At 53.2% G+C, this 137264-nt stretch overlaps 40 protein-coding genes across 40 annotated transcripts in view; 20 read left to right on the top strand and 20 right to left on the bottom strand.

Annotated features, from left to right (window-relative positions):
- Nucleotides 1-786, bottom strand: part of J4E78_010658 (uncharacterized protein) — a gene marked incomplete at both ends in the record, with an annotated part of 1377 nt that extends 591 nt beyond the window's left edge. The window contains 3 exons of the mRNA XM_049371234.1: nt 1-44; nt 108-750; nt 781-786. The exon at nt 1-44 is cut by the window's left edge and continues 591 nt beyond it. Of these exons, the coding sequence (XP_049217089.1) occupies nt 1-44; nt 108-750; nt 781-786 (693 nt within the window). The remainder of the gene's footprint in view (nt 45-107; nt 751-780) is intronic.
- An 11706-nt stretch (nt 787-12492) lies between these two features.
- J4E78_010657 (uncharacterized protein) lies at nt 12493-13419 on the top strand (the record flags this gene model as incomplete). The annotated part of the gene is made up of 1 exon (XM_049371233.1): nt 12493-13419. The coding sequence occupies one exon, from the start codon at nt 12493-12495 to the stop codon at nt 13417-13419; it is 927 nt and encodes a 308-aa protein (XP_049217088.1).
- Nucleotides 13420-13843: 424 nt separating this feature from the next.
- J4E78_010656 (uncharacterized protein) lies at nt 13844-14602 on the bottom strand (the record flags this gene model as incomplete). The annotated part of the gene is made up of 1 exon (XM_049371232.1): nt 13844-14602. The coding sequence occupies one exon, from the start codon at nt 14600-14602 to the stop codon at nt 13844-13846; it is 759 nt and encodes a 252-aa protein (XP_049217087.1).
- A 4411-nt stretch (nt 14603-19013) lies between these two features.
- On the top strand, nt 19014-20214 carry J4E78_010655 (uncharacterized protein; the record flags this gene model as incomplete). The annotated part of the gene is made up of 2 exons (XM_049371231.1): nt 19014-19053; nt 19109-20214. The coding sequence occupies 2 exons, from the start codon at nt 19014-19016 to the stop codon at nt 20212-20214; spliced, it is 1146 nt and encodes a 381-aa protein (XP_049217086.1).
- A 2407-nt stretch (nt 20215-22621) lies between these two features.
- Nucleotides 22622-24133, top strand: J4E78_010654 (uncharacterized protein; the record flags this gene model as incomplete). Its single annotated transcript, XM_049371230.1, has 3 exons — nt 22622-22820; nt 22879-23221; nt 23269-24133. The coding sequence occupies 3 exons, from the start codon at nt 22622-22624 to the stop codon at nt 24131-24133; spliced, it is 1407 nt and encodes a 468-aa protein (XP_049217085.1).
- A 3071-nt stretch (nt 24134-27204) lies between these two features.
- J4E78_010653 (uncharacterized protein) lies at nt 27205-28586 on the bottom strand (the record flags this gene model as incomplete). The annotated part of the gene is made up of 3 exons (XM_049371229.1): nt 27205-27405; nt 27474-28490; nt 28581-28586. 3 exons carry the CDS (start codon nt 28584-28586, stop codon nt 27205-27207), a joined length of 1224 nt encoding a protein of 407 aa, XP_049217084.1.
- Nucleotides 28587-29057: 471 nt separating this feature from the next.
- On the bottom strand, nt 29058-31231 carry J4E78_010652 (uncharacterized protein; the record flags this gene model as incomplete). Its single annotated transcript, XM_049371228.1, has 2 exons — nt 29058-29189; nt 29411-31231. 2 exons carry the CDS (start codon nt 31229-31231, stop codon nt 29058-29060), a joined length of 1953 nt encoding a protein of 650 aa, XP_049217083.1.
- A 9980-nt stretch (nt 31232-41211) lies between these two features.
- J4E78_010651 (uncharacterized protein) lies at nt 41212-42375 on the bottom strand (the record flags this gene model as incomplete). The annotated part of the gene is made up of 1 exon (XM_049371227.1): nt 41212-42375. The coding sequence occupies one exon, from the start codon at nt 42373-42375 to the stop codon at nt 41212-41214; it is 1164 nt and encodes a 387-aa protein (XP_049217082.1).
- Nucleotides 42376-48737: 6362 nt separating this feature from the next.
- Nucleotides 48738-49817, top strand: J4E78_010650 (uncharacterized protein; the record flags this gene model as incomplete). The annotated part of the gene is made up of 1 exon (XM_049371226.1): nt 48738-49817. The coding sequence occupies one exon, from the start codon at nt 48738-48740 to the stop codon at nt 49815-49817; it is 1080 nt and encodes a 359-aa protein (XP_049217081.1).
- A 721-nt stretch (nt 49818-50538) lies between these two features.
- Nucleotides 50539-51067, bottom strand: J4E78_010649 (uncharacterized protein; the record flags this gene model as incomplete). The annotated part of the gene is made up of 2 exons (XM_049371225.1): nt 50539-50719; nt 50841-51067. The coding sequence occupies 2 exons, from the start codon at nt 51065-51067 to the stop codon at nt 50539-50541; spliced, it is 408 nt and encodes a 135-aa protein (XP_049217080.1).
- Nucleotides 51068-51319: 252 nt separating this feature from the next.
- Nucleotides 51320-51574, bottom strand: J4E78_010648 (uncharacterized protein; the record flags this gene model as incomplete). The annotated part of the gene is given in 2 exon segments (XM_049371224.1): nt 51320-51549; nt 51568-51574. 2 exon segments carry the CDS (start codon nt 51572-51574, stop codon nt 51320-51322), a joined length of 237 nt encoding a protein of 78 aa, XP_049217079.1.
- A 1433-nt stretch (nt 51575-53007) lies between these two features.
- Nucleotides 53008-54209, top strand: J4E78_010647 (uncharacterized protein; the record flags this gene model as incomplete). Its single annotated transcript, XM_049371223.1, has 2 exons — nt 53008-53477; nt 53528-54209. 2 exons carry the CDS (start codon nt 53008-53010, stop codon nt 54207-54209), a joined length of 1152 nt encoding a protein of 383 aa, XP_049217078.1.
- Nucleotides 54210-55626: 1417 nt separating this feature from the next.
- Nucleotides 55627-56737, top strand: J4E78_010646 (uncharacterized protein; the record flags this gene model as incomplete). The annotated part of the gene is made up of 3 exons (XM_049371222.1): nt 55627-55660; nt 55752-56250; nt 56698-56737. The coding sequence occupies 3 exons, from the start codon at nt 55627-55629 to the stop codon at nt 56735-56737; spliced, it is 573 nt and encodes a 190-aa protein (XP_049217077.1).
- A 3387-nt stretch (nt 56738-60124) lies between these two features.
- J4E78_010645 (uncharacterized protein) lies at nt 60125-60748 on the top strand (the record flags this gene model as incomplete). Its single annotated transcript, XM_049371221.1, has 1 exon — nt 60125-60748. One exon carries the CDS (start codon nt 60125-60127, stop codon nt 60746-60748), a length of 624 nt encoding a protein of 207 aa, XP_049217076.1.
- Nucleotides 60749-61131: 383 nt separating this feature from the next.
- Nucleotides 61132-62399, bottom strand: J4E78_010644 (uncharacterized protein; the record flags this gene model as incomplete). Its single annotated transcript, XM_049371220.1, has 3 exons — nt 61132-61857; nt 61906-62322; nt 62391-62399. The coding sequence occupies 3 exons, from the start codon at nt 62397-62399 to the stop codon at nt 61132-61134; spliced, it is 1152 nt and encodes a 383-aa protein (XP_049217075.1).
- Nucleotides 62400-64609: 2210 nt separating this feature from the next.
- On the top strand, nt 64610-65782 carry J4E78_010643 (uncharacterized protein; the record flags this gene model as incomplete). The annotated part of the gene is made up of 1 exon (XM_049371219.1): nt 64610-65782. The coding sequence occupies one exon, from the start codon at nt 64610-64612 to the stop codon at nt 65780-65782; it is 1173 nt and encodes a 390-aa protein (XP_049217074.1).
- Nucleotides 65783-66908: 1126 nt separating this feature from the next.
- On the top strand, nt 66909-67313 carry HH3V_2 (histone H3-like centromeric protein hH3v; the record flags this gene model as incomplete). Its single annotated transcript, XM_049371218.1, has 1 exon — nt 66909-67313. The coding sequence occupies one exon, from the start codon at nt 66909-66911 to the stop codon at nt 67311-67313; it is 405 nt and encodes a 134-aa protein (XP_049217073.1).
- A 386-nt stretch (nt 67314-67699) lies between these two features.
- Nucleotides 67700-69386, top strand: J4E78_010641 (uncharacterized protein; the record flags this gene model as incomplete). Its single annotated transcript, XM_049371217.1, has 4 exons — nt 67700-67703; nt 67727-67737; nt 67764-68228; nt 68292-69386. 4 exons carry the CDS (start codon nt 67700-67702, stop codon nt 69384-69386), a joined length of 1575 nt encoding a protein of 524 aa, XP_049217072.1.
- A 1766-nt stretch (nt 69387-71152) lies between these two features.
- On the top strand, nt 71153-72505 carry J4E78_010640 (uncharacterized protein; the record flags this gene model as incomplete). Its single annotated transcript, XM_049371216.1, has 1 exon — nt 71153-72505. One exon carries the CDS (start codon nt 71153-71155, stop codon nt 72503-72505), a length of 1353 nt encoding a protein of 450 aa, XP_049217071.1.
- A 445-nt stretch (nt 72506-72950) lies between these two features.
- On the bottom strand, nt 72951-73649 carry J4E78_010639 (uncharacterized protein; the record flags this gene model as incomplete). The annotated part of the gene is made up of 1 exon (XM_049371215.1): nt 72951-73649. The coding sequence occupies one exon, from the start codon at nt 73647-73649 to the stop codon at nt 72951-72953; it is 699 nt and encodes a 232-aa protein (XP_049217070.1).
- A 1864-nt stretch (nt 73650-75513) lies between these two features.
- J4E78_010638 (uncharacterized protein) lies at nt 75514-75973 on the bottom strand (the record flags this gene model as incomplete). The annotated part of the gene is made up of 2 exons (XM_049371214.1): nt 75514-75876; nt 75965-75973. The coding sequence occupies 2 exons, from the start codon at nt 75971-75973 to the stop codon at nt 75514-75516; spliced, it is 372 nt and encodes a 123-aa protein (XP_049217069.1).
- Nucleotides 75974-79639: 3666 nt separating this feature from the next.
- J4E78_010637 (uncharacterized protein) lies at nt 79640-81412 on the bottom strand (the record flags this gene model as incomplete). Its single annotated transcript, XM_049371213.1, has 1 exon — nt 79640-81412. One exon carries the CDS (start codon nt 81410-81412, stop codon nt 79640-79642), a length of 1773 nt encoding a protein of 590 aa, XP_049217068.1.
- Nucleotides 81413-83119: 1707 nt separating this feature from the next.
- J4E78_010636 (uncharacterized protein) lies at nt 83120-84685 on the bottom strand (the record flags this gene model as incomplete). Its single annotated transcript, XM_049371212.1, has 1 exon — nt 83120-84685. The coding sequence occupies one exon, from the start codon at nt 84683-84685 to the stop codon at nt 83120-83122; it is 1566 nt and encodes a 521-aa protein (XP_049217067.1).
- Nucleotides 84686-85728: 1043 nt separating this feature from the next.
- J4E78_010635 (uncharacterized protein) lies at nt 85729-86646 on the bottom strand (the record flags this gene model as incomplete). Its single annotated transcript, XM_049371211.1, has 1 exon — nt 85729-86646. The coding sequence occupies one exon, from the start codon at nt 86644-86646 to the stop codon at nt 85729-85731; it is 918 nt and encodes a 305-aa protein (XP_049217066.1).
- A 578-nt stretch (nt 86647-87224) lies between these two features.
- J4E78_010634 (uncharacterized protein) lies at nt 87225-87800 on the top strand (the record flags this gene model as incomplete). Its single annotated transcript, XM_049371210.1, has 1 exon — nt 87225-87800. The coding sequence occupies one exon, from the start codon at nt 87225-87227 to the stop codon at nt 87798-87800; it is 576 nt and encodes a 191-aa protein (XP_049217065.1).
- Nucleotides 87801-89939: 2139 nt separating this feature from the next.
- Nucleotides 89940-91483, bottom strand: J4E78_010633 (uncharacterized protein; the record flags this gene model as incomplete). Its single annotated transcript, XM_049371209.1, has 2 exons — nt 89940-90893; nt 90941-91483. 2 exons carry the CDS (start codon nt 91481-91483, stop codon nt 89940-89942), a joined length of 1497 nt encoding a protein of 498 aa, XP_049217064.1.
- A 712-nt stretch (nt 91484-92195) lies between these two features.
- On the top strand, nt 92196-95177 carry J4E78_010632 (uncharacterized protein; the record flags this gene model as incomplete). The annotated part of the gene is made up of 1 exon (XM_049371208.1): nt 92196-95177. One exon carries the CDS (start codon nt 92196-92198, stop codon nt 95175-95177), a length of 2982 nt encoding a protein of 993 aa, XP_049217063.1.
- A 519-nt stretch (nt 95178-95696) lies between these two features.
- Nucleotides 95697-96890, top strand: J4E78_010631 (uncharacterized protein; the record flags this gene model as incomplete). Its single annotated transcript, XM_049371207.1, has 1 exon — nt 95697-96890. One exon carries the CDS (start codon nt 95697-95699, stop codon nt 96888-96890), a length of 1194 nt encoding a protein of 397 aa, XP_049217062.1.
- A 302-nt stretch (nt 96891-97192) lies between these two features.
- Nucleotides 97193-98041, bottom strand: J4E78_010630 (uncharacterized protein; the record flags this gene model as incomplete). The annotated part of the gene is made up of 2 exons (XM_049371206.1): nt 97193-97988; nt 98034-98041. The coding sequence occupies 2 exons, from the start codon at nt 98039-98041 to the stop codon at nt 97193-97195; spliced, it is 804 nt and encodes a 267-aa protein (XP_049217061.1).
- Nucleotides 98042-98452: 411 nt separating this feature from the next.
- On the bottom strand, nt 98453-99223 carry J4E78_010629 (uncharacterized protein; the record flags this gene model as incomplete). Its single annotated transcript, XM_049371205.1, has 2 exons — nt 98453-99073; nt 99218-99223. 2 exons carry the CDS (start codon nt 99221-99223, stop codon nt 98453-98455), a joined length of 627 nt encoding a protein of 208 aa, XP_049217060.1.
- Nucleotides 99224-103291: 4068 nt separating this feature from the next.
- Nucleotides 103292-104314, top strand: J4E78_010628 (uncharacterized protein; the record flags this gene model as incomplete). The annotated part of the gene is made up of 1 exon (XM_049371204.1): nt 103292-104314. The coding sequence occupies one exon, from the start codon at nt 103292-103294 to the stop codon at nt 104312-104314; it is 1023 nt and encodes a 340-aa protein (XP_049217059.1).
- Nucleotides 104315-104715: 401 nt separating this feature from the next.
- Nucleotides 104716-105573, top strand: J4E78_010627 (uncharacterized protein; the record flags this gene model as incomplete). Its single annotated transcript, XM_049371203.1, has 2 exons — nt 104716-104720; nt 104913-105573. The coding sequence occupies 2 exons, from the start codon at nt 104716-104718 to the stop codon at nt 105571-105573; spliced, it is 666 nt and encodes a 221-aa protein (XP_049217058.1).
- A 6941-nt stretch (nt 105574-112514) lies between these two features.
- On the bottom strand, nt 112515-113570 carry J4E78_010626 (uncharacterized protein; the record flags this gene model as incomplete). The annotated part of the gene is made up of 3 exons (XM_049371202.1): nt 112515-113228; nt 113290-113427; nt 113562-113570. The coding sequence occupies 3 exons, from the start codon at nt 113568-113570 to the stop codon at nt 112515-112517; spliced, it is 861 nt and encodes a 286-aa protein (XP_049217057.1).
- Nucleotides 113571-114244: 674 nt separating this feature from the next.
- On the top strand, nt 114245-115924 carry J4E78_010625 (uncharacterized protein; the record flags this gene model as incomplete). Its single annotated transcript, XM_049371201.1, has 4 exons — nt 114245-114447; nt 114512-114736; nt 114799-114992; nt 115080-115924. 4 exons carry the CDS (start codon nt 114245-114247, stop codon nt 115922-115924), a joined length of 1467 nt encoding a protein of 488 aa, XP_049217056.1.
- Nucleotides 115925-116638: 714 nt separating this feature from the next.
- Nucleotides 116639-117714, top strand: J4E78_010624 (uncharacterized protein; the record flags this gene model as incomplete). The annotated part of the gene is made up of 4 exons (XM_049371200.1): nt 116639-116949; nt 116985-117404; nt 117455-117532; nt 117585-117714. 4 exons carry the CDS (start codon nt 116639-116641, stop codon nt 117712-117714), a joined length of 939 nt encoding a protein of 312 aa, XP_049217055.1.
- Nucleotides 117715-118884: 1170 nt separating this feature from the next.
- On the bottom strand, nt 118885-119759 carry J4E78_010623 (uncharacterized protein; the record flags this gene model as incomplete). The annotated part of the gene is made up of 3 exons (XM_049371199.1): nt 118885-119423; nt 119475-119501; nt 119741-119759. 3 exons carry the CDS (start codon nt 119757-119759, stop codon nt 118885-118887), a joined length of 585 nt encoding a protein of 194 aa, XP_049217054.1.
- Nucleotides 119760-121416: 1657 nt separating this feature from the next.
- Nucleotides 121417-122479, top strand: J4E78_010622 (uncharacterized protein; the record flags this gene model as incomplete). The annotated part of the gene is made up of 3 exons (XM_049371198.1): nt 121417-121438; nt 121493-121602; nt 121667-122479. The coding sequence occupies 3 exons, from the start codon at nt 121417-121419 to the stop codon at nt 122477-122479; spliced, it is 945 nt and encodes a 314-aa protein (XP_049217053.1).
- Nucleotides 122480-124788: 2309 nt separating this feature from the next.
- J4E78_010621 (uncharacterized protein) lies at nt 124789-125319 on the bottom strand (the record flags this gene model as incomplete). Its single annotated transcript, XM_049371197.1, has 2 exons — nt 124789-125237; nt 125307-125319. The coding sequence occupies 2 exons, from the start codon at nt 125317-125319 to the stop codon at nt 124789-124791; spliced, it is 462 nt and encodes a 153-aa protein (XP_049217052.1).
- A 1218-nt stretch (nt 125320-126537) lies between these two features.
- J4E78_010620 (uncharacterized protein) lies at nt 126538-127170 on the top strand (the record flags this gene model as incomplete). The annotated part of the gene is made up of 1 exon (XM_049371196.1): nt 126538-127170. One exon carries the CDS (start codon nt 126538-126540, stop codon nt 127168-127170), a length of 633 nt encoding a protein of 210 aa, XP_049217051.1.
- A 2365-nt stretch (nt 127171-129535) lies between these two features.
- On the bottom strand, nt 129536-130190 carry J4E78_010619 (uncharacterized protein; the record flags this gene model as incomplete). Its single annotated transcript, XM_049371195.1, has 2 exons — nt 129536-129981; nt 130040-130190. 2 exons carry the CDS (start codon nt 130188-130190, stop codon nt 129536-129538), a joined length of 597 nt encoding a protein of 198 aa, XP_049217050.1.
- Nucleotides 130191-137264: the final 7074 nt, after the last annotated feature.

Here is a 137264-nt window from a genome sequence, read left to right as displayed (position 1 = left end):
CGTACGATGTTCAAACTCAATCCCGACGAATGTCTTGGTATTGCCTGCAACTCGGTGTTTGATGTCAGTGTATATCCCACACGTAGTTTACAAGCGATGTCACTTACCCTTCCTGCGAGCTATATAATCATGCGCTGCTCGTCTGAGATCCATGTGACCATGCGAAATCTCAACGACGAATCCTGGGAAATTCTTGAGTGCGTAGTTGAAAGAGATACAAGGCGTGCGAAGGGACTGACGGCCAATATGTGTTTGAATCCGGCCGAAAAAGTTGATATCGTTGAGGTACGAGCATGCGAGCGTTCTATGATCTGGATCAAGTATGCTTACACCCAGTTCAACGTCTTTCTTCACACCGTCCAATTTCTCACACAGCCGGGAACCAAGGTTTCCCTTGGCCAACTCGTAAACCGCGTAACCGCGCATTTTGATGGTAAGAGATCTTGTGCGGTCATCGTAGTTGTAGTAGACTTTGTCGCCTGCCCAACCAGCAGTGTGCCGGTTTAGATTCTCGCTCTCCACACATGGTTCGAACAGCTCATTCTCCAGTGAAGGCCAGTCTCGACGTCGAACTGCGACGGCGAACTTATGATCCCCATACTGGACCGATTCTTTGCCGTCGTGAAGTCCCTGGATGAAGTCGTAAATCTCATGGTATCTCGGTTTGGGCAAGAGGTGTGGCACCGGTAGCGTCGGGGTGTGTGAGGAGGGTTGATCGAGGGGCCGGTTGGATGCAGAGGAAGGTAACAGCTGCTCGCTGCTCGCCATAGACCTTGTCACGCGCATGGCGGAGAGTGTCGCGGAGTCAAGGTTCAGTTCGCAATCGCAGATTGTGTAGTCGGTGGCTTGGGAATAGCAGCACTCCTAGTTCCGGTGCTAGGCAACAGCGCCGCGCCCTGTCGGTGGGCTAGCGCGCCCGCGAGGCCCTCTAGGGCTAACCCCGGTTGACGGGCAGCGAATGTAATGTGTGAGCCTCAGGAAGCCATTTGGAGGCAAGTGAGATTGATCAGAAGCCAGTTCACACAGTCACGGAGGAAACTCCAGCGACGCAAAGGAGAGAAATGAAGAGTAGTGAGATGTATGTAGAAGAGGATGGGAGGGTTCAGCGCGTTCGAGAGCTCTAGGGCTGTTCTTGCAGCTGCACCAGCTGCAAAAGATTGTGGCACGGCGCGGATCCATGCAATTGACGGCTTCGAGCCCGTAGCATTACAGATTCGAGTTGCAGGAGGCAACAGGTGAGCTCCTAGATCCTTCAACGTTCGGCTGGACGTGTGTTATCATCGCGCCATATAGTGGGGCCGCCACTGTCGCAATGAGCCTGAGCTGCCGCCATGCGACGACAAGCTGTGGATGTGGAGGGATGTGCCCGACCATGGTGCAATAAGCTCTCGGCTACCCCAGAGAGAAAATGGCTCGTCTGACGACCATGTTGCTAGCTAGCCTTTTCGCGAAGAGAACCACGACGCTCGGTTGCTGGAGCTCCACGAAGGCCTTCTGCCGTGTCATCGGCTACAGAGCCTGGCGCTGCTCGAGCTTTGATGATGATGTAATCCAACTAGCTACCGCCGGATCCGGTGTGAAGTGGAACACACGATCTGGTATTGCCGTAGAAGCTTGGGTCCAAGCAGGCTCGTGCCCATTGTTCGCGGATCGGTGAGATTGGTCGAGGCGAGTGGCGGAGTGACATGTCGCACTTGGTTCCACGCATAGACTCACCAGAGAAAGCGAGATCGCGTTCCGCTAGCCGGTGCTTGCTAGTACTTCGCAAAGACTTTCCAGGGTATCCTCATAGCCCTGCTGTCATCCGTGACCGCCAACGGGCTGGAACGACGCGCCTGGACACGGGGCCGTTGCAGTGCGACAACCGTATTCAAGAGCTGGGATGGGGTCCACTCGGACCGGGGCCGCTGGAGTCTCGGCAAGGCCTTCCTGCTGCTCATGCCAGTCGAGGTTGTGACCAGCTATTCACCACGGCGCGACTCGCTCATGATGTGTATGGAGTGTGGGCGATAAGGAGACGTGCGTTGAATGGTGAAGCGATGGGACGGGGAAATCGCGAAGTGGTGCTCAAGGCTGGAGAGGTCAGCATCCCATTCGAGAGCCTTCGTGGTGAGACGTACCCCGGGCCGCTTGATGCCTCTGGCGATGTTCTCGCGCACCTATCGAGCTGCAATGTCCAGGGCGACCGTGTTGCTGAAGGAGTCGCTCACTCTCGAGGCTCAGATGCAGGTCATTCGTGTCTTTCAGAATCTAACACTATGATTGCTGCGGCACAGGTGCTGGCTATGCGTTAATCGCGAGACCGGTGTTTGGTTGCAGGTAGTAGAGGGTGTGCTTAACGTGTCGTTGTGCCGGAGGGAACGTGCGCATATCCCCGATAAACCAGATGACCGAGCTCACGCCGAAGCTTGGGGGCGTGGGGCTGAATGTTTACGCCTCTTATGACTCGGCTGCTACCACTGCCCCCGACGCGCTCTTCCGTCGCCATCGTTAGCTCTCAGCTCATAGGAGAAAAGCTCAAAGCCCTGGAGATCGTGTCGTTTACGAATACCATCTTTGGTTCTCCTTTGCCTCTAGCGTGCGACAGTGTTCCAAGTGTCCAGACCATTTCGATACGAGTTCATCAGACTGCACAAACCCTTACCAAGTCCCAGACACTACAATGGCGCATCGCTGGGTAGGGCCAGATCTATCAAGAGCTGCAGTTGGGAGTGTCTTCTCTAGCAACCGTCCTAGCTCGCAATCACCGCTTGCTGGCAAGACGGTAACCCGTGGAAAGCAATGCTATGCGAAGTGGACCGGCATTGATGATGCCCTCGACTGCTCTCTACTGTACGGTAAACGTAGATATACTCGCAGAAAGTGCAGGGATCGAGGCACATGTCGATGGCGAGCACCCGGGTATGCATGGTGTGCGACTATGCTAGTACATGTTATGCCAGTTGCCGTGGATGTAAAGCCTCGCCTTACTAGTGTAGTTTGATAGCCAACATTAGAGAAGCTAGGAAGTACTAGTCACGTATGTGCAGCGGCCACCTGCCTTGTCGGACCATGATCGAATCGGAACAACCTTCGCTGCTACTATTCGATGTGCTAGACCTAGACTGACACAGTTCGCTTCACACGCCGCCGGCTCGTCGGGGCGAGTGAGTGCATCTTCATAGCCATGGTTTCAGGGGTCATTCGGATAGTGGCGGGACTGTAGTCATGAGCAATATCAAACATAATGGACAGCATTTGGCACGTCATCAGGCGCCCTATCTGATGCCGGCACAGACCGAGTAAATGCTCACATACGATGGAAGACATGCGTCATGCGGCTGCGCGCACAATCACTGTCAAGGCCCATGATATGTTGACAACTCGATCGCGTGTAGAAGAACCTCTCGACCGGATTCGCTGCAAGTTCAACAAGCTCACTATCAAGTGCGATGATGCGTCGTCTGAAACGACGATAGCGGTAGACGAGCAACAACCCTTCTCAAGCAGAGCACAATATTAGAGATGCTTCACCCCCTTGAGGCTGCATGCACGGTGTACGCGAGGTAATTTACCAAGGGGCGAACACCAAAGCGTTGTCGAGCGCGTGAACTCTTTGACAACGTCTTCTACCTTTTCCGAGATATCGTGTCCCTATTGGAATGTATTCCAGATATTATGGCGCAGCGGCCTGTTTTGAGCGCATGCGCACAAAGACACTGCCTCTGGACAGCCCGCACGAAGTCTCGACCACCGTATGAAAGACTGCGCTAGAATCCGCCGCCATGATAGTCATGCGCTATCCAGTCGTTGTACGATGATCTTGGGAAAAGATCGTGTCTCTATTGTTCATTAAACAGCGCAACTCGTTGCCGCCACGGGCGGGCAGGAGTGCTTGAGCCGGCTATAGGCGTGTGAGCCTTTCTCGCGCTAACTCGGGAAGTGATCACGTCCAATCAACAGTACTTGATCTATCCGTATATCGTTAGAGAATTGTAAGAAGAGTCAAACAAAGCCCAACCCGTTGCGAATTGTATTTTGAGCGACGTGCGATACTGGGGAGATATCAGAGGCAAGAGGCTAGAAAAGACAGCGTGTTGTCGACTCACTGGACTGGCCGAATCGAATAGAGCGGGCCTAGGTGTTCAGATGGATGCAAGTGTGGGAGGTGACTGGAGTCAAGATCTCAGGCGGCTCAAGGGACAAATGATAGGCCAGTGGCGTGACGGCGACCAAGAAAAGCGGACATGATGGAAGGTGGATAACGGCGACGCATTGGCCAAGAGCCTTGTGGGCTTCAGTGAACCCCAGATATCTAGCAGGCGTTATCCCTTTGCGTTGTCTTGTAATACACGAGTCTCAACGGCCGCAAGGTTCAATATCGCGTTGAAGTTACTAGTAAACGGAAACATAGCAAGGATGCCGTGGCGAGCACAAGTCACAACACGCGCGTTACACAGCTGGATCAGCGAGATTGAGATGAGAGATGCCACTGCATTGTGTATAGATAATAGTGGCATGCTGTAAGAGACGCGTCTATCACTGCAAATACCGGATTGCTAGCCGTGAATAAGGAGCTCGTGATCTCTTGCAGTGCCGGAGGTCGGAGGGCGAAAGTTGACCTATTCCAGAGCCAAGGGATGGAGCGCGTGGCGATGCCGATGGTGGGGCACCCAAGGTCACCAGATATGCACGCGACAGGTGCGAGGCCAAATGCAGTCGTCGGTGGTCGCTAGACTCAACAAGGAACCGTCAGTATAGTCGCCAATCATCCCCCTACCTCGTCAGAGTTACGTTGAGCCGCAGGATTACACATCTAACGAAGAATTTCCCTAGGAACATCAGGGGCTTTGGCCGTAGGTAGTAAGGCTGTGCGTAGGCGACGCGGGTCAAGCAATAAGCCCTAGTTGCGGTGTTGATGCAAAAATAGGAACCATCGTGCGTAGCGGTGGAAAGGGACGAGGAGACTCGCAATAACAGCTAACTCTAGGCCAATGTTGTCGTACAGTGACGTCTGCAAGCCCGAGAACGAGCGAAAGACCCTGACTTGCCGCTCGCAGATGATTCCGACGGCGTCGAATCAGGGTGACGACTTCTTGTTCCACCCACCAAGTCTTCGAAAGCGGAGTGTGTTCCCCAAGTGCACGGCAAAGGTACTCGGCGAGATCGTCCCCGGCCCAGGTCCCGCCCCAAAGAGTAGGAACTATAATACTCTGTCATCGTCATCCACGGGTACAGTGCGAGATGGACCTGGTTGACCCGCTGCGAACTCGGCCTGGTGGGTTGTACAACCAGATATCGGACTGCCTTTGCAGGTATCTCAATATCGACCGCCGGGTAGCGGTGTTGTAATCCTTGAGTGGTGCGACGTGCGTACCCAACTTCAGCCTATCCTGGTGTTTTGGATGTCGCCAACAACGTCATGGCCCTGGAAGACGGAGGTGTTTGATGAGCGGAAGGCGTGCGAGAAGCTTGCCAAGTCCATGCCAACAAAAACAGGAACGATTGCGCAGAAGGAACCGCGGCCGCAAAAGAGCCCAGATGAGATTTGAGACCAAGCTTGACGTCCAAGTCTGCTTCTCGAATCAAATGCTGCGGAGCGCGTGCCAAAGAGCGTTTTCTAGATTGAAGCCTTGCCGAGCCGGCTCGACATCGCGTGCAGACACTGTGGGGTGTTTGGAGGCTTTGCATGTCGCGGTGTCGTTCAGGGCAGCCGGCGTCGGCTGCCTCGTTCTTTCGTGCTTTCCAATGACCAGGCCGGGTAAGTTTGTTACTCGTGAACGCCTACTGCTGCAGTCGCGGTAGTCCCGCCTGTTATATTGTGGACATGTGTATGCTGCAGCCGTCAGCCATTGTGTCCTCACTGCGCAGTGGTAGCGGGCTTTGGTACGCGTCCGTAATCGGACGAACTAGAGTGACTATGGGTCGACGAGGTTGATACGTTGAAACTGGGAGAGGTATGTGAAGTAGGTTGATGAGCTGATCGTGGCAGCTACTGAGCTGGCAATGTGAACATGCATTCAGCTCATACGACTAGGCATGCTTCGCAGCGAGTGCGGTTGCAACTCTGACACCGTATCAAACTCGGTCGCAAGGGACTGTAGTGCCGCCTTGAGTCGCTAGCTCCATACCTACGTCGTTGCTTCACCTGAGACAGTCCCCCTTGATCGCGTCCACGCAATGGCAGTATCCAGACGCGTAAAAGGTATGGCCCCGGGCTCCTCCCTCTCCATGTTCCCGTGTTCCCCCGTTGGGCTGGCGGCGGCGAATGTGTTTTGTGCGCGAGTCGGCGTCCCGGGGATGTGCGGAAAGGAGGGCGGTGTTATGTACATGGTCGCGACCGACACATGCTGCTGATACGGTCGCGAGTTTGAGCTTGAGCTGTCGCATGTGTCGTCGGACTGTTTGCAGGAGTACACAGTAGCCACGACACCCTTGTGGCTGGCCAGTCGGGCAGAGCAACAGCGTCAGATCCATGCCTCCTCACCGGTAATGTCCGCTAGCAATGCTGCCCTGTTCCATGATGTGCTTCGACCCTGGGCGCGTGAAGAGCGATAGCAACAATGAAGGCTGCTCCGTTGGTGGGGGCGATGCGCCGGAAAGCCTTCAAGCCGCCGACATTGTGCGTGTTCGCCTGGTTCATTGGGACTCGTTGTGAATGGCTTGGTGAGAGTGGTCGAGTCAGTGTACATCAGGCCGCGTTCTGGGTACACAGTCATCCGCTACCGTGAGGTTTTAGTCAAGACCTGTAGCTGAGCGACCGATCGAGTAGCTCCACGCCAAAGGCTCGTGGCCAACTGGGCGTCATCAACTCCATGTTGCGATGGATGAAGGCCAATATACCGGAAAGAGTGGTCGGGCGACCCGAAGTTATCGCAGTGGACCGCCATGCCGTAGCAGCGGATGTCTGACGGGCTACGAGAGCGACCGTGTGTCTGAGCCTTGTCCACCTCGTTGCAGATGCGAATGTTTACCGTCGGGTGTTCTCGATGTTGTCAATGACGCGAAGTGGCGTGGTCTTTCGTGAGGGGTAGCGTGGACTCTAGGACATGCCGTGCGCTGGTGGGCATGCTTGGGGTCTTCGGAGCGACGCGCCCTCTGACTAGGACGGGAATGACGCTAGGGATATCAAGGGGAACAAGCCTGTGTGCTGTGAGACTAAAGAGGATGTAGCGTTGTGTCTTGCGATGCGCCGGGGTGATTCAAGCTGCCGGAGCGCGTCGTTGCCCGCCCAGGTCTGAAGCGTCCCTTCCGGAGGCATACAAACCATTGAAGTGGCTCCCGCTTCGGCCCATAACGGCAGACGCGACGGCGTGTCGGACCCAAGCGAGCTGGCCACGTCTTTCACTAATAGCGAAGCGTGGTGCATGTCCCGATCTATACAAGCATGTCCACTTCGGACGAGATATGGCGCCTGCGACGCGTTGATCAGCGGCTGCCGTCGCCCGTAGTTGATGGAATGGTGGTCGTGACGTGCGTGGTGGAAGGGCTAGCCGATGATCGTCGCGTCTGATGGTTCATCGCGCAAGCCGGACAAGACGAGCAGCGCGATTGCTGCAGAAGATCTGGAGGGTGACGTTGGTGGTGTCGTCGCGGAGGACCGAGGGGCACCCAAAGAGCGCGACCTCGGGAGTGCCTGCATTAGCGTACCCCGCAATGAGCGCGACGTACAGTGCGTGGGCCGTCTAACATTGAGAGCTCCGCGTGTGATTTAGCGGCTCGGTCAATGTGGTGTTGCGTTCCCGATTACTCACGGCCTATGACGTAGCCTGGATCGCCATACTCTCGCAATCGCACCGATGAGGCTATGCCTTCACTTTTCTGCCAGTCTGCTCATGGTGGCGGAGAGGATCCGTAAGTGAAACCAGCGATCCCGGTGATGGATACAGAAGCCTCGCCTACTATGCCAGACGTGTACAAACCGACGCCAGAGTCGAGACTCTTCGATGAAGGGATCAGCCTTGCCGATTCGCAATCAGAAGCCATGGACTTCGTAGAACGCAATACGAGAAGGTACAATATCGACGTTGCACACCTGGACAAGGAACCGCAACGCGAATTAGCAAGGACGACTCTGTCGTCATGCCGTACAGAGAGCGACTGGCTTGCCGAGTTGGCCGGAAGCGTCGCAGGTCATGCTACATGAGGACGTTTTCACTGTTCCAGACAACTACGCTGTGCTTACTGCATCGTAATCACAAGGTCGCTATCGGCGCAAGCATTGGTGTTGATAAATGGGCTGGACCGCAGTCTGAGTCAAAGGCGCACTCTATTCTTGTGTTGATGAGCAATATTGTCGTGCACACGGTGCCCCGCGCCACGACGTTGGATGTCCGCGCCAAGACGCTAGATGGAACGGAGAGTAGCGCATCATGATCTCGACCTCGGGAACACGAAACCTTCCCCGGGCAGAAACATGGGGGAACCGTTCACATTGCGAGACCACATGCTGCCATGGCCTAAGAAGCGGCCTCATGCTGCGCAGAGCGTTAACAACGTAGCGAGATGCGGACGTGCAGTGTTCAGAAGACGTTGGCAGTCGATGTTGGTTGCAGCGCAGCCGGACGGCCTCCAGAGAGCTCCCCGGGGCCGTAGCACGGATCCTGAGGAAGGAAGGAAGGAGCGACCATGCCATCATGTCATCAACCCACCTTCCAATCTGAAGGACGACAACATCGTGACAATCGATAGCACCGTCTAGTCCTACGAAATGTATTACAACATCTGGAGCTGGTGCTACGGGCCCAAAACAACAGCCGTCGACATCTATAACAGGATCTTTCACGCCAAAGAGCTAGTATCGATGGGTATCCGCTCTACAAACAAGGCAACTCCGCCCCTTTGACACTAGTAGTATGACAAAGACAAGGCCTTCTGCGTTCTTCGAGTCAACCAGACCTTGTTTGCGTGGAGGATACACACGAGTATCGATGGGTCAATACTAGTTGGGAGTCCTTTGGTATAGCTTGCTTTTCGAGCAAGCATTGACAGTTTGAGGGCACTGCATGGTGCCGGACTACAAATGGGAGTATGGCGGTGGCTGCAGGAAAGTCTCATCTTAAGCAACACTGTGTGATGGCAATGTTTATTGAACAGAAACGTAGTAGCAACGCATGTTATAGGAGTCTATTATCTACCTGCTCTTAACAATGCATAGTTATCTCCTCGGCGACTAGTGAGCTAGCAGTTACGACCTCCTGTTTGTATCTTGTTACGAGCTGCTATTTGAAATAGCATTAAACTAACGTCTACTGCGCTTCTGAAGTTCTTCTCTATAATATTAGTTTGGCGTTTGTAGGTACGCCAAAGGGCTGTTTGAGCAGAAGCGTAGTGGGCGGCCGTGGCCATGTTCACTACACGAGGCTGATTTGTGCATCACCCTCTGAAACGAAGAGTCGTATATCGTCCATGAGCCATGTATCTTCTAAAATCGTGCTCCATACCATGACGTTCGTTTTATGCGGTTAAGTCTTACTCCAGGTCTCGGAGGTCCTGTTTCTGGATACTAGCAGAATTTATCGGCATGGAGACGTATCCCAGGAGGCTGTACTGCAACCACATGCACATATTCTCGACTTCACAAACTGGCGTTGCTGCGATCCGGACCTTACATACCTATCGAATGACTTTCCACATTGCGATCATACTGTAGGAGTTTCCATTACGAGACTATGCATAAACCCGGATACAGCTCACAACCTTGGAAGACTTCGATTCGGGTATACAATGAAGGATTTGCCTTCAACGGTAGCAACGTGTGGAGCACGCCCAGTCGACTGATCACATAGAAGCGATGGATGTGCGAGTAGTACTAATGCACACTACACATAGTTGGCGTCGCCTCTGCCTATACACGCCAGAGAGAGAAAGTCGCAGCCGCCCCGCAGAGCTGAAAGATGGCGTGGCTGGAGCTCAGTCGCTTCGGCACGGACAGACCTCGGGACCTCGGGAGTTATCTCGGCCGGAATCTGCATGACCACCCCCGCGGCCCTATCGCAGCTGCCATTGGTTCCCCGCGAGTCAACCGTGCACGGGTTCGACAATCCTGTCAATGAGCGCATCGCCGCGTAGATGTCTTCTCACCTTCATCAATCTTCGACTACGAGATGCCGCATCAGATCTTCCAGCGATGATGCAGTACCTAACAGTCACATCTCGCTTCCGGTCCCCTCGAAATCACGATCCTTCCTGTATGTTTGAGCGTCACCGCGGTGCCAGCACAACTCCTGGTCAACTTCCCCGAGCAGAAAGATGATTCGCGAATTTTAGAAGCGACAGCAATGGCGAATCTTTGATCAAGGACATATGGACTCACCTACGATGATATACTTTAGCGTGCCGCTTGTTCGGCTAGCCCATCACCAGGGCCGCTTTCTCACTTCTTCCTCCAAGTTATCTATATTCATGCAAGCAGTGCCCGGGCAAGGCAATTCGATCGTACAACTCCAATCCGTGGACTTGTCTCAATTGAACAAGACTTGCCGTTGTTCTCTAGACTGGTGTCAGCTATTGGGATTTGGCCAGGTACAGTTTCAGAACTGTCAAGCCCTAATCAGCGCATGCAATTGCGAAGGGTCACCTTGAGAGGAGGTGATGGTACGCAGCCTGATACAGAGCGGGGACATAATCGCGGCTAGATAGGGATGATTCACATGTACATCCCAAGATCGTTCTTTTTGCGCGCATGCCGCATGGACTGTAGATGAACACACTATAAACCTATTGGTGCATTTCCCACGTGCTGGAGCATATATGGGGGTGCGGCGATGCATGTCGTGGCAGGGTCGAAGATGATGCGCGGCTTCCAAGGGCTTCGAAGTAGAAGATTTGGCCATGCGGGCTAGGTCGTGCTCGAGCAGACTTGACAGTGAAAGCGGAGGAGAGTGTTCGCAGTAGACATGTGTATCGAAGTCTCGGCCAGGGATGATAATGATGGAGTCGATGGGCAGACTCGACGCGAAGGGGACGCTAGTGCACTCCGAGCCCGAACCCACCTGGGCACTTCTCATCCTGCCGCTAGCTGTTGTAGCCGACGCGCCGAGCCTTCCTCTTCCACTTTCACTGCTCGCAGCAACGTGGCCATGTAGAGGCACTGTTTTTGCTGCGTCGCGAGATTCACCTGGTTTCTGTAGGCCTCTAGGCCCGTTCTCTATGCGCATCCCTGTCCACCGCCGTGTCGTCATCGCCCAGCATGGCTACCTAGACAGATCGCAATCCGACCACAACCCGTCCATCCGCCTCGCCTTGTCCGCCGCCTAACTCCAGACACCCGGGCGCATCGTCCTGGCCACCAGCGCGAACACGCACGTACCGTCCTCTGGCATTCGGAAGAAGCCACACTCGATCGAGCGATTCCTGCACAACGATGAGCACGAACAAAGAGGCCGGTGGCACTGAGCGGTGCAGTACCGAAGCATGCGCGATAGCGACCCAGAACGCCACGACGTCCGCCCATGTCCTCCAACAGCATAACCTCATTGCTCACAGCTCAAGAGCCGGCGGTCTATATACTCTCCGCTATGGAATGCCAGTGAGCGCTTCCCCAGGCCTTGCCTACCACATGGACCCAGCCGCGTGCATGGTCTGGGTGCATTCAGGTAGACCAAGCGTACGTGGGCACCTCTTCAGTGCAGAGCATGGCGCACACTGGCTTGCGCGGTCTCAGAAACCACGACGTGGGTTTCGCTGCCGTACGCTTCGTGTCGTGATTCACTTCATCATGGCGTAGGCAAAGGTTTGTCAGGCCCAGTAACGGTCCGTGAAGGGTGAGGATGTGGCTGTCTTACTCAGCCTACATGTCGCAACATGCATCAGGGCCGGCTGATCACGCATGTCACACATGCTGTTCATCGTCACGACTTTCGAGCGTAGCTTTCCAGGTCAACTAAAGTCCGCTCATTGTCTCAGCCAAATCAGGCCGTCACATTATGCGGCGAATGGCTTCCGAGCTGTCTCATGTTCATTTCTTATCGCCCAAGTCAACAATCAGAACAAATGGCCAGGGCCGGCCTTTGAACAATACGGTACATAAGCCCCCGCTTGCTCCATACTGCGCTGGCTTCCTCCCACCAACCACATTAAGATTGTACCCTGGGTCTCCTCCTCATCGCATTACAACTGATCATCCGCTTTTGTTTCTCCGTCTCCTGTCAAAGCGCACGCATCTCGTGTTGTCGCATTACCCTCTCTACGATGTCATCATTTGAAACTCCACGACCAGCCAAGGTCAGTATGCTTGCGACAGCTTCACATCCTGTCTAATCAACTCTCTTCCCAGAACACTATCGAGTCAAGCTGTATAGCATGTGATGAGATTAGTAGCACATCTCGCCCAAGTATACGCAAGCTTGGTCATGGTACTCCAATCGATGGTCAGGCGCAAGGTATGTGCCTTGGATTCGCTAGTTTCACGGATTCCACTCACATTAATACTACCCAGTGTCAAAAGCCTCCACTATACGAATTGTCTCACCAACATCCGGTACGCCGCTGCCACGCCTCTACAACCCTGCCATGCCACTGAAGTTCGACACTGCGGACCATGACAAGACTAAGCCGGCCAAATCTGATGAAGAAGTGGTTGCAACGACCGGAGGCCTCACTGGAAGGCCCGTGCGTTCCGGCGAGACGTCCCCGCGCGAATCGATGGACAAAGAAAACACCATTGAGTTGCACAAAGTCAGCCACCTAGCTGCAAGCTCAGACGGGATCAACCACGATGCAACTACGCCCTCTTCGTACTTCCGGCGATTCAAATACCTCTTGCTCTTCTTGCCCATCGCCCTCGCCGCACTGTTCGATCCACCTCCCCTTGAACACGGATTACGCGCGGTCTGGAAATCCGTCTCCAGCGTTCCAAACATCTCCTACGACCTATACAACGTGCTGCTCTGTCTTCCTCTTCGTCCACTCAGTATTGGATCAGATCATGCCTCGTGTCTCGTCGCCGAGCTTCCCAACATGCTTGACAACATCTACGCTTTTCTCGACTCCTACGTCAACCTATGGCGCACATTCGGCATCTTCTTCACGATCATGTTCTCGGTTTTGTCATGGCAATATGTTCGCATCAGCATCGCCATCCTCCTCGCTGTCAATATACTGCTATTGACTGTGTGTGACATGCAGAGACGTGACATTCAGGACCTGGACATGCTCAGGTTGCAGCTCATCTCCTGGCAGCCACCATCCTGCGAATATGCAACTGCAGCAAGGTGTGAAGGCTATTTCGCGTCTGAGGAGTTTGATGCGAAAGTTCGAGATGCAGTCGCATTGCATCGGGAGCAGATGATGCAGGCTGATGTTACCGGGCATGAAGAGGGAAGGCGATCGGGTGCGCAACAGGAGGATGATCTGCAAGTGGGGAAGAAACCCGTGCTTCAAGGAAAGAAGAATACTATCACTACGAAACCTGTGACTGCTGTCGTCATGACCCGTTGATGGCGCAGCGGGTCATGATGGTGGTACTGTTGCAGCCAAGCATCCTTGGTTGTCATGCTGCTCAGACACGTTGTCAAGAGCGGCCAGGACGCGAAGGTGCGCAATGGTATCATCTATTGGGTGTCAGCGGGAGGATCTCCATATGTATCACAGTTATTTCCTTGGCATAAGTTGTGTCTTGCATGTATTCACTACACTATTGTTGTAGGAGCATTCATACAAATGCCCGATCTGTTCAAACACCAGAGTTGCCGAAGATCAACACATAAAGAGAGTAGCATCCAATCATGAGATTCTTACGCTGGAATATAGATCGTATCAAGGCGAAATCAAGCATTCCATATCTGCCATCAGTGTGACTGTGGATGCGTCCTAACTCTTGTGGATTTGCCCTGACTTTACGACAGGCTTTTGTTCCATCTGCTTACTCCTTAACACTTTCTTCCTGCTCCGCGGATAGAGTGTTGTCTCTGTCGTGCTTTGCGATGACTTGCTCGAGTTCGGATATTCTGAGTCGAAGCGCCGACAATTCTTGCTGAGCTTCGGCTTCTGCGCGTGCAAGCTGCATAACCTGATCGTCGAGTTCCTTTGCAACTTGTGTGCACAAAGAGTTCTGTCCGCAAATATCGCGAAGACTACCCTGGAGTGTCTGGATTTCACTTGCGAGAGAAGCATTTTTGGCTTCAAGCTTGGATATCTTCTCTTGGAGCACCGACTTGTCTTCCTCAGCTTCAGGTTCCACGGCATCAAGATCCTTCAAAGATTCTATCCACTCATCGTAGGTCCGGCAGCACCATTGTGCTCCGTCTATTTTCAACTCGGTCTGAGGGCGATTCTCAGCCTGAAGTGTCTGGATCTCACTCGTGAGATAAGCATTTTTGGCCCTAAGCTCTAATATCTTCTCTCGGAGCACAGACTTGTCTTCCTTAGCTTTGGATTCAATGCCAGTGAGCTCCTTCAAAGAGTCCATCCACTGACCGTAGGTCTGGCAGCACCATTGTTTTGCGTCTAGTCTCAACTTGTGCTGACGGCGATTCTCGGCCTGGAGTGTCTGGACCTCAGTTGTCAGAGACGCAATAGTGGTCTGAAGCTCTAAGGTTAGCTTTTCCAGAGCGGCAACGCGGTCAGTAGGATGCTCGATCTTTGTGGAGCCGCTCTCGAGTGGGCAACTTGCTGTGTCCATTGTATGTTGTGTGTGTTGTGTGGATCTCGTGGTTGACAACTCGTTGAGTGAACGAAAGAGGAAGAAACCGTCAATGCTATACCTGGTCCAATGCAATCGTTGTGTACCTTACGACACAGAACGCTCGCATAATGAATTTGAAACTTACGAACAGTGTGAATCATGGTTGGCAAAGGAGGAGGCTAGCAAGGCGAGCGGGAACGACCCCATGGGCATTGTATTGAAATAACTACCCTACAGCAATTGCTGTTCATTCATCGAAATTATTAGAGCCGCCAAGTGCACGATGTCGCTTCGATTTAGCTTGACGGAATTGGGTCCTGAGCTGCACAGCTAGATTGCATGACCACGTCAGTCCCGCCAAGATTGCTAATCCATTGGAACGGCTCGAAGACCCTGAACATGTGCATTGCTTTGACTGGAGACTAGTGTATCAAGTGCAAGCTCAAGATAATCAAATTATCACTGGCATTTCGAGGAATGTTCTTGACAACGGCTCAGAAATACCTAGATAGCCTGCTCTGGGCTGCGATCCTGTCAAGAGAGGAGAGTGTCGGGGATATCGGGCCTGGGCCATCGCAAGTGAGTTCCAAGGAAAGACGTGATTGTGATGCGACGCGAAGTGTGATGGTCGATGATGGTGTTGGTCATTGGCAGCCATAGGCGGCTGCTCACGTGGTGGCGGAGTGATTACGTAACGACGTATCGGTGCCACGCAACTCCGACTTCACACGGAAACTCAGCCCGTGGCCACCACCGACGCATTACGAGCCATACCGCCTCTGCCGTTATCATTAGAGCTAAATTACGCAGACGCCGAGGTGCTTTACACGAGACGTGGAGTCAGCGCGAGCCCTCCCACTCCATGCATCTCCCCCCCTGGGCATCAATCCTCTGCATGAGCCAACCGACGCACGCCTCGTCTGACTTGACGGCTGCGATGCTAACGCGACTTGCCTCCAAGGTCGACTAGACGCGAAGCCGATCGATATGATGCGCACGCCTCTGATTCGACGAAGTCAGACAGCTGACCTTCACTATGCCGTATTCTTTGGGGTGTGTCCACTGGGAGAGTGACGTATTGAACAAGATCGCATCACTCCAGAGCCGTCATATAGCAGCCCACCACGCTGTCGTACGTTCTCCTCCGCTGGCTGTCCGAGTGCCCAACTTCCAACGACAAGGCCGGGCTCGTCGAGATGGTGAAGACTTCATAAAGAAGCCCTACCAAGCCTGACCAGTAAAAGCCAACGCTATATGTTCGACGACGATGCTGCGCTTGGCACAAGAAGCGACGGGGCCAACTCGGCTGAGGAGGGAACATTCCTGCTGGGTTGTCGCAACATCACCCAATTCCACCAAATGGTCAACGTCGTGCGAATATGCCTGGCTTTGACCTTTTCTTTGAGCTTCGCATTGTTGACTTAGCTGGGCGCTTTCTTCTAACCTTCGGTGCCCAGTGGGGCGCTGACTGCCTCGTGGTCTAGTCCATGACAGGCATAGCGTCATGCACCCCACAAAAGATCACGAGGGCAGGTCCCCCGTCGAGCTTGTGGCCGCGCTGAACAACTTACCCGGGCAGGGCTTACGCAGCGTTCACCCACCAAACACGATGTGTTGACGATGCTACCACTGCAATTTTTTCGCGCGTGGTAACAATGCATGCGCATTCGCGCCTCTCCCCGCGCCTAGCACATGTGCTCTCACCCCAGGGTTCGCACTTCGGCAGTCAGGGCCTGCGACCTACAAGCTTTGACGCCGCCCATCGGTTCTAACGATGGAAGTCAATGTGAGCTTCGTGCAAACAGGATGGAAGATTTGTATACATCCCACTAACTACAGTTACGGCGCATCCCTCCCATGTGCGCCAACCCCAATTTCGGCGGATCCGTGGACACATCACGAAGCCTGTTCTCAATCTTTTCGCAACGAGCACGAACGGGCACCTGTGAGTCCGACATGCCCCATTGAGGTATATTTGCTAACTGGAACAGTCATCGCAGAAAACAACGCTGTCACAGAGCCTCACCCCCACGAAACTATCCCGCTATCGACCTCCCTACACAACGCGTCACATACCATTCACTCGCATCCACAACGTATACGACTCGACAGGGTCTTGTCCAATGATACCCAGAGCATATTAAGAAGCACTGGTGGAGGAAGCAAGAGGGAGTCGTAACCGGGATACGAACAACGTGGTTGAAGAACAACAAAGCGGCGCAGGCCGGCACCACTTTGAGCAACGGCCTAGTTGCAGACACGAGCCTTCACGGCAGGCATCCTTATGGGAGCACGTGTTTTCGTCCATCGCGGCATGGGATACTCGTCCCGCTGCTCGTCTGACAAGATATTCTGCCACCATACCACATGGGTCTTATCATGGACTGGCCACGAAGCGATTTAGATCTGGGCTCTGAAGAACCGAGCGGAAAGCCGTCAACCACCGGACAAAGTCACTTTGGCACATACATGATCGGGCATCGCGCCTTTGCGAATCCGGGCAATATCGCAATGCGTAGGCATAATCCTGAATCCTGGTGGCGGAATAGTGCAGGCGTTTGTCAGTACGGCATCGCCAAAGGTACAGTGTATTTTGCCATGTTTGGGAAGATCTGGGTTGCAATGGTAAGCAAGGACGGGGGTTCCCGGACAAATTTGATGTGATGCGACATGTCCTGTGTAAAGACTTCGCCATGTTGTGGGTGCTTGGAACGGACCCGCCGGATAGTGCGATAGTGCATCAGAACTCACAGCAGCTGTGCATCGCTTAATACGAAAACAGAAAAACAGTATCTTGAGATCGGCCGTCTCTTCTCGAGCGGCCTGTCCGGCGTGCGCACTCTCGTTGTGCCCTGAACGCCAGACACTATATCTAACCTCTTCTTGCTCTTCCCTTGCTCGCTGTCGTGCGTTTCATACTCTCTAGCTTCTCTTTGACGTCTTCATTTCCCTGCTTCTTATTTTCCCTGTGTGTTCTAATCTGCTTCTCTTCTCTCACCTTGCGTTCCTCTTTCCTCCCTCTTACACCATTCCATGCTCGTTACTCATTGCGCAGCCACGCCCTGCACTCCTTCATGCCCTAGCCGAAATAAGGTGGTTTGACAGAAGTCGAAACGCCTGAACATGCATATGATGGCAACATGAGCGGCCTTAACTGTCATGAGCTGGTCGACGAGTGGAGCGCTGCGACCACCACGCGAGTGGCCGCTGTTTACATCTTCTTTCGCGAACTTATCCACATCTGCCTAACCGTCCATGACAACCCTTCCGAGGAAATTCCTTTGTTCTCGTCACCACGAAAGTGTTGCCAAACACCGATCGCGAAGATGCTAGATGCAGGAGACAGTATGCGACGTCACTGCCATATTTCTACGGAGGTCTTCGCCCGTTACCTGCGATCGTGCGACGTCCACGCAAGCTTGGGGTGGCTCCACGATTTACACACAGTAGTGGCGACATCGGTGGTAGCAGATGTGCTTCGCTTCCTCCTTCCAAACGTCGTTGCTTTCAGCTGCATCACATTCCGGACCGACTATCATCAGGTACTGCATACTGCAGGAACTCAGCATCTCTGCAATCCCTACCAGGCGAGCTGCCGTTATTATTATGCTTACGTTGGGCCTGATTCGTCCTTTCTGATGCTCTCAGGTACCACTCACGCGCCTCCATGAGACCACTCATGCGTTGAACCATTGGAAGGCGACCTCAATCCGAGATCGCAGTTGCAGCTTTCAGAAGCAGCCACTATATCATGATGCGCTGTGTTGAGAAATTCGTTGTGCAGACATACCCGCATCCCGATCGGCTTGACAGCTTCTGCAACCTGATGGGGCGCACTGGCGCACGCTGGACTACGTCCACTTCAGCAGAACCAGGAAAGCTTTATTACGAAGCCGAAAAGAAACCTCTCCTCAATCACATCGTCAACGCAGCACATGAGCCGATTTCTCATGTTCTAGAGACACCCACGTCAATCTCTCCCCTTCCCGCGCGCTAGCGGGTACCGATCTTACGCTAACCCCAACTTGGTCACCACTCGTGCTTCTCCACTCACCGCGTTGATAGCACGCAGAGGAAGAAGCGACTGCAGATTTGTGGATGCTCCCGAGTAATGCTCTCCACAAGATTTGCTTTGCTGTATACAGCGTGGATGCCGACGCAATGAAGGTGAAAGTGAAAGTGAGAGTGAAGATGACATGTCGACTCGCGCTCTCTCGACGCGTCGCGGTGAGCGTTTGCTGCATGGCTACCTGCATACGAAGTGACGCGCACTGCGCACGACACATAAACAGAAAATTCCACTGAGCTGCGCGTGCAAAGACCTTGACACTTACCCTCTCTTTGCAATCCGGCCGACCGCACCTTGGAATCCAACGCCGCCCAGTCAACCCTCAACACACGCCTGACTATGGCGGACGAGACACCCACACAGGGTAGGAGCAATGGAAGTAAGTATCGGATCAGCAATTGTCAATAATACTGCTCATGCTGACCTGTCCACAGGGCGCTACAAACCACTGACACCGAGCCCGAGCCTGCAACCCGCCCCTCCTACTACCGCATCACACCCCATACCACCAGTCACGACGTCTTCCGATCTCCCAACGGGCCTACAACTGCTGCCTCTCAACGGTTCCACGGCCAAAGGCGGATATTTGGATTTATCTGGGTCACTTCTCTACCCAATGGCGGACCCGCTGACCGAGTTCAAATTCCCAGAGCCGCTGGCTCAACCCGACGTACCGGAGGCGCCGAGCACCTCGGCAACGGCCTGGGATCATACCACCTTTCTTGTCAAAACCCCAGCACCCCACCAGACCTTTGTGTTGCCGGAAGATGATCTCAACATTGATCTTGGCGAAGACGACCCAATCGACACCGTCGAAACTGGTGGTGATCTAGGTGTAAAGAGGAAGAGACAAGATGACGAAGAGGAGGGAGATCAGAGCTTCGATGAGGCGATAGGCAAAGAGACCATGGAAGGGGATGACACTGATGACAAGGATGAAGTTGTTGGTACGAGCAAAGAAGATGTCAGGACAGTGGCCAAAGAAGAGGGGGCTGGAGGAGGAAAAGATGAGATGGGCGATACTGGTGAAGAGAAACCCCGGCGAGATGTCATGGAAGAAGGCACCAAGGAAGTAGTAGGAGATAACAACACAGACGGTCAGAAAGAGGTCGATGGTCTGTTACTCCAGGCGCTAGATGAGATGGTGGAAGAACCAGACAAGGAAGCGGACGATGAGGAAGGAGCTGCAGAGTCGCCTCTGAGGGGGCCAGGAACACTCCTCGACCCAAGTCGTTACCCAGAGGCTGCTGGAAGTGGCTCCAATGTCGTCGCAGGCAGGGCAGCCACTACAGCGACCGTACCGGACGTAATGCTTCCGAACGTTCACGTCAACGAGGTCAACAGCGGCGAGGCGAACCTTCGGGGTTTTCTCCAGGGATGGCGCGAGGAGCTGGCAGAGGAAGTAAAAAGCACAACAGCTACATCGTCCGCGCCAGCGAAGGAGACGGCATCAGCATCAGGGGGTTCGGATCGTGACAGTCGTCCTCGTGTGGGCTATGCCAACCAAGGACCGGTGATGAAGAAGGCTAAGAAGGAGTAACGTTTCGTATGTTGGGGCAGACTGTCGTATCGGTGGAAACTTTGTATAATGCTGAACGTTCGTGTGAACTGGTGGATCTAATGAGAACGCGGCGAAGGTAGTCATCGGTAGTCTAATACATGGTACAATCTCTTCTCACTGTGGCCATCTCACATGCCACAAGACTTGCATGACATGCATGTCGGTTTCTGGTGTTATCCCGTTGCATTACTCACCATGTCGCAGCAGGTGGCTTGTCTGTCATATGTCTCCGTGCGGATCAATACCTAGGTACCGTCGACAAAATGGAGCCAGTGCCCCTTGCTGTTGGCGTCGAGTCCGCAAGGCCGCAAGGCTGGCTGAGATCGGCTGAAACGTGAAGGAAATACCGGTGCGAGGACTTTACGTTGATGCATCAGCTGCTAGATAATTCAGATGAGGCGCGCGTGGATGAACCTTTGCCGCGGAGATGCAGACATGTCACTCACGTAGCCTGCGGGCCGTGTGCCCAGGTGATGTTCGAGCAGAGGGTGGTGGGCTGGTTCCAGTAAGGGCCGCGCTAGAGATCTCCACGAGCTCCGATTGGACAGTTTGAGTCGCGCCGCTTGACACTCGACCTCAGCATATTGTCTCCATGACCATGGCCCACGCTTCTCTTAACCGCTTCAGTGTAGTATGGACATCATACCCCATACCGTATTGATGACTCTGAGATATCCGCGGTCTCCAACGCTTGACTGCGAGGATGCAGTGTCCGACACTTTGGCCCCGGCAACATGCTCACCATCGACAGCACTCATCTCTTGAACACCAGGATGGAATTGGCGTTGCTATATCGTACACCTTCTTGGACAACAAGTTGGCGTACACGGAGCGTTTCCCTACTTTCTCTCAGGCGGCACTGTTGCTTCTCGTCTCTCGAACGCCTCTTTGGCACCCGACCTTCTGCTCGGGGTGACGACATGATCACGCCAATATGACTGTGTTGGTCTCGGCAAAACGACTTACTTCGCCGGCCAGTCTCGAGCTCGGAACTGGCGTGAGTGGCCGGCTCGCAAAAGACCGCTCGCGACGAACACGCTGCGCAAAGCTTGGATAGCCTGGACGCGAAAGAAGATCCTTCACCCTGTGAGTAGATGTCTCGCGTCACGCGACGCTGCAAGATTGTTGACACTGTGTAGGCGACAAAATGCTACCGCGACTGAAGCACCCCTTAAGCCTACACGTATATCGGCGCGCTCGACGATCGCACTATGCCACCCCAACGTTCGACACGTTCCTGCAACCTGCAGACAATCAGGACGGCGCGGCGAGAGCATGTCGCGATCACATTGCTTCCACGGAAGATGGCATGCGCCGTGGACATGGGTCTGGCGACAACGAAATGGTCGCAACACCGTCAGCATTCACAACGGATTGGAGTCGGGAGGGCGTCGCGGGCAACTTGGATCAGAAGCGTAGATTCACGCCCCTGAAGCCCGGCCATTGTTGTTCCGAAAGTCACGCTTGCCACCGCAGCGGAAGTACCAGCCCTGCTCGAGTCTTGTTGACATGGACTGTGTTGTGCTTCCTGGGGGGGCTGTGGTCATTTGGGGGTGTGGGTCAGGCGCGCGAACAACACCCTGACAGCAGACTCTCTGCACCCATCGAGATGCGAACGTCGCAATCGTTCCGCGGGTTGTCGTGCTTCACTGCATGCAGATGGTCATAACTGCAGGAGTGTGATCGAGCTGTCAAGGACAGCTGTGCTGTGACGGACGACGTGCGCGAGGTGCAATATCAGCAAACCTTGATTTCGTCACCAGCCTGTGTTAGGAGGAAGTTGAAGAGGTGTGAACACATTTCTTCTACTCTGTAGCTTACAAGACCATGGAAAAACACCCCAGGAATTTATCCAGCACTGCATTCATCAGGGTTATCTGCCCAGATGTTGTATCGTTGTCACAGCCTTTTGCAGCAGGCACGTGTTCGACTTGCCGCATGAATTGCCGCTACTATGGCGATGCGCCACCAACGCCCCGCACCTTGTCGCCGAATCTTAGGCGCTGCTGCTGCCTGGCACCAAGTCCTCATCACCAACACTGGATGCACCACCCACCAATAATCGTGTCTCTGCACACGCACTCATGAAATCGGGCCGCGTCGTCAATATCAGTGTTCCATTTCGAGATTGCTGCCTTGCTGCTTAGTGCCTCACGCGAACAGGCTAATATCGCGAAACCATCGCGCAGTCACGCCCGCGCTGCTGCCGACCGCACGCTTTTCCTACATATAGCGCTCGTTTGTCTTTCCCTAGTCTCAAGTACCACAGATCACCATGGAACTTCCCGATGAACTTTACCTCGAGATCTTCTCACATTTGCCCCAGCACCACCTGCGCTCAGTATCTCAAACATGTCGCGCTTTTGCGACCATTGTGAGGCCGCTGATGTTCGCCACAATTCATCTAGATGGCTCTCCCCAGAGCAGATTTGGCAGGATGGAAAATGACGAGTGTGTCATGTACCCGGGTCGTTCACGCACGGTGGAGTTGGTTTCTTTGGAAAGTACAGTGGATGAGCTCATTGCGCACGACATTGCGCGGCATGTTCGGAAGCTCAAGTTTAGTCCCAAATACTACGTAGTTGGTAAGCTCAGCCGATGGATATTTATCCATAGCCAGACGGATACTGACTGTTCTCCCAGGGTTCTGGTCGAGGTATCGCCATTGGCTAGAGCGTGAGCAAGATTACGAGGAGGACTTTCATCGAATGTATGATGAAGAAGACTTTGAAACTGACTCTGAAGGTGAGTATGCCGGAATTCGTCGTCTCGCCGCGGAACGACTAGCAAGACCCGATAGAGAGCGCGAATTGATCGAGCAGGCGGAAGCGATCTGGGCCGCCAAGGTGGAGGAGCAGCGCGTAAGGGCAGACGCGATTCTGGCAGCAATGGTCAAGCTCTTCGCACATATGCCGTGTCTGAAAGCTATCGAAGTCCAAGAGTGGCGTTGTGACTTGGGCGACTATGGATTCGAAGAGGGTGGCGAGTGAGTATGACCACATGATTTGCATGACACCAAACTAACGCAGTCAGCGATGAAGTGGACGAGCAGTTTTCTGGATGCGGCACGACCTGGAAGCACCTTGAACTCCTATGCTCCGCCGTTCAAGCGTCGAACAGTCGCATCCAGAGTCTGCTTCTCCCCAAGATTGATCCATCTTCAATCACGACAAGTGCCGCCTTGGAACACATGTTCAACTCTCTCACTGCACTTTCGTTCAACGCCGAGAGTGTCGACTTCATGCTTGACACATCTAACAACGAAGCTGAATCCCTCGCTGCCTTGATTCGTTGCTCATCGGGGACGTTAAAAACATTCGAGTTCCGCAACATGACTACATCACATCCCCAACTACCGGATGTGGGCGAGCACAACATCGCTAGGCTCTTTCGTAGCATCAGTGCCACCGACTCAGCAGACATTACACCGCTAGTCTTTCCGGCCTTGACAACTTTGAAGCTACGGAGTTTGGTTCTGGACACACCGACTCTCATCACCTTTCTCTCCCGACAGTCGCAATTGCGATATGCTCGCTTCGAGTACATCTATCTCGCTACCGTAGGGTACAAATGGAGCGATGTCGCCGAAAAATTGCCGTCATCGTGCAACCGACTATATATTGGTAACAGTGGGCACGAAAAGTGGGGGCCAGACTCGCCCGCAGCGTACAACCACATTAAGAAATTCTTACCGTTTCAAGACGATATGCCGGCTACATCAGGTTGGCGACTCAATGATGCCGCTTTTCAAAAAGAGATGGATGATGAGATCCAACGAAACATGGATGGCGGAATGAGGTTGTTGCCCCCGGAACGCTGGTTTCAGGGCAAGACGAAAGAGGAATGGGTGGATATGATGCGAATGGCCAGTGAACATGCAGAGTTTGAGAGAATTTGAGTAGTTTTCCAGGCAGGGAAGTTAGCTCTTACAAATACAAAGCACCGAGTGTCTTTGTTGTGAGACGATTAACATCGATACGAGTGAATAATACAGACGCAATGAAGTTGGCAATATGTCAAAAGACGCTAGTTTGGCAAATGTGGCAGATGTACATCACAGCTCTCAGTACAAGACCTTGCTATAACACGACTATCATCATAAACGGTCTCGTCGCAAAGGAAATTCACGCAGGCATCAGAGACACGCTCGCAACTGACCTGTGTCGATAAGGAAACGATTACATCCCTTATCCTTCAACTGTTCTTGTCCTCTTCGCGTTGCGACTGCTGCTTTACGCACTAGAACCGCGGCCATACACCGGTCCTCACATGCTTGCTTTGCACCGAGCTAGTTGTACCCCGGAGCATACGTCGCCGGGGCTTCGTGAACAGATTCGATCGGCGAAGAGACAATTGACAGGCGGAACTCGCGATCGCCAGTAGGCTCGTTGGTGGAGGGATGTGTTGATGGTGACGTGGCGTTATGAGCCAAAAGAGAGGATGATGTACCATTGGATACCGGTTTCGAGGGGCTGATGGGATGATGAACGCGTAGCGCTGGCAGAATGTATGGTTGTGTGAACGAGGTCGTGCAGTCAAACGAGAATGTATTGACTTGGCCGTGCATTGCAGTTCGAATCGGTATGGATATCGGTACGAATGGTGACTTTGGTGCAGATATCTGACGTCGTGTCGTGCGGCGATGAGGAGTGGAAGGTGGGGTATGTAAAGGCGCTAATCTCCTCACCCGTCGTGATGACCTGGAGCGAGTCGAGACGGTCGGCGGCAGCGTTTCGTATATGCGATGAAGCGGTGGTGCAGGACGGCTCGCAATGTGATCTCTCGTGTAGTTCTCATCATCTTCCCACAAAGAATCGGCGGCACTGAATACAAAAGGAGTGTCGGCACGGCGATACACAGGTACCAACACCGCATTCGCGAGGTTGGCCTTGTCGCGAAGCGGGATGCGTGCACCCTCGTTTCGCGGCAACGGCCTCCGAAAATTCGTCGTGGAGTTGTCAGCGTAGATGAAGAAGTCGGGTTTGTGTCTTCTCTCTCTGTGGGGTGTTCGTAGACAACGTTGTGAATTTAGGATTGCGCAATTGATAGTGGTTGAAGTGGAATCTGGGGTGGTTACAGGGTGATGTTGCGCAGACGCCTGCATTGTGATGGTAGCGGTGGTGCCCATGATGTTGCTAAAGGTTTTGGTGACGAGATGAGTAGTAGAAGCTTAAGTAGTCACGATCAGCGTCGCATGTGGAATATGCTCGGTCCTTTCTGGTATCTTTCCAGGTCACTTTGGAATGTTCAGAATGAAAGACCAAAGGTGAAGGAGACGTTTTCGGGCCTGGTTCACCCTCTCGCGCTGAACCAGAATCGCTCTTTGAGATCTTGATTCACCTGCACGTCGAAGTCTCCGTAGTGCCCCTCTTGAGCCATACCTCATTCCCATCGTGTTCAAGGCGCCCGATGTAGACGCTAGTGCATCCGTAGAAGATCTAGATACCTGATGCAAGGCAGAAACTAGACAGCCCTGCAGCTTACAATGGACAGCGAGGAGCAAATTGTAAGCCTTAACAAGGTACTTACTTGGTAACAAAGCCGGAAAAGGGATGTTTTCATGGACTAGTGCTGCCCAGTCGTATGGATGTGAGCCTCATCTCCTCGCTGTAAACTCGCGCGTGTTATTGTATGTGCTTCGTCAGATCAGGAGACAGAGGAGCTGTATGTCGCATCGTTGGAGTATCGCTGTTGGGAACCGGGAACTGATCACAGGTTGAGCGTGTTGAAGACATCTTGGAAAGAAGACGGCGTGAGCTTCGCTGAAGATCGTGAGACGACGTTGAAGATGCAGCTGGCGGCTGACCCCACGCTAAGACGCGCCTGGAAAAGCACGGGTGCTCAGGTTCACTTCGGCAATTAAGTGGGTCGCGCGCTGCTACCCCGGTCATGGCTGCGCGTCATGATGGCGTCCAACACATCACCGAGATTCAAGCGCTCCATCTTGAGCAGTAGCAACAACGAAATCGCCTATCGAAGCAGTTAATACGGCTGGCAGACTGCCTGTATTCCCATCATTGAGGAACATGTGACGAGTTTGGGTCTTCTGTTGACGATGGCGGATGTGGCGTTGGCACGCGCTGAAACCTGACCCGAATATGAGCCCGACAACTTTGGAACGCCGTGTGAGGGGCTTTCATGTCGCGCATCCTGGTTCTGTGCGATCGTGTGCGCTCTGCATCAAGACATCAAATCTGCCCGACCCATCGAGAGTGACTTTGACAAGCACTGCGCATGCCTGGGTGGTGTAGGGGGTCGATTTAGCGAGAACTAGGGGATATTGGCGACGACTGTACAGGTGACTGTAGCGACTCAGAATTTGCGTCGCTGCGACGACAATGCGAGACATTAAGAGCAAATACTCTGGGAATACCAGTACGTAACGACTACGGTACAGCGTAATGCGTGCCACGTGCCCTTTGCAATCGTTCGTAACGTAGACAGCCTGCAAACAATGACGATGCTGATCTGGCCCGTTATCTGACTTCTTTGAGCATCTATCGGGTTTGACAATCTTTCTATCGCGCCAGCAAGCCAGAAATTCACCCATGAACACGATGGCTGTTAGGATAGGCTCCTGCGAAGGACGACGGTGTTGATGCATTCAGTAGAGCTGGGTGTGGAGCGTCGCAGCAATGCCCGCATCCGTCCCCGATCGTATTGACGCTTTAATGGAAGCTTCCAGGTTCACTGCCGGCTGGAACTCCTCGGCTTCTGCCACTTTGTCTCTATGAGATTGTATTCCGGTTCAAGGATACGGTCGAGTTCTTCATTGCCCAAAGTGTCGACGCTCCACTGATGACCGTCTCGCATGTAGCAAAGAAATGAAGGGGGAGCAAACATATTAGTACGGACTTCACAATTTGGCGTAATTTGTCGCAGCCATTCCGGATACGATTAAACGATATTGATTCCTATAGAAAATATGGAAGACCATTCAGCAATGAGTCCGCTCCCCTTCTAGACCAATCACTTGGCCAACGTATAGCAGCTATCATTACCAAACTTGAGCTGGCTTTCTGATAGGTACAGCGCCGTACCTGTCGCATGGTTCAACGAGGCATCGTTCACATGGTTGTTGTGGTCGTCGACCTGCTCCACGCACGTTGGGCCCTCCCATAGGCTCTCTGTCGCATGCATATCGTTTGACATATCGGGATAGACAAATTGCTGCAAGCTGCGTTAACAATGACTCACAATAGAAGAAATAGATGCCAGCTGACCGTGCTGTGACTTACTGGAACGTCATGGTCCGGTAGAATGGATGAGGAGGGCCAAGGTTGATTCCAGGACGGGCGTAGTGCGCACTGGACATCTGATAAGACGGAGGACGAGCGCTTGCGCTTCTTCGGTCGGATCGTAGGCAATTCGCAGAATCGAGATAGCCCTGACGAGTCGTACTCTCGGCTCGAACATGGGGCTGCGCGCTCCTCCGGTGATGGTAGAGAAGAACTCAAGGACTCAGGTGTGAACCCACTGCTGATATCGTCGAGCCACAGGCTTATGGAAGTGGCGTTGTCCAATGGAAGACATATGTCGTGAGTTGAGTTCAGAGCCGCTTGCGTTGGCAACATTGGAGCCCGCTCCAGTAAAGGCGGCGGTGCGGAAAAGCATTCCGGTGTGGGGTCATCCCAATTGGTCACATCGCCGCCACCGAACTCAGGGCCGTTGGACATGTCTTGGAGCCAGGTCAGTGGCAGCTGTTCATCAACCACAGTGGATTGTTGCGCAAAGCTAAGAGCGGGAGAGCCAGCAGCAACGCGATGACTGGTGAATATGGAAGGGATGCGAATTGGGCGCGCTCTTCTTGTTGTTGTAGCTGCGATAAAACTACCAAAGTCTTTGGTCTCCAACGAAATGTCATTCTTGTTCGGTTCTGTCGCCCGCATGGAGGGGATTTCGGGAGCTTCGAAGGCACCGGAATGGCAGTTGTCCAAGGAGAACTTGTCTTTGGCCGAGTCGGCGGTCTGCATCATCATCAGACTGATCGCTGCTGCAATGTCATCGAAGTCTTCAGTGTCGGTTTGCGGACTGGTGGAAGGTTTCGTTGGCTCCATTGTCTGCATGGAACGGCTGCTCGTAGCGGGCGCAAAAGGATCAAGACCAGCAAGATCCATGAGATCATTTGCACCTGTGTCAGCGATGGAGTGGACTGGCAATGTCGAGGCTTGCTCTATGGAATTGTTGGTGAACGCAGGCGGGAGTTGGCCCTTCAGGATCTTCGGGAATAACGCTTCCTCAGTCCCGATGTGCGTCTATATACTTATACTTGTCAAGTATCCAGATCAAGGCCAGCGAAGTTCGCGGCACAGTATTGCCTTGGTCGTGGCGCTAGATCGTGAGACGTTCATGACTAGCGTGTGTGTTCACACTTGCCCCCCATGCGCGCAAGCGAAGTCCCCATGTCAGCCAAAGACATGGCCATCGTCATGAAAACAAAGAGCATTCGACTAAATGCGTTCATAGAGTACCAGAGCTGGGGCAGGAAGAACATGGTTTTCGACCCATCAGGAGGTCGGGCTTCATCTCGCGCCCCCCATGATTGTGGCAGTCCGGTGGCGGGCACCGTGTCACCGGTACGGGGTAAGCTTTGCTCGGTGACCAAGGTAGCACTTGAATCACTCGCATGCAAACAGCGCACCTCACAATAGGAAACGAGCCCTAAGGTCAGCCTGGGTCCAAGACAAGGAAGTGGCCGTCGCAGAGGTATGAGGGTGGACAGACTGTGAGCAGGGTGCATACGTGTCTTGTATTGGCTCATTGCGGGCACGGACCATGGTATCTAGGAGGAGACATCTGATGCGAGGTGTGGTTGAAAGTATTCAGATGTCTATCCAAATCCTTGACATTGCGGGTGGCGACGCTGATATGCATAGAATCTTGGTGGTGAAGAGGAGTTTCAAGCATAGTTGTTCGATCTGGCTCCTGCGAATCTTCTCCAACGGTACAGCAGACTATGCGCACACATAATGCTTGGGACATGAAGTCTGATCGGTTGCGCCTTTCGAGTGAATCCAACCTCCCAACTGGAAAGAAAGTCAAGAAGGTAAAAATGGGAAAGAAACACAAAAGAGAAGGAAGAGTAATACGAAAGAGACCAGTTCAAGCAGACTGCGACGGGGTGTAGCTATTGGTGACGTTGACCACCGCCGATTCGAGGACAGTGAAGACGTACCCATTCAGCCTGTGCGTGATACAACTTGTAGAGACCTGCGTGCACGCCCTCTTGATAATCTCTGGCAAAGTGACTACACTCCTCGTCCAAGTGGCGGTCTACCTGGCTGCGCAGCGCCTTGTTGGCTAGTCCGGGATGCGAGTATGGCACCGAGAACTCAACATCACCAGCAGAGGTAGCGAAGTCTGCACGCAAAGGCTCACCGAATCCGTCCATCCAGAAGATCAGATCGCCTCTCGTGAGAAGCCAGTCGGGCGCCGTTACCCCAAACTTCTTGCAGTATTCCGACATTGCGAGATTGACAGGCGGAGTTGATCCGTGGCCATCGGTGCTGACTTTGATCCCGTGGCGGTAATGAATTGTCGATGTCTGGATGGCGTCGCGCAGAAGCAATAGCATTCTCTCATTCAACTGGCCAAGGAGAAATTGACGTGTGTGAAGTGTCTGGAGGCCGGAGTGTTTGCCAGGTGCATGCACAAGTTGCACACGGATGGGGATATCGGGACGAGGAAAGTCGACAGGCCACGACCACTCGCGACGCATCTCAATCTGGAGTAAGCCATGCACATCCATTTCGACGTTGCGCAGGGTCGTCGTAGGGGTGAGCTGAAAGGTAACAGAAATGCTCAGATGCCTGTTACGTAACAATGCCCAGTGCAAACAATCGAAGCGATCTGGACCTCCGGCATCTTCGCGTACATAGCGAAGGAGGTCCCAGAAACCCGACTTATCCTTAGAGGTGGTATTCATCGGAAGGCGCACCGTTACTGGCTCGGCCAGCATTGTGATGGAGGATAGCGCTTTCAGCCGAAAGGAGCGATTCAGAGCGAGCAAGACGTGTAGGTGCTCGAGGCCACGTATCCGGCGCATACCAAGGTCTACTTCAATTGCCGAAGACGGCTCTTTCGCAGCCGCCATGTACGCCGAGACGATGCGACCTTGTACGCTGAAGGGAAGACCCGCCAATCTCGCCTGGCTCTTCTTTGCTGGGTGTCTGACGAGATCAGGGAGAGAACGAGGCTCCGCAGGGAGGCATTCGATGGACATGGCACATGCACCTGTTGGCGTAAGACACTCGATGGAGCTCACGAGCCCTTCTGTTGAGCTCTTGAATCGAAGAAGACAAGTGCCGGATGAAGATATTTGGACGCTAGCGAGCAGCTTTCGTGGTGTAGTCAGAGCGACGGGTCCATAGGCAATGGCAGCAAAGGCAGCGTCTGCTGCACAAAGCGCGTCTGACCGGTCTACATCGAGATCATTGGCATAATGCTGGTGGGCAAGAGCGTATTTGATGTGACACCGGTCCAAGCGAAGTTCCCAGAGCGCGCGCAGCAGGGGTAGGACCTCGAAAAGCCGTGCGTTTGAGGTGGTAACCGGATGGAACGATTGCAGCTCGTTCAGGTCGCGACCGCGGTGAACGACGTGTACGGTTAGGTGGCGAAGATGCCTTGCTTGTGATCCCAGTCCCAAAAGCCAACTAGTTGTGTGGTTCAGGGCAGATAACCATGTGGAACCCGATGCGGTCGCGGCAAGGAAACGGTTGCGGGTGTACAAGATGCCGACAGCTTCATGATAGATTTGCCGGCATGTCGAAAGTAGCGCTACTGGAGGTACATAATTCTGAGATGCATGCGCAGATGGCGGGACAGAGAGTGCTATCGGCTGCTCAAATTCGAAGAGCAGCTCGTAGACTATGTTACGTGCCTCACCCGAGAGGTTGAGAAAGCTAGGTGCCTGAGAATCGATCGGATGCGCCGTGACTTCGGGTATCGACACCGTATCTGCCGGAGGTCCCAGTGACAATCTCGGATATGCAGGCATGTTTCTGAAGGTGGAGATGCAGTACTATCGATATGTAGCAGTAGTCCAAGGGATGGAAACGGTGGAGGTAGAGAGGCGAGGGGTTTGCAGAGGCACCGAGCGTGCAGAAGAGGAGACGATACCCGAATGTCGGCGGTCGGCTGCGGCTTGTTGATGCTTGCGCGCTGATACGCGTCGATGTCGATGGCGGAAGCGGTTGGCGCTGGCACTGCTACATTAATTGCTGTTAGTACTTCTCATTGAGTGATCACATTGTATCAGGCCTTGCTTAATGTGTCTGACGGATACGTTTACAGCACCAGATATGACTTGGGGATCCTCGTAGGCTCACCAGAAGAGCATGACTCGTCTGGAAGCCAGACAAATGCTGTTGGATAGTAGTTCAAGAGTGTGGAGAAAGCGACACAGTATATGAGAAGATTTAGGCCGTGCGAATCGCGGGCTCGCAGGTGGAAAGAAACGATCGAGGAGATGACGAATTTGCTTGCTTGATGAGCGCGCCGGTGCCAAGATGCCATTGCGTGGTTGAGATTGAAACATGCAGCCTGCCATCAGTCGTGTAACATGAGAAGTGAAAAGCGACAGGTAGCGGCGTGAAAGCACTGCTCTATCCGCAAGCGAGGCGCAAAAATAGCTGTCCTTGTGATGGAAGGAACATTCATCGTGTGAGGCGTATCGAATGATGCCCGGATCGAGACCAGATAATTGGATGGTTCATGGCCATCCTGAAGACAGGACAGCACTGCACCTGGGAGTGGCGAAGGGTCAGCTCTTGGTCATAAAAGGTGGAAGACCTGTCGCACTCCAACATGTTTGCAGGAAAAGATGGGTTTGGCGCGAAAATGGACAGAATCGAATCTGGTGATTGAGATGGGGAGGGCGAGGAGGTTGGCGATGATGACGATGGCCGCGGGTGTCTGTGCGCCTTGCCAAGCAGACTTTCCGCCCTCCCCCGCGTGGCCGAGAGCCGCACTAGAAGGCTGCCCAGGTGTCCACCTGTCTCTGCACCGCATTGCCCGCCTCTACCATTACCACCAGCAGTCATACGCCCCGGAACCGCAACAGCTGCATCGCGCATCACGTCATCGGCTGGTCAACCCATTCACGCCCACTGAACAGGCACGTCCACATCGCACTCGGCTATGGCTGCGCGACCGAGGTCACCAGATGCCCAAGTCTTCATGGGCAACTACTGGCTTACGCGATTACAGACATGAACGATACCAACTCGTACCGGAGGAAACCACCCTGTTGTGCTCCAGTCACTCCACAGAGCCTCCTCAACGCCATACAACCTATCATCAGCCACCCTCGATCGCCTCCGACCCCCTACAACAATGGACACAACCTCTACACGTGCGGGAGGATGCGTGAACGGCGCATCTCACTCACCACTCGTCAAGCGTCTCTCGATGTCATCAATCGGTGCTGTAGATCAACTACCCAACAGCCGAGAGAGACAGCGATAGTGCAGACTACAAGAACATATGATGGAGCGAAAATGGTCCCCTTTCTGTTCAAGGCGTACGATAGCCTCACACACTCTCCTCCGCTGTTGCGCGCGGGGTCTGAGCTACTGCCGCTCGTCAATCCAGCGCCGTATGGGCCTCGGTCAGTACCCCATTGGAGTACCTAGCTTGCTTGGTACCTGAGGGGGGAAGAGATCTCAAGTCATACCCGCCTCTACCGTAAAGTTTCATCAAGAAGCTGAGTAGATGCGCGGCCGTCTACATGGGTAGAAACACACAAGTAGTGAGGGGTCTGAAGACAATGTCGACATGAGCGTCTGGCAATTTGGAGCTGCTGCTTGTCTGAAAACTCATCTTCACAGCGTACCGTCAGCAGAACGCCCGTTGGGAAGATGGCATAGCGAAGCCATTCTAGCCGTCGCCAGTTACGAACACATTTGGGGTGGACCGACTGTCACAAAACTCGCTTTCGCAACACATGTTCACGTCGCCAAATCATAACCACGTTTAGGCGATTGAAGTGGTTGACCAAAAGCAAGTACGTTGACCTTCGGCAGTATTCTAAACCTAATACGCCACCAAGCATAGCCTTGACGGAGGCGGTGAAAGCTTCGCAAGTCAATCCCTAGTGTCTTTAATAAGTAGATAGCTGCAGTGATGGACGAGTCCGCCGCTATCGTCCCATCTGCCTGATGCATTACTATCTATTTTGAGTTGGGTCGCTTGAACAACTGTACACCAATGCAATAATGCTGCCGACCATGGTTTGTTTCTGCGTGAGGTGGCTCTGATGGAGGCAACAGATCTTTAAAGCTACCTACGTGTTGCCCAAAAAGACAGAAGTTTCGAAGTAGACGAAGCTGTACTTTCGCTGGATTTTAGTCAGTATTTGGCGCATTGGCGGACATATGCCGCGACTCTGTGGATGGGATCTAGTATTCTTCTGGGGTGGTTTTCGTTGCTACCTTGTGGATAGTGATGGTGAACTCTGGAGAAGCGGGCTCCATGCGCGAAATGTGCGACAGATCTGCCAAGTTCATTGCGCCTCTCTGGGCCTTGCAACAGCTTTGCTAAGCCAACTTCATGAAATTGCCTAACTATGACTAATTATGCTGCAGACGGTAGAGCGATGTAAAGAGACACTCCACCACCATGAGGTGTAGGCGGGCTGAGGTTTGACCTTCGTATCCCACTTGCGCTGACCGAGCTGAATCATCTACGCTTACCTAGGTTTTCTATTACTAATAATTATCGCGACAGCAATTGCCCGGGTAAACATAGAAGGCAGTCAGATATGCGAAGAATTAGAAGAGCCCTCCCACCCCGGTAGAAAAGAGCCGAAAGCGCATGCAACTTGATCTGTATCATGATTACACTGTCTTATGTAGATATAGATTGATCACCTCATTGTAATCTCAATAAACTGTACTCAAGTGCGTTTGGAAGCGCAGAAGTGTAATCTCTTGGTACATGGCCGAAAGCGCGGTCAATGCCGCAGGTGGCTGGTGAGTACTGGACTTTCGACACTCGCTGGTGATGTTACTCTCAGCGCAATAGACAGCCAGTAATCGTCCCGAACGAAAGCAATCGCACTCTGATGAGCTCTTTTGCACTAGATCGCGTGTACAATGCCAGGAGCTCGACATCGATGGGCGGGAAAAGAGCGTTATCAGCAACTTCTGCCAACAGCATACGTAGCGCTGTGACGTTGCACAGGGCTGGCCGCAACCACCAGTGACGCGTCATGACCGAAATTCTCACTACATCTCGTAACATCGCATCAACTCATAACTCAGAAATCCTGAAATGAAATTGGGCGACACTGCCAAATCGTGACTTATAAATCGTCATTGTGTTCCTGTAGCGCCATTTCACCACACCTCATGAGTGAGAGGCTCCTTGGTGATGCACAATGTACTCTTGTCCTCACACATGACATGCATCTTTCACTGTGCCGAATCTCTTGAACCAGGACGATCAGGTGCACACGTAAATGAGCCAGTCGAACAGCTGACTGATCTGCCACAACCAGCAAGAGCCCAGTTTAGCGAACGGCAACGGTAAAGGTTTCCAATCTGCGCTCGTTTGCCTTGCTCGTCAGGCGCTCACTCCCATACCATACCCTACTCACGATTCTCATCGCGCACTCAACCTCTATCTCAACCAGGTCAGCCATTGACGTGCTATCGTTCAGCGTTCAAGGGAAACCTGGCCAATTACTTGTCCACTTCCTCCGCCGTCATCGAACACTCCTAAAACAACGAACTCTCCGAGACGCAACATTGCTATCATGAACGAAAAGACTATCCACGCTACGGAATCCAAAAGCTCGTCCGCCATAGGCAATCTCAGGAAGTGGCTAAGGCTTCGGTGGTCCGGCTTTCTCACCACGCTCGCCGTCTTCCAGAACGGACTCAAGACACGCTCGCAGAAGCTCCGGAGCCGTTTCATCACCACTGACTGATCGTCGCATTGTTAGTGCTCATTGCTTGTTGAGTCATGCTGGAGCTTGTTCGTGTGGATACAATCGAGCTACTTGCGGTCGGAGCGGTCGTAAGTACATGCGATACCTCATGGGCTTGCTCTAGGCTGACGATATAGTGTCAAGGGCTCTACCATAGCCAATGTTACGGTGACATGGCCGCCAGTGATCTTGCGGTCCCGGAAGGGGTTGTTTATAAACGCGACTGCAGGGAACAAGCGAATGGGGAGTTTTTACTCATTCGACGCGGCTCGAAGAAGACGGGTGTGTCTTCTTAGGCCGGTCTGATTACGTCAACTGTCGCTAGCGAGACGACTTTGCTCTTCCGATATTCTTCCGCGAGAAGCGTATTGGGCTTCTGCTAATCCGTATCAATCGATGATCTTATTCACGAGCGGCTTGATCTTGACTGCGAGCCACTGCCCTCCCTATTACCCTCTGGCGTCTCGGCTATGAGCCACATCCTCATCGAAGCAAGTGAAGCCGGTCCATCAAAGGTCTACAGTAGAGCGCGCGACGGCATGGAGGACGGTAGACATGACCTGGGCATTGTGAAGAACATATGGCCAACAATGGCGAAGGCTTCATACGAAGTAACCGCGAGCGACACAACATTAAGAAGTTGATAGAGCGCGACGTGAGAGCTTGAGAATGCAATGGCGCGATGCGAAGCGGTGCGAAGAAATGCTCGCCGTATGGTTGAGTCAACGCTCGCATGAGGAAGTCGGACGCGTCTTCCCACATTGCCGAGGCAGCTTCAACGGTCTAACCGCTTGCGGAAAACGTCAACAGAATGCCATTCATCAGGTTTACCCGGGCAAAACAAACAGTGCGCAACTTAGGGTGAGCTTGACTAGGGAAAGGGTAACATTCGTGTTGACTTCGGGATGAGTTCATCTACGTTGCAGTATGCGATCAGCATAGCTTCTGCTCCTGCCCCATCTCCGCATCTCCGCATCAGTGTCGTAGCAAGCCGGTACATAATCTGTTGTGATCCCGTATGTCGAAGTAGAAGCTGTTTTATCCTCTCTGAATCTGGAAACCTGACAGATGCGATACGCGATATGATGACAACTGGCATGTACCTCTAAGACAAGAGTTGAGCGTGCAGCATGCGGCGCGTCGTCATCATGTGACGGCGCGCTTTCAGCGCAAACGCGTCGCGTCAGGCTGGCCGGTGCTATCCACTAGCAACATATCACTTGTCATATACAGAGCTCCTTCCACTTCTATCGCGTTTGTGCTCGGGTAAATTGAATGCAACGTTCTGTGTGGTAGCACTTGTGGCAAAACGTTGCTGATGACTTTGGAGGGTGCCCCAGAGCTGGTGCAAGACAACATCATGGGCGGGATGGAGCCTTACTAATCAGCCGAGGTTGTTGCACTGAACCCTGACAGACGGCAGACCTGGGAACTAGGAACTTCCACCTGCAAACTCCCACACTCCACATGGAATCTCGGCATCGAAACCCAGTCGCGCCACCAAAGGAACACCTCAGCGACGTGTTGGTCAGGACACGAAGTGACAGGAGGGCTTTCGTGACGAGATTACGCGGAGAAGGGCGGCCTGCAAGAGGGCAGCGCATTAGAGCAACGATCAACAAGCGTTGTATCTGCTCTGCCTTGAGACACATCGGGAAGTTTGTTCTACATGGTTACAGTTCATTCATCATTGCACCGGGCAAATTGGTAAATACATCCTCGGCTTCCTTACAGACTCGCCGCTATGAAGCCACACCGCGTATCTTCTCAAGATGACCACCACGTCCTCTCGCTGACTGCCATCATCCGCATCCACGTCGGTACACTCCCTCCTTTGCGCTCAGTGACAGAGCTTCTTCGCCTCCTCTGTCTTCTCTTGTTGGACGCGCGGTCGCATGACGTATCTCAGCGACGTGAGTATGCGTTCCCCTCTCGGCGTGGACCACGACGATAACCTTCACCAAGATCACTGTCGCAGTGAGCGCGCCCGTGAGCCATACTATGGCAATGACTACATTCGTGCATAAATCGACAGCGATTGCCGTTAGTGCAGCGAGGAATGGCAGGATGGTTCCAGAAATAACAGGTTTGGATATGTTCCTTGCCCTTTTGGTGGCTGAATGGTTCTTTGCTGTAGAACTTTGGTCTCGTCTCTGCAGCAATGGTAGTGGAGGTGGTGATGGTGTTTTCATCTTCATCGAGGGCGAAACGAACTCCCCTGCGACTACGTTCGACGGAGCGAGGTCTACGAAGGGCTGGCGGTGGGGAGCGTGGGGATCTTGAGCGACGTAATTCCGGTGGCGCATGACGGTTTCCATTTTCTGGAAATCTGGCAGAGGCTTCATAGCGGAGCAGCGAAGGGCGGCGGGGTGCCCATGGCATTGAGCTCGCGTTGTATGGAACGGCGCCTTGAGAGCCCGAAGGTGTGGGCTGCTGCGCGTAAGGGATTTCCTCAGGTTCGGGCTGGTCAGTCGGCACGTCAGCCTGCTCGGGGGTCTGCGGTAACCTCTCTGCCTCTTCTGTCTCGGCTCGACTATTGTACTTATTCACCAGACCTTGGGTTATCGGAGGGGTGTTCAGTGTCTCAGTCGGCTTGGTGGTGTGCAGTGAAGCCTCTACCCAGGCTCGTGGATCATTGTATCGGTCTACCATGTCTTGAGTGACCGGAAGCAAACCTGGTACCTCCGTCGGTCGCAGCCAGGTCGCAACGCCCAAGCCATTGTAGAAGTACGTATTGCCGTTCTCATCTGATGCTCGGTACCAGCCCCTGGGCAGGACGTAGGGTGCCCGCGATCGAGCTTCGGGCCATGAGGGGTGAATGAATCCGGCAGCTCGAAGACTTTGGGCAGTGGGGATGCACGTATCGCCCTTGTTCAGAGATGTTGTGTAGGTGGTGGGGATGATTGGCCGAAATGAAGACTGTAAAGACGCACGAGTGCTGAAATCTCTTGAATATAACGGGGAGCTTATGTTAGCTTCTGAAGACGAGGAGCCGATGTGTGCGTGGGAAGATACGGGTGGTGATGAGGGACTGTCTTCGATCTTGACTTGGCCAAAGGTCAGCATTGGGGAAGAGAAAGTGGGTTAATATTGACGCACTTTCTAATTGCTCAGATTTCACCATGATATGTCTCTCAAGCTTCTCATGTTCTGCGCACTTGACCGCTCGTTTGCCGGATTGGGGCGATATATCGTTGACTGGACGTGATTGTTGCGGACGCGGTCGCTCCATGTCAATGACCTTGGAAAGGAACTAGTCGTGTCGTTGACTAGTGTCTTTTACGATGACAGTGAACGGTTGGAAGCGCGAGAGGAAGCGAGTGTCGGGTGGCTCGCACGTACTTTTCACTTTGATTCAAGTGCGCGTTCGAACTGTTTGTGTACCTGCATCATGCCCCAACATCCTTGGCGCTAGCGCCGCAACGACCCGCATCCGACGAAGCTCCACCCGCGACATTATAGCAAAGAGGCGGCCGTCTACCAATGAATACAGACGCAGATATTCCACCGATTGGCGTCATACGTGGCTTCTTCTCGTTGCGTTTAAAGCAAGTGTGAGGTCAAATGTGGTAACAGGCTAAAGTACGGTGATACATGGCAATATGCTGAGTCGACACACGAATTAGATGTTTTCTATACCATAAGGAAGTGATACAGAGAACATCAATGTCGCAGGAAAACTCATTTTGAGGCGCATGTATCGAAACCCGTCATTGACGCGACCAGTACCGTGAACGTGTTCCGTTCCTGGGGACACCAAGAAGGCCGTGGAGACTGGCTCGAAACATGGAATCCGCGACAGTCGACGGATAGGAAATGACAGAGAGAATCAACATAACGCTGGACGGATGCAGAAACTAGACAGGGTAACGGACGTGGGTGGAATTTCCCTGTCACACATGGGCATCGCGCGGGCCACGTATGCGCAATAGGTTGATGGAATTCTGCCCCGGAGACTAAAGCAAAGGCATCGTGCGTGCTACGAGAATTAATGGGAGTGACCAGTGGAACGAGGATGCATATGTGAGGTGAAGGAGATGTGGCGGCTTCGAGTTTCGCGGGGTCGGCAAAATCGCCCACCTGCTGATCAGCCAATGAGAGCGGGCCGTGCCCGATGACGCGCGACCCACCCCACCGCGCGTCAACCTCATCGTGACACAGCATCTTCAATCACAAGCGATAGGCGTCGCTGCCAGCCTAGACTCGCCATATTCAACCAGAATAAAACCACGATCGCGGCCTGAAGTCATTGCGGCCTAAAGCCATTGCTGGCAGCTACAATCTGCCGAAGTCCATTCTGGCCATCCGCAACGCTGTTGTGCTACTCAACCAGCGGCGATGACTAATCGCCCGACAACGGAAGGACGGCAACTTTTGACATGCGCCGCGACGGCAGCAGACTTTTCCAATGGATCCGAGAGAAAACATGATCAGCACCTGCACCAATGCCATATCCTCGGAAAAGATGGCGGTGAGGACAACCGGAAGGCATTGGAAAACGATGATGGAAGTAAGAGCCAACTTCCGGGACCCTCGCATAGACATGGTCGCGCGCATGACGGACGTAGAATGTCCAAGATGGACACTTGATCGGGTCGAGGGTGAGCAATATGGGAGACATGGCCGATATCACAAGCTTTCACTATTCTTCAGTCGATACTGATGACTCCCTCGATCACACGCCGCAGGGCAACTTCTTGCATTTCATTTCCCATGCGAACCGCCATGGATCGCAGACCAGGCGATGATCTGGTCATGGCTACGGCCATGAGTGCAAGCCACTCGGCTTCGACAGAAGCGTCACTAGGGCTAATCGCACTCTGCATCGCATGCTACGACGAAGTATTGGGGCGAAAGTATACATGAGCACCACCTGCTTAATTTGATGGCGCACCTCATCCCAGACCCAACTTACCCCCACCTTGTGGCTTGACGCACACTCACGCATGGACACACACGCTCTCGCAGGCGTCGCGATCCGAATCCCACAACATTGCACAACGACAATCACGGGTGCGAAAGGCACAGCGCCGACAGAAGTTGACCATGAGCTAGCGGGTGCGCAGACGTCTCTAAGCACCAATGCCGACCACTCGACATATCCAACAACAGACCACGGCCGAGGAAGTGCCTATCGCGTGGAGCGCATCGCCGGTCGCCCGATCTTGTTCACGATGGGTCGTTCCTGGATGCGGTAGCCAATGCCCACGTCCTTTTGTCCATTGAAGCAGTCGCAGATATGTGCGCCTCGTTGCGCTTAGGAGGCGCGAGAGCCACGCCGATGGACTGCCGAGAGCTGTTTGAGTAGCGAGCTTATTCCGGTGCGTATTTCCAGTTCATGAAGACACCCCCAGGCACCGACGCTAACTATAGCTCTCAGCAGATATACTATACAGCGGACGGAGCGATGCGAATATATCAGAAGCAACGACATTGCGCCGATCCAGCCATCCGCCCTCAATATCGATCGATTTTACCAGGGAAACACATGTTCATAGCATTGATGGTGCTCAAAGGATACTTTCCGTTTAGCGAAGCCAGCGGCGTCTTACGCTACGGTCATCTCCTGCACGGCATGGATAGGCATGGTGATGAGGCCAGCCGGGTTATCGTAGGTGCGCTGGGACGTGTCTCAGTCGACTGTAAGCAGGAATCCCGTTCAGCACGTTCCTTGTATCGGGTGCAGGTAGTACGTTGCCAGCATAGTAAGGGCCCGAGACCGGGGAGGTTGAAGGGGTCACTTTGACGAGATCGAAACGTATCAATTAGTCATATAGCTGTTGCTACGCGTAGTCTGACCCAGAGCAGATCTGACTGCCTGTCCTCGTGGTGAGTTGGGTGGAGATGCGACGCCGAGGAGAAACACCAAAGGCAGAGTCTTGCTAGGTATATGAGGTTACATTATTACACCAAATATAGAATCACGTTCATTCCGTGACGGTGAGTACGCTACATATGCGGATCGCACGATTTCATGCCCCCTCGATTTACTTTCATCAGATTCATAGCCACCACAATTATAATGTCATGCCATCATCTCACAGCCCTCATACCCCCTCGAGGACTACACGCGTAATCTCGACAAACTCTGCTTCCTTCCGTGCAGTCTCTTCCCGATCGGCCTTCCACGCCGTCGCTGTGCGTTCCAGCTCGGCCGTCGCAACAGCCAAAACCTTTCCAGCGGCTTCACCACCCACCTGACCTTCATCATCTGGTATACCAAAGGCGACACGCGCGACTCGTTTGCGTGCGTTCAGATTGGATGTGTTCGTCGTTTCCTCGAGATGTACGCCGGCAGCAACATTGGCTTCCCGAGACTCCCTCGCCTTCGCGCGACTGTCCTCCAGTTCCTGCTTCCACCGCTTCACGATCGCGACCCGATCTTCAGGCTGTACGCTTTGGCCATTGCTTGTGGCCATCGTGGCAAGGCGCGTCTGGTCGAGCTGTTCCGGTTCGATACGCTGCTCGTCGAGATGCTGACGTTGGAGATGCTGCCTTCCGGTCTCGTTCACCGGGACAATGCCGTCGTCTAAGCACGTGTCGTCCTCGCCCCAGCTTGGGGGATCAGACTGGGTGATGGGTGGTTGATCGGGGCTTTTCTGCGTCGGGGGGTCGTGTTCTACGAGCGTTACGTCTCCGTCTTCGTCTTGTTCTGCGTTGCTTTCCTGCTCCTCCCAGTCGCCAGTCGCAGGCCCGTACACTTCTCTCTGATCACCGTGAACAGCCGTCTTCCTGTGCGCGACTGTAACGCTTCTCTCGGTTGCTTGCGCTTCTTCTAGTACGTGCTTGATGTGTTTTGGTTTGACGTCGCGAGCGTTGCCCTTAGCAGTTGCGATGAGGCCAACGGCTGTTTTCCAGTTGAGCTTGGTCTTGTCGTGCAGCGCTCGCAGTTGAATTAGAAAGGTTGGTTTGTCGATCCAGACCGATGCGAAGGCGATGTCAAGTTCAAGCCAGCCGAACGCTTCCCAGCGTCCCTTCTCCAGGCTATTGAAGGCTCCTCGTGCGTTCGTGTGGTCATCCAGCGCTCGTAGCCTCCACCCCTCGATGATGCTGTGTGCGGTCGCGTCGAGCAGTCCGAGCAAGGCGCGACGGTCTTCGGGGTACTTGTGCAGTAGCTTGGAGTATGTGATCAGTGTGGCTTCCGAGTCTGCGTGCAAGGTAGAGATCTGGCGTTGTAGTGCTCGGGCATCTTTCGCTAACGAGGTACCCATGCTATACGCGAGAAGGTGGACCGTGAATGCCCATTGTTGGCGGCTTGGATGATGTGGGGTGAAAAGTGAGAGAAGAGCCGCGTGCTTGGATGAGTGGGAAGGAACTCACGGCCACGACGAAAGCCATGGGGGGCAGTGACGACAACCCGGGCTAGGCTGCTTTGGGTCAGCGTCAGCTGGTCGACCTCCGACATCTGGGCAGTGAGTGCATCTTCTTAGGTGCCTGCCGAATTGAACGACATAATGAGAAGATCTCGACAAACGATTTGATACGCTTAATACACTCGGCTCCGGTGAGATGTAAGAACCTCTTCGAAGAGATGCTGCTATCATCTGAAGGCAGCAACGCACAGCCCTTGCGCGGATGCGACATCGCCACCACCCGACCTGTCAACCAGTGTTTCGATTCTTATCGTATGAGAGTCGGCACTATGACAAGGTTCAAGGGAAGCAACAAGTAGTATTCGCGCGGGAGCGATCGAAGACGATTCGATGTGAGATTACCACCTTCATCATCATCCAAGTCAGACAGAGGGATCAGTGATACAATGCTAGCAAGGTAAAAGGCAATATTACCTGTGGAAGCAGGAGCATGGAAACCGGATATATGAAGATGTCGACGTCGTCAAAAACGTGATTGCTGCTATCCAGCCTCCATGAGTAGGGAAAGAGTGTTGATCGGGACAGGAGGAGAAAGCCACATGGAGCTGCTGGCGACTCATACCCATCGCATCGCTGAGCCCCTGCACCACGATATTCGAGGCCTGGCTGAATCCATGGTCGGAAGCTTCTACTGCCGCCTAAGATTACTCTAACCCGACTGATGTTTCCATTCCTCCGGCCAGATTTCGTTTCGGCGCATTCGTAAAGTCTTGCATGTCGTGAACGGGGCCGCTTCTGTGGTGGGGGAGGAGGTATCGCAGGGAGTTTACGGACGTCGTCGTTGGAGGCAGGAGGCCTTTCGATGAGGGCGCCGCAAATTCCACCCAGCCATGACCTTCCAGCTCATACGGCCTCTCCTCCGTACAGCAATCTCAAGCGCCGCGCCGCCGATCGGTTCTCGTTGTTGCGCGTTCTCGGTCATAGCGGATTTCCCCCTTGACGGGTTTCTTGTTCGCGGCGACGTGGAAGAGAGGTAGGCAATTGTGCGACGCGGGGAAAGACGTCAAGCATGCGCGTCGTGCTTGCTTCGGGCTGGTCCTCGGAAAAGCGGCTCGGCTGTGGCCATCACATCGGTCGTGGAGGTCGTCTAGGTGGGGATGTCAGCAGCTGCCATTCCACTTTTGGGAGGGGAAGATGTCGTACCAGCGCCATTGCTCTCGAAGACCAGACTTGGAGGCGGCACCTTTACGTGAATGAGTGAAATCGCCTGCGCATGATTCAGCCACCCCGGCTCCTGAGGAGCTCGACAACGGTGCGCTTGGGGCGAGTTCCAGCTCGAATAGTCATGGCGCGACGAGACTGACGGTGAGGAACCGCGATCACGCAATTGATCTTTTGTTGTGAAGCGTGAGATGGGGAAAGATGTGTGGACGGCAGACACGCAACACCAGGAGCGCTGTCGCGAGATGTCATTGCGGGGTCGCGTTGGACCAGATTCGCGCTCGCGTAGTGCGTCCTCACGTGCACAATTGAAGCTTGACCGCAAGAGGACTAGCCCCACATCGGAGACATCATCGACTGTCCTTGACATCTTCATCCCCATCATCCCATGCGTCATCCATGTACTCGCAATCATCTAGAATATTACGTTCCCTTTTCGTATATCGCTGGTAGTTGTAGCTACGAAGAATAAATACTCTCCTCTTCTCTCATATTACTACTACCACTGTGTCTATTCCAGCCTGTTCTGACCCCAGTACTTGAGTATGCGGTCTATCCTTTTTCCACGGGGTGGAACCGTGGTTGATAGTACCTTCACGGCTCACTCATCACCTTCACCTGCGACACAACGACAAGCATTACGGAGCATTCTACATCCTCACTCACCTCACACACATCCAATCTGAACGATGGGATCAAACAGCTACTGCATTCTATCCTCCTGAGCTCTCCTTTCTATCAGTGTCGACCATCTTCTTCTCTCTCTCTTCGAGACACATTCTTCCCCAAACACCCCAGACCTGCATACACGAGCGTGCTGCAAGTGCATCGCGAGAACATGGCGACAGCTCCCGACGACAGTGTTTCCTGCCGCAAGCTCCAGGACCATTTTGCGACGCTGGAAGCCAAGTGTCAAGCAGAAAAAACGGCACTGCAGGCCGCGACCCTGCGCGATCGCGCCTTCTTACACGAGTTTGACGAACGCGCGCTGCGTATCAGGCAAGAACTGCGGGCCGTTCAGCGAGATGCAGAGGAATTCATCTTCCACATGGACTGCAAGCAATCGTTGGGGGAACATAGCCAGCGCTTGCCTATCCGACGCAGGGTGGAGTCCATCGTCGTAAGAACTTGGTCCACCCAAAATCTTCTATGCGCTGACCCATAGGGTAGAAGAAGACAGCAGAGGGAGCCAACAAGTACGCGCGGATGCTCGGCGCCTTTGACACCGCGGATGCAGGGCGACGCGCTGGAGAGTTGGATGGAAAAGCGGTGATGGCGTCGGCGCATAGTGGCAGTGCTAAGGCGGCTAGCAGAGATGCTGTGAACAGGTCTTTGGATGCGAGTGTGAATGGACATGCAAAAGAAGCTGAGAAGGATCAAGACTGGGAGTTGGTCGCATCTTGAGGGCGAAACCACCACCCGTACATGGGGAGATGGGCAGTTCCTGGATACAATACCGTATCAGGTGATGCCGAAAGTATTACGCTTTCTCGTATTCCTCAAACGAGAAAAGTTTGGGCAACCTTGACTGTTGAGCTAAGATCGCGATCCTGTATACATTGTGTGAGCGTATCAGGTTCTATTGATATTTAATGGCCACAATGTCGCAGCCTCGCTCTCACCACCGAACATGGAGAACGTCATGAGAACATGTTAGAAGGCTTGGTGCCTGAGAACGACTCTTATCCATCCAGTCAGGTCTTCATGCTTGCTATGACGACACTTGGGAGATAATGCTGGCGCCATTAGCATCAGCGCGCTTCATGTGTTTTGGCGCATAGCAATGGGATCGATATGGACTCACAGCCCTTATGGGGGAGTGTGACCCGCAAGCTCCGCCTGCATCAATTTTCGGGTCCGCTTGCATCAACACGGTATACGCGAAAGCTCGTATGTCCAACGCGAAACCTTGGTCTCCTTCTCCTCGGTCTCATGAAACCCCGATACCTCATGTTTCAGAATTGGAAAAGGGAGTTGCCGACGGTGGAAGACTTCGTCAGGTCATCTTTTGGCCATAGAATCGAGATCAAGATGAAGCAAGCGCGTGTAGCAAGGAAACGTTCAAGCACCCCCTTCGTGGCAGTAGTTGTATTGTATGTGGCACTCCAAAAACGCACTAGTAGTTCACGAAGCAGACACATGTAGGCTACGTTCATGGGTTAAATAGCTTTGTGGCTTTGAGCTTATTGGATCTCTTTCATTCATAGCATATGACTATTTTGTGCGTTGTACAGGAAAGATCTTTGCGTCATCTCCACTGCCAATTATTTCCAAGTGACCAGGCTACGAAGCGACGCAGCTCATTATAGCAGCGCGTTGCAAGCGCAACTACTAGCTGAGAGTGTCGTAGAAAGAGCATAACTTCACTTTCTTCGCACACATGTGAGCCAGACCCAATGACATGCCGTATCTCGACTGTATCGAAAGATCGCGCCTGGCACTTGACGTCCGCCGCATACTGGTCTTGGAAATGGAGACATAGGGAGGTAATGGCATGATAGCATTGTGGAAACAAGTGCCGCGTACCAATCTTTGCCCAAATGCTTGTGAACCGTCCGGCGCATCGTTCGCTGGTATTCTTGACGTAATCGGCCACAGATGTCGGAAGCTCGGCAAGTATCGATATCGTGTGCGCTGGAAACTCAGACTCTGATTTCGCTCGTTTCATTCAGATGTCATCCATGGAGACGCATCTTTGACCCTACGTGCGGGGAATCTCGGGACGCAGGTGGAGTCGTGCAGAAAGGTACCTTGACTGGGGGTTTCGGACGGCCTGATCAACACGGTCCAGTCACCTCGCTGTGGCCGAGAGAAGACGGCGTCTTGATCATCGGTGTCGCTGCTGCTTGAACCGCGAGAGTGCTTTTGGATGACAGTAGATTCGCTGGTTTGGTGAGAAGGTGGTGCCGTGGCTGCGACGCCGACGCTCCTAGTGTAGTCGGGGTAGAGCTGTGGCAAGGGAATGTTTTGTTTGTATCTGGTAGGTACGCCTTCCCAAAGATCCCGCATGTAGTCTTCCTCCGGTGTAGAAGCGCCCATGGTCATTCTGCCCTCGCGATGCGCCTTCCCATGTTCGGTGCCGCAATGCTTCGCCAAGATCGCCTCCGGTGTATGGGCAGGACGCGACTCGATAGCATCACGGCCGTAGTGGTCTCTTCTATGTTCCATTTGATCAAGGAGCAAACGTAGGCTCTCGTCAAGATCCAGGACGAAGTCAAAGTCGTATGACCCGGCCCAGTCGGGTGTAGCCGGTCGAGTGATGAGGCCGCGGCCTTGTGTTTCAACTACCTGCGCTGCCGCGTATACTGCATCGGTATGGAGACTGCCGAGGGACATCGTAGGGAAGCTATGGGTGGTTGCTAATTAAAGCGTTGGTCGTGTAGAGATTGATGTCGTCTAGGCCGCCGCTCCAGCTCCCGAATGTGAATTATGGAGTGGCGCCGTGGGTGGAGTCAGGTGACCGCTGCAAACGCTCAGTTTTTGATCGAAACCGCGACTTCTGTCCGAGTGAGGCACAATAGCTTCAGTACGCGCAGATGACTCTTCCCATGTTCAAGGGCGCAACACAAACATCATGGCACCACTTGCGACATTGACAGCAGTCAACGCTACCGCCGAATTGGCGTTCTATTGTGGCGTCAATCGGTTTCTGCAAGTACATCCAGGATATCTCATGGTCTTCGGTCGGAGGGTGGCATTCGGATGTGTTCTGCAACCACTGTTTACACCATGGTTTTTTTCGGTACAGACTTTGCCAGAACCGGACTAGCGTGGACGATGCCCCTCGTCTCGTCGCCCTCCAGGCCCCTACCCTCATCTCCATCTCTCCTTCATGCTCGGTCTCCGCGGCTCGCGGCGCTCTTCATTCGAATTGCGCTGGTTCTCATCTGGGTGTCCGTCTCGCTCACCCCTGTCCGCGCCGTGTTCCTGTCCCTGCCATGCAAATTTCAACGGCCACGCAACCGGCGTCCGCATAACGGCTTCTAGATCCTACCTTCCACGCCGATACGTCTGCTCCGCTCTACTTCCAGAAGGAGGGACATGTTCAAACGTGCGGCAGAAGGCTGAGCGGGAGTTGCGAACGTCGCCCAACTGGTAAGGCGCCCTACGCATTAACCGTAGCGCTCCGCCTCGTTCCCAGGTTAGTTGGGAGAATTCCTCCAAGGAGTGCAACCCTGGTGTCGCGCTCAACACGCACATCGGTTCGGAGCGGTTGCACGGTCAACGTCTCTCACCACCGGACCCATTGTACCACCATGTCGACGGCAATTCATTCTCCAGCACGAGCTGCACCTTATCACCCAAAGTCTTTCGCACGCGCGATCCCTACCAGGGGCTAAGCGACTCTCCAGCATCAAATATGGGGAGGTGGCTGCTTACAGCCGCCAGCCACGCTATGCAAGCCATTTACGCCCCATCCGCAAGCAACATCTACAGTACATGTCTCAGCCGCCCGATCGAGACAGGCTTGCGAGGTGCGTACGTCTTCCATCCTCAGCCTCGCTGTCCACGACCTTAGAGCAGCACTGCCTACGTATGTATCAACAACAGCTTCCTTTAGTCAATATGTATAACGGTGAAATGCCCCGTGGGTTCATTGCCCGCACAAAACATCACAGATATCTACATCTACTTCCCGTGCTGCTCATACCATGAGATATACACTTGCGCTTCTCAGCGCCTTCCTACTGCCCTTCCACTGCATCGCTTCACCCACACCCACGTCAATACCCTCCCCAGCCACTGCCACTAGAGATGTCATAAGCTCTCTTCCATCAGCAACCGCTCCGCCTTCTCGTCGTGATGACGACTTCGCACCAAGCATTGCCCCGTTCTCGTTAGACCTTCCCACAATATCGGTCGCAGAACCTTCCATACCATCTCTCTCACTCGACCTTCCACCTGAGACCTGCACGCCCGGTTTCAGCTCGTACGCAACTCCCGGGCTCGATGGCTACGTCCCTGCGGAGGCATGCAATGCGTTGTGGGTATACTTTCCCAACTTCGCCGCGGCAGTAGCCTTCTCTGTCCTGTTTGGTATGCTCACAATCGCACATCTGGTTCAAGCAATCGTGTACCGCAACGGCTTCTGCTGGGTTATCATCATGGCCGCTCTTTGGGAAACTGGCGCATATGCGTTTCGAGCTCTTGGTTCCAATGATCAACAATCCTCCGGCATCGCAATGGTCGCTCAGATTTTGGTGTTGGTAGCGCCTATCTGGGTGAACGCCTTCGCCTACATGGTCTTCGCCCGCATCGTTCACTACTACTCACCCACTCGCAAGGTCTGGATCTTCTCCCCCTCCATCCTCGCACTCATCTTCGTCACCCTCGACATCGTTTCTTTTGTCATCCAGCTCGTCGGCGGTGGAATGGCAGGTCCAGGCGCGAGTCCAGAAGCACAAAAGAAGGGCCTGAACATATACATGGGCGGTATTGGTATGCAGGAGGGCTTCATTGTTCTATTCCTGGGGTTGGTCATCAAGTTTCACCGCGATCAGCTCCAGGCGGAGAGGCTGGGACGCTTACCCGCGGACAAGATTGGTGGCTGGAAATGGTTGTTGTACGCGCTCTACGCATGCTTGCTGGCTATCACTATTCGCATTATCTATCGTCTCGCCGAGTTCTCCGCTGGTCTTGGCGCAAGCAACCCTCTTCCGAGCAACGAGCCTCTCCTGTACGTTCTGGAGTCAGCTCCAATGTGGTTGGCCATCTTCGTGTGGAACGTAGTCCATCCTGGTCGCTTTATCCGCGGCCCGGACGCCAAGATGCCGCGTTCGTGGCTGTCACGTCATCTTTGCTGCTGCTGTGGCAAACGTCGTTGCGACGACTGCAATGGTAAGCTTGGCCACGCTGGACCTCATCATCAACGCCTAGGAGACGACTCGGATCTGGAAGACAACCAGGAAATGCACCCCGTACCGAAGAGTGCCGGAGGTCGTTATGCCGTCAGCCCGACAAATCCTTTCCTGGATGAAACATCTTGCGACTCTTCCTCGAATCCCGACTACAGGGAAGGGCACCGTCTTCGCCCTTCGTCGACTGCCGCAAGTTTCCGCGATGTCAGCCCAGAGCCAACATCATATACTGCATACCATCCTCGCGGGTTTCTGGGCTAAGCGGAACTAGTTCAATTCCCTTAGCTCGCTCCATGGGCAGCAGGTTCATTCGAGGACAGACAGTATACATTGGACAAGAATGAAGAGAAGTTATTGAGTGGATCAGTGGTGGCTGTAGAACCGTACAATCATATATAGGTATATATCATGGACTTGGGTGAACAAAAAGCAATGTTAGAGCTATCACAAAATGATCTGCCCGTGAGCCATGCCCGCCGTTTCGACTGTGTCTCTTCCGGGGAAAGAATAGACCCAGTACATCCTGACATCCTAATCCTTGGTCCACTTCTGGGCGATATCCAGGTTCAACGAGGTGGCGGATTACCCCGTGCTTCACGCAATGATTGAACGTAACCTCCCCATCAACACCAACACCAAACTCGACGTCTTCGTTGATACACTTCAAAGGGGGAGAGATAGGCGGCTTCACGAGCAGCGGGGGGATTCCTAGTTCCAGGCCTCTCTGGTGGTAATCGTGAGTGCTCATCTTGACGTTGCAAAACGAAATATCAGCCTCGAGAGTCATGGCAATGAAAGACTGCTTACCGGCTAGCTTGCCATGCATGATGGACACTTCCTGCTTCATTGCCCTCCTTCGTTCAAGTCAGTCCTTCTCATTGGACTTTGGGCCGATCACAACGGCGAGGTCCAATTAGTCCAGGTGCCCGTGGCGAAGGTATTCGAGGTCTGCGCGACGACGACAAATCTTGATGGACTGCAATTAGTCCGGCGCTTCTGTTGACCATCCGCCTTCCGAGGAAAACGGATCCACTCCGTCACCTCTCCATGCGATGTCGGAGATACGCTTGGTCGCTGCGGTAAGAAGTTGTGGCGGCAGCGGAACTCCATAGAAGCCGTTGATGAGCTCCTCGAGGGATTTGTTGTTGGCCATAACTCCAGGGCTGGGTATGGTTTGTGGGTGTGAAATAAGAGTTCTGAGTTGATGAGGTAGGAAGTGGAGTGAGTGTAGGAGTCTTATTTGTATCGAGCCCAGTGAAGTATATTGCCTATCTGCGCGCGTACGGAGCCTTCTCCCACCTTGAGCGTTCAGTAGGAAAAGCATCCAATACCATGCTACTACCTGCAATGCTAAATTGCTTATCGCCAAAGTAGACTAGGATGCTCAGATATGTGGCAAGCCTCTTGTGTGATTCGCCACGTGGCTTGACGCCTGCGTCAACGCAAGACCAGGACTTGCATAAGCCCTGTTCAAACATCTGTTCGATGTTAGGCTCATATTTGTATAACATTGGCGTAACGGCCAAACGAGGGTCACGCGAAGTTGAGACTCAGTGCGGGAAACATTAGTAGCATTCTCGTCTGCCGCTCAGCCGGTGCTATGAAATCATCTAAGTCTATGAATGGGTATTTGGGTGTCGTGCAATTTGAGGAATGATAGTCGATGTCGACGACGAGCAAGCTGGTCAGAAGTGCAACTTGAGCTGATGGCATTCCCCCTCCACGAACCAAGCTTCGAGACCCAACAAAATGCTGCGGTCTTCCTAGAACGTCAGGCGACCAATGTGTATGCCCAAGGGCACCGTTTGACTCTCTTCCACTGCATATATCAGAGCACCACTGTCGCCTGGGGCGGCGAACGGGGTGCATTCAGCGATCCAGCTAACGATGCCGGCCCACTTGTGCATGTCGTGCCGCCATAATTTCTCCAAGGAAATACCGAGATCCTTGATCTTGAGCTTTTCGTCGGGTTTGTCTCTGACCTCCTGCTTCACTGGTGCATACTAGGCACCTTTCATGCTGAAGTGTATGTTCGTCAAAATACCGAAGGTTTTGCCAGTCGTAAAACCCTCCTTGTACACGCGGATGCCTGATCTCTGCTGTATCAGGCTGTTTATTTGGAAGTCACGCGTGGCCTCCCTCTCCATATCAAATTCTCGCGAATGCCCGTTGGCTCCGTAGTGGTGGAAATTCACCCGTGGTAAAGCGGCCTCGACCTTGTGCTTGTCGTCGTTCTGAACTTTGAGGATTCCCACTTCTCTGGCCATCTTGTTTAGCGGATCAGGATAGCGAACGCGCAGGTGGTCGGCCTCAGGCCTCTCCCGATGTCATGCAGGCCCATACTTTTCCAATCCCAGGAAAGATATCGTTGCGGTTGATGATGCGATCCCTGACATTCAGTGCAAGGCTCTGACAACCGTTTGCCATGTTCGAGTGTGCGGTCTTGCGATCCACGACCATGGAGACGACGTTGACCCAACCCAGAAGCAATGTTTGCGTCTACACCGCTTGTCTGCTCTGAAACACACTTCAGCACGTCTCATGACCTTCTTGGTCGCTTTGTAGTCGTCTGGGTGTGAAAGATGGGGTTCAATATTCGGAGGTGCTGAAGCCTCACAGTCCGGTCATGTCGGCCTCTAACATGGGACGAAAGTGTTGATTTCAGCGTCCGCCTCGGCCGTGTCGCAGCTAAAGGTACTTGTGGCGCCAGTGTCGTGAATGGAAGTGCTGATAAATGAAGCTTGTTGACAGCAGAGCTATTGTGATGGTATGCCGAGTGCCCGTAGGTCTGTGAAGTGGCAAGCGGCGTGGATTTGACGCCGAGAGAGCTGGTTCCGGCTCCATCGATGCCTGCATGTCAACCAGCTATCTGGCGCCTGTTGGAAGGTGCGATGGTGACTTGCGTAGGCGATGCACTTCGCTCACTGTCCACATTCCGGCGTAAGTGTCCACACATATGTTGGTGGTGCATGTCGTACAATCTTGCCCGGGTCAATGTCGTTCATCTCGAGTGGTGTGGTAGTGTACAGGTGACGCGCACTAGCTCGCTTGGCGTGCGCCGGCGGCTCTCAGGGTTGGCGCGCAGCGCGTCCTCCTCCACCCCACGTCTCCATTCTCAGCCACCACTCTCGCATCTCAGATCACTGCGGTCCATGTTCGCTTGCTACGATATAAATCACAGGCACACTTGCTCCTTCGTCCATCCACACCAGAAGATTCGGTCAGGCTTGCGAGAACGATGGGGCGCCTTGCGGAAAGCTGCAGACATCGTCCATCATGGGGTTAGCGCCATGTATCGCTCACATCTCTCGCGATCGCGCAAACAAATTGCATTTCGCGACCTTGAGCTCAAAATGCTCGACGTGACTGCTAGACAAGCGCCTCCTCGACCATCGCCAGCCAGTCATTGATCTTTCCACCCGCCCAACTCATTTCTTCGTTTTCGCTCAGCATGGCACCCCCGACTACACCGTCCTCCCAAAGGTTCCGGCGCACGATCGACGAGCTAGTCGAACACAATCTGATCGTCGACTGTGCCGACAAGGCCTTCCCACAAGAGCTGAATGAGCGTGTGGAGCAAATGCTGAACACGCCGGTCATGCCCGAACAGGCTCATAGCGCACGAGAAATCGTCTGTCAGCATCGAGAGGCCCGCTCCAGGGACAAGAAGAGTGCCGTCGACATGGTGGAGCCGCTGTTGCTCTTCCAGGGAGAGCGAACCGGCTACGCACGTGGCATACCCAACATCGATATCAGCCACGACTATACCCTGACGACAGACTTTGTCCCAATCCCACCAAGTTCCGATTCGGAAGCCTTGAGATATAAACCGGATCTCGCCATTGGGTACTTGAATCCCCGCGATACCGTGACCCGTGTAGACTCAGGGTTGACGGAAAAGGATGACGAGTTCCTGGAGAAGTGAGTTGACGATCACTCGCCAGATTCCCATGCTGACGTTAGATTGCTAGTTTCGCGCTGAACCCCGAACTATCCTTCCCGTTCCTCACTGCCGAGTGGGAAGCAGCAGACGGACATTCCATCCTTAACGCCATGAAGAAGTCTGCTCTCCACGGCGCGACGATCGTAAATTACCATCGGCAATACTTCGAGTCCGCGTACGGCGATACCATACCTGCGACTTCCGCCTACACGATGCACATGTCCGTTACATGCGATATGATGCTGCTACAGCTCTGGCTACATTGGAGCGAAGGGGGTGACAATGGAAAATACTTTATGAAAGAACTGTACTCGTGCAGTATGTCTATGGAGGAGCAGATCGCGAAGGCCCAAGCGATCCTGAAGAGCCACCTGGACTGGGCGCTTGCGGATCGGCTTCAAGCTATCAAGGACGCACTTCCCCTTTGGCAAAAGGCTCGCGCTATAGAGAAGGCGAGTCACGAATTGAAAGAGGCTAGACGCATGTCAGCACTCGCTATTCGCGGATCGGTTTTTGTCCGTTCTCACACCACCCAAGCCACGGCAAATCCAAAGACGCCTCGTAGGAGTGTGGCAACACCCAAGTCGACCTCGAAGTCAAAGGCAACCAACAGCAACCACACATCATTACCACGAACCCGAAAGAGGCAGAGAGATTCCGCTGAGAGTTATGTTCCGCAAGATCAGATTGACGAGCTCTCACAGTCCTAGAGAAGGTTCAAGATCACGGGCGCCACAGATCGCCTGGAAACGCGGGTGCCAGTGGTAGCGCGACCGCCATCGGAGGCAAGAAGACAGCGACCACCAAACCAGTGGTGGAGGTGATGGAGACGAAGGGGGTCGCGCAAGTTGTAGCAGACTTTGCCCTCCTGCTCATCGTGAGAAGCACGAACGCCGCTCGATTGTGAGCTCCTCTTCAGCTCATGCCTTGGAGTACGCGATTTGAGGTCCCAGCAATGTGTTATATGGCATCGTTGTTGGTTTAGTCTTCATACTATGTAAAGATGGATATCAGCACACAATGCACCGAGCTTCTCTCCGTTTCTTCTCAAGATGCCCTGACCGCAGTCCGCACAGATGAAGGTGACGTATGCGCCCTTCGTTGACTAGCATGCAATAACCCAAGTCTATCTAGATTCATTGCGCATATCCTTCCTTACATTATCGTGTCTCTTTATGACATTTATGCGTGGGGCTGAACATGTGGCGAGCGAGGATGCAGCTGCCAAAATTGGGTCAGGCTCGGAAGATCGGAGACAGCATGCCACCCGCCCCATTCGTCTCTCCCATAGAACCTTCGCGTCTACAGTTTACTCGGGCAGAAACCGGAATAGATCTAGCAAGATCGTATGCGATAGAGATCTGCACGGCTCCCCTCAACCTTCGCCCTCACTGGTGGACTTATTGGGATCACTGCCCTGGGCTGGGCGGGGCCGCAGTCGCGGTGCGGGCCGTATGTTGATCTTCAAGCTCAACGGCGCGGATCTAGCTCGGGGTGCTTCGCGCTTGGCCATCATGCGGAGCAACGCAGCTTCTGACACTCGCTCGAAAGCTGTGATAGACCTTTTCGTCGCGGTATCGGCCGAAAGAGTGACTCTACACGCACACCCAGCAGTGAGATATCCTCTCGACCGACCACATGGACTCTCAACATTGCAACACGTCTGACATCGTCAGCTCCCCTGGTGGAATTCGCGAACGCGACAACAGCCCATAAAATCTCGATCGATAGACAGCATTTTGACTACTTGTTGTACTGCAGACGCACGGGTGCTGCTCGTACGGCAATCTGTCTTCATTACCGACACAGCGAAAATTGGTACGTCACTCAGTTCTCGACCAGTACATCCACTTCATTGCGCTACCGACTACATGGAGGATCGGGGGAGGGCACGAAGGCATACTGCAGCAACGTTGTCGTCGCAAAGGATGCAACCGTCGAAGATCGCATACCCCGCGGATGTGCCTTGTTTAATTGGCGGAACGCGTAGTCACGTGCATCTCGGATCCAAGCTTGCTTAACCCCTGGCGATGACGGCACGCGTCCTGACTAGCAAAGCTCCGAACCAACCAACACGAGAATCGTCCCACACCAACAAAGTAGCGCCGGCGCCAGCCCCATCGCATTATGGCGACCCTGCCTGGTATGACCGCCCTTGCACGTAGCCCGCTACCCCTCCCGTCATCTCCGAGCCCTTCCGCATTTCTTGTCTTCATTGTTGGCGCGCAATCGTGTTTGCTAACATACACCAGCTTCGGGCAAGCCACGCCGCTCCACACGCACATCCACACGCTTCGACTACGCCGAACCGTCGCCAGAATCGGAAGACGAAGAGCACCTTGCCGAGTGCGTCCTTCAAGAGGAGCGTCGGGAAGATGGCGTACTGTGGTATGAGGTCAAATGGGCTGGCACCGATCCGAAGACCGGTTTGCGCTACGACCCCAGCTGGATCCCGGCCGACGGAGCAAACAACGCGTTGAAGAAGGACTGGGAGAGACTGAAGAGACTCCGTAGGGCTCGAGATGCCGTCGTAGCTCGTACTGCCCGTCAATCTGGAGCTACCCGTGGAGTTCAAGCCGAGCGCACCGCCGAGGCCGGTCGCATTGTGGAAGGCGTTTGGGCCGATGAAGCTGCTCTGGAGGTCCGAGATGGTCGCGTCGCCCACACTGCCAATGCTCCCGCCGCCAGGACTGCTCGTTCGGCCGCAACACTCGAAGCCTCTGATGACGACGAATTCACACTTGCGCGCGAGTATCAACCAATAACTCCCCGGCGTGAAGAGCGCGCGATGCGCCTTCTACATCAACCTTACGAGTCCTTGCGTCGTACTCGCCAACCCTCCTGCGATCGACCTCTTCCTTCAACCGAACACCCCTATACACTCAGTGCTAGGCAGACGACGGCACCCATCTTCACACCTACGCCGCGCTCCGCTGTCTACCGTTATCAGCCCTACCCATCCAGCAGACCACCTAGCTCACCACCTATACGACGGCCTGAGTCATTACATCGGCTAATGGCGGAGGTAATGGCGGAGTCGGCGCGAAACGCTGCAAACACGGAATTGGACCGTCAATGCTTCATATGTTTCGATAGCGTCGAGACTTTTGAAGCGGATGGTATTCACTACCAGAGGCTACGTTGCTGCGGTATGTATCCCATTCGTCTACTCACCAACACCTTGACTGACTGTACCAGGGAAGCTCAGCTGCCACAACTGCTTACGGAGTTGGCTTGAGCGCGCAGACAAACCGGACGTGTGTGCGCACTGCCGACAGCCTCTCGAAGAGTTCGAACTGCAACCAACCACTCGCGAACCTTCAGCTATGAGCGAGACGCCCTCGCCGACACATACACGACGATTACGACCACTGACACGACCTTGACGACTCCAATCCATCGAACACACCAAACGGCATCGCATATACTCAGAGCATGTAGCCCAGGCATGCAACCGGTTTTGCGGCAGTTATAAAGCTTGACAAACATGTCTGGCGAGGCACAAGCATATAGGAAGAGCAATACAATAACATTTGATAGCAACATCATGTGCCATCTGGTGAAAGCAGGCGATCTTCGAGCCTGTTGTGCAGAAGCACCTGATACAAGGGGAAAACCTGAACACCCAGGAGCCTACGTCGCCGTTAGGCCACCACCTTCGCAAGCTTTTATCTTGATGTAGGCTCTTGGGTGTTCGGTTTTTCCCTTGAATGGGGTGGAAGTACGATCCTGGCTTTCAGCCTCGCTTCATACTGAAGATGAATTTGGCTTTTTCGTATCGTGTAGTACGCTCGAAACAAAATGAGAAGAAGTGTGCCATGCGTTCCTGCACTCTCAATGGAATCGTGACGCGGAAGTGGTCAGCCAGCTGCTTGGTCTTTCCACGGCACATACAGAAACGTGCACGAAGGTGCTCACCAGCCAGAAGTACCGCAAAAATGAGGAAAATATCCATCATAGGTACTTTGTCATGCGCGACCAGTAATCTACGCGATATAACCAGCTTTATCCCATTGCTCTCGAACCCCCCCGAGCCTATACTCTGACGAATATGCCAGCCGTGGCTGTTCATCTCTAAAGAGCCGCGACGCGGTACGCCAGTGCCAGCTGAACGGTGTGCGGCAATCACCCAACCCGCGATAAACAAGCACCTCGATCTTGTACCCTTTCTTTGCACCTTGCCAGACTATGTCAATGGTGTAGTCTGTTAGACAAGAGTTACATGATCCATTTACAAGGCTGCAGGCCAGAAACGCGTCTGGACCGGTTCCTTTAGCCAGCTGGGGAAGTGGTGTGGGATATGAATCAGGATATCCTCGCCGAAGAGTAAGATGTTTGCACACTAGGTGTCCAGCGCGGTCGATGTGGTCTCGGAGTGCTAACGAGTCACCTCGGCGATGAGTCATGGATATGGTCGATAGTATCAGGAGTTGTTGGTTGAAGATGCGTGCGTGCTGGGACCTCGAGTCTATGACTCCATCTGGGTGATGGGAGGACTGGGCTCGTTCGTTAAGCACGTCAAGAGGCAAACCGTGATTGCGTCCGTAGAGATGTCGGTTCATGACCAAGCGCGCATGATGGTAAGGAATCTGGCAGGTAACCGGGATGTAGAAGTGGTTGTCCGAATTTTGCTTGCATGGTAGACGCTCCAAGTAGAACGGAGCTATCGATCTACTCCAGCGCCCATGCCAGCGATGCAGCTTCGTACAGTGGTGACAGTAATAGATGTATGGAATGTCTCTTTCAAGCGACAGCAAGAGCTTCTCCTTGTCTGATAGTATCAGGGGCATATCGCATGTATCCCAGAGACCATGGAGACTCTTGCAGGTCAACGAAAGAGACGCTAGAGAGCATTCATCGAGATGCGCTACGATCATTAAGATAATCTCTGCGGGAAGATCGAGGGCACACGTTGACGGACCGCACATCTTCTGGAATGACCTTCTCAAACGATCAATGGCTTCCTGTGCGACCATGACTGGGTTTATAAGACGGAGTGGTTGCCGACGGCCCTGCTGGAGAGGTGAGACCTGGAACGCCATCATTTCGATGCGCGGGTATGGCTATTGCACCCCAAGTATAAAATGCGATGTGTTGATCGAAGAGCTGGCTTGTTTGTGTGGGTTGACGAGGATGGTCGACGTTGCGGTTCGTGTGCAGTGACAGTTCCAGTATCGATAGAAAATGGGATGTCTTTGATCTGGTCATAAGCCGCGAATCTTTTTTGTTGTGTGCGCGTCGCAGAAGCATACGGTCGTTGTGATCCAGTCCTACCATGGTAGTGCGACGTCTGAATAAATCATCTCTCTTAGGTGGATTCATGGGTGAGTTCCGGTTGGTGCTAGGCTGACTTAATTCGACCGGAACGTATCGATAAGGAAGAAGAATTGGTACGTGTGGATGTGTGGGACCAACCTTTGGCCAACCAGCAACTCACAACTTCCATATTATGCCACTCTTATACAGCCAAGTTCCTCAGATGAGAGATGTCGCCGCTTGAAGAACTCCGCTGGGTGGGCGAGAACACGGCCGTTGCAATCGCCGCAGATACCCTTCGTCAGTCCGGATCACGATGCTTGTCACAGACTACCTTGGCAGCATGGCTGGGTAGAGCTAATCGCAAATCCGAACAAGGAAACGCGCATTGGCAAATATGAGCACTTTTCAAAAGAAGTAACGTGGGTGGTCGCAAATACATGGGATACGAGGAAACTGTAGCTGTTATTGAAAGGAATTGCAGGTGGTTCACAGCACCAAGGTATTGGCGCACTACCACTATGCTATCTGCACGCACAAATCGTCCATCCAGTTTCCAAGTTGTATAATGCGCCTGACAAAGGTACCATGCACGTATGGATGGTGAGCGAATGTAATGGGTGTCAAGTTCCGCGCTGCGGAGAAACGCGCACGACAAGAATATCCGTGGCCGGTACGTGGAGATGAGATTGAGACATGAGCCGCACTTGCGCAAAGCTTCGACCACAATCATGATGGGGTGATAGCCCGTGGAATAAGGAAGCCTGCTCGTCGCAATAACACTAGAAACAACATAATGAGCGCAACGCCTGAAGAAATGGACATGATGATGCGGCGTGAAGTTCGTGACCACCATGCCGATTGTGTAGACAATGATCGTCGTGTGTGGTACATAGGTAGGAGCGACGCGTTGGGGCGGTACCTGAGACTATGCTACCCGCAGCGACACAGGCGCGTGCGAGCAGTGAGCAACCCAGGACGCTTTGCTACGCCAAGCAATATGATATCGTGTCTCCCGCTGTGGCGAGTGATGGAGATCCCCATTCGCGGATCCAGAAGTGCTACGGCGACTTGCATGTGCGATACGACAATGCGACCAATATCTGTCATCCGGCACACGGGTGACGTGACGATGTGGCATGGGTAAGCTGGATTTGACGCTGTCGTTGGTTGGAAAGGGACGTGCAGGCGATCGTACGAGATGGGTTTCCCACAGATTTGATAAAGGTGGCATGACCTTCCATTTGCAGTCGTGTTCGTGACTCCTGCAATATACTTCCCGTATACTGTTGCCATCATCTCTTCCATCTCTCTCAATTCGATTTCCTCTAACGCCGACTTCGAGCATCCGATATCGTCATCCTCGAAAATGGAGATACTTCCAGTCACTCCCGGAAAGCGCAAGTCGCCCGACGAATCTTCTGACACCCACTCCCATCCTTCCACTGTAGAGCTCTTCTACGACTGGCCCTCCGATCGTAAGATCCCACCCGAAGATGCAACGGTCGTTTACATCAACACCATGGTCGAGGCGAAGAAGCTTTCAATTGGGGATAAGATCGCTGCGGTCCGTGAAGCCGTGGCTCATCTTCTACAGCGCTTCTGGACGCTCGATGGCCCTGAATGCGCGAGGAAGCGTCCCCACCATCGTATGCGTACGAAGAGTCACATCAATGCCGTCTTTGGTGCGAAGGAGCTTCCGAATGCAGAGAAGATAAGCATAGTCCGCGCAGCCGCCATCCATCTTCTCCAGTGCTTCACTGCAGTAATCGAGAGGAATGCCCCTAGTAGTGTCGGTTCGGAGACTCTCGAAGGTCATATTGATTACTTACGCGCCTCGGACGAAGCCTCCGTCAGCATTAGCAAGAAGACGAAGATTGTTGTCAACGCTACCCTGTATTTGCTGGAGGAATTCTGCTTGATCGACCCGAACACGTGCATGACGGTCTGCGAAGATGAGAACGGATCTGACAGGGGCATTGGCTGTGGATGAACGGGCGGGTGGGTCTTTCATGCTACAGCGAGCGGTGCAGGCGATGATTGCGGCCCATGAAGGTTAGATATCAAGCTGCTCCCCGTTGCGGCGTACTGTGGTTGTTTAGTTCTGTTTCCTCTTTGGCACTCCCGACGATCATCGTTCGTCACCGCCGCAAGGATCATACGAGTCTCCGGTCGTCGCCTAACGATGCATTAGACATGTGTTATGACGGAGCTGGCGGTGCAACACGGAATATCCAGCTAGGAGGCTGACAGAGTGGTTCAGAGTAACGATTCTGTCCAAGCTGTATGGAAGACTGAAACATGCCCAAGTCAGAAACAGCTCATTAGACAGGAGGTACTTCTCAATGCGAACGAAAGAGGGTCAACTCTCTACTTCTATACCTTCACACGCTTGGCCAATTGTTCTTCGCTCTGGGACGGTTGACGTGAGACTTCCGATTCGTTTTGTTTCTCGTGGGAAAAGCGTTGAGCTAGTTGCTCCGCCGTCGGTCGGAGCTCTGCCTCCCATGCTAAGAGTTCGATCGCAATATCCCAGAATTCTCGGTAGTCTACTCTGGCTGCGGTTGTGTCCATGATATCTCTAAAGGATTTGTAGACTGACGCCTGGCCTAGTTTTCGATGAACTTGTTTTCCTGTGAGAAAGTCGACCAGAGTGACACCGAGACTCCACACGTCTGATGGAAACGAGAAGGGCTCCGAAGACTCTTCTTCCTTTATTCGCATGACCTCAGGAGCGAGATATGTCATCGTCCCTCGATTGTGGCGAGTGCTGTGCGGGCCCTGATCGCTGCAACCAAAGTCGAGGATGATGACGTGCACTGGGCTTTCGGAGCGATAGCCTATGTTTTCAGGTTTGATGTCCCGATGAAGTATATTGAGGCTGTGAATATGTGCAAGACCGGATCCAATCTGGCGTATGGACTCGCGAAGGAAAGTAGTAGACTCCGGAAGACGTTTCCAGATTGGGAGTAATTGCAGCGCGGAAGAAGTTGCCGGTGGTGACATAATGAGACCCACAGTCAGACACTCATTCTGTCGCCATTCGTGTGGATTGGCTGACGCGTCCCAGTTTACGACCTCAAGAAGCTTGCATACGTTCTCCTAGACAAAAGTTTAGTTTCGTTTCATCAAATCCAGCGCATGACATACATGACTGATACGGCTCAAGATGCCAATCTCTCTTCTTAAGTCACCGAACTGCGAGGCGGTGCATTTGACCATCTTGACTGCGACTGGCTTGCCGTTAGACTTGTCAAAGCCCAAAGATACAGAACTCGTGGCGCCATGGTGATCAGCATCATAGATGCTGTAGCCGTGGTAGTCGATAGTTGGCTTGGATGGTGTTGGCGAAAGCAGCATCACGGAATTCGGAGGCATAGCGTTGACCTGTGCTAGGGCTTCTTCGAGTTCTCGTTGTTTCTGCTCCTGGCTCAAGTCGGTGTACACGAGTACGTAAGTGAGATCACCCAGCCGGACGCTGGTGCCATGTTGAAGGGTAGCTTGGAAATCTCGTTCGTGCTGCTGCTTTATGTCGTCGCGTTGAAAGGTTCTGCTGTCCACAGTGATCTGCAACCATCATGAGCAAAACGCGCCCCTGAAGAGACACAGTGCAATACCTTTCTGCCGTCAGACACGGCAACCATGACGCCAGTTTCAAGCTGACGTCTCAATCTGCAACGACGCGAATGAAGAGAATTTTCAGTGGTGAATGGAGCAAGAAGAAAGTCTACAAAGTGATCTGGCTTGTTCAGTCTTGAGCTTCCCACAACCCAGCCTAAGCCTTGACTCGCAGGAGGAATGGACATGTTGAGGCGGTAGTAACCGCAAAATTCTTGGAGGGCTTCGCGCTGAGGTGACGGGGTAGAAGCAGCAAAACTGCTTTCAGCAGTACTTTCGCTGGACAGCGTGACTTCGTAGTGAATGTACTGGCGCACATGATGCAGCTTGCTGCTATCGGACTCCAGAAGGCGGACGACTTGGCCAAAGAGTCTGCGTGCCGCTGGAGAATGCGGCACCAATCGCGCGAAATCACCATTGGACACTCCGCGATGCACGTTCTCCCATGAAGTTACGTCTGGCAGAGTATCCCCTGGCGAAGACATTGGTGTGATGAGAGGAGAGGAGAGGTCAGGGGCGGCCTCGGAATGTATGGAGTTGGGTAATGCGGGCGGGGGTTACCCGATACGGTTAGACCGGCCAGTGAACCTTGGAAATAGCCGCCAGCCCTGGAGTGTTGGGACGACTTCGACACGCCCCTTCAACACCCTGCCACCGACCGCTTGTGCATGACGTCGCTACAGCACGACCTGGCATCGCCGCCCCGCTCGCCGGCGATACCCGATGCGGTGCTTAGAATCTACGAGGAACAGTACATCACGAAACCCCTGCTGGCGGCACTGAAGAAGCTGCGAGACCAGCTGCAGGCGGCCGGCACCACCGAGGCACCACCCAAACGGGCGCCGTATGCCAAAACCCCCGAACTCGCCTGGGGCCGACTATCACCCCAACTTACACCTACTCCATCGCCCTCACCACCGCCCAAACGCTGCTATCGCAGTCCGCCATCCTTTCCGACTCCGCCCGATACGTCACCCCAGCGCGGGGACTCGACCTCCGCATCGCCTATTAAGCCCACCGCTGCTGCTCGCAAATCCCGCCGCAGACAATCGTCATCATCCATACAGCCATCTTTCACGATGCTCCGCCGCTCACGAGCCAGAGAAAGTCGAGCTACGGAGAGGCAGTTTTGGGAACTGGATGCGTCGGGGCGGAGAGCCAAGCGCGTCGTAGGTGGATGAGCATCACAGTGATGACGGTACTACAAGACACAATAGCACGCATGAGCAGGATCAACGGACAGCATACATGAGGAGGTTGGGTAATCTTCGATGCAGACCATGTTACCCGGGCGGAAATCTTTACTGAACTCATACCGACGGTTCGCTTCGTTGCACGCAGTCCACGGCTTTTGCTACATCGTTGACTGCTTCATCCTGCTGTCACAAGACTTGGAGGCTCTGAAGTAGACATGATAGTCTGGGCTTGAGGTGGAACGTGTAAGGGATTTGAATATACCTCCAGAATCACTACCGCGATCACGTCAGTGTCTGAAGGTGGATGCGGTATTACCTTCGACAGCAATGAAGCGTTGAGTTCACTCCCGAGCGAGACAAAGTACACACGACGCGATGCATTGGAGCGTGGGTTGAGTCGGTGATTATTTGAATAGGGATGAGCGAAGATGTTTGCTCGGCAGGCGTGAGGATGAAGATGATGACAAAGTTGGGTCAGGTCGTGACTAGGTTTCTGGGATTAGTTACTTGCGTTTGAGCAGCCGCGCAGGACTTTCTGAGATGGCAGGGTTACGTCTTGGGAAGGATCTTGAGAGTCATCATCGCGCGTACTCGCGCGTTTTGGCGCGTGCGCAATGCAGAACTATCTCACGACAGACCTGTCATTTTTCTTATCTACTCAACTCAATCTCTGCCCAGGTAAAACGGTGAGGTTGCGGGTTGGGCTGGTATCGATGATCCTGCCCACCGCGAACGGAGCCGGCGCACTAGCCGCATTCGGTAACGGGCCTTTGCCGCCGCTGGTGTATTTACTACCCACACCAACCCCAGACTGCGGCACCGACTACCAACGTCGCAATCGCATCGAATATCGGCCGCACGCTATACCAATTTCTAAGCGCAAACAGACACTTCACGTCTACATACAGCCCATACTCAGCGATCGCAAGCTTGCGAGCCCAACACATCCGTCCCGCGGGTCTCACCCGGACAGAATCTTGTGACAGCCTCACCGCCGCTCTCCCACCGCTCGCAGCGTTTGTCGAGCATATCTTCTCTCCATGCCCGTCACCAACCCCGCCAAACTCGCACTCATGGCGACTAACCCTTCTACCTCTCCTCTTCTCCCGCTGCCCAAGTCGCGCAAGCGATCCAGGTCGACTGACGAAAGCGACTGCCGCAAGCCTGTGTCTAAGATCGCCGTTGTCGAGGATCTCATTCGCGGTCAATATACCGGTCGTTTCGAAGATCCTACTCTCCGCGACTTGGAAAGGTACCGAGCCGTTGTGACTCCCTCTGAGTTCGTTGATCTCATCAAATCCTTCGACGACGAGCTGTGCCGGTGGCTAGTGAACCATTTGACATACGATTGGAACGCCCTCACCGGAGAGATCATTCTGCGCAGGATGTCGCCTAGCAACCTTCACGACGTTGTCGCCGCAGAGATAGGCCTAGCCTTTCGCGACCAGATCGTCGCCCTGAAACGGATGAGGAACGTGTCCGCTGAGATCAAAGCTCTCGTGGCGAACATCAAGGGTCCATATGCAAATCTTGCATCGCCTGCGATCGTTCATGCTACAGAAAAGTCCGGTGACCCCAATGTCGACATCCTACTGACGAGCAATCGACAGCCCGACAATTCTTTCTACTTTCGCCATCGTTCCAACATGCCCATCGTCATCGAAGTCGGCAATTCTCAAGTTGGCGAGGAGCTCACAGAGTTGGCGGAATCTTGGATGAAAGACAGCAGCCGCAAGACAAAGACGGTCATCACCGTTGATCTGCAATACCAAAACCCAGCCACGAGAGCCGACAATCCCCGTACACCGAAGGCGGCTATATCCATCTACCGCGTCACCAAAGACTCGTACGACAAGAAGACATTCACTTTCTTCGACTCAGCAAAAGGCAAGCAAATCACGCGAACCCTTCGCCTTACTTTGGCCGACTTCCTTCCTATAGAGGAGATCAAGAAGTTTCCGAAGGACTTCAAGTTCCCTGCCATCGAGATTACTGCCGAGGAACTCCGCGATATCCTGGAACAAGGTGATGAGCGGCAGCAAGATGTGGACAGGGCGTCTCTCAGTCCCGGTAAACCTCTTCAACCGTCAAAGAAGCAGAAGCGTCAGCCGACCTCGTCCTCGACGCCGCCTGTAGTTTCCCAACCTGTGCCCGCACCAGTGGGAAGGTCGGGAAGGCCTCTGGTGAAGACTAAGAGGTATCTGGGTGAGTGAATGGTTAGGGAAATAGATCTCGGACTTGGGAGATGGTGCAAGGATAAACCTGGTGAGGAAGGCGTTGGACTGGATGATACCCTATATGATCTTGATGTTTTAGTATGAATGAAAGGAGCACTTGAAGAATACCACAATGTTTACAGCACCTATCCCACATTCGACAAGGCAGTAAATACCCTCAGGCCTTCATACTAACTTTTCCGTGACTATCGCAGCATCATCAAATACCTCCAGGGTTATCTGTGAGATTTTCCAAGACGCTGGAAGCCTTGGTGAGAACCTCCAGCGCTACCTGTCCATTCTTCCGCAACGCGCGTGGCATGAGAGGATGCCTCCAGGCATACTCTTCAGCCCGCCCCAGGTTTACCCGACACGCGGAACTTGACGTGTCTATGTCACTCCTGAGCGCTAGTTCGTAGATGCTCCATTTGGCCAAAGCCGTGATGAGATTCTTCCAAGGAGCAGGAGAATCAACGCGCACGCGAGGTGATGGAAGGGCCTCGGCTCAGCCGAGCAGCCGCCGCATTTGAGCTAGCGCGGAGCAACTCCAGCTCCTACCTCAGCGCGTCACTTCGCCGGCCCACGTCTTGACATCCATCCCGTTTTCGCTTTGTGCCGTCGCGCACGACCGCAAGATCAAGACAAGCGTCTCTCCGTCGGAGCGCTGTACTGCCAGAACATCTCCTCAAATACTGCACCGATGCGACACGCTCAATCTCGAGCTCTGATCTTACGGCAGGGTCTCTTCTACCAGCCTCCACGACCTTCATTCGCGTTGCGCGCTTTTAAGGCCATGTCTCGACAAACTATATCATGGGTGGGCTCAACGTGGCAGATGCATATGATATCGCCGCCATTGTCACAATACCCTGTTTCACGAAGACCAGTGGCCTCCGCATCCGCGCATCCCTGGCATACATCCGGCCTTGGCTACACCATGGACGCATGCAGATACAAAGAACGCGACAGCACTTGGACCACGAACCATGTCTACTTTATGCCCAGGGTTATCCCATGCACTTGATCTTTTGCTTGCACGGCATAACGGATACAGACACCCAGGTCGTTCTTTCTCGTGCCACCCATATCTTGCTATCAAACACGCCAAACGCTTATCTCTAAAATGACGGGAAGCAGGAGGCCTGCCCGAGGAGCCCGAGGAGCTCGCGTAGAACCACGGAATCATCACGGTATTCCACCCGCTCCCAGACCAAAGAGACGCTACAAGCCCGGCACCGTCGCCCTGCGCGAGATCAAACGATACCAGAAATCTACCGACCTTCTGCTGCTGAAGTTGCCCTTCCAGCGGGTAGTCCGCGAGGTTGCCCTAAGCGTCTCGCGTATCGATGGCCCATTGCGCTGGCAGAGTCAAGCTATCGTGGCATTGCAAGAAGCGAGCGAAGCCTTCCTAGTAGGCCTGTTCCACGATGCCAACCTTTGCGCTATTCACGCCAAGCGCGTCACGATTCAGCAGAAGGACATTCAGCTTGCGAGGCGGTTGAGGGCGGCCTGGGGCGCGCCTGTATGAGAGTTGGCATAGGCGGCCGTGGCCATACGATCTGCGAAGAGCGTCGCAGTAAATTCGGGATGACCGACCGAGTGGTGGGGAGTGGTACGTGTGCTGTAGTTGTCGGGAGTATCTTGATTATAGGGTGAGGCGAGGAAATGGGCGGTGCGACTGATGTTTATCGCCCCGCACCCCAGACTGGTTTGACTATGCATTCAACATTCCTCATTCGAGCGCTAGAGACTCTTGCTGTAATGTCTGCCCAGCTACAGGCTCCTTAGCAGCCAAAATCACTTCCTCTTTGCGTTGTTCTTCTTGTTTCGTACTTTAGTCCGCTTTCAGTTAGCGTGTATTTCTCATTGGTCGCCATCGGCCGCGACGCGACCTCATCTCACAACACGAACAACATGCGTTATCATGCCGAACACACCCAGCAACGCCCGCCGTGTGTTTGAGCTTCGCCTTGCCCAGAGTGCGCTGAGCCCGCACGACCGAACCGCCGCGCCCACGCCGCTGGCTGATCTGCGGACCCTCGACGACCTTGTATGGACCAAAGAGGCTGTCTGCGTTGCCGCGCTCGTGCTGGGATTCCAGGACTACTACTGCGAGGACCTTGAGGCTTTCGAGAAGCGCGTTCAAACTTCACTCGGAGAGTCAGGTGGCTGCAAGAGCTTCCAAGACGTCTGGCACAATATCAAGGGTGTCACCGAACACTGGGGGGCAGACTGGTGGACCGTCCTCCAGCGACACCAAATCCGGATCCAGCAAGTACCGTCGTTCAACCTCGCCGTTTACCTGAACAAGTACTCGAAAGCTGCGCAACCGCTCTCGGACGTTGTCGCCGAGCTCCAGGCATTCGACAAGGTCAGGCGTCAAGATATCATCAGTGTCCAGCGAAGATACGATCCTAGGAATCCGACCCACTTCGGCCAAACCGTACGTATTTGAGCCGCACTTGGACCTGCTACATAAACTGACGGCGCGTTCTCACCTTCACAGGCTCAGCGTCTGGACTGCAAGTCGTGGCGATATTTCCAGGACCTCATCGCGTGGAGGGACAAGCGATTGAACGCCACCCTGGCCGCGGACGTGTCTTCTGAGCGGGCGCGCCGCCTTGAGAAACGCCAGAATCGCCCATCCAACTCACCTGACAAGAAGAAGAATCGCAAACGGCGTGCGGTGACACCAAGGACACCAGCTAATCCTCGGGATCACTCGCGTTCGCAATCAGTCGAGCGACCTAGACGGGGCCCATCGGAATTACCAGACGACGACACTAGCCTCTTCGAAGGCCGTCGGGACTCACTGTCATTCCAGGACAGCACACTCCAAGAAGAAGACCTTCAGGACACACTCAACGATCAGGAGAGTCCCTTCCGGCGTAACAGCATCACTGACCTGGACACTCCTCGTGTCACAGAGGACGGCCCATCATTTGGGGACGACGATAACATCCAGCCATTCACCCCGGTTCATAGTATAGACCTCATGTCACTCAAAATGCTCGCACAGGATCCGGACTTCCGCGCGGTTATGCACATCATTGTCAGGAAGAAGAAAGAAATCCGGTCAGCCAAGGAAGACAACCTCCAAGCTACAGTCCATCTTGCTCAGGCGCAAGAGACCGCTCGTAGTCATGCTTTGGAAGCGCAGAAAGCACTGCAGCTGAGTACACTGCCAAGCGAAGATAGCCTGGAACAAATCAAAACGGAATTCTCCGCTAAGCTCAAGGCTACCCAGGACTACAATGAGCATCTCGCAGGAGACATCACGGCGATCACCAACTTCGCCAGCTTAGGAGTAGCCTCGGCGACCCAGGACGTGACCAAACTAGAAGCCATGAAAGATGCGTGCGAAGCGGAAATCAGGCAGATGGAGCATCGTGTCACACAATATGGAGCGTGGGCTGAGAAGATGGGCGCCGCAACGAGGGAGGTAGAGGAGGCGAAGGAATGTTCTCGAAAGGCAAATCAAGTCCTCTTGACAGTGGATGATATGATGCGAATAGCGGAGCTGTGGCTGGGCAAACCAAGCGCTAAACTCTCCATTGAAGTACTGGAAGATCTTCTCAAGGAACCGCTGGAAGGAGAGTAGATCATGACTTCGTGTTAGACGTCAAGCCTGTTGTTTCGATTTCGTCATGTTTATACCCCTTGCTCAGCAATCTAGACCATAATTCCCACTCGTTCACAGTAGGCAGCCTCTAGGTGCTCCCTGCGATTGACATCGATATCAATAACCAATTTTCCCCTTCGCCAGATGCCGTAAACGCCTTCAAAAGGGAAATTTCTGTCAAGCACAACGGAACGATAAAATTGGTGTTCAACACCATTGCGATAACGGGCATAAGAGACACCCGGAGGTCTTCCTCGTCCCTTTAACATGTATTTAATTCACCCTAAACAGGCCTAAGAGGTAGCGTGCTACCGCTATAAACCCTCGGCGGTGCCCGCTAGAATGCCCCCTGGAAGGTTACATATAGGCGTTAGACCAATATCATCATCAACACTATTGCGATGGGTCGTCGCGATCTCCAGGCGCGACACTTGGCTGTAAGATCATGATCAGGAAATAGATTTCGCGTATTACAACAATGTGATAGCGCGTCACCTATCGAAACGTCCCTACAATACCGCATGCTATATAGTGTCCATATCTAGTGCGGAGTTGGGTCTCTATTGTTACAGGCGTACGCTGGTGTATATATCAACAAGCGTAGGACGTAGTGAGCAGTTCCGCCTTGTTTGATGTTGTAAAGACAGGGGCTACGCAGTGGAGAGGACCGTCGAGGTCATTGATGTGCGCTTCCGCATTGACTACACGTATCATTCCTTCCCGCATGCATACACGGAGGCAATCTGAGGTACTTTGATGGGTCAGAACAGCTCTTATTGATATCATGATCGAAATCGTAAAGACTCAACGTCTCGTAAATCTTGAGAGTTTTGTAGCGATGACTGAGTGTTCTACACGCTCTTTACACTGTCGTTGACCGCATAGTGTCCTGTGTATGACGTGGTATGGCTTGTGATACAAGAGACAGATATCCCCAGCGCTGAACATTATTCCACTATTCTTTGCCATTCGATGCGCATGAGATACTATCCTATCAGATTCAGGTGTAGATACTGTATGTACCTTAAAGCTGTCGTTTGACAAAACTTGTTCTGTTGTCTTAGTGAAGTAGGTACTGTTTCCACGCGACATGAAGTGAAGTACTAGACCATGTTATGCTCTCAAAGTACACATTGCTTCTTTGGCATCTCTGGGATGAGTGTGCCACGTATCCATACATTATACTGCATGAGTTTAAAAAGAAGGGAGTGCTCCTTTGCCCAAGAATGCGGTCTGGTCCTGCTTCGGGCCGGATCATAGAGATTTTAGTTGGTTACTTTGGTATAAGGTACAATTGCGATAGTTTTGGGGGCTGCATGAATGCGAGTGGGTCGAATAGCAAATGCGGAGACTGAACGAAGAAACTGGGCCCCAATCAACAGCGACGAAACGAGGATATACGTCCTTGATCTCTTCGTGAACGCCAGTGTATTCATTGCCAGTGAGCACGACCTGCAGAGGTGGGGAGGCTACATTGTCTCAAGAGTTGGTGAAACCTTTAGTCTCGTCCTAATGTAGACCGCACAGTACGATTTTATCCTTATTTTCGCATAAGGTGGGTGCGACGCTCAGTGAATATGGGGTGGGGTCGTTTACGCCAGGCACGCACACGCTAGCCGCTCAAGTACAAAACGCCACCCATGAACATTGCTGCCTTTCACGACTTATGCACTATTCCGGCTAGTACGCATCGCACCACCGACTATATACCGCAAATTCGCACTTCCTCCGCGCGACACCCCACCATGCACTCTACTATGCCCATCTCCAGCGACAGCGAGCGCTCGTCTCTCCGTCCTTCTTTTGCTACATCTCCTCCTTCTCCCTGCCCTCGGGCGGACTCTGTTCGACCCCCTAAGGCGTATCTCTCGCCCGATTCGTCCCCTCCCGTGCGCAAGACGGAGTTCGCCAAGATCTACGACCTTCTCCTGCGTCTCAGCGAGGGCGAGAGCGTCGAAGAAGACATCCAGAACAAGTTCACCGTCTCCTCATCCGATTGGCTCGAACTGAAGGATGAAATCTTCGTGAAAGGCGACAGGGTCAGCAGCGAGACCAGAGCTTGGGCGAATATTAAGCTGCGCTACAACTACGACGCTGAGGCGGGAACATTCGAAGTCAAGATGGCCGACGCAATTCACGAAAGTTGCAAGACCGCCCTCGTCAAACTCCTGGAAGCAAGAATGGCCCCATACACAACAGGAATCATCAGGCAAGGTCTTCCACCAAATTTGAGTCTCGAAACACTCAAGGACTGGGCTCATACAATGACCCCTCTTGCCAGTGGCTCATTCCGCGCCCCAGATATCGCCTTCTCCTTGGGACAGTGGCCACCAATCTTCATTGCCGAGATTGCGAATGGCGAGCATGGCAAACGCAATTTCAAAGGCAAAGCCAAAGACTACATGAGTGGCACCAGAGGTGTTACCAAAACCCTGCTCGGCATCGACTTCGAATATCCCGTGCGGCGAAATGGAGTCAACGAACTCCCGCGATGGGCTACCTACCAATTCTTCCGCTGCAAGATCATGGGCGATGACTTCAAAATCATCTCCACTGGCAAGAAGCCCGTGAGATTCAAGAACGCCAACGGAGTGATCAACTCGCATTTCAAGGTGCGGTTGACTCTGGCCGACTTTGTGACATCCAATGATCCCGTTCTCTTGAACTTTCCGGTACACATCACTCATCAAGATCTCTACAACGTGGTAGCGTCAGCAGAGCGGGCACAGCAGACCAAGAACGTATACATACTTCCAGTACCTCTCAAATACGTTGGTTCTGAGTCGCCATCTCCAGAGCCAGAGGAGCCCAGCTCGAGTCCGGAACAGGATACCGATGATACTGGCACTTTTTCCGGTAGGAAAAGCAGAGTTAGTAGCGATGAAGCAACGTCGGTTGGCTCGCGGGTCACTCGTCGCAGTGATAAGAGGGGGGGTTCGTCGGCCGGGGGAGAGACCAGCGAAGAGACCAGCGAGGAAGACGAGAACGAGGAGAATGATGCTGAGGACGAGGAGGATAGTGTTGAAGGCCAGGAGGATGATGTTGAAGACGAGGAGGACGACGAGGAGGAGGCTCGTCCGCACAAGAGGCGAAGATGATACCCCGCGGTTGGCTCGCCATGAAAGCGGCCTTCGCATATTCTTCTATAGACTTGATACCCCGGGCGCAGCCCTCTGATGAACGATAGATAATGAACGAAATGACCACGATAGTACCATGTCATCTCATCCCGATGCATGAGCCCATGAGCATACGTACAAGGTTTCTATCGTCCTGAACACCCCCCGACGCAGTTGTATTTGGCAAAACCTCTTTTGTGTGAAGACGTGTGATAGAGCTGCAGAGAAAATTGACGGGTGTCAGACGGATAGTTCAAGAGAAGACACCACATGAAACAGGTGATGTATTTGGAAAACAGTGCTATAGTAAGCTACGATGGGGTGACTTGCGTCAAAGCATCTATTCCATTACCCCGTCACGTATTCCACCTTATCCCCCTCATCAATGTCCACGAGCGCATGTTTGGTCTGCGTCAGTACATAGCTAGACTTCATCCTCGACATCCTCGTCATTAACGATGACATCGCCAGTCCTGGGATCTCTGATGACTGACTCTCCGACCACCCTGTACGGGACGCCAGCGGGCACAGGCCTGCGCTTGACTTTGTCCTCACCCATCAAGGCAAGCTCATCCTCGCTGTCATACGATCCATGGTGAAGAATGCTAGAACCGGCGCCTCCACGACCCTTCTTCCGAGAGCTACCGTCCTTCTTAGCCTGTGGCTTGCGCACAGCGGCCTTGATCCTCTTGCTCGGGTCACGGACGATATCCTCATCTTCGTCTTCCTCATCCAGATCCATATCATCCGCCTCCCTCTTGACCACCACTGCACCTCGCTTCTTGGGGGTAGCAGTAGCGACCTTCTTGGCCGCCGCGCCTGCGCCTACTTCATAGCCCAAGCCCTCCTGCATCTTGCGCGCCTCAGCCCGAAGAGCGGTGATGCGGTTCCTGATACTACCGACGCTGGAGCCGGGGAAGACCTTGGATAGCTGCGGGTATTCGGCGGGGGTGACGGTGCGGCCGAAGATGAGGATGAAGAGCTTGCGGTCGTTGGCGGCGTCCCAGGTCATCTTGGTTGGACTGGAGGACGGAGAGGCGGCGAAGCTCAGGGGCGAAGAAGGGGCGGGTAGGAGAGGTTTCGCGGTTTTGGGGGCACGCTTTGGGGTGGTGTTGGCTGACATGGCGAACGAGGAGGGAGAAGATCGAGAGGACGGTTACTTCTATCTGTTGATGCGATCGGTTTGCCTGTAATACTGTGAGTGGGTGTGTCGGAAGTCGGGGTAGATGGAATGAACGTACGAGGATATCGGTCGGCGCGGCGGGCGGATGGAATGTCGCGGTTCGAGAACCAAGTCGGCGTGCTGCAGTACTACCCTCTTTGAGGACTAATCGTCTAGCAAATTTGATCACGATCGAGATACGACGTCGTAGTATGAGCTTTGTTGGGTGGTCTAGCAATTTTGTAGACGAGCGATTGGTGTGGCTCGTGTTGGCGCGAACGATTAACCAGATCGGGCGAGTTGAGTGAAGCAACACTCAGGTAGCATATGCCAGGTTCGACAGCTATAGGTTGAGGCTAAGAAGACAGAGTTGCGAAAAGGAAGACTGAACATGATAACACCTGCAGAGCTCCCTGTCATGGTACTTGGGGAAATCTCCATCGTTCCGAGCTCGATGTTCCTGCTCAGCTCATCGCCACTGGAAGATGCAGTCAGAATGTCGATGCATGTTATGAAGAGGGCGGCAATAAGCTGCGCAAAGCCCTTGATGTTGTCAACAAGAAGACAGTACTTCTACTCACGAGCGAGCGCCTTCCAAGATGTCCAAACTTATCTTCTCTCGCACCAGTTTCTGGTTTGGCATGCAGATGGCGATGGTATTAGAATGTGGTCCGAACTGGATCGATGATATTCTACACAGCCCGCTGATGGCAAGCAGTAAGGAAGATGCGAATAATGTGGGAGTCTTGAGATCCTTCAGACATGATGAATCAAATGTCCGAACAAGAGGCCCGTGTATCTCTTTATCGCGCTATATGGCTGCTGTGAAGCTCCTAGCTGATGAGAAAAGGCACACAGTCTAGCGGATGAACGAGTCCTCAGGTTCGGGAGTGTGTGGAATGCATATCGTTGTGTACCTACTCAGCCAGCCAGCCAAATTGCCGGCCGACGGCGATCAGTATGTATCAAAGCTCGCTAAACAGACCTCTTCGTGCCGGTGATAAGCTCATATCCTCTCAGCTTGGTACTCGTGACGTTTCTGCCCAGGTAAATCTGCTCGGATAACTTCTGTAGCCATTTGTAGGCAGTGGCTGGTGGCATGGCACCCAATTCGACCACCTCGACACAAACATCTGAAAGGCCAGCTACCCGTGTTACCGACGTGCGCTGTAATATTGCGTGTGGTGTGGCACGATACGCAGAAGCCAGGAGACTCAACAAAGCTGTGATGAGGTGTAGTTGGGTGATGACGTGAGGCTTGAAGATCCAACCTTGGAAGCCACGTGGATGATGGATCTAGCGTGGCCGCACCCACCCAAAATGCTGACATCACGAGCGAGGATTGGACGACGAGCAACACAAGATGCCACCAGTTACACTACTGCAGCCTGCGCGAGCGAGATGAGTCCCGCGACCCCGGACCGGTCCGCGTACCTATTCAGGATGCTCTGCATTGCACTGTAGCCCGTTGTGGTAACGAAGCGCCGCGTGAAGAACAGATTTCGATAGCCCCGAGATATACCCGTGAGCCCATTACTGCCTTGATCCCTCTAAACTTTGCATTATTGCTGCCACATCTATAGATCCGCCGACCCTCTACTGCAGTACTCTATGTGGGAAAATTCGCATCAAGCAGATGCCCTGATCGAGCGTATGCCGCGCCACGTCCTCCCCCATGCGTATCATACCTCAGCCCGTTCTGTGTTGAGCTGGTGTTGATGTGGTCATGCTCGAGTCATGACTGAAGTGTGTGGTCGATGCGCCGAAGGCGGAGGGCGCGAGCTGGTGCGCTGGCTGGAAAGAGATGGTCAACTTGGATGCCAGATCAAGGGGGGACGAGAGATCTCACTGTTGCCTCTAGCCGGACACTCTGGCTTCCTTCAGCGCGTCCGGGCGGGTTGAGTGTCGCAAGGCTGTCCGTCGGCGGCGTCTTCTTGCCGCCTGATGGCTGCCGTTCTGGCTCTCTGTATCCAGCCAGGGCCTCATACTCCTTGTCCCAGTCCGCCCCCAGGTCCCTCTGGTAGTCAGGAGTCACCAGATCTTCCGTTTCTCGTTTGTCGCGCCAATCCAGCCCTTCATGCCAGCCGTCCTGTTCGGGGTATGGGATGACGAGCCGGCCGCCCACCCGCTCGATGATTTGCTCCGGCGTGTCGGTGAGGTGCGATTCAGTCGAGAAGGAGGGATTGGGCTGGCCAGATCTCGGGGTATCGAGGCGTACATTGCAATCTGCGGTGGACGACGCGGTCCTGGAGCTGTCAGTCAGGGAGAAGGCCGACGAAGCGCATGTTTGGTACCGTGGTCTGTCTTTGGTGGTCGCCGAGCGCTTGCGACCGAAGCAGCACATATGCGCAGAGTGCAGGAGTCTGGGTATCAGGAATGTGCAGTCGTGGCGTGCATGGAGAGCGTCGGGGCTCCACAGCGGCGTGGTTGAGAGTCTGCGTGTCTGCTGTCAAAGGGCGACCCTTGACGAAACTATACGGCCAATACGGAAGGTCGCACAGCACATCGCGGGCCTCAACCCCCGGAGCCGCATTCTGGGCGGCGTCTTGCAGATGATGGCTGCACGTGATGGCGACTCCAATGCGATGCTTATTTAGCTGCTGCGACACCGCAAAAGCGATGCGCAGCTGGATTCGCGCGAGGTCGTGGATCGCGTACCGAACCAGCGCAGGCTGATGGGTGAGGGCGCCCGGAGTTAAGATGGCCCACCCGCCCGGCGATAACAACGCCGCTGTGTTCTGTCCCTCCACCAATACACCATAGTATCTCTACCACTCCACTCCCCCAGCAGCCATTGCAGACGCGCGCGGTACCATCCTCTATTGCCATCTTCGGTAGCCATCGATACGGCTGACTCCATCGTCTTGACCCCGGCAAATCAGGCCAGTGAAGATCCACCACCACGACAAAAAGACGAAGGTCCCGGCCATTCAGATGCCTTCGTTGCTCCAGTACGCTTCTTCCAATCGGTCCTGCCCAGGAGCAGGTATAAAATCAAGACCGGATCACCTCCTCGCCCACGACATCGACACCGGCTGAAGATACACAAGCCAACGCCGCGACCCACCTTAAGCGCGACTTCTTCACCTGATCAGGTTATGCCGATGGCGTACCTACCTCTGGATGGCATAGTGAAAAGGGGAAATGAGGAGGCGCTGTGCAACTCACCTTGCCAGCCCGACCTCTTCTCTCAGTCGTCGAACACACAGCAGGCCTCCTGCCGGCCTCGCACCACGCTGGTAATCGCGACAACTGCATCCGATATCACATCATGAGGATGAACCGCCACAACCACATGCAGTCTTGGTGCCAGACTCTCAAAAGCAAACCAACTCCGCTGGACCATCTCATTCACATCGGTCAATTAGGAGCACGTCTGTCCACCAACACTACAGCAGCGAGATTTCACCCAAGCCAGCCATGGTCAAGCCGAGATCTACGACGGAGAAGCGAAGATGTGGGGCCAAGTGGCCGGTACACTCCTTTCATCCCCTCTTACCATTCCACGAGCTAATGCGCAATAGAAGTGACCATGTAGATCCTGCGGTCTTCTCCTCCCCACTCAAACGCAGTCGATACCGCGCGATATTCACCGAACGCTTCCGTACACGTACTCTCTGTCCACGTATATGGCCAACAGCCCCAAATGATATAAACGATGAGGCTGCGACGAAGAAAACATTCTTATATACAACGGAACGCGGATGTGGTACGACCGGATGTGGGAGAGGGCCGTCACGGGCGGCAGCTCCTGGTGTGAAACGATCGTCGGGCATTCCACCCAATCGGACTTTCGCATGAACGTGGGCATGGACAGACGAGCACAGGAGGATCTGGAGATTGGGTTGGGTCAAGTGGCTACATTAGATCGCGTGCGGAGGAAGGCTGCTTTGTGTAGAAGGGCTAAGCTAGGAATGAACATCAGATGCGCCATGATGCTGACTAGGGCATGAGCATACGCACTACCACAATCAAATGGCTTCCGGCCGCCCCAAATTTAGCGCTCGTTCATACCATCATGCAAGTTTTCACATCCAATATCTGACATCGCCGTCACATCGTCGCAATTCCCTTGTTCTTCTCTCACAGTCAGAAGACACCATATTAGGGGAACATCAGGGCGGTCTGCGACGGAATACTACGCCATTTGGATTGGCTTCTAGACAGTTTGAACTCTCCTGTGTATCATGTACACCAATTCCGCCCGGGTGATATTTGCATAGCGTTCGCTGTCACCACCAGCGTCACCAGACATGACAGCTCCCGCGCCAAGGATCCCCAAATCTAGCGTCCCTCAGACGGCATCATCGTCATCGTCATCGTCAACTACTCCAGCCACGCCAACGAGTCTTCCCTAACACAACAGAACTGGCCTTCTTTTCCAAACACCTTACGTCTTGCCCAGTTAATGTCTACATGACGTCCGCAATCCGCATAACGGGTCAGTAGCCACCACAAGCGATGCTAGGAATAACAGCATGCAAGCCCCCATTCGAGGCATCCTTCGCATCGTCGAACCCAGCACCCCTCATACAACATCCTCACTCACTCGAAGACCACTCGCGATACCGCATGCTGTGACTCGACAAGAACATCTCCATCCACCGCGCGCTCGATGTTATCGCGCCATCAAGACCCGACGCCATGCCCTCCGGCCCCTTCGCAACGAAGCCCCGCGCGAGCGATACACACCGATGCACCTTACGACAATCGCATACTCCTCAGCCGCACCGGGCTACCGCATGAATGCACAAATGAGTCACGGCTTCAGCGCGATGTCACCCCATGAATGTCTGCTTTCGGCCGCAATGCCCTGGGATATACTCCTTCGATCGTAGCTGGCAGTGGGGCACGACGGGTAGCATGTTCGAAGTTGTCGGACTGCCTGGTGTTGCGAGCGAAGTCATATGAGGAGCGGCGCCAGACCTTTTGAATGGCACAAGGCACTTGTTGACTTGGGCATGGTGATGCGCCGATGAAGAGGGATGCATACAGCAAGAAGATGTGCTAGTAACACACCACGGGTGCGACGAGATGGAAGCTCTGGGAGTGATAAACTCCATTCGCGCAGCATCCGGACATGGTACGATCTGGCGGTGTTGGCGTAACGGGAGACAGTCATGCAACACATCGTCCTTGCTCGATTGCACCTCCCGCTGTTCAGGCTCGAGCATCAGTCCTTAGCTCGTAGGGTGCCAGCAATATTGGAGGTTCGCCCAATACCGTGAGTAAATCCTCGCCTTTTACCAGACGATTTATGCTGATTGTTCTTTTAGTACCCTCTTCCAATACTTGCACGCAGCGCAGCTCGAGCCCACGGCCGAGGACCACGAACGCGACCGACAACGCGCGATCGATACGCCGAGCATCATGATGCCGTTGCTCTGATACTGAGGCCCATCGACATTGGAGTGTGTAGGCACATGGCGGCGAGGCGCAACGTGGAGACAGGAGTTGGCACGCCGGAGAGTATCTGGTCGCGGGATACCGCCGCTGGCTGGAGGTTCCTCTTCTGATACCATGGTCTTCTGTCTCATCCTTCGGTGCAATGGCGAGTGAGTGCAGGAGTCCTTTGGTGGAAACCTCCGGTTTTCAGGATATCTCGCTCCTTTCTAAAGGCACCCAAAGACGAGTTCTCTTCACCCACTGTCACTTCATCCTTCACATATGCAATAAGAGAGGATATTGGACGCACCCATTATCTCGTGTTTTATAGGTCTCTCTCTTCTAAACGAAGAGCGTACGACATACGATATACCACTTCCAGCGGCCGAATACGATATCCCGATTGACCTTTCCCCAACCCTTTCGACACTGTCTTCGATACTAAGGATCCACTCCTCCTCCGCGACCCGAAACCCTCAACGCCAGTCCCGCAACTAGCCCGTCATATTCACTCGCACCATTGTCCCCCTCTCTGAACCGCAAGCACCCCTTCTACCATGCCACAACTACGCGATATCAGGCCTCTTCTCTCGCACTACATGCATTGTAATGCGATATCGAGACTCTTCGTGCTGAACAACCAAAGGCCCGATCAGCGTCCCCCGATGAGCTGCGGCATCGATGTCTGGTACGGCGATCTGGAGGTACTGCGGAGATCTTAAGTATACTGGATGGAGTGGTGCCGTTGGGACTGACAAAAAGGCAGTCTGGCGGTCGATGTCGTTTAGCAAGGTTTGTGAGGGCATTGAATTTGGTTGGACGCTAGTCGTGGCGGTTTGCGCTGTTCGCGCTGTATCTGGCACAGGTTGGCTGACCTCCGCAAGCTGGTGGATGTTTCTGGGAGATATCTGTTCTTCCTGAGTCTCTGGAATTTCGCGGGATCTTTGCGGGGTGGAAATGGGACGCTTCTCGCATTGGATTTTGCTTGGCCAATGGTCGCGACGGGCGCCTCTCGGGTTAACTACCTCTTCTTGCGACAACATCCCCGCCTCTCCCGCGAGTCGCATCCCATCGACGTCCTGCTCGGTAACATCGATGGCGCCCATATCAACATCCTCATAGATCACGGCCTGTGAGCTTCCATCATTTACAACGTCCGGATCGAAGAAGCTGACGACGGAGTCTTCATGGTAGTGTCGAGTGTTCACTCCACTCGACTTTGGAGTATGATACGTCTCGTCCTCGCTGTCCTCAAACCCCGCACGAATGCCCCCGGGAATATTCACGATTGGATCTTCGCCCATTACGAGATCTTCATCGACCTCCACATCCGCCTGCACGTCATCGCCTCCCGTATCGGTCTCCTTCCGTGACGGCGAACCGCGCTGATCGCTTATCTTAGCATGCTCTCCAAGTTCATCAACAAATCTGGTACCCCAGCTTGGCCGCTCGTCTTCGGAAACAGACTCGACAGCGCGTGGTCTCTGCCCATGATGCATTCTCCTGCGCTTCGCAGGTCGCCCATCCTCGCTGATAGAGAACGGATCGACAATGATCATGGAAGATACTGCACTCCTATCAGTAGGCTTCCCTGCTACCGGATCTAAATCCCGTATCGGATCGACCGGCTGCTCAGTTTGCATCGGTACCTTGGGCGGCCGCCCGCGCTTCCGAGCTAGCGCAACTGGCGGAAGTTGCTCACCTGCCGAGACGAGCTTCTGAGGCCGGCCTCCCTTCTTTGCGCCCGAGGATACTGGAATGGCCGCGGCTATTCCAAATTCTTCAACCCGAGCGGCATTTGGAGGGCGGCCGCGCTTCTTTGGTATCGTCGCGATTGCAATGGCTGGAGCAGCGGCTTCCTTCTCGGTGATGGCTTTCCGCGGACGACCTCGTTTTCGCGGTATCAGGGGAGTCAAATCAGCTGGTGAAGTTTCCGATTCTGGCGCAACTTTCGGCGGTCGGCCTCGCTTCTTGGGAACCGCGGGGGCTGGAATGACTGGTAAACCTCTACTTTGTTTCTCTGGGGCGCTCTCTGCCGGTTGCATCTGCGGATTCGGTGGCCTGGAGTAGCCTAACAAGATAATTGACGAGTCGTCTTGGGCCTTCTCCTGGGGTCGATCACGCTTCTCCGGAACTGCAGGGACTGCAGCAGGCGATTGCTCGACTGACATGACTTTGGGCGGACGCCCACGTCGCTTGGGTAGATGAGAGCTGGGCGAAGCTATGGGCGCATCCTCCATGATCTTTCGTGGTCGCCCGCGCTGCCTTCGCGCCGGGACGGCGGTGACATCAATATCGGCAGTGTGCCGTTGAAGCCCAGCGTTCTTCTTTGGGGGCATCGTAAGTGTTCTCGAAAGAGTTGTGACAGTAGAGATTGCACAATGCGACCGTGGTGGGAGCGAAGGGTGGGGTTCAGGTTGCACAAGCTCGACTGATCGTGCCAAGACTTTTACGCGACTTGCGCGCGCCAGTTACTGACGAAGGAAGCGACCACGGCCCACATTGTTCCAGCACACTGCTGCCTGGAAATTCACTGGCATACCTGTTAATGCCGACTGCGAAATTCTCATCACCACCATGGGCATGGTGCAGCGCACATGACTGAACCCAGGAAAGTTGGACAAACCTTTAACATCCCGAGGTCGTCAATATCTGACGGATCAATTACGACCAGAACTCACATGGCATACGATTACGATCAAGGAAAGCTATTGCAGTAGGCAATTTGATTTGACGCTATACTAATTAAAAATGCTGAACAAAAGTAGGATACGGGGTATCACACCCTTCTGGAGATTCGGAACGACAATCGTCATATATGGCCTCAACAGCGGGCAAACTCGGTAACAGATCATAAAGAGCTACCGATGAGTAAGATAGCGTAGATCTACTACGCGGTTTATCCGTCATCGTTCTGACCCATGATCAGTTACCCGAGCATCAGAGAAACTTCAGCACTTTCCTTGACGTGACGCCCGATTCTGAATCATTGCGATCCTCCAGGACGTCCACCCCAAGCCGTGCCGAATTCCGCTTCTACAGGTGTCCATTGCGCTTCCGTCTTCCCTTTCGTCTCGGCTTGTGATTTGGAGATCGTGGTGGAAGAAGTACCATCCTGTGAACAGGTTGAATGCTCGTCTAGCCGAAGCGCTGGCAAAAGCATGGAGCGCTCGATCCTACTTCCTTCAATGCGTATCTCTTCCGGGAGATTGAGACGACGCAATACGGATGCTTCGACCATTGCGTAGACCATAATAGCCATGCAGCTACACAGTATACACATGCGTACAGTACCGCGGTCGACGTCGATGCCAAACCCCAAGGCAATACCGGCAACAACAAAACAAAAATTGCTCATGTGCGCCACAACTTCCACGCCCTTGCAGATGTCCAGCGCCAACCCTTCGATCCCCGAGTAGTCTTTATAACCCTCCGCTGGTTTGTCTAGCCCTGTCTTTTTATCGATCCAGTCATTCAGGCCTCTAGCAGTTTGTACGAGATATTCATGTAGGGATATCCTGAAGTAAGAGAGGGTTCGTGATGTGTGGTGCAAAGTATAAGATAGCATATTGACCAAAAGAAGAATGTCAATGAGTAATGCGAACTGCGTGCCCTGCTCGTGAGCGTAGTGGAGCACCTGGCTCCCTAGGGATGTATAGTTTGTTTGGTTCATCGTGCTTTCCTGGTCCTTGGTACGATCAAGTTGGTTGTGTGTATTCGAGAGATGTTGTCTTGAGTTCTGGCTGGAAGCATTGCGTTAGCTTTTGTAAGTACCGCCCTTCTCCACTATGCTTGTCGGGCTGTCATCACTGTTTACATACAAAAGAAGTTATCAAGCATAGGAAGTTTGGTGCTGGATATTTGGACTTGTTAGTGCACATTGAGCGAGTGAATCATCGGCATCGATCGAATCACATAATCCGAGGACTGGCCTCCTGTCGAGAACTTCCAAAGTACTACAACACCAGACGGCTGCAAATGAGTATGAACACCACGAAGGGTCTCATTTTGTCATACAAGCGGGAAAGGCGGCGATGAACTCGATTCTACTTCGCCTGCTCGGCGAAGCGTTCCCTCAAAGACTTCTCTTCCTTCACATCGCGCGGCACATCCTCCAGCTCGCTGCAAGATTCTCTCTCGACTTCCAACTCGTACATCTGTTGCTTCAGAAGCGCATTCTCTCTATCCTTTGCTTCGCATTCGTTGCATGCTTCTTGCGTTCCATTTCTGCTCTTTTCATCCAACAGGTTGGTCCGCCATTCCTCCATCACGTCCATGGTGGTCTGGTTTTGCTTCTCATGTTCTGCAGCTTCGTATATATGCGCCAGAACAGCTACGCGCGGCAGGTCTGGCGAGTCGAGTATTTGACCCTCGAAACTGGGGATCAGAATACGCATGAAGTTGTCGGGATGCTCACGATGAGCGTTGCTTCTGCGTGTGGGGGTACGGTCGGGTAGTGTGGAAGGTCGGGCAACTCGATGCTGGTCGCGCAGACTCTTCAGATACTCTGACACCTTGTAGTTGACCGTTCGGCCTGTCTCTGCTTCTTTCTTGTGTTTACCTAGCTGGTTGGCAGAGTCTTCCGCGCCCATGAGGTCGACGATGGTAAGGATGCCCCTAAGCGTACCGTCATTGCGATCGTGTACCCGAAGCTCGAGCCAGGAAGGGCCACGAGAAGACGTAGGTTTGTCATGATGTTTGGCGCGGCGCCGGATAGATTCATTTCGTAGCTTCTTAAGTTCTTCGGTGGAGTCGCACACCGTGGGTGTCATGTACCCGCCGCCTTTTCCTTGGTAGCGGAAGTAGAGGCCTGTGTTGGAATACAGAAACACATCGGCCCGCGAAGACTCGCTGTTGCCTACTACAAGCTTGCCTTCCTCACGTCTCAGTAGATCATGAGGCATGTTGCAGCACACCTCCACGAAAGAGACGTGGATCTGGTATTGGGGGAAAGCGAGAGCAGCAAAGCGATCGAGAAGTGAGGGATCAGCTGCGTTGGGCTCTATGGTAGTGTGGGTTTTGCCGGATTGCGTTTCGCCATAAGTGATGAGCATGATGTGCTGTCCGTGTAAAGCGGTCTGAATCATCGGTTCGAGTTCATCGAAGACGTTGGCAGTAGGGCAATGGGGGCCAAAGACACGCCAGAAGTTGTAGGCTTCGCCCGATTCGTTGATGATAGAGAAGTCGTTCCACTTCCATTCCGAGATGGGTTGCGACGGCGCTTTGTTGGCAAATCCTCGGGCGGTCAATTTGGGCCGCACGCGGCAGTAAAGCAGCACCGGATTGATGTGACGGAAGAGTGCCTGACGGGCTTTCTTCAACGACTCGTTCATCTCGCTAGTGGCGTCTTTCCTGGCTGCGCCGAGTTGGATGGGTAGTTCGCCGAGCTCGTGCCCTAGCTGTCGGTTGTACTCTTCTAGTCTCACAATATGTGCATTGCACTCTTCAACCCTGCGTTCCAACTCTTTTTTGCGTCTTTCGAGACCCTCTAGCTGATCTTGCAAATCTTTCTCAAGTACGTCGCGTCGACCGAGCTCATCTTCAATCGCGTCGCACGTGAGCTGCGTGGCCCTCCTGGCGACTCTGAACGCGTCGGCTCGGGAGAGGGCCATGTCGAAAAGCACATGGAAATGCCATAATCACGGTCAGGAACGAGAGCGCTTTAATAGCTGTTTCTTCGTTGTAAGTAGCTGGTCTTGCAGTCAATTGAGAGGGCCTTTGTTACGTGTCGTGACGCTCACAGCCGGTGTTGGTCCCTGCAGGTGTCTAGCCACTACCGGCTTAGCGTCCTCACACCGCGCAGCTACCTCCGCCGCCCCACGATCATTCCAACGTTGAAGGGCGACACTGTCACGCTTATTCCCGCCCTCTGCCTAGTGTTGAGCTATCTACACAGTTCATACTTCATATAAAATCTGCATACCACCCACTTATTGCTGCCATCGTGTCATGATTATGACCGCGCAAACAGCCGCTGAATTTCTAAAGCACTTGAAGGAAGCCACACCACCATTAGCTGTTCAAGCAATCGATCCTACCATCTCACTGAAGCCCTCTTCTCACAGGCAGATATTAGACGATCCACCAGATTGGCTACCCATAGCTCGCAGTCAATCGATAATCTGGCAGGCCTGCGCAGAGTTGCCGCGTTCAGTTGACCTGATGGAACGTCATACCGACCCAAAGACTCTTCTTCCGATACTATCGGCATCGCCATCCCATCATCGCTTGTATGCTTCGAAGTCACCGGTCCTCGATCGCGCTCTATCGGTTCAAGTACTCGCCTCACTGGATGCATCACACCAGCGACTGGTCTTGCGGGTGGAAGATGATAGCGAACGAGGGAAGACTATACCTCCACAGCTGTTGTTAAAAGACATGCTCGTCTCATGGCAATCGGATTGCACTGTGGCCTTGCGACATAAATTGCCGGCTGAAGACTCCACTCACAGGGTCTACATAACGGCAATGTCCAAGACGCAAGCGGACAACTGGTACCGTGCGTTGAAGCAACTTTCGGTTGGAGCATGGGAGTAGCACGGGTGCTCTTATCATTCAACTACCGCTTCCAGATCAACTACGAACGGTCCTTCAACGACTTCATCCCGCGATCATCTCACATGCACGACCTCGTCCTCTCTCCATCCAAGTCGCCCTACAGCTGCGCGGCCTTCATCAGTTCCTCCAGGCCTGCCGTGATTCCATGCGGGTTCTTCCAAGTGTCGACGCATCTTTCATCGTCCTTCACCTCTTGCGCTACCTCGATCACCGTCGTCAAGTACATACCGTCCTCCCCGTTGAACTCGACGTGGTTGGTGTGGAAGTCGGATCGCAAAGGGCGTTCTCCCACATTCTTCTTTTTCTCATCTTTCCAGCCCAACTCTATGACCTGTGCGATACGCGCGTACAGTGTGCAGAGGTATTTCATGTAGTTTTCCTCCTCGGGACTGACATTCTCTCGGTGGTGGAAGCCCTTGTAGGCGTACTCGAATACAGACTGCATCACAAAGCCCATGTTGTGCATTCGATCAGAAGCGTCTTTGTAGTCCCTGGTTTCGATGATTTCCGTGGTTCTGGGTTTGACCCGACCGTGCGGAAGCTTCAAGTTCGCGATCTCGACATTCTGTTGTTCAAGAAGATGCTCGTATTCCGAAATCTTGGTCAACATGACGCGGACGAATCGTCCCAAATCCGGATCACGACGACTCGCTGCTGCGTGTGCCTCGTCGGCTGACGGGTCGTCGTGAAGAACTCCAGTTACAAAGTCTTGCACAGCCTTATTCATCGACTCCCACTTGACCATCGGATCGATGTGACGAATCACCTCTTTGAAGTTTTCTTCCAGCACCTGGATGCGCCCGTTGGCATCGATAAGCTCGAGCTCTTTGGCTTGGGCCTCCTTATTGCGCTCGTCGTACTCGCTCAACTTGTCGAGAGCTTGGCTCAGGCGTGTGGTGATGGCTTGGTTTTGTTGCCGGTAATAATGAAGGGTGTCGTTCGCGGGTCGTCTGGCTTCGCTTTCCAAGAATTCCTTCTGGTGGTCCTGGAAAGATTTGGAACCTGATGACGCCATATTTTTGGTGGAGGCGATGCGCGCAATGAAAGGGATGGTATCTTTGTTTCAGACTAATGTGATGGATGTGGTATAGTTGATGATCACGAAATAGAATATTGGATTAGTGCGACGTGGGTGCCTCGACCCGGGAATATATAGTCACGCTGATGAAAAGCAGGAGCTTGGTCTGTCAAACAAAGCTTCAAGTATCGTGTAGTTACGCATTACATGCTGTCACACTGAATGAAAACAGGAGGGTCGTCAGAGAGGCACGCGTGACATTAGAAAATTTGCTTCGCTGCGACGCAAATGTGAAACAGAAAGACTCGCGGCCTCGTCGATTTTGCCGGATGCAAATTTTTCCTTGCTGTGAGCGTCGTCCAAGAGCTCCACTGCTTCCATCGTGGGCGCTTTCTACACGACCTACAATAACATAAAGCATCGTTGTTTCTCTTGAACCAGGACGGCATCAATCCTGCTACCTTGCGAACGATCTCTGAACGGAATTTCACACCTCGGATTGCAGAATCCTGCCTCTTGTACGTCGACGCCTCCGTCCCGCGTCCTTGATCATCCATTCAGACTTGACTTCAGCCATGGATTATCTCCGCCTTATCGATAGCCTGTGGTGGCTCATGCACCCCAATACTCTCTTTGGCTTGTTCAGTCTTCTGGCGACTACGGTCGGTCTCTACCTTGGCATCCAAAACACCCTACTCTTCGGCCTAGTCCTCGTTCTTGGCTACTTCTTCGGCCGTAACGGCGCCTCGTTCAATTGTCCTCACTGGTACCTCCGTGGCGTGCCCATACCAGCGGACATGAAGCCCTCTGACCGTGAGACTTGGATCACCAGGTTGCGCGGTGAGCTGGCAAGATTCGGTGTCATCTTTGTACGAGAGCGTAGCGAAGGGATGTCTGGTATGTCGGAAGTCGCTCGCGCAGCGTATATCGAAGAGTTGTTCGGACGACTGCATGACGCTGCGGATGCCATGACGGACGAGGAGAAGAGGGCGTATGGTAAAAGGTTGGCAAGGCAGTTCATGTGGTTCCAAGAGGGTTCGGTAGGCTGGCTCGGCATGGGAGGCTCTTTGCCGCCGATGCCACCTGGAGTAGGAGAATATGGTAGCGGTTACGGTGGAAGACACGGTTTGACGTGGATAGGCAGAGACTGAGAGTGAGATTCGGGCAGTAGAAAAGTCAACTGGAAAAACCTCTTAGGTAGTAGTCAATTTCTGGTAGGCTCGATAGTGGCGCATGTATTCGGAAGCCGCGATGTTCGTATTGTGAAACGATGAAGTTTGATTTGAGCGATAAGCGTCAGTTCAACTGACATTGTGCCTAAATTTAATGCGCAGTGCTGGCAAGAATCGTGTTCTTCAGCGGCATCGGTCATTGGCGCGGCCTGCACCTCAAGACGGCGTTGCAATTCGCGGGTGTAGCGCCATCAAGGTCTCCCGCGGAGCTACTGGTCCATGCAGGCGGATCGCGATACCAACGGCGTTCGGGCGCGCCATTCCGGAAGACTGAGAGAGTTTATCTTCGTCGAATCCGTAATGTTCTCAAACCATTCATTGCGCAGCGAGTGAATCTGAATGCCGAGGGTCGCGGTGCCCCTAAGAGGAATGGCTTGCGCGGCGTAGAGTTTGCCGATCTGGATGAACGCGACACTCATCGAAAGTAGACAACCACCTCGCTCTCCTCTGCCACGTCAAACATGGAAGACTTCATAAGTACTTGAGTCATCGCTGATGGCGAACTCAAGCCAGCGATGCTGTCGTTAGGAAGGGGCTGGTCGGAGAACGGTGTTGAGCGTGGTATTAAGGTTGGTGAGGACAAACCTCGGGACCTCGAGATTCGCCGGGGACACGTGATATCGAGGGGCAGCCCATGCGCTATCCCCGAACCAGACAGCTTTAGCTTGCAGGTGGCGTCGAGCTCAGCTTCCTCCAAATTTGCTCTCGACACACATCCCTCAAACCACGAACGAAATACCCAATGATCGCATACGGAATCGCCCGTCGAAAAAAAGTCTATCTCGCCACCTCCCCTCCGTACGGCAGAAATGACAATTCGTTTGTGACGATCTTCGTGACCACGGTGGCAACGAATGACGCTACAATACAGACACGTGCAGCCCAGGCTCGTCTCTATGATGACAAACATGGCAATAGATGCCGAGACTCTAGAGGCCTTACTGCCCATTGTGTTCACAGCACATCTGTTCACGTGTGAAGCAGGAACCAGTCTTCGCCAACGATTGCGTTCCGCATATATCTTCTTTCCAGCAATACACGCGACATTACCCGGGCAAAAACGATTTTGAGCTGCATTTTTGCTACCTGCTATACTACATACGAGCTTCAGTGGTTTCCTCTCTCCTCTTTATGCCCTTATTGCCCGAGTAAGATCGCGCAACCTCCTACCATGCGCGCATCTTGTTAACTTTCTTCTCGCATCTTGCCTTTTTTGTTGGAAGCTACATTTACGCAATTTACGCCCTTTCAGTATCGTCGCGCTCGTTGGGTTTGACGGTTGCATTGGTTGCATTGGTTGCATTGGTCGCATTGGTTTTGTCAGGTTCGTCAGGTTCGTCGGAATACTTCTCTGGCACCCAGTAAGGTCTGTACCGGGGATGCCGATCATGCAGATTCATTGGAGCGCGTGGCTGAGACGGCGACGTGGTGCGGTTCGAGACTGGATCAGCCGAGCAGCATAACACGACTAGAACAATCACCACGATGACTGCGACTTTGGCGTAGCGCGTTCGTAAGAGGGCCCGTAGGAATCCCCGAAGACGGCCAGATGACGTATACGCCCACCAACCTCCGGCTATAGCTACGGCCGAGCCTATGGCGGCCTTGCTCCCGACATGTTCAAGTATGGATGCCAACATGCTAGACAGATATCTGCTAAGTCCTATTGGTTGGCTTCTTTTATTGACGAAAGTTGTTATTCTTCAGGGGAGTTGAAAGAAGAGGTGGAAGTATGGCCGGGAAGAATGCGACTTTCAGGCGATGAGTATGGGGTCGTGAACAAAGAGAAGTTTGCTGGCGTTTATGATGCTTGCTCGGACACACAAGTGGACGTTTCGAGGACGTCGAGAACATTCTCCACAGTACCGGAACAATGCCTCAGGGTCCTGGGGAGCAAAGATATCTTCGCTTCTCGGTGCCACGACTTGCTATTTTGAGTACTTCAATACTGCCGACGGTCTTCTCGCCCCTCCGTCTTTTCGCTCCCTCGTAGACATACCCCTCATGCCCTTATAACATCGCCCAAGAATTCTCTCCGCGCACTTTGATCGCCGACCCTCAATCACATTGGCCATCATCGCTGCCGCTGTCACTGATGATGCTAGCACTTAGCTGCGCTGGGGCGTGTTCGACGAATGCGGGAAACTGCGAATCACCCACCCGCTTCGGGAAGTCGAGGAAGCTCCCAAAGATCTCCCAGAGGAGATCATGCATCAGCGCATCAGCACCTGACTGTTTCGCTAGTTCCGGTAATCCCAGTTTTCGCAGATGACGGAAGGCCACCTCGCTCGATTTGATACCATCGACTGCTTGCTCGCCACCCTTCGTCATCGTCTTGAGCTGCGTGTGGTGTAATACCGATCCCAGATGCACAATGCTTCCAAGGCCAAGGTGCACACCGATGAACTCGTACTTTCTCCCATGATCTTGCCAACCGCGTAACTTCTCCTCGAAAATAGCCGGCGTCATACCACCAGGCACATAACCGCCACAATGGGAAAACAAGCGTCGTACCGCAGAGGGACAGAACTTCCCCCTTACTTGACCAGCGTTACCCTTCGCTACCCAGTTGGCAGGGTCCATCGTAGAGGCTATGTGGAAAAAGATGGCGTATACCACATATTGGACGCTGGTCAGCGCAGTAACACGCTCTGTAGCGAGCATATTGCCCACATGCGCGGCGTAGACGTCCATAAAGGTAGTACCTTTGTTTCGCTTACCCAGAGCGCCGGTGTCTCGCAGGACGCCTAGACCCATGTTCACGACGGTCACTTGCTCGGAGTCGAGTGCGATGTCTTCGCGCGTCAGCCTCGACCACCTTCTCCACCATTCAATTGACTTCTTGTCTCTCTTCTTCGAAGGTCGGGACGTAACGTCATCATTGCTGCCACGCTTTCGCTTTGGTCCTTGGTCGCACGTTGGAAGCACAAATGGCATCAAGGCTGTCACGATCTGCACCGTGTGCGGGTCCCACTCGTCGTTCGAGTTGAGATGTTTAAGATTGAGTACGTCCTATGTGGATCAGCGGGTATCAATCACTGCAAGAGATGCGAACTTACATCCACAGCGAACATTTCGAAGAATTGTTCAACTCTGATTTTAACACCACTTGGGGTATTGTCGAGTAGAAATGACGTGGCGTGGTCGTCCACACCCGAGCTAACAGACGGCATTCTTCGGCAAATAGCCATGCTCAAGTCGTCGACCGTGGAGCTGAGATTTAGCTCCATGAGGTCATTCGGGTATACTTGTTGATCGATAGATAGCGTGTTTTGCACGTCGTCTCCTGATTGGCAATGTTCGAATGGTGGTATGATTGGGCCACCACAGCCGACTATGCTTGTATCCGCGTTCGTGGAGTATCCAGTTCTGTCAAGATCGGAAAGGAAGGACTGGTCGCCCGTGGACGATGATCCGCCAGAAGCCAGTTCCACTAGTTGCGAGAAGGTGTCCAGAACCCCATGTTCATTCATAAAGCTGTGAATTTCGGCCGTATCCTTTGGAGTGATGATGTCAAAGGGTGGACCCATAGTCGGGTCCGCTTCCAAGTCGTTCGAGGTATGCGGGTTGCAGCCTATCGAATTCTTTCCCACTCCTTCCATTATCCCATGGGGGCATTCAGTCATCGTGGATGTCGTGTGTGTGTGTAGCCTATCGCAGTCGTGAAAAGCGCCGGATGATTGAGGCAGCAATACTATTCGCGGATTCAATGATTATGGAAGCAGATAGAGGATGTTGAGATACGGTGGTGAAGGCTTCACAAAGATGGGCAACCCCGGATGCAAGAAGAGCTGGACGGGCTTTGGCGACGGAGGAAGGCACTCCATGGACGCAACTCCTGAAGAGCCATCTCGTGGAACAGCTGGCGCAAGACATAAAGCCGATTTCGCTGCGGCCTGGAATCCGTGGAAACGCTTTTGTGGACGAGGTTTGTGATGGGGTGCGTGATCAAAGCTGGGACATGGTCTGCCGGACCGTCTTGCGAACCATGATCTTTGTCATACCGTCAACAGGAAGCGGACGATCAGGAAATTTGCGTCGCTGCGCAGCAAATCCGAGACATTGCGCATATATCGGCTGCGATGGATCTGTTCACGCAACGGAAGAAAGACGAGTCACGTGGCGATATGCGTGCATCTGTGAAGGTTGTGTGCTGTGGTGAGACAGAGCGCGCTTGGGCCTCGACTCATATCAGATACATTCGTTTCCTGCGAGGATGACGCAGGTTTGTACAGCCCTTTTCAAGTCCTACAAATCTTCTAGATGTACGCGCTTTGCGCATTCGCGTACAAGGTTCACTTCTCCTGACCAGCGATGGAGAGCACACGACAATTACGTCCTAAGGACTGCGTTATCCCATTCGGTCCCTACAAGAACCAAACGCTGGACCAGATCTATCAATCCGACTCAAACTACATTCGCCAGCTCATGAACACTGTGGACGATCTTCGACCGTGGCCCGAACTTCATCGGGTTATATCAGGGATCAAAGTTCGGCAGCATGATAACGACAAAGAAAACACCAAGCGTCAATCACCCCAAACACGATCGGCTCTCGAAGACATTCATACCGTAGTGACTGGATCATCATATCTGCCCAAGAGTATACTTCGCCCCTCTGTTCGCACGCCAACATCATGTATTGCTACTGCTCCTGAGATCAACGCGCGGTCCAACGAAACAGTTCATCCGTACAAGATTGCTCAGCAAGATCAACGCCAATCGAGCTCTCGTATAACTCAAAGGCGGAACACACCCACACAAGCCAGCACTTCGAAATGTTCGGTGACCAAGCCATCGTCCGCCACTGTCACTATCAACCCAGAGCGGGCCGGATCGAATCGCCCCGAATGTCCAGAAATGGTCAACCAAAAGGGTCCATATTCGTCGGTCACCGCATCTCTACCCGTTCCTGGTGCCTTTCCAACAATAGATGATGACTTACCGCATGGAAGAGACGCGCGAAAGAAGTCAATTCCGATCCAGGCGACGTCAGGTCCTTCCCACGTTACGAAGCAGCCAAAATTCGCCCGTTCTTCGTCTGCCTGGTCTTCCATGGAGGAGCGGGTCAGATCACCGAAAGGTAGCGCCAAGTCGACCGACCATCCGATTACCGAAGAACACTGTGATTCGATGCTGTCTAGGCCTTCACAGACATCCGATGCTGATCCTCCCATTGGAATTGACGACTACAATACTCGACGAACAAAGGCGCAGTCAGTCGACAGAGCTGACCCTATGCAGTCATGCGACGTTAATGTTACTGGCCAACCCAGTCGGCAAGAAGCTGAACATGTCAACGTCATCAACCGAGAGCCAACGGTATCACCTGTAGGCCTGCGACGAGCAAGACATGACACTCACGAGGTGGAACCGAGAAAGAAACGTCGAATGACCAGCTTGGAAGCCGTCGAAGACATTCACAGCCATGTTAGTAATTTGCAGATGCAGCTTCAGTCTACCGGTGGCTGGCTGTTCCAAAAGACAGACGACTCAGTCACGCGCGCTGCATCAAAATTGGAGACTAAAGTCGAAACGGCAACCACCGAGATCCATGGCCAGATACGCGACTTCCAATCCCAGATCAGCACGCAGGTTCGAGAGAACTGTGCATGGTTACGTGATCAGGTCGTGCCAGCTAACCAGAATCTCACCAGTCTGTATGCACACATCTCGACCCAGTCCCAGAACCAATCGGATATACGCATGGCGCAGACCAACAAACTCAACACTTCGATCAAGGCGGCAAGTGGCCATATCCAGTCGCGGTTACGAAAGAACCAGAAGCGTCAGAACGTTCAGTTCATGGATGTAAGATCTCGCCTAAAAGGACTACGGGGTGAGCTGCAAAGAGTCGAGGCAACCATTCAGCATCAAGGAAGCCAAATTCAAGCCGGCCTTTTGTCCAACTCATCCATGTTGGCACAAGAACTGAGGCTGGTTCAGAAAGGCCAGGAAACCTCGACACAACAACTGCAAGACATCCACGACAGATCTCTGCCCACCGTATCTAGTCTAGCGGTCAATCCAAGTACCATGATGACCATGATACAAGGTATCTACGGCCAGCTAAGCCCTGGCTCGGCTCTTGGAGATCCGCCGGCAGATGAACGCACCCTCTACCAGACCCTTAGCACGATCGAAAAGACAGTGGAGAGACTCGAAACTCATTGGATACCAACCTCGGAAGATGCCACTGAGCAAGCATCAGGACTGGCTCGAAGTGAGGTATCCGGCAAGATCTTAACAATGGTGGAGCAGATTCACAGTCAGTTGGCCAGGGGCGACAGCCTTGTTGAGGAATCGAATGTTATGACTTTGGATGCGCCAAAAGGTCAGCTTGCTCAGTCCACTGGTGCTCAGTCTCTCTCACCAGAAGTTATCCAAATGATGGAACAACATCATATGGCTGTGCTCGAGCGGTTTGAGCTTCTCGGGCAGCAAGTAGCTTTCACCTGCCCCGAGTCTAGTCAAAGTGGCGTCGAAGAGATCGATTTTCTACTCGTCCAGATCGAAGATGCTCGTCGTGTTGAGAGCCAGATTGAACTTCACATCATCGGAGACCTAGAAGCCCAGCTAGCCCACGAACGGGTCGTCAACACGAAGTATCTGGTCAACGCAGCAGTCCAACGAGGTCGCAACAGGATCTCCTTAGTTGATGTAGCGCCAGCGGAGCAGTTCTGTGAAGATGATGGCTCATGGCTTCGCCCGTGGGAAGCAATCTCCGGGGTAATGGCGGAAGCTGACGCTCTCTTTGCCGAATCTGATCGACGGCACCTGGCACATGAGCTTCACTGTGAAAGACGCCGCAATGCTTTGAGAGAAACGCGGTTGCAATTCATGCCCAAGCGGATCGATATAGCCATCGAGTGGGATCTTGAACTCGTCGAGTCGCAAGCCGAGTATATTCAGCTCCTCACAAATCATGCCCCTATTTGCCCTGCGGACAATACTTCGCTCGCACTACCTGTCGATGCTTTGGGACATACCCTTCCATCTGCGCTTCGTGCAGGTGCCCTTGGGCGAGATCTTCCTTCCGCGCTGGACCTTGCTACTGATCTCTTCACGTTGCAAGCTCAGAACGCTGTGCGGACAGAAGCAGAGAGGGTTCACGAAGACGACTCTGCACGTCTTTTTAAAGGTCTTGAGGGTATGCGGAAGTATCTCTCCATGCTTCATGGGCGGAGTGATCTGGTATTGGTGAAGAGAGCGATAGAGAATTTGCAAGCGGGGAGGGAGTGGAACAGCGACAATTTGATGGGGGAGCTGAGCCTTGAGAGCACTGTCGACACGTGATAGATTGAGCGATAGCTGTAGCAAGTCCTTATCATAGCTACGAGTAGTGTATAGAATGTCAAGTATTCCTTTCGCCATACGACGAAATGCGATTCAGCCCCCAAAAGTCCTTGATATCACGTGAGTAGCTCATGCATTGCGGATAATTCCCGTAGGCCTAGCACAGACTTCATTGCATCATTGCACCTTAATACGTCCAGACCAAGATGCATGAGTGCGAGCATGACGTGAGGCGTATCCATGAGAAGTCGGTGTTGCACACAGTCCTGTCGTTTCTATCTCCTCGTGACCCCTTCGTGCACACACCTGAAGAGCGACGTCGCATGCATATGTTCGCATTCTGTAATGCTTACCAAGTGCTATATAAACAGGCCCGCTCCAGCCCAGCTAAGTTTCGACGTCTCTCCAGTGAACTGCAACGTTCACCTCCTCTGAGCGACCCTCATGGCTACTCATCATTGCCGTGGAACTTGCAAAAACGGAACGCCATGCGGGAACCATGCGACGCGGATTGCTGGCATGGAGGATATCGGCTCGTCAAAGGCGATGGACACTACCCCCAACCGTTGCGCAAAGCATGTCGACCAGAAGAACGACTACAAGACCCCGACCAAAAAGCCAACACCATCAGGTTCCAAGAAGCCCGTCGCAGCATCAACCTCATCCAGCTTCATGCCGTCTTCTCCTGGCAATAAGAAGAAGGCGACAACCGAGCAAAGGAGACGCAAACCATCAACAAGTATCTCCATCATCACCGACACCAGCAGCGACGACGAACTAGCCTTCGAAGCCGTGGATACGCCAAAACCCAAGGGAATCATGAAGCGATCTACACCAAAGCCAGAGAAGGATACCGCCAAACCCAACGAATCTGTCAGTACTAGACGCCTCGCCTCCAAGCGCCCCGTAGTACTTGATTCTGGAGATGAAGACGAGGCCACACCTCAGCCTTCATCGCGCAAACGAGTCCAGTTCCCAAGTCCGACCCCGTCTCGATATGGCACCGTCTCCGACCGGCTCAAAGCTGTTGTCGATGACACTGCTCATACCGCTAAACCGAACGCAATCCGAGAAGCCCTTGCTACCACGCCGTCAAAGGTTGCGAAGCCCGGTACCGTCGCATCTTCCTCGACCAAAGCCAAGAAGCCCACAAACCAGGCCATCAGCAACGCACTCCAGAAATCTTTCCCTCCGCCTTCGAATGATGGCACGAAGGATATCCCAGTAGTTGCTTCGTCCTCCCGACCTCCCACTCCTACGACAAAACCCGGTAAGCAGTCCGCCGCCAAGAAACCAGCCAGCAAGACTGTGAGCCGAGTACGGAGCCCGGAGATGGGAGAATCTTCGTCGCATCCGATCCCATCAACCGAAAGAACCAGCATCTCGCCTCCAACCCGTCCACGTACCGCCGCCACCCCTACCCGAAAGTCACCCCGTACGCGCTACATTCAGCCCGAACTCCGGGTCCTCGACGGAGCACCAGTTCCTCTTCTTCCCAACGACCCTACTCTCGCTGCGCAGGTGGAGAGTGTGCGTCGATCGGGTCTTCAGAACGCCGAGGATATACGTGAGTTGCTGCTCCGGGTTGAGGTATTGGAGAAGGCGCTGGAGATGGTGGCTGGGGTGGACAAGCCGAAGCATCAGAAGCGTGAGCAGAGACAGAGGGGGAAAAGCAAAGGGAAGGACATTGAGGATGAGTTCATCTTCACTTGATGTCGCCATGGTGATAGAAGAGACGGGAATGGGGAGGGTCAGATTGAGAAGATGCGGTTGCCGGTGTGGAATGGAATTGGGTGTCGGCGATAGCTTGAGAAATGATGTATTGCTGGAAGAAGGACACGGATTTGAGCACGTGTATTAGATAGCGCAGTAGATGGTATGAAAGATCAAAAGCTGGACTTGGTGTCAATCTTGTATGACAACGTACTCTCGCGGAACATTAGCGATGAACCATAGCAGCATACTACTCATACATACCATATCTGAAAGAAGATCGATCAGCCTTTCGCTCAGCCTCATAGCTCATTGCCATTGCCGGCCCCTCCATCTCCTTCAACTTCCTCATCCTGGTGATTAGTCATGTCCTCGACCTCTCTACCCACCAGCCCTATTCTCGCATCCATCCCACGACCCCACCGCCCCACCCAGCGTCCAAAATCTTGAGCCACCTCACTAACAATCTGGCCTGGGGTCGGGTCCTTAGGTGCAGGGTTGCCTAAGCCAACGACATCGTTCATCCAGGCATTGAGGTTGGTGAGAGAGCGGTCAACAGGGCCCAAGGCACGTTCGGCGCGAGCGGTCCAGTCCTCTTGGTCTAGCGCGATCACGGCGTCTTGCTGCTGGCGGGACGGTGATGGCGGCGATGATTCTGGTGGAGAAGGTGACGGCGGTGATGTTTTTGGTGGAGACGGTGATGCTGGATTGAGTAGTACATTTACAGGCGGGTCGTTGTAGTGCTGACGTTTGGTGGTGCGGTCTTCCAATTCTGTTTGTGGTTGCTTACGCTTTTCGCCATAACTTGGCTGCGGGGATGACGTTGAAGCAGCGTCTTGCTCCGTGTCTTCAATGCTTACTTCTCTGCCTTTAGCTGGGTGTATTGCCGCCTCCACTTCACCCTCTTTTGGATGATTCGTTTCAGCATCTTCATTTGCATCGACGAAATCATCGTCATCTTCGTCCGCATTGTCTTCCTCCTCTTCCGCTCCAACCAACCCACTCGCCCCCACCTGGGCTTTTCGCTCATCGTGAGCGACCAAAAGAATCGCTCGATCGACCTTCTTAGTTGGCATTGGTGTAGGTTTCAGCTTACGCCTGTTGATTTCTTGTCGTAAATTGTCGGACGTCCATGCCATGTACGCTTCCATGTTCGGAGACTTGGCGATTTTTCGATATCAGGAAACGTCGAAGTGTAAGTGGGAAGGCATCGAGCCTTGTTATATGTCGAGCTTGCGCTTGCTCAAGCTGGTTTGCTGTCCTTTGTTCACGTCACGTCGAAGGCCCTGTCACATGCTGGAAGCATGAATGAGTCGAAGACCGTGGTGCTGGATGACTGCGACATGTGTCCGACAATGATGAGATATATCGGACAACAGCTTCCATTGTGTGTCATGTTTGAGATACGTACAGTAATGCTCGACGACATGAGACAGACCTTGCCCATGGCAAGTGACATGCCGCCATACACCCGTCCTTCGACAATAGACAAGCAAGAACCGAGGTAGTCCCGGAGACTTGAAAGGGTCTCAAATCGGTTGCATGGGCACTTGTATCAGGCCTCATGGCAGAACGTCGTTACCATCATCGACATGGGGCTTCATGTCGGCAGACCCAATGCTGACGCCTTGACGAACCTGCTTGCCGAGCTTCCATATCCATTGCTTCTTGTCCTCCGCATTCATGTCTTTGGTGTGCGCCGGAAGTGTGTTGGTCCATGCCTGGGGGTTGACCGCTGCCAAGTAATGATCTAGATCGTGCTTCGACATGCTCAGTACGTCTTGCTCTCCCTTCAAAGCTACAAATAACTGATTCATCCAAGTTATCTGAGGTTTCTTCTTGTAGTAGTCGGTAGCATCACAGGATGCTGCAAAGATCTCGTGGCACACTTCCGACGGCAGTGGTTTTGTCCAAGCTTCGTACGCTTCGAAGATTGCGTTGCCGAGTGAATCGTTGAGGGGGTGAATACCGGAAGCGAGACTAGAGGCGACATTGTCGTGGTAGATCCGTGCAGCGTCGCGGACGGTCTTTTGGAGATGATCCAACACGACCTGATCTTGACGGGTGTTATGCACGTCAGGCGATAGGAAGGTGGACGTGTTGTGGTTCTTCCAGAACTTCCATGAGCGGTATGGGCGGCATATCTTGGAGCAAGTATCAGACATAGCAGTGGCGGTTGTAGTCTGGAGGCGATGAAACTGTGCGGTGTGGTGGAGAATCAGGTCGTGTAGTGACAAAGCGCGGGAGTTGATAAGTCCAAGACGCCTGTCGATAGCTTTGGCACCAAAGGCTGGACCATCTGAGCGCAGCTCAATGGACAATCGGACTGTCATAGGCGGGATGTGGCTGCTCCGTATATTGAGCATTGTGAAACTTGCAGGATCGGTGCATTCATCGCTAGGGAGAGATACGTCGGGGCATGCGATGAGAGGGCAAGTACAAGACGGCTTGCCTATTGACCAGATGGGCTGTGCAAGGACCGCAAGGACCACGCCCAAGAGGCAGACGAGCAAGACGAGGACCCTGCTGCACCATCCGGTCGAGCGACGTCGCGAAAAGTTTGGCGTCTTGCCCCTCGCCCTGTGTATCTATTAGCCCCCATTCCCGAGTCGTAGTCGTCTCTATTTACGTGTGACTCTCGCGTGGGCGTAGACCTGTGTCCATGATCGATGTTTCGTGGGACGCGTTGGCTGTACTTGATTGGAGCGGCTGCACTTGTTCGGGCAGTCGAGATCGAGGAAGGTCGAAACGTGATGGAACAAAGGGAAGGAGGAAGATAAAAGAGCTTTGGTTTTTGGGGTGTCGGCATAAAGCTTTTCTTTGTGTAACGTTCCGAGGTTTGTTTGCTCTCTCAACCCCACGCGAACTTTGGCAACCATCGACCGTTGTTATATTGGCGTGAGGAGCGAGCTTCTGAACTTGTCGAGTCGGAAGACATCTATCGAGCAATCTTTTGAGATGGCGCATCAAACGTCGAGTAGAGCCTGGGTGACAGTTGTCACGCGAGATGAGGCTGGCAAGGTGATGAGCGAAACGCGACGATTCATGAGGCTCAGCAACGGTGCGTCTGGCTCCATACCCCCGTATAATCTCGGATCAAACGAGTACTGACTTCTCCATTCCAGTGGAGCGCTTCTGCTTGGACAGCATCGTACACCGCGCAAATGCTCCAGCTGCTCGGCCATCCTCCAAATACCGCCGCCGCACGAGAAGCGAGCCAACCTTGCCCTCTCGAGATATTCACGAAGCCACACGCAGTGTATCGGGCGCGAGGCCTTCGGACGAGCGGCGCAGACATAAGCTGGGAAGGCGGATAAGAAATGTGGTCAAACGCCACGGGCGGAAGGTGGCAGCAGCAGCAGCTGTGGTCGGCGGCGTCGGCTGCATCGGCTGCATCGGCTGGCGTCTTTACTCCTGCTTGACTGCTGCACAGCCCGCGATAGCACCCATCGCAAAGAACGCCTACACTCTGCTGAGCATGCCGGAGCCTCTTGACGACCGATGGGTTCCTCCGCTGGTGCAGGTACGTAAGTACTGGCGAGAAGCAAACCGCTCGTGGAACGAGCGGATGTGGCAGGCACGCGGACTGCCGGACGCAGAGACAGGCCTGCGGGTATGGGAGCTCATGCGAGAGGCTTTCGAGCGCTTCGAGTCGTATTGGGAGGACCCCAAATCAAGAAGGGAAAAATATGGGCAGGCAGGCGGTACGCTGCACTCTGTCCTTGCGCGAGACCCGACATATAAAAAAGCAAGAGCGCTGTTGGCGGATACCTGTGTCGGAAAGAGGACTCTGTTGCGGGCGTTGACCAACGACGCCTCCAGAGCCTGGAGCGCTGCCTTGGGAAAGTCAGCGGGGTCACAAGACACTACTCTTGCGGCACTGCAGGAGGCATGCCCCTGGACCTTGCGAATGTACCTGCAGCCGTATGCTCCGTCGCGCATCCCGCCTGCCTGCGTAGACCGATACTATGGCAAGATTTCGAACATCAAAGGGATGGACAAGACTCCACCAGGGATTCCGTTACGATTTCTCCGCGCGCTGGGCCGGCAATATGACTACCCTTGGTGGATATTGCCTGATTATTACTGGCTGATCAATTTGTGGGGGAGAATGTTCCCGGAACCGAGATGGTGGGCAGACGAGAAGGTCGAAGCCTTGGGCGAGTTTGGCAAGGGCTGGGTTGTGCATAGCGACATTCAGCCCTGGCATCTCATCGGCGATCGGGAGAAACTCGGTCACACAAGGATGCGGTTGTAGAGGGGTCGCTGAGGTCGCGGCTGGTTCGTACAGACTGACGAGATCGAATCCGTGTCCATGAATGCCAGTCCGCTGGCACGTGACGTGCCATCGGGCATCGGCCCACCGAAGCTCCGACATTTCCGCCGCAAGGTAGCCGCGCACTATCATGTAGAATACGGTAATACAATGTCGTCGCATCTGAAGCATGCTGCTCTTTGTCGTGCAACCATTCTTGGTGCCAGCCCTGATAACATCGTTTCTTGCCCGCACGTTTCCGAAGAGGCCCATCGACCCGCTGATACGTGACAACAACTAACGTGCGAACTCACCCACCATCTGCTAACAATCAGAGCTTCAATCAATCCCCGAGCAACGCCGACATATACAAGCCTTCGAGCGGGCTTGCGACCCGGCCACCGACTCAGACGCTATAATAACACTACCCATGCACCCGACAGTCACCCCACGCCAACCGACGTCCTATCGCGAACATGATACCGGCCACAAGCTGTCTCGGCAAGCAGTACTCTGCCGCAGTCTGAAGGAGCCCTCCAAAAGCAACTGCAGACCTCGGGACGTTCAACGCGCGCAATGACGGCATCGCGCGTCTCAAGACTTACGATGCCTGTTGACGCGTGTCACCACGCGGCCTGATCATGTTCATGGTCAAGACATACACCCAATTTGTCACTACGATGATTAGGCTGAGCTTGACGACCCCGGTTGATAGGTGGAGAGCGATCAGACTGTGTCTTCTGCATGCCGTGGAAAGCGTTCTGGATCAGATGGCTTGCCCAGACAACACTCGAGCGCTGCATGCCGCTGTGCCGGTCTCATGGCATGGTATGTCGTCTCGTTCTCTCTAGGCGCATTCTTCATTAACATCGTCTCAGCATCCACTCCATTCTCACTTGCTCGTACCGCCTCCGAGGTCGCACATCGTCCCCCGTGCACACGCTCATCGACAGCTACCTCTCGAACGATCTATCATCCGCAAAACCCCGCCCGCAGGCGACGTCGAAAAGCCCCCCGCTCCACACCAGCCAACCGTGAAGGCCGCGGAGAATACAAGCTGCATATGGGTGGAGGTGGGATATAAACAGGAAAGCTCGGTGGGCACTGGATTGCCTTGTGCTGCAGAAACTCTCCCGCCACACCAAAATGGGGGTTGCTTTGTTTGGGCTCCCGGGCGAAACTCAATTTCTTAGAGGACAACGCCTGAATCGGCTGGCGGGCGTGCGTCGTCACCACCTGCGCATCCTCACCCAGGCAGGATTTGTAGTCCGCGCGCAAGCGAGCTGCAGAACAGCGGCGCTTGACCAGCAAGCCTAGTTACTCGCACTTTTGGAGAGGGTGCCAGTGCTACCGCGACAGAGCCTGGCGCGTGACTGTGCCCTGGCGTGCCGTGCCGTGCCGGCGTCTGCGGAAGGCGCCACGCTGGACGATCCCCGCTTGGTTGGCGGCCCACGCCCCAGCCTCATTGTGCAAGAAACCTTAATTCCACAACCCCAGCAACAAAATCGTCGCTCCTACAGCTGACCCACTAATCATTGGCGACCTGGAGGCTGCGCACTGCCGCATGAAGAGAGGACAATCTAGCTTGAGCTAGCTTCGGCGCCATTCCGGCTTCAACTCGCGACTTCCAAGGTCACATTGGGTAGCTCACTCCACGAACCCTGCGCGTCTACAACTGTGCCGTAGCCTTACCTTCATGAGAGGGTTCACAAATGACTCTTGCGACTTAACACGTCAGCACTACTAAGTAGACATTCGTGCTAGCTGTTCTACCTGTGCTCAATGCAGGCCGCTGGCTACCAGATGCCCACCTCCTCTGCATACTTTCCTCACATCTACTTGATGTTCATTGTTCTGGTATAGCCTACCAAGAGCATGGAAACGACCCACTAACACGCCTCTTTCAAGGATTGTGAGAGGCCGCTGGCTGTGTCGATAGACGTGTGGAGCCTTCTTTGCCACAACCCACTTCTTCATCACAACCCTTTGATTGGCTATAACCCTGCTAGACCTAGCTCTACATGAGTGGACGACAGTACGAAAATCGACGTGGACTACACTTCTGCCTGCCTTCTTCATCGCTTGTCCTTTCCAATTCTCTACTGCATCTGTTCGGCGAGTTCATTCATGCTACAGCCCTCCTAGCATGGAAACCTTCCGCGATGCACTGCTAAGCCCGTTTCCCAAGGGCCCATCGGACATCACAAAGTTAGACGACAGCACCCATGACCGGCAGAACGTCCGTGAATGCATCGCCCGCGGGGAGATCGAGCAGCTTCGCCTCGGAGCCTTTACCAACCGAACCTGGATCATCAGCGACCGGTATTGTGCTGTGGGCGACGGAGTCGATTCTCTTGAAGGCTACCTACATTCTATATGGCACATCTACTATCAGCTTGGTCGGCTGGCGTCTCACGAAAGCGCGGACCAAGACCGCCTGGTCCTGGATATCGTCCGCATCCAGGGACTTGGCCCCCTGACTAGGCCTGTGTCAGGAAACTACGGCATCGATATCGCACGAACAGTGCAAGGCACGCTGTGGAATGACTTGCCCTTCCTGGCCACGGACATGACGGATTTCTGGGTCACCAATTGCGCGCCCATGTCCGGTGTTCATCGCCTCAACTTGGCTTCCTTCTTGGCCAAGCTGGCGTCAACCCGCGTGGCCAACCACAAGATCTGTCAGATCGCTCTCGTCCTGTTTCGATCCACATTTGAGGAGACACGAGCCCTTTGCAGCCCAGAGACGCCAGACGATGAAGATCTATCTCGTGACATCCGCAGCCTCACCGTTGCGGATTTGCTGCCAGCTGCTTGCGCTTGGATCAAAGAGGCCAACTACTGCCTCATACAGCTATCGGACGCTTTCTGGAGCGACTGCCCAAGTACACTTAGCCAGGGTGGTCAAAATTTTGTCGAATCTGAGCTAGGAATGCGTTCGCCAATTGGATTTACGCCGTGGCGATGGATGTACTGGCTGAAGCGCCTGCATGAGATTCGGGACGAGGCACACGCCGCCCACGAGGAGCGCCTGGAAGAGCACGCTACTAATGCCATCGAGCGCATGATCAATAACGTCAAGGAACGCAACGCTGGAATCCTGCGAGCATATCAGAGCGGTGGGCCTGAGCTGCATCAGGATCCACATCTACTGTGCTTAGTTGCCTAACCCCGTGAACAATAACGCTAGACTGGGTTGGAACTCCAGCCTGTGTCGTAATGTAATGCAGGATATTCCCAAAGTGTGTTTGAACCCCAGGCTAATTTCGCCTTTACTATCTTCATCAATCGCTAGAAATCTACTCCATTGATGACGTCCCCTACCGCTTGCACGATCTCAGACCAGGAACTTCTAACGTCGACATCAAGGATCAGGACCAACGTTTTTGCGTTCCTTAGAGAAGATACCCAGGAGCCGAAAACGAGCGTAGTGCCAGCGGCGCGACTCTAGGACAACTGAAGATATTGCGAGTGCTAAAGCCAAGGGTGGTTCATACCACAGCCCTCCGCCTGCAACGCCTTGCCTTCGACATCTAGATTGGGGTGTCTGGGTGAGTCGCTGCATTCAACATGCAGTAACAATGTAACTTCTTCCGTGTAGGCCGAAAGTGAGTGTCGATTGAGAAGCAACGTAGTGTTGATGTACATCGCAAATGTGATCACACAATCTCGTTCAATGTGTAATTCCGTCTGACCACTTCACAACGCACTTCCCGTATTTTAAACGCTATAAAGCGTAGTGGTACTCCGTCGTTTCCTCCAAACAGCAAGTCAACATTCCCCATCAACGCATACAACAACAACAACACCATGCCCGATCAGCTGAATACAAAACCGTATCCAAGAGAACGTTACTTGACTGCCGAGGAGATAGAATTGAGGGCACAACATTCGATTGAAGAACAGTTGATCGAATCCCTCAACCTCGCCCGCAAGAGACGCAACCACCATTACCGTTATTTGGCTTCGAAGATTCGAAAATGTAACGAAGAGATTGCTGGATGGAAGACTCTTGTATCCGCAGTCAAGGAGCGCTTGCGGTCTGGAGTGATTGCTCTAGATGCAGGTTCGGCCGACAAGACCTTCTTAGGAAGCGTTGACGGCATAAAGGAAAGCGTTACTACTTACGAACATACGGTCGGAAAGATGAAAGTTATCGAAGAACGTCGCGCGTATTGGGTTGCTCAGATTCGCAAGTTCCAGGAGTTTGACGAAAAAATCAAAGGCATAGTTGCCAACATGTCAACATACTGCGGACCATCCTTGGAGGATAAGGACGATAATCTGTCGACATCTCACCCCAGCGAACCAATAACCGCAGCAAGTCCCACACCAGAAGGCCCTTCGTGCAAATGCACTGCATGCGAAGAATACCAACATATCGCGTACTTGTCTGACGTAGATCCTGGTGGTCTTGAGATGTTATAAATGTATAACGTCACCCGCTAAGAATGCCCATGCCACAAGTCTCATGCAAATTCGCCGCATGCAAATTCGAATCGAACTAAGCCCTCCCTACACACATTGTGCCGTACTGCAATATTGCCATGGTAGGAAATCCACCGACGGAGGGGTCAGAAAGCGCAAATCACACCTGTGTTACCCATGCACTCGGCTGTTCTGAGCTCTAGCACACACCAAATTGTATCCACACACTCACACTTAGATAGCAGATCCGAAGGGACTACATGAATTTGATACCCGATATTTCTTTTTTAATCTCTGGCATGAGTATCGCGTTGACCATGTTGCGTGGTGCTGATATCGATGCAGCTCGATAGGGGTATACCAACGATCGCTTGTCTCTCGAGAAGAGTAATCCGTAGACTTGCCGTTCCGCCATGAATCAACGGTAAAATGTGCCCTTGTTTGTTGATACATGCTTATTTGGTGACTGCTCTTTCTGATATGTGATATGTAGGTGATAGAACATCAGGGAAATGACCGATGCGAGGATGCGCATGTAAAGCGTGTGTCACCATGTTTACAGACTATATTCCGTTCAACGCTCTGGATTTTGCGAAGTTATGTGGCCCATGTCAAAGCAGGTCCGCCACATATCGGGCCCATTGGGGAAGGTGTCACGTCACTCAATATCAGGCTCTCATACGGATTAACGGGCTACAATAGCAAAAGTAAGTACCTCTGGTTGCTGTTGGCTTCCCGTGCTTCACAACTACTGATATTGATGACTTCATGCCCTTGGAATAAACACCACCTGGATTTCTAAACGTGTTTGTGGAAGCACTACGTTGATGTTTCCTCGTCTCCAACTCAAGTCCGGGGCGCCAGCAACGGCACCGCTATCGGCGAACTGCCCCATTTGTGGGACAAAAGCAAGTACTGTCTACAATGTGCGACGACGAAAGTGCAAGTCAGGATACGAGTCGGCAGTCCAAGGATCTGCCCTGGTATTGTTTGAGTGAGGATGCTTTCTGACCGTAGTATGTAGAACGAGACACACGGTGAATTATGAAAGAGCCAGGAAGTCTTCGTCCGAAAGTGTATCGTCGTGAAATTCATCGAGTTCCTCGTGGTGTCCCCCTGGGAGGGGTGACACGAAACCGGTGGATGTTGGTATCCCATCGCAGTGGACGGCATCGAGCGAGCATAACTGCTCAGTCATCGCCGGGGCTACGGACGGGGCGCCGACTACTATTTGACTGTCAGGGACGGGATATTCGTGATAGTCGATAAACTACTCACCCCTTGGATCTTCGACGAACGAGAATGTTGCGTATTGCTTTTTATTGGTGCCGACGTAGTCCCACTCATAGTAACTATTGGGTGTACTGCCCGTGTGAGTTGTGATATCTACACCAGAACATGCTGATACATACTGTTCCGATGTCGGAGTCTTCACCATACCTTGTGTACTTGTACTCATACAATATCCCACGAATGACGGTGTACAGCGTACCTGCACTTTTCCGTCCAGAGACTTGGAAGAGCAGGTAGACGCCAAGTCTGGGGTGCAGAGAACTTGAACGAAGGATGATGGGGTGCAGGGGACTTGCACTTCTGGCCCATTGCGACTGATGTCGTCTCTCGATGATATGACATTCGAGGATTGTTTGACCTCCACGACCAGGCGGCTGAAGCTCTCGAGATCAATTGTCTTGTCGCGAAAGGCCGTATCCATGAGTCGCCCTTTTGTCGCGTTAGCCTGATATGAAGATGGCGTTGGAAGGAGCATACCGATGCTCACGCGTTGTGACCAATCGAATGCGTAGCGTCGACCGAGACTATCGGTCTGACTGCTTGCGATCGAAAGATGGGAGCTTCCAGGATATGCATCGTAGGCGTGATTGCCATGTACGGTTTCGCGCTTGATTTCTCGCATCTCCAGAAGTAGAGACCTTTTACTACCCAATGCGGCAGGCATGGCCGGGGGTGGTTTGCGTATTGCAGTGCGTATGTGTGAAGTGACGTGGGTGCAGCTTGTATGATAAGCGCTTGCTGGGAAAAGACCGCTCGTGCAGTATCTTTGGTGTTGACAAAGGAATGAAGAAGCGGTTGTCGAATATCTGCCGAGCTCCTTCACACCAAGCGCGGTTTCAATCTTTCACTGCTGTAGGTTATCACTACAACTTTAGCAGATGCACCAAACCCCCGATACAAGCACATGTGAAGTACGTATGCCAGATCCATCAGCGGATGGATAACTCATGTTGCAGTCAACTGAAAGCTTGAAGCGAATAATTATCAGAGATATAGAGAAAAGCTAACGCGCCCGTATCGAAGCATCAGAAAAATGGGAAATTAGAAGCAGAATATGAGACGAAACGAGCCAGCCCTGTAGCCGAAGTCCAGGAGTTTCGTTATAACTCGTCTTGACGTGCGACGAGGTCGAAACTAGGATATACTGTTCTACTGAAGCCAATGACGGATGAACGCCAGTCGCTTCCACTGGAGCTATTATCATTTCCACGAATCAACTGCAAACAGTCCGCAGAGCTCCAAAGCAGCGTGCGTAGCACAAGGCTTCCGGCGCGAGGAAGTGGAATACGGCCAGGGCTGGGAGCGAGTTGTTACATCGATGGTATGACTACGTTCGTCGGTTAGTATAATTGAATTCGATTGCTTGATCGGGTTGTACGAGCATAGCAGATCTGCTGATACGGTCAGCCACTGTAGCATAGCCTTAATTGTGATCCGTGGAGGCCTGTGATATAGGAATTACTGGCCAGCGAACTTGTACATGATGTGCCGATATCACAATGCGGATACTCCATATCGATCGTCGGGTGGATGTGTATAGTGTGCGCAGTACAGGTAAACATCTTCATCCAGAGGACGGCTGGTAGCCAAGCGAAGGATGAGCTATCGCGGAACTAACCAACAGGTCCAACAACCAGCAACATTAATGTTCGGCTCCGATGGTTTGATCGTCGCCGCCGAAGAGTGTTCGCTGATCTCATGAATCCCGAAGGTGATTGACTGGCCGACATGAAATGAATGTTCGCGATTTCCACAAGGGGCGCAGAAACGTCAGCGACTGGATCGCGGCGGCACCCGACATCCACAAGTAGGATCTTTCCTCATCAGACTGGCAGTTGCTGGACACTTGCGAAACGAGTGCAGATGATGCACGATTGAAAGGCTCGCTGGAGAAGACGAGACGGAAGTGGTGTTGCCGTGGTCAGATCCGCACAGCCAATAGGGAGATGCCAAGCCCGCGGTGGCCCGACGTCATCCCCGGAGATTCGACCTGGAGATGCTCACCACAACTTCTCCAACCACATCACTAGAACCGCGCTCATCGGACTCTGATCTGGGTTCTCGCATTGTCCTATTATCACTGTCATCAACACGTACCTCATCACCCTTCTTTGCGCAAATTGGGACGCGCAGGGCTGAACCAGCTCGAGGCGGCGGGTATCCAGCTCTTGCGCGCCAGTCGCAAACGTGCGAAGAGTCCATTCACATCTCCGCGCACAACAGTTTACGCAGGAGTCAGCGCTGCGCTTGATTCGGCGGCACCGACTTATACTCACAATGATCCCGAATATCGGAACAACAGCACCAGCGAGGACTTCGACCGGGGCTGTAGTAGAATCTACTGTAGGCTTCATGTAACGAGAACTGGCTCCTCGGGCTCATCGCCAGGTCTTCACACGTTTCAGCACTCGGACCCGCTATATCAGAGTGACGAAAGCTCATTTGGCGCACCACAGGCTGCGTTGGACAACTGCACAACACCCTGCCGACAAAAGGGAGTCGCCATACGAACGAGCGCTGACTTCCAGATGCAACTCGTTGGCTCTTCGCTGGCATTCCACTCTCCTGTGGAATCTACGCCTCTCATCAAGCATCGACGTCAACCGGTCGGACCACCTCAAGCCCACGCCCCGCATCTACTTTCCGAAACGCGAACGAGTGCATGAGCCGTCCTGAAGCGCAGCTCGCATTTGTCGCTGCTTCTAGGCATCCCAACTGAAGAGACTACACCGCACCAAGAAAGCTGACACGGTCGTACTCCAACAGCATGAAGCGGACTTTGCCGGAGCGCGGACACAGGATGCGCAACGCCTCGGGAAAGGCCTGACTCAAGGAGATGGCACCTTGCTTGGCTGGTAAGTTACCCCGCCGTCTCTCTCCGAAGTCATATACTAACCATGCTGTTTGGCGCAGCTCTCAGCTCTCCTCATCCTCTCTCTTTCGCATGGAACGCTATCGAAGGCGATGCGACCGCAAACCACGAACACCGCCATGTCTCCACCCTCTGCGAATCATCAGGCTCCTCTTCGTCATGACGCAAAGCTAGACAGGTTGCGATATCGATTGCGACGCTCGAATGTAACGGGTGCAAGGACAAAAATCAGAGGAATCCTGGAGGACTTGCGGTTGTAGCTGCGACTTGGGCTGTCGCATGGTGCTGGCCATCGCTCGGAGGTCGAATGCAGGTTGGATTACCCTCCCGCTCCTGGGCATATCACGCCGAAGCCCGGCCACCGCTTTCCGAAACGTGGACGAGGCCCTCCGGTATAAGGGTGCATTGCGCCACGCTCAGCTCGGCCATAGTCTCCAAGAATGCATCTACAGCGCGACTTCGGGCTCATCAAGTAGGCGTAGACGGCAGGTCAGGAAGTGGTGAAACTCGGCACGCACGAGGTAGTTTGAGTAGGCCTTCTTGCTCTACTGTGTCGTCTTTATGGCTTTGCAGCAGCTATTGCGCGTTCGTCATGAACCACAACTTACCGAATATGAATGCAGGATCAGGTTCTCCATCAATCGGCAGCTCCATGTCTGCTGTGCGATAGCCGTCAACCATGTTTACGTTCAGTCTGAATCTACCGAAAAATATCACACTATAGGGAGTGTAGCCATTCGACCATCAATTAGTATTTGTTACGACGTCTACTTCATATCAATGAGCCACCCATCCGAAACTCCAATGCAGCTTGACGACTCCCGCGAAACTCTCGACTCATTCCTGCAATTCTGTCATCGACCAAGCTGTCCTTCCCTGGCACGATCGTCCAGCCAGGCATGCGCAAACCTCACGCGATATACCAAACGCGACTAACCTCTGTTTGCTTCCTTCAAATCGAACGTGTGCTCGTACTTGGTCTTGTTCGTCAAAGCATGACGAGTTTGGATGGACAAGCTGAGTAGACACATTACGAGGATTTATTAGGCACATCATGCTGTGATTATCTACTGCCAAAAGTCAGTTCTGGGCGCTGTACTCTTTTGTATTCTTTCCAGCATCGATCACACCTCAAATGGCTCAGCGGCCAAGATGCCATCGATGGCGTAGAACTTTAGTTCAGGATGCATCTACATATTTTAATATGCTCATACCTTGCTGCATGTTGTTACTTCTGTGTGTTAGAGCTGCCCTATTTCTACAGTTCTAAATTCATATCACCACGCACTATGCGGTCGTCTTTAACTCGCATGAGCGGGGACCACTGCACAGCTTTCAGGAGACATTATGTAGGGAGATCTCATGTTAGTACGCCAAATCGTGCATTGATGTACTTCAAAACTAGAAGGCACAGCTTCTGCCCGGATAAGATCGCTTAAAAGTCAGCCATGATCGTTGCTGGAAGTCGGCACAGGATCCACGTGACAACGCGACAAGCGATAAGCGGGGCCAATCGCGCGACGTCACTTGCTCCTTGCTCACCACTTGGGCACCTGTGCAGTCCCATCCGATGCATCATAAAGTCGTTATCTCATCAATTCGCAACATTGCCGCCTTGCGAAACCCTCAACTCGTCGCGATTAATCCAACAGGTGCATCGCCCATGCCGAAACTGGTATGATACGGTCGTCGTTCTGTGCAGCCGTGCCGGCACCCTCGTAGGGGCATCATCGACATGACCACCACCAGTGTAAGAAGGTATAAGATACCTCCAATGCACCATCACTGACCATGAGTAGGACCTCAAGTTGATAACTGATATCAAAATCACTTTCCTCTCACTTTATATCTCCGCATCGATATTCTCCAAGACGAACCACACGCCAGCCACCGGAATTCACGACTTCAACCTCAAGCCCGACATCCCTTGGCGCACGCTCGCACGCGCAATCGGGACGAGCCCGACTATATACTACGCCGGCTGAGGATGAGGAGGAGAAGCCAGTGGAGCTTTCAAGGGATGCGGAGCCGCAGGATTGGCCCGGAGTGCTGAGAAGTCTGGAACGCTGGACCACATCGCGCCTTGGTGGAACGCCGTCGTAGGCTGGATATGGATGATGTTGGGGTCTGTATGCATCATAACGGACGCGCATCTCCAGTCTCCCCTGCATGGCGCCTGTTCGAGTAGCCATCGGGTATCTAGTGACATCCCATTCCGACGGCACGAGGCAGGTCACTGTCTGGATCTCCCACTTCGCCATGCTAACAACGACAGGGTTACGCTCTTCTAGATCGCGACGCAGCTGAGCTCGATTAGCTACCAATACCGCGCCCGTGTCATAACCACCCACACCTCAATGGATGCCCGACGGACGAGACGACGCAAATTCCAACGTACACAGCGTCACTATACACACGGGAAGGGGCGGAGTGTGACTGCGGCCTAGCTATGTGCTGTACCATAAGAATATGGCTGGACTTCACGCGGAGTGAGAAGGTCTTTTCACGATGAGCTGTTCAGGTCGGACCGTGGCTCCAGATCAGCGCAAGAGGGCGGTAGTCTCTTGCAAGATAACCGGGACGCAACACTCATCGTCATGGCGCATTCGAATTAAGTTTCGGCGTGGTTATGCCATCGCGCAATGGTACATTAAACACTATTTCTGAGACGCCCCGACCATCCAATCGACTCCAAGTGAAGGCGCACTCAACTTGTCTTATGCAAAGCTTCAGGGATAGAGCCGACGCCCCTGCTCCCGCAAACCTTTCATCCCCTTTACGCATACAACTTGATCCCCTCCAGGTTCACGTCCACTACCCGATCGGCGCACAGCGAGTCGAACAATTTCTCCCTCATATATTTGAGGACCTGCTTTGCTTCCAGAGGAGAGAACTGCTTCTCGACTGAAAGGGTGTTGTTGATGACTCTGAGGACTTTGTCGAACGGTATCTGTCGCGCCTTCGGTTTCGTAGTCGCGAACAACGTGTACAGACCTGTGCGAAAAGCCCTGTAGCGCCCTAGTTTGACCAAGCACTTTCTCCGCGGAGACTTATACCTATCGATGGGGGAAGAAGGCTCCGTGTCCGAAGCTTGCTCGTCATCTTCGCTGGTAATCTCGATGGGGCTGCTGCCGCGCGAAGCGCCGGAAGGCACGTCTTCATTCAGCTCGGCGCCTTCGGGTGTAGATGTGGGAAGAGACGGAACTTCGGTTTCGCGATTTTGATCGATCATGGAGAGAGGCGTAAACGCTCTTACGAGACTTTGTTGACTCTTTGCGTCGTTGTTGACCGAAACCGAGCTCTTTTGATGCTGGGCGACCCCGATGTCATCATCGCCATCGTCGTCGATGCAGATGGGCGCGGCTTGCGTACCCTCAGCAAGATTATCGAGAGTTACTCGCGACTTCAGAGAGGTCGGCGTGATACGAAGCTGGCCATTAGTCCGGAAGCCAGCGGTCTTCTTTCCCTTCGGCACCACGGACGGCGCTGCCTGCATTTACATCAGCTCCATGCTACCGGTAATGCTCATGTCCTTGACACATGGTACTCACTTTCTTAGGCAGTGGACGATTCTTCGTCTGACCGTTACGACTGCGTGGCGCCCCGTGTGCAGGTCGCGCACCGGGTGTGCTCTTCTCCTTACTGCCCTTTGAAGATCCAGCCGCAGCTTTCGCATTCGGCAACAAGGACTATGTCGTCGATCAGTACATCTTCAAAGCTGATGAAGCCGCCTACATACCGGTTTTCGGATTCTGAACCCGTACTTGCTCTACATAACCTGTTAGCATTGAGTGGACTAATGGCGAACGAGGGGTCAACGTACCAGCGCCATGCTGACTGATGGGATATATCAAGCAACGATACTCTTGATTCTAATCGCAAGAGAAAGGACAACGAAAGAATTTGCTGGAACGCCATTTTATTGTGGAAGTGAACGCGCCAAGCAGAGATACCCCTGCTGTCGCCCCGGGTGGAAAGGCCGCAGGAAAAGTGAACGTGGGTCGGACTCGCAGGGCGAAAGGGAGAGCGCAAGGTGAAGAGTAATGTTCGGATGACCTAGAGCGACGGCCTTAAGATACTCCACACAGTTATAATACTGTCAATACCGCCCGACATATGAACTGCACGCTCGCGTGCACGGGGTAATGATAAAGGAGGTATGCAGTGTTCTCAGTATGTCAAACGGTTGGCGTGGAAGTCATAGTGGATCACTTCCGCACATTTGTTCAAGAGAAGCGTTCTTGGAGCGGTGACTGTGGTTTCCTCTGGAGCGAGAAAGCGCGCACGGATCAAGGTGCGGAGATTGGTATAGCGAGAGAGGGAGAAGAGGGAAACACCGGTGGGGCAAATCATGAGCGCCTAGGAGTCAAATTTGTTTAGGCAACAAGTCTATACGCACCATCCACGGCGACACGGCTCTGCGCTGTGATTCCTTAGCACGCGTCCTTATTGCGAATCACGTACTACGACCTCACGATCGACAGGCCAAATTCGCTCACGCAAATCATGACGTCCAAAACCTTGGAGCTCTCGGATATCTTCGAGAGTGCATGGGAGACTATCTGTGCGTCGCTTCCAAGGCTCCTGTTAGTAAAGAATGGAGGAAAGGGCACGACAAAGAGCAGCATGCGCCACATGTTCGAGGGTCATTTGGGGGAGTGGAACATCCAAGACGAGCTGGAGGACTTCTTAGCTGCTATCAAGCCAAGGTGAGTAGTAACCCTATATGAGCAGCATTGGGGACAAATACTGACCATCTACACCCGCGTATAGTTTCGATAACTGCCCAGCCATGACGAACGTGAACACTCCGGTGATTCTCGTATATCATCCAGACTTCGTCGCAGACGAGGGGGTTACAATGGCGGCTGAAATCGACGTCGATGGGCGCATCAAGCAAAATCTGGCAACGCCAGTGCGAACGGTTTTACATGCGCTTGCAAGATGCAGATCCGAAGCCGATGCAATGCTCCTGCCCATTCACATTGAATGCTCCAGGTAAGCCCACTGCGCGACATGCATGTGAAACATTCACTGACGTTGTACCCGCCGGTTCCCAGCTCTAAAGGTGAGGATGTCAAATCACGCCCGAAAGACCAGGAGCCCGACCTCATCCTCAATGTTTCCGACTCGAACGGCGGCGATGAGACAGTGCGCATCATAGGAGAATTCAAGATGTGCACGACTCATAATCTAGCCAAGATGATCAAGGATCCCGCCTCTAAAAACCCAGGATCGTTGCGCAACCTTCTTGGTGAGTTATGACATGTCTCTGCGAGTCCGCACAGCATTGCCACACCAAGCATTGAACGTCCTCGATCGCGCTAACTCCCCATCACAGGGCAGCCCGCCAAGTATATGTACAAACACAAGATCAAGTACGGCTTCGTCTCGACTTACAATGAGACCATCTTTCTCAGGATCGAACCGCGCAAATCCAATCCGGAAGAGTATGGTCTTTATTACTCGCCCGTCTTCCGCTACGATACCCCGACTTGTGTGGACGAGGGGAACAACGTACACACATTCGGTACCCGCTTCACAACTCTCTTTATGTTACACAAGGTCGTCGATGATGGAGGTGAAGGCTGGAGGTTGAAAGCGAGCGATATTCCGAAGCAAGATGATTGGTACTCTCGGACGGTTGCTGCCAACACTCCCTCAGCAGCTGTAGGGTCGCCCTACCTCGGCAAAACACCACTCTTACCCTCCGAATCACCACCCTTACCCTCCAAATCACCACCCTTACCCTCCAAATCCATGATTCGGCGACTGCGTTCCAGGAATCAGCTCTCAAACGTTCTGACACCTATCAAAGAATCGCCCATGAAAGCTGCGAATGCGATCAAAAAGACGGTAAAAGGACTGAAAGACAACTTGAAGCGGTCCAGGGCACAGAACACAAAGAATAGCCCGTCACCAAAGCCCAGGTCTCCGCGCAAGGTCAGCTGGGCAAAGACTCCTCCCCAAAGTGCCGAGAACTCCGAGGTTACAGAGTCAGCGCGCAGTCTTGAGGTGGCTGATATCGACGATGGCGATGATAGCGAATACATCGACGATGGTTTTGACCCGTCTGACGATACTGATGGACCTGATGAGTTTGATGAAGCGGGAGCGCAGGCTGAGAACCTTGTTCAGCTGCGTAGACTGGACCCGAGTACACCAACGCCAATGAGTAGAAGGTGAAGAGTTTATCATAGCTGAGCCAAGTAAGGCAGCTATGAATAATTTTCGGGCATGGAGAAGCGGTTAGAGATGCCCCAGCTATATGCAGAGTTGGAAGTCAGCACGGGCGCAGTAGGTGACACTGACCTGGGATATCGTAGTCAGCTTTGGAACATTGAACGACGGTTCGTTGAAAAGGGTTGGTAATACTTTGCATTCTTCAGAGCTCTCTCTTCGTATCGATGTATGTGAACAGATCTTAGGAGATCTTAGTGGTGTATACCCAACAGTACATCTAAGAGGCTCAACGTATAGGCAGCGGAGCGACGGAGTTCATGAGTAGATCTGATCGGCTCTCGTGTGCATGAATGGCACCTGGGCACTTACGAGACTCGCTGTTCTGGCTTACTCAATTGCGGCCCTCCATGATGATTACTAATTGGTTCTTAAGGGGAGTAATACCTTTCTCGAGACTGCAATAATAACTCTTTGTTTAACACATTCAATATCAACTGCGAGACGTCTCGACTCCAGGCTCGAAAGCGGAGCCTTGAATTGGCCAATGATCACTGATCCATGATGGCGCTAAGTCGGACTGAGCTAGTACCAGAGTTAGCGCATTTCCGACTGGAGCACAGGTAGTCGGCCGGTGCAACAACACACTGAAGCCCTAACATCGATCCACCTCCGCATCATTGTACACGCTGCAGTATTCTCCGTTCATATCTCTCCAGGATGACCTCTCGTCCCATCTCCAACACTTCGAGCTCCTCCAGCGACTCTCACAAGCCCGAGAGTGATGTTGCCCCCAGTCATGCGAAAGCCCGCAAGCCAAGGCCGTCACCCAAGTGGCTGCGCGACAATCCATACGTCGGCAAAATCTTCCGCACCACCAAGGATGCGCGATGGAAGATACTCGCACCGCTATCAACGCTGGAGTTCCAGGATGACCACAGTCCCTGCGAAGCGCGCCAGGTCTACACATGTGTCTGCCTAGATGAGCCCTGGAAAGCCATCGGCGAGTGTGTAGTCAAAGTCAAGTTCCAGTAAGTAACAATCCTTAATCTCCTAGACATGTTAGTAACAGTATCAGAATTCGCGCGAGTAGGCGTACAGTTGAGGAGTACCAGGAAATGATCGATGATGGCGAGGCGGAGCTACGTGATCAAAACGACACCAGAGGCACCAGATTGCCTGCATACAAGGATCACCTCAAGCTGTGCACCACACCTACCACTTCACTCTCGAGTCCCGCGACAAGAAATGAGATAGAAGCTCTTGACCGTCTTGGGCATGAAAAATGTCAGCATTCTCCCTGGCTCTGTGGTACGTCTGAAGGCACGGTGCGCCCGGGTTTCCATTATGAAGCCATAGATGGAGGCTATCGTGTCCTTATGCTCATGAACAAGTTGCCTGGGGTGACTTTGTCAATGGACATGTTCTGTGAGATGGCTCTTGAGAAGAGGAAGGTTGTCCGAGAAGCCTTCAAAGTGGCATGGCTGTAAGTTTTCCTCTACCAACCCCGGGCCTATCGTGCTGACTTTTTAACAGTGCCGTGGTGAAATGTGGGGTTGTGCCAATCGATCGTGGCCTGCACAATATCATGTGGGATCAGGAGACTTGCAAGTGGTAAGTAGGCTCCCTGTTTTCCTTGAATAAAACGCTAACGCTCGCATTGTAGTTACCTTGTTGACTTCGAAGAAGTTGACAAGCTTCGCGCGAACGAAATGAGCGCTCCCAGCCTAGAGGATGACGAGCTGGACATGTGGATACCTAATGAAGATGAAGTCGCAGAGTATTTGGCGTACTAGGATGATCGACCTTCTTGCGTTGGTCAGTGGTCGACTGGGGGAGCGCCCGTGGTAAACGGGGTCAGACATCGGGCCGTTGTTCAAGGAGCTTGGTCTTCAGCACATATATTTGATCGCGATAAATACTCACGTGTGTAAGCTGATCCATACAATTTCGATCGCATAAAGACACTGCCCGAAAACGCATCTGTGATGAACTCATGAAGTTCGAAATCGCCGCGGAAGTCTTCCTTTTCGGGTGCTAGCGCGGCCGAGAAAGCCCCGAGCCCAAGGCTGATTGAACGCCGCGTCACCCCCTCGCCTTCTCCTTCGCAACTTCCAGCACTTCCCTGGCTAAGAAATTCCGCCCTCAGCGACTCGTTGTGAGCCACCAACCGACACTGCAACTGCTCTGATGTGCTGAATCCAGTCATGCCTTCTCGGACAGACATCAGTCGTCGATGACCTTCGTACCTAGTTGGCTTCAACACGTCAGCGCGAAACCCGACTTCGCCCGCATAGCCATCGCCACACACTTTGGGTGTCGAGATCTTCCTCCGAAGTGGCTGTATCATGATGGGTGTTTGTGCGTGGTACTGTCATCTCCACAATGCCAGTTACCCATGATGTGCCTCATCGAAATCACCACGAAAAGTGCAACTATGCTATGGAGATTAAGGCGAACGCAACGAACTTCGGAGATTATACATCATGAGACGCGAGGTCGTAGCAGTGAACGGCACATGTATACCTAAGTTTATTCCCCGTCTCATCTCTTCAATCGTCACATCCTGTCTTCCTTGTCCTCCAGCCTGCTTATTACGCAGTACAACAATGCCCTATGAACGATGAGCTACATGGCATTTGTGCAACAGGGTACTTGATGTCGCCAACATCTGCATCGTATTTCGCTCCATACACTCAACTGAACTTAGACAGGTGAATCCTCACTAAGATAATGTGTGCATTGACTTGCAAAACAAGCGACAAGCATTGGGGCCAACCTTGAGAAAAGACGAGAGGAGCGACACCAAAACCACATACAAACGACGTTGAACAAGAAGCCACAAAAGAAGCATCCACCAGTGCACCATACCCGACGATGAGCGAGAAACCATACCTTCTCCTACCGACTCCGACGTCCTCCCTTCTCCGTACAGCCAGAGCCCGTCTTTCATGGCTGCAGCATGTTTACGACCCCTCGCGCCTTCGGTCGAACTCGTCAACGCAATGCATAATTGCAGCGACACCCAGCTCGGCGCACGAGAAGATCGCCCTTTCCTTCTTCCAAAGGCGCTCGTCCATCCTTTTCGTCTTTCCAACCTTATGCGAGATGTGGAAATTATGGAAGTACCCGCATATCTGACAAGGCAAGCGGGCCTTGATGTTATTGTTGAAAGCGATACCAGGACTAAGAGATGGAGGAGCCTTTTTGTACGGTGACTTGGTACCTTGCGGAATGTCATGGGCCTTGAAGTTGTTGATGAGGTCTTGTTTGGCGCTCTGCATAGCAGGTAGGTGAGCGAAAGACTTTGCAAGGCCATCCCGGCGTTTTTTTAGCAATGCTTGTTGGCCCTCATGATTCCACCCCATGAACGTGGAGCGGACGGTGACCCAGTGCAGTCCTCGCTTTGGCTCGGCGACCTTAGATGGAAAGATAACATAAGAACAAATGGGAAGGACTCTCCTTCCTAGGCCAAGGTCTTGTAACGTCTCCTTAAACGACCCAACTAGGTTCAGTGTTAGCCAGTGTTCTTCGAAGGGTGCTATGGCGAACTTACGAAATACCTTGAATTGTTCCGGTGTCTCTGGATAAATACCGGGTTCAGCATGTACGTTTTCGGCATGTACAGTTTGAGCAACAAGTTCGAGGGCAATCTCCGAAGGCGATGCTCGCACCTCATGCCAATGAGCCACACTTCGAAGGCGGATCTCTCTTGGTAATAGCTTTCGGAGCGAGTTGATTACCTCCCGTAGCGCTTGCATCGTCGCATTCATTTTCGGCACATCTTTCTTGAACATGGCTTTGGCCCTGAGACTGACAAACCTCGGATGGAGTAGTCCATACGTTTGCCATCGAAGCGCTCTAGTCACGTCGTCAATGTATGGGTACCACTGTCTTCCAACGCTGGAATTCGGGTCGCTTTTGGCCCATTCGGCGTTGAGATGAGTGGTAGATGGCGATAGATCTAGATGGCCCTTCTCTTTTACGAGCGTCTGGATGGCCCTCCCAACTGAAAGAAGCGTATGTGCGTCTCGCGTGAATGTTCCCGCACTGTCTTTTGGATCGTGTGGAATTGAATCGAGGTTGACCCTCGCCGTCCATGATGGCAGATCCCGCACAGCATCAATACCAAGACTTGCTCTGCACTTGCATGGTATGCGGTCATTTGTAGTATTGTTGCCCGGAAAAAATTGATCCAAATGTACTGAGGCGATACGTTCACAAACTGGACATACTGCTCTGCCAGTAGGGTGTATGAAAGGTACAATAGGTTTAGGATGCAGCGAGGACAAAGGGCAATCGGGAGATAGAGCAACGATTGGGGGCGTTGGAAGTGTAGATTTGCATCTGATAGCAGGCAATGAGCGATATGGTCGATAGGGTAGCAGCATTGATGCGCAGTATCTTCGATGGATTGATACAGAATTCAATCTTTGCATGAGCGCCATTGGCAATAAACTTATCGTGAACCGTTCAAGATGCGTATACAACCCAACTCTCTGCTACAGGTACTTTGTTGTGACCCAAATACCTGATACCGCTTGCTACACCTGCCATTGGCTCTTTGATGAGCTCTGGCGAGAAGCAACTTGCGCTGTCGATTTGCGACGTTGGAACTGCGTCGAATCGACATGCTTGCTGCGCGTCTTGTCTGGAAGCATTCCTTGTGCCAGTGCTAGACCCGCTTGCGCTCAGCATGATTGCCCTCGTCAGATCTGAAAGCATTCTTTGGGCCACGATTGGCTCTTCTTGAGTTTGACATGTTGACACACTCGCGTCGGTGGAAGGTATCTTTGTTCGTGTTTCGTTTGGTACCGCTTTGTTTAGCATGTTTGTGAGGTTACTATTGCGAGATTATGTTTGCACTGGAGCTTTCTTTGCCTGGTTCTAAACATTTGTGCATTCATTCAAAAAGATATGCAGACTGGTGTCGACATTGCTCAGTTGTTGTGGAGAAACCCGCAGGTTGTGGCGGCGTTTGTCACCGTCTTGCCACTAGGATAGAGTGCGCAATCATCTAAGTTGTGTGTTGTAGACTCAACAGTCTGGTGAATTTGCTTCCACAATCGTTCGCCGCTTTGACGTAGTCGCACAGGAACCATGTTTGGTGTTGCAGCCGCTATGCATAGCACAATGAATTTCTCCGCTCGGAAGCCTGGGCAGATCAGTTTGTCCAAAATGGTCTACTAGTTGATCAACATCCGTGCGAAATGACTTCACTACCGAGATTTTAACAATAATATCGCGACGTTGATAATTTGGGCGTGACCTTTGCTATCACAGTCAACGCGCTAGACCCTCGCTAGTCTCACCTCTAGCCTATCAAAACCCCTCTTACCCCGGGCACCTGCCTGCCTCTACTAGTGCCTGCGTACCTCATCTACCTGGGTATTAAACCTCAACTTACCACAACAATCTTCGCGCTCATGGCATTCTCCCGTCTTCTTCGGCGTGCAACACCTCTCTCACTCCCCGCCCGCCTTCTCAACCATCATCGAATGTCGACGAACAAAAAGGCACGTCCACACCTGCGTACGCTAGGTTTTGGCAGGATGGCTGACACGAACGAGAAAGCGCGTCACGTTGGGGCCCAACAATATGCAGATTTCTCGAGGTGGCGAGCTAGCAACGACAAGCACGCGCTTCCTTTCAAGCAACAAATTTGCGAGTTCTTTAAGGTCGATGTAAGAACTACGGTGTATGCGCTACTTTGAAGAAACTTACTGACTTCTTGTGTCAACACCTCAGATTGAAGATGAACAGAAATTTGGCGACATCTTGGACGAATACATGAAGAGATGGGATGAATATGCGGAACTACGGATGTCTCAGTCGGGCGGAGAGACCGATCTGGATAAAGTGCTTCGCATGAACTTCAACCAGGAGTCGACAGTCACTCGTATGCGGGATGTTGAAATGCAGCTATCCAGCCGACACACCTACGGCATGGGCCGCGACAAGAACGTTCATCTTTATCTAGAGGTTCTTCCAGCCGAGCTCACCGCTCATTACGCCCCTCCAGCTATCAGCGAGATCAATCATTACTCCAACGCGGTCTCCACCCCGTTCATATACGCCAAGCATCATCTGGGAAAGCGACACGGCAGTGACGATGTCGCCCAACCCCCACAGTCTGGAGGATCGTTTGGACCCTTGAAACAAACGAAGTGGATGCGGTTCGAAGCTGACCCGAATGCAGCCGGGAACGCGCAATCCCCAAACCTGTACAAGTCGAAGTTGGTACACATCGGGATCATCAACGCCGAGGAGCACACCAAGGACCGCGGCATCAACACGCAACAAACACCATACGCCGCCGTAGGGCAGGTTGGAGATAACGGTTTCATCAGTGGGATCTACGCCATCCCTCTGGATCTGAAGGACGACGAAGAAGAAAACGAAATGTCGCCGTCGAGGTGGTACGATCTAAACGACCTGTGGAAGCCAGACACGGTTGGTGTCTACTATCTCGGCAAAACGCTCGAAGAGTGCAGGAACAACAAGTGGGAGTTGGTGTCTGACGGCCCGATCGAAGTCATCCACAAACCGGAGGACGAGTAGTGAGTGGACTATCCGGCCTTTGTTGCATGGAGCGTGAAGAAGACGTGCTAACCTCCATCAGAGATGTGGCTATGGTGTCGAGGATGTAGTCTTATGGGACTGGTGTTGCTTGGTCTTCAGTCCTGTCGTGAGGCGATGTCGGAGTCTGGCGAGGTCAAAAGGCTTGATACTTTTTTGTTCTTCTCGCACGACCTATCACTACTAGGCACCACTCCAAGCTGGCTGTACATGTTGCGGTCAGCGTTGTCGAGTTGGTGATGGTGGCTTCAAGCGGTAGCGAGAAGGTGATGACTTTGATGCGCGCGATGGTTTTAGGCATGTAAGCATGGACTCCAGTAATGAACAGCTCACCCAATCTTGTCCGTCGTGCGTTGGTCCTGGGTAGGTGTAGCGAGATGTCCCAGTGCTGCATGCCTTGTCAGCGCCAGTCAAGCTTTGGGTGTTACCTCGGTCTATGGGAAAGGTAGGTGTATCTTCCAGCCAATTGTGATCTCGCTAGTTTGGTCGCTTGAGCTGGTGATGTATCTCCCTGGAAGAGATATTGCCTGATGTGAGACGTATGACTTTTGAAGGCGTGGGTTGTACATTGTCCTTGTGACGTTGTCGGCACTGGTCCAAAGGATAGCCATGTTCAGTAGGATACACTAACGAATGGAAGTCCAACATCCACATGGTTCGTTTTGCTGATGATGCACGCATTGTAAGAGTGACTTCATGCAGGCATCAAGTCACATTGGTAGAGGAGAAGTGTCGATATAGGCAGACGCGGGCTTGCCATCGCGACCAGTCCTCTGCGGAATAGATGGGTATAAGCCATTGCGATACTCAGCTGCTAAGGCGCGCACGTTGAGCGGATATGACGCGCAGTCGTCTCCTGCCCTCACCGAGCGGCGGGCACCTTCATGCCGGAATGGTCTTTCCAGAACGAGGTAGCCGGGCCCAACTAGATCTGTTAATGTTGTCATCGCGTCGCGCCTATACTGATGAGCTGTATTTGAGTTGGAAGATCTTGCGTAAGGGAAGAAGATGCGCGTGTTGATGAATGTTACGAGTTTTGACGCGGCTGGCGATCCCAACACGGAGCTATCGCGACATGACCACTCCCGCGGCGCTCTCTTGAGCGCTATTGGCGGAGGCGCGAGTCAGCCCGGGAACTTCACAACCCATCACCTACGGGGTCTGACTTTTCCCACAGCCGCCATGCCTTCTCAATCAACGATTTCGGACCAGAATGAGCTTTTTTGTAGAAGTGATGTAGCACCCTCTAGATCTCTGATCAAGATATTGGCATGAATCTTGTCCGGTGTCTGGCGATAGGAGAAGCACCACGTCGCATGTATGAGTTTTTGCACTTGTGCCGGCGATGCATGGAGTGCGGCACATCGCGATGGTGTAAAGACCGTGTTCACAAAGCTTGGACTTGTTCGTGTTAAGACGGAATCAGCCTGATGAGCGGTAGCAAGACTGCACCACGTGTGGCGTGCTGCCGCGCTCCTTCCCTCCAACCTTCAACACACCAGGCGGGCAATGAACTTCTCACTGCCACCATTAAGTTTACCCGGGCAGAACGACATCCTTGATTTTTTAGAAGCCTTCCTCCCTTGGAATTCAGCCGGAAGTATACTTGAAGTTGACGCATACATCCCGTCCCGGAACCGATAACTCACGTGTAGAAAGGCAGACATGACACGAACCGACCACGAAGTATTGGATTAAGATAATGCTATGATGAGTACTTCTACTACTATCTGTTGCCTATATCTGACTCAGGAAGTTTCAACCTCGTCATCAAGGACAAGAACGGGTCATCACATCGCAGATGCACCACGGCGAAGATGAATGATTGACAGATAATGTCAAGCAAGGTTGTCATTAACTTATTAGATATACATAGATATGGATGGGTATCATCGTGGTAGTCATTATTCGTGTCTTCGTCTTCCGTCCGTCTTCTAGTATGATCCAATCTGCGCACCGGGCGGGGCCTCGATATCGATACGACCATGAGCCTGCGTCTCAGGGAGCCTGAGACTGGAAAGTCCAAGAACATCAGGCATGGCAAGGTCGGGAATGCCAGGATAGCCGGCGAGTCTGCGCTGCGTAACCCCCCACCTTGAATCTGTCCTTTCCGATCCCGAGTCCGTCCTTCCTCCTAACATGATCAAAGACGTTGTAACGCGGCCCTGCGCTCCTCTTAGCTTTCTTCTTTTCTTTGCCCTTGCCCTTCTTCTGTTTGTCTTGACCCTCTCTCTCCCAACCACATGTCGTCATCGTCTTGCACTGCCCTCTTCATCACGTTCTGCTTCTCTTTATCCTTTGAATTTCTCCTTCTTCTTTGCCGGCACAGCTGGCGTGGCTGGAAGTGCCGGGGCGCGGGCGGCGTTGATGGTAAAAAGACCGGGCTCGGGGGAGGCCTCGGGTGCAGTATCGACGTCCATCTCCTCATGCTCAGGCTGCGCATGGCTAGCCTCATACTCCGCGATCGAGACATCCCCTATCACGCTCGCATTCCGCCAGGTCGGCAGCCACTTATTGCCGTTCTCGTCTAGCCCAGCCCATCGCACACGATACTCCGGTTCGTCGGAGTTCTCTGGGCATCTTCTGTGTGTGAGGCAGTCGACTTCGTAGGTTTCTTTGGTGTGACCCGCCGGGATTCGAAGCTTCGCGCGAGTGCGAGAAGTGCGCGGCTCATAGAAGTTTATGCCACGAGCGGCTGAGTGGTGGGACAAGCGGCGCGTGTGCGCGGTGGAGTTGTCACCTACACGACGTTAGTACGACGATCAGGTACAACGCGGATGGCGGTAGCGGGTCAGAGCAAGGGTCCTACCGTCGCGTGTCATGGTGGCGGGGTAGCGTGGGCGCTACGTTGCTGGTGTGGCCGAGAGAGATCGCGGTTGGGCCGGAGATTTGCCTGTGTGCGCTAGCCGAGCCTACGTCAGATGGTGAGGATGCGCAGCACTTTCTTCCAACGACGAGACCGGCAAACGCGAAAGCAGCATGTATTTTATCGCAGCAGGCATGAGAATGACGACCCATGTACAGATTCCCACCTTCATCCAGAACGGAAAAGACTGACGTCGTTTCTGATTGGGTCCTTGTCTGTGCAGAGGTCTTGGTGAGCTGCGGCGGTTTTGGCCCAAAGTCTCATGGCTGCGCACACGTCTCTACAGCCGCAAAGCGATCCGATCTCCGCCATACCCCGGATCCTTTGTCGCATTGCCCATCTCGAAGTACATGGCCTTTTGCAATGCTGATGTCTACCCGTCGTGGTTGTGGTGTCGTATGGCACTGTTTTGCAGCTCGCCAGCAAGCCCCACGCGCAACGCATCATGTCTCGCCCGGCGACGCCACCATGTTCAGGTCGTCCGAGATGAGATATCGCACCCGCTAGATCTTCGTGATAGAAGCTCGGTATCATGATGAAGGTACCACATACTCGTCTGCAGTAGTGTTCGTCGATGAAATCTGTCCAGCCCGTCCGTCGTCCACAAAGATGCTCGAGAGGCTGAGAACGTGTAAGGGATGCATAAACAGAGACGTTGACTCCAGCTTACGTTCCATTTGGCCTTTCCTTAGCTCGTATTGTCACTTCGGATTTGTGTCGCTGCGAGGCAAATGTGAGACACTGATTCAACGTCCTTACTCTCAGTTGCGTGCTCAAGTAAATGCTCACATCGCATCTGATGTATCGCTTCCTCTATTGGCTAACGGTCCACCGGCATCGAGAGCACTACCAATATTCTCATTGTCTACTCATGTCGAGGCAATTTATGCCATCCACAGCGCACTGCGAGCGAAGCCAAAGACCACGAATCATTGCTTCACGCCTCATCAAGGTTTTAACCAGATTGTAGAGCGAAGGCCGTTCCAGACGGCATGATAAATATCGCGTGTTTCCTCCCTGTCATGATCGTGAGATATCCTACGCAATCCCCAGAACGTTACCTCTACCCACCGGACCAGAACCGTTGCAAGGTTTCCATATCGCTAGACATCAGTCGGACCTGCCCTGTGACCCATACATAAGTCCGTCATACCCAACCACATACCCTTCTTCCATGTGCTTCTCCGCTGACTCAAAAAGACCAGGCGCAATGGACAACCGTCGTTCTCCTCTACCTATCTGGCTCGATGTCGTGTTGTTCATAAACCTCACCACTGTCATTGTCTGTGCTTCCAAGATCTTCCTTCGCAGTCTCGGCTACTTGGACGCCAACTATGTCTCGAGGTCGGACACAGATGCTCGCGTGTTGTTTCTGGGCGGGTTCGTCATGATCCTGATTGCCATCATGATCATGAGGAGGGCACACGCCGTCATCAGAGACATGGAGAAGCTCAAGTCTAGCATGTTGCTAGCCCGTCGTGAGCTGGTTATCGCCGAGCGTGATCGTCGAGAGTCGCTAAGGGAGGAAGAGGACGAGGAAATCGAGCTCATATTATCGGACGCTACTACCGATACGGTGCAGGCAAATCTGAACGCACTCCGAGCTTATGTCGACGCCAATAACGACATCATGGCGATTCTGGACAGAATGCATGGTCGCAAGGACCCCGATATGGCTTCCATCAGGAGTGTGCTCGAGGTTAGAAACACCATCGAAGAGCTGAGGAAGAAAAGTGGCGATGAGTTCGAGTTGTACATTGATCGCTTGGACATCATCCGCTCGGCTTTCAGGCAACGAGACACCTAGGATACGTACCATGTTCTTCTACCCGGACTTTGTTAGCGAGACGAAGGAGGTCATGTTTCCTTTCATACATGTATTCGTGTCTAGGACTTTCCTAGTTACTGCAAAACTACTTAGCTAGCATAGCAAAGATTCTATCAGCGTCTTATCAGTTCTCTCACTGTAACGAATAAATGTCTCCTGTTTTGCAAGTTATCATAGATAAGATTCAGCTACAGCCAGTGTACTGCTTTCTCCATACTAGGCTCGTCTTTACCCGAAGTTGCTGCGGAAAAGACAGGAGTAAGCCAAGGAAGATGTTTCTATTGTGATGCATCGTCTTCTCTGCCAAGGGTAATACACAAGACCCTCATCCCTCATAGAAGATGGATAGTCCAATAGTCTTCAACCCCACTTCCAACCCAGTCTGAGAAGCGTATGTAAATGCGAGTACATTAAGACCACCTACATGTCGATCGGCCGAGCAATGCGGGAAAGACAAGTCAAGGCTGGTACGAAGGGCAGCTCGGATCGCTACCATTTGACAATGAGGCATCATTTCGGCTTCCTACCACTCTATTTGACATTGACATCGTTGCTTGCTGAGGCGCGGCACCGGCATTGCAATCTTGAGACCGGTGCGAAATGCAGGCCACATCTGAGCTCGTCGAGGGATCATCGGGCTGTGCGCATTCCTGTCCGCCTCTCCCCGCTACCCGACACAATCCACGATCAAGCTCCCGGGCCCATCACCCCAGCGAGGCCAACACCGTGTGACCGGGTGTATGTATGTGCCGTCCTCCTCGTGTATCACCAACCCGCCGGCATAGCAAAGAGCGGCTTCGCTTATTCGGACGTCGTCGAGGGGACAGATTTTGAAGAGGGTCATTGTGGGCGCATCGCGGGCTGGGACAGGTGCTGCAGACAATCGCATGGCTGGCCCGGATCGACTGGGAGGAGGCGCGGATGAAGATTGGAGGCGAGCGATGTGCAGAGGACGGGAGCATCAGCCTCGACCACCAACGCGTAGCGCAGTGAAACCGCCAAGATCTTCGAGCGCGAAGATAGATGCCAATTCGCTGTGTTCTACATCTCATCTGATGGTATTAGCTTTGCCCGGCACTGCTCCGATATCTTGTCATCTTGTGGTGTCGGCTCAAGCTCCTGCACCGACCAATCGAGAAAGACTGGCCAAATGTTCCAACGCCAGTAGCCGTGCTTTCTCCCTCTCACTTCGTCGGCTTGTCTAATCTCAGCCGCGTCGAAGGGGTGTTGATGCGGGGTGGAATCGAAGACAGGTGCGTGTGCGTATGCGGTAGAGGGCATGTTGACAGACGATGAAAGACAGTCGCAGCTTGGTACGCTTCTGGAAATCACGAGTCAGTGTTAAGCCAATCTAGATGAAAGAAGCCTGGGCAGTTCGTACCCGTGGATGGCGGTGATATGGCGGTGATATGGCATTGCAGCACGAGCTCTTCGAATAGCAATACCCTCCTCATGGCAGTTGATGCGCCTTCATACGCGCCTCAGTACTTACAATGTCATTTTGCCCATTTGGGAACACGACTAGAGGCTGTGGCGCCGTTGGCACTGCTGGGTGTCGTGGTTTGGTGTTGCGATACGCGCCGTACATGGCTAGTGACGTCGCATCACGAATGGCGCATCGCAATGTTACGATTCGAGAGAGACGCAGTGATGGTAGTGTAGAGCGCAATTTCAGTCTGGGGTCACAGGTACCAGATGCGCATACGGACGTACGCGGTATCTGCACTCGGGGGCGCGGTGGCCTGTGATCTTGCCCGGGTGGAAGCTGACTAGTCGGCACGTGATGATGACAGCTTGGCAGAGTCCAGGCTCCCCGCAATCGAGGCTCAGCGCCTGTGCCAGGTGCTTTCGCATCCTCGTACCCCATCGGCACATAGAAGAACACCTAATCTGCCAATGACGGCGCTGTCACCCACAAACGGGAGCCATTGCATTCTTGTTGGGCGCCGCCCCGGAGGCAAGGCAGCTGACTTCCGCGCTAGAGAGTTCGCGCTGAACTTCAACGAAGGGCGACAACACTATACCAAGCTCGTTTTTCCGTCTAAGATCTTGGGGGAAGATAGAAGTATAGTTGAATTGATGTTTGCTCAACATTCTGCCCGGATAAAATCGACTGATCAGCCCCGGCGATAGAGAAGTAAACGGCACGGAAGACGATGAACTCAACGATGCCAATTCACATGCGCTGGAACGAAGTCAAAAGAGTCAAGCCATATTCCGGCATCAAATGTTTGAGGAAGAGTTAGATACTGGTCCATGTATCACCCCAAACCGTACGAAGGAAAGACGAAAGTCCAGAGCCCAGCATGCCATCCCAATTCCAACGCCAGCCGTAGTCCACCACCTACAGGTCTTTGATGATGCTCTTCATGAACCACATCATGACTATGAGCGAGAAGAACATGAGAATTAGGGCTTGTCCGATCGCCACGGCAGCCATGACCATAGCGACAATCGTGGCGAGACCCTGACTGATAACCACGCTGCAGAACATCGTGATGACAACCTTGGCTTTGGCTTTCGCTAGAGCAACGTCCACCTCTTTATGGAGATATTCGACCCGCTTAGAGGGGACTGGCGTCTCTATATGGTCGTGCTGACCGGCCACTGAGAGTTTAGATGTGAGCAAACGTATGCAAAAGTGCAGGTATATCGTACCTTCCACCGGCGCTACCTTCCGGGCTTCGACCGCAGAAGGCGCGTCCTCACATTCATTCCCATGCGGATTCGACGATGGGAGCTTTGCCTTGCCCGCGAGCAGCAGGTCATCGTATGGGTCTCCTTCAGTCTCTGGTCCAACATGAGTTTTGCCATCACGTACGGCTGTCGCACCAGAGTCGTCACTTACCATTGCTGGAAGCATGCATGGTGAAGAGGGTGCTGATACGTTCGGCAAGCGGACTGTCGAACAGTTGGTCAGGATCACCAGGTTTGAAGAGAGGTTGCAGCTCATAGACTTCTTCGTGGCGTGAATTGTTGACGTTGCCGACGCCCGACATGACGGTGAGTTGATAGAATGTCTTCGATTTGAGGATGGTGGGCGCGTGGTGATGGGCGAACAGGGTGATAGCACGATTTCGAGGAAAGATCAGCCGTGAACAGACATCCGATGTCGTGCTTTAAGAAAGGGGACGGGAGCTGACTTCTTATCCAGACCGCGTTGCACGTTCAATACTCTTTCAAAACAAACCAGCGATTGAGCTTAGAGACACCCATATTTTGGGTAACGTATTGTCACGCTCAGCGCTGTCCGTGTTTTGAAACTTCGTCAATCGACGTTTGGCCCAATCTGCCGGCTAAGACATGAAGGATTCGCTCCCGTCTCGGTCATGAGAAGCAAAGCGTCCAGGTACCGGGCCTTGGCACCATCGTTCTCGTTGTCGAACTTGCCTGTACTTATAACAACTCTTATAGCGGGTTGCATTATCAGTATTTCTCCGCTTCTTGTTCGCAAAGACCAGAGTGCGATGCGGCGACCATTGGTGCTCGCGTGAGTTCTGGCGTTTGGGGCTCATGCGGCACAGACACAACGAAGTTACACAAGACGCCGCTGCCGCTAGCCACGCCGACTTCATTTCGTGTGAAACCGGGTACCGGATCCCTCCCGTAATCGATGTTCTTGGGGACGCTGTCAAGACCAAAACAAGCAACGCACCCACGTGCGCGGGGACAACGTTCTTCGCGATAACACGCATTCGGACTGGTAAAAGCCAGTGGTGTTAACCCCTGCGTACTTCGTTCCGTGAGATCTGCTAGGATCTTCAAAACATTTTCCATTGATGTAGATCGAATTGAAGCATAGATTTACTTGTTCCGTGCACAGATAGACTTGTATCTAGCCATGTAATCATGCTAACTTGTTGCAAAACCCTGGAAGAACGTCTGCGCACAGTGATTGACACTTGAAGCCTCATTACATCACTGGCCATGACGGCATTTCTGATCAATACTATTCTCGTCGCTTTCTTGACAAATGGAGAACGCACAAGCGTATCGTCCCCAGACGCGGTTGCAACGCGGTCCTTTCACAGTGCAGTTTGAAGTATGCTGTAAGAGGTGTCGATAAGGCTAGAGAGAACTTGAGCGCTCGTGATTTGAGTGAGACGTTGTTACACGGGCAGTAAAGAGTGAGCATAGCTTGACTGAAGAATCGTCCGCGACGATGCCGGGGATTAGAAAGAATTCCCGACGCCTAGAAGAAGTCGTTCCATTGATCTTGTCAATACGAGGGACGTATCAGTTCGTCGTGGTGTACCTGCGCGTTCGGCTGCGGGTGGGTTGAGTGTCTCGCATTTCCATGCGCAGGAGACGCTAGCAGAAGTTCCCCAAGTGAGGAGTTGATCATATTCATGAAACCGAGCAGGTCTTGAAAGAGGCAAGCATTACTCCGATTGAATTTCGCATTCGTCAGCACTCAGCCTAGCTTGGTCACTCAATCGTGGAGAAGGAGGAGATCTCGAGATGCCGGATACGATTTCGGGGTGATAATTGAGACGCAGCTTAACGTATATATCCCCTTTGCTGTCGTTCCTCACAGCCTCTGTGCTACTGACTTCACTCGAAGTGCATGTCCTTATACTCATCGTCCACCCTAAAAAGTTGTCTAACCTATGAACCACGAACCTTGGTCATCCCAGTGCCCGCAGAATACTGCCGCATCGACTGCTCGGAGCGCACAAGCTGCTAGCAACATCGCTGCGCAGTACTACATCGACGTCATCTTCGCGTCGTCCATGTGTGGGGTGGGGACATCCAGCTGCGACTGCGTCCACGATGACCTGAGAAAGATTGGCGAAGCCGGATAGGATGACTTGGTAACGGACAGGGATGCGACATACATCATGGTTGGCAGGACCACGGGATGGCAGGCCTGTGTTGTGGTTCGTATTGATGGTCCAGGGCTGCGATGGAGAGTGATGCGACGGTATTCATGGCGGAATGGACGGTCCAGTTGGGTTGGGACCTGATCGAGTTGATGCGCCGCCCATGGCCGCGATGCCAAAGTGCGACGGCAAGGGCTCCATCACATCCTTGATAACGACGTTTGGCAAATCCACGTATTTCGCATCCTTTGAGGTTGCCGTAACCGTCCCGTTTTCCATGCACCACGATATGGCGAAATCCTTCAAACGCCACTTGTATATGTTCTTGTTCGAAGAGGAAGATACAGGATGACTGTATAAGAAGTGGGAGTGCTGGGTAGCGACTGCGGATCAGGCGCGATCGTACTTGTAGCTTATCGATGAGAGCGTCCGGCGATGACGCTCGAACACATGCTCGTGATTCAGTCTATCTCGCCTCCGGCTACGTGTTGATGACTCCATCCTGTACGGAGCGAAGGCCCAGGGACTGGGGAGGGAGGATCGGCTGAGAGGGGGCAGTCTGGCTGCAATAAGTGGGAGCGTCAAGTTGTCGTCGCCTGAGCAGCGCTGAGGTGGGCGGGGTGTCGGTGGAGTGTCACATCGGTGTGGGCGTTCATGTATAGCGAGGGCGTCGAGTGGGCGGTCTTGAGGTCGAATGCGGCATCGGCGACATGTTGACAGTGCTCGTCGTCGCTGCCTGGCCAAAGACACGCGGTACGTCCTACGGTGTCGTGTCAGTCGCGACAGAAGTAGCTTTGGGGATAGGGCGGTGAGAGTGTACCTTTGAACATCAGGAATATTGCGATGTCGCTCGCATTATACGTTGATGTAATGCGTGTAGGGTAGAGCGATTGCGCAGTGGCTGTCTCTTCGGCGGGTGTGCGCGTATCGTGAGGGTTGAGGGGCTTGCCTGAGGCGCGACGCGCGCCGGCCCTGGAGCGCGCGGGGCCTTGGCGGCTACGTCAGACGGGCGGGCAGGCGTACATAGTAGAAGGACTGCCGGTGTGCTGGCTGCGGTAAGAGCGAAGGCAAGTCATTATAGAGAAGGCGATGGTGATGTCGACGAGAAATAACCTAAGGACAGCGACGTGGGAACGCAAGGGTGTGGGTGGTTGGGCGTGGTGCTGGCTGTCGCGTTCCGGGTGAAGGTCGGGTGTCGTTCAGGTCAGCTGAGCATGTCGTCTCGTAGCAGTTTAATTGTGTAGAAGAGGCCTAGGGCAAAAGGGCCGTCCGAGCTGGAGTGCAACAGTGTCGTTGAATCAAGCCTGCGCCGGACGCCCGAAGCCTGCCAACGGTGCAGCGCCCCAACGTTGGGGTTGGTGCTCTTTTGCGCCAGTTCCCCCGCCCAAGAGATCCTCTCTCCCCCACAACCATCCGACATCTCGACAACAGCTAACGGACACGGCCGCAGACTCTCGCGCCCGCTACCTGTGGTGGACCGAATGTGATATGTGGTGCCATGTCGACTTGTGGTCGCAATAACCTCCTGGCGGTGTTCACCAGAGCTCAGGCAAGCTGGTGAAGAAAGAGGAACAAGAGTTGGAGAAGGGGCTCAGGGTGTGGTGCCGGATTTTAGTACGCCGCTTGGTACAAGCTATTTGAAGTACTCCTCCCGGGCTATGAACGTCTTGAGTTGCCGTCAAGACCAACCTCAGCCTGCCTTCTCTTCTTTCCAATCACGTCAATCAGTACGTCGAGGTCGAGGTTCTCCTCCCCGCGACCAATCGATCACCGATCGCGCTGTCACCGGCGCCGACTTTCACATAGGCCGATCTTTGAGATTGTCTTCATCTTTCCATCAACTTCAAGAAGACTGAAGCGGTGATGTCCATCAGGAGGGCCAGGCCCTTCAAGTGCTTTCTCATGCCCCGCAGTCTATATCCCTTGGCTACTGCCACTTCCCTGGTTCTTGCATCAATCCGGCATGGCGGAGGAGCGGGAATGTGCTGGGAGTAGACGAGGCACTGTATCTTCGGGAATTACCAAGTGATGAATGCTAGAAGGTGCCTGGCAGTCGACACCTAGAAGGCTTCGCTCTGGGACTGGCTCGTGGAAACCTCAGTAATCTCATGTTATTGATATGAGCTGATTGCATCACGTAACCGCAGCCGCACTGTCGTGTCCCGTGACTAGGACGCACGTATACTCGGAGTGACTAACGGCCTCCTTGTTGTTAGGCTATTATGGATGTGAGGCATCATAATTCGGTCGGAGGATTTTGGAAAGATTTGTTGAACTACTTTTAGTGCACTAAGATACCCTATTTTGTCTAGAACTCTTGCAGCATTCGTGCTCCACGTGCTATACCACGATGTCCACCAAGAACCACACGAGTCCTCGCCCACTCTCCACTGTCTGATGCTTCTAGGCTGTCTTCACGAGCCTGAATACATAATAATAGGATACCCGAGTCCATGGACTGTTAATTACATGCCGATTGGGACTGCACACTGTTCACCTCACCTTAAGGCGCTCCTCAGATCCGGTATCAAACGTCTCCGTAAGGCCACCAGTCATCGAATTGACCATCAGGGGGGATTAAAAGGCGCTTCATTTGCACCATCCAACCCCATGCCATCGAGCCATTCGTGGATGACTTCGAAGCTCTTCTTTATCTTCTCTTCTCCGCTATCAAGGCTACTCTCGCAGATCATTCGGGCGATATTACGGCTTGGAATAGCGGTGTTGGTTCGACTCTGGTCGTCATAAGTCGAGCGGCGGTGGCGGGATTGGCGTATATCTTTCGAGTCTTGGTTTCCTTGACCAGGCCCTTGCCTCATAATGCCAGTCTGTATGGCTGGTCCAGTGCCTGGGAGTCTTACGCTGGCTTCGTTTCCGGCGGTCCGATTCTATGAAGAGTGCTGATGATTTGCTGGGCGCCTGGTGCTTGTCCTTGGTCGGAGCGCACTTCTTGCGAATGAGCCGACAACGTATGCTCTTGCGGTTGCTTCAGCTGCCATAACGACACGATCGAAGACGTTTGACTGATGACGTCTGGTGGGTGTGCTTTCGAATGGCTGAGGTCGTGTATGGTTCGCATCTTGCCCTTGTAGTTAGAAGAGAGTGCCGCGTGCGTCCCGACTCGCATGGTCGGCTTGGACGCTCCTTGTTTACATTTGATCATCACCCATGATTCCCGCTTTGTCGCGCCGCGACGAGTATAGACGATGGAGATCGATCAACTTGGGCAGTTGCAAACGCTGAATGCACACGTTAGCCACCCGGATCGGGTGAGGTGAACGCATCCTTACGTTTCGCGTGGTCATGCACCTGCGGAAAGCAAAGTCGAGGTGAGTGACGGCCGCTGGAAATATGCGCTACAATAAGATGAGCTTGTGCGAATTGATCAATGAAGGGAAGTAACATACCCTCGGTAATTGACAAAGCTTTATGGGAGTAGCGAGGTGGCAGTACTCGCCGAAGGTGTGGTTGATTAAGACCAGATGGTTGTGACACGGACAGTACAGGCATGAGAAGGTGATTCGATGGGATGGTAGAGGTTGGAGGTAAGATGAGTACTTCGATATATATATGGGAAATGTATCCCGCACGCGGGAGACCGCCTCTAGGATCGATAAAGGCAGATGGTGAGAGAAACGACGTCAGTTCATGTGGGCAATCGAATTCCCTGTTACACGATCGGCTGCGCTTCTTGTTGTGGGTGCGAAGAACACATTGTCCTCGCTCACAGTAAACACGCGCATGCAGCAAGTCAACTTCGTCGACAAAACTCAGAATTCGAAGAACTCTGTTTGACTGCTTTTGGTACGTGAGATAAGGTAAAGTGAGTCATGTATCAATATTGAAGCTCCCATAGGTTGCCATTGCCCGATTTGCAGCTCGTGCTTAACACATCCCCTCCACGAACACCATCAAAGATGCAGAAACGCACCTTTTGTTGATACTACTCAACAAAGTGAAACGCGGTGGATGTCACCAACCGGGATCGATCACCGTGATAGACCTGAGTCGATGCCCTTTATGCATCTCATCGCCCCGTCGCTCTTCAGTTCCATGCACTCGTAAAATCACTTGCCGTATGGTGTCGATATCAAACCTCTCCGTATACCCACCAGTCCGCTAGTAAGCCGCTTGAAGCAGTGGCTCAGCAGGCGCTTGGTTGTACCCACCTAGCAGCATCTCGTTTATCCAACGACGGACGCGTCCAGTAGTCTCCATCTCTTCTTTCTTGTTATCGAAGCTACCCTTGCTGATGTTTCGGCTGTAATTTTCACAAGGACTACTGGCATCGTCTCGCATCTCGTAACTATCGTCTATCTGGGTAGAACGGTGGTAGCGAGAGTCCATGACTGCCACGCGCGGGTCGCCGGTGGTCTTGCAGTTTCCTTGGTGGAAGCGGTCGGCCCGCTTGCGCCTTGCATCTCTTCTGGTGACTGTCTTGACCTTCTCTCGCACAGCCTCACCCGTCGTACAGGTAGCGATACTAGTGGCAAAGATGTCCTTTGGGATTGAGTGGTGCGAGAACAGGTGAGCTCGACGAGTTGGGCGCTCGCAGCCGTCCCTTTCGGGTTGATCTTGCTGCGTCGTGACAGCTTCATGACGGGCGCGCGGGCTCAGTTCAGTGACTCCCCTTCTATCGTTGAGCTTGGTGGAACCCTAGAAGCAAGCCAGGTTCTTGAGCTTCCAGGATTCTTGGTCGCTGGAGGGTCGCACTGGCAAGCCACGTCGGATGGGCATCATGAAGACATACAGCTTGTGTCTGAGGTCGCTACAACGACCAATTCGATGGTGAAATAGCAGTTGGGGAGTTTCGGATAAGAATGTAAGTCGTGGCGATATGTGTGCTGAATGACAAAGCATGCGCCGCACGCGAGAGATGGCACATTGGCTCGATGATAACAAGTGGTGTAAGAGAAGAGTCCCAACCAGCAACAGAACTCCTCGCTACACATCTTATCGCGATCACGATTGATCACAGCAGGTGAGAGACGGCCTTGTACTCGGGGCCATATACTTGCCAATATGGGACAGGATTCGGTGCGCCGCAAGACTCTGATACTGAATCGAAGCTGAAGCCTCACTCCAAAGAAGTTCGCTCGATAGGGATATGTCCATGGGTATGGTCGAACGGTGAAACTTTGCCCAACCTCAACCAATGCCTCGCTGTCAGTCATTGGTCAGCCGACCCAACGCAGCCACTCACTTCCCAAACCTGCAGACGCCCGGGGCCTAGTATATAGCGACTCTGAC

The sequence above is a fragment of the Alternaria triticimaculans genome (genome assembly GCF_023758025.1).
Source record: "Alternaria triticimaculans strain BMP 0046 chromosome Unknown scaffold_36, whole genome shotgun sequence".
NCBI classification, from domain to species: Eukaryota; Fungi; Ascomycota; class Dothideomycetes; order Pleosporales; family Pleosporaceae; genus Alternaria; species Alternaria triticimaculans.
The sequence above is the reverse complement of the archived record's forward strand: the minus strand, read 5'-3'. Positions and strand labels throughout refer to the sequence as shown.